This window comes from Rhamphochromis sp. 'chilingali' (genome assembly GCF_963969265.1).
Source record: "Rhamphochromis sp. 'chilingali' genome assembly, chromosome: 15".
Classification (NCBI taxonomy): Eukaryota; Metazoa; Chordata; class Actinopteri; order Cichliformes; family Cichlidae; genus Rhamphochromis; species Rhamphochromis sp. 'chilingali'.
In genome coordinates, this window is record NC_137942.1 from 396,269 (window position 1) to 530,000 (window position 133,732).

The 133,732-nt window shown below is 44.9% G+C and overlaps 7 protein-coding genes across 15 annotated transcripts; 2 read left to right on the forward strand and 5 right to left on the reverse strand.

The window, feature by feature from the left end:
* Positions 1 to 700: 700 nt before the first annotated feature.
* On the reverse strand, positions 701 to 14,571 carry abi3a (ABI family, member 3a). Of its 4 annotated transcripts, XM_080904823.1 has the most exons (12): positions 13,132 to 14,571; positions 12,321 to 12,482; positions 12,048 to 12,218; positions 8,224 to 8,400; positions 5,798 to 5,856; positions 5,644 to 5,697; positions 5,113 to 5,396; positions 2,524 to 2,667; positions 1,950 to 2,084; positions 1,364 to 1,465; positions 1,140 to 1,265; positions 701 to 1,053 (listed from the first exon to the last, which is right to left on the reverse strand). In XM_080904823.1, exons 2-12 carry the CDS (start codon positions 12,450 to 12,452, stop codon positions 890 to 892), a joined length of 1,548 nt encoding a protein of 515 aa, XP_080760949.1. In that variant the 5' UTR covers positions 12,453 to 12,482; positions 13,132 to 14,571; the 3' UTR covers positions 701 to 889. The 4 variants fall into 4 exon arrangements, with proteins under 4 accessions (XP_080760949.1, XP_080760950.1, XP_080760952.1 ...); XM_080904824.1 differs by lacking the exon at positions 1,950 to 2,084 and having other exon boundaries at positions 13,132 to 14,568; XM_080904826.1 differs by lacking the exons at positions 12,321 to 12,482; positions 13,132 to 14,571 and adding an exon at positions 8,567 to 8,623 and having other exon boundaries at positions 12,048 to 12,181.
* A 2,020-nt stretch (positions 14,572 to 16,591) lies between these two features.
* dnaaf19 (dynein axonemal assembly factor 19) lies at positions 16,592 to 17,650 on the reverse strand. Of its 2 annotated transcripts, none has more exons than XM_080905599.1 (3): positions 17,540 to 17,650; positions 17,032 to 17,232; positions 16,592 to 16,857 (listed from the first exon to the last, which is right to left on the reverse strand). In XM_080905599.1, the coding sequence occupies exons 2-3, from the start codon at positions 17,175 to 17,177 to the stop codon at positions 16,755 to 16,757; spliced, it is 249 nt and encodes an 82-aa protein (XP_080761725.1). In that variant the 5' UTR covers positions 17,178 to 17,232; positions 17,540 to 17,650; the 3' UTR covers positions 16,592 to 16,754. The 2 variants fall into 2 exon arrangements, with proteins under 2 accessions (XP_080761725.1, XP_080761724.1); XM_080905598.1 differs by having other exon boundaries at positions 17,032 to 17,243; positions 17,540 to 17,647.
* Positions 17,651 to 18,413: 763 nt separating this feature from the next.
* On the reverse strand, positions 18,414 to 63,679 carry LOC308410957 (rho GTPase-activating protein 27-like). 3 transcript variants are annotated; one of them, XM_080904622.1, is made up of 22 exons: positions 63,574 to 63,679; positions 47,097 to 47,222; positions 45,779 to 46,728; positions 37,414 to 37,626; positions 33,864 to 34,013; positions 33,633 to 33,788; positions 33,308 to 33,373; positions 33,143 to 33,202; positions 32,972 to 33,067; positions 32,812 to 32,892; positions 32,630 to 32,695; positions 30,982 to 31,049; positions 30,807 to 30,888; positions 28,976 to 29,077; positions 28,779 to 28,901; positions 28,628 to 28,700; positions 28,253 to 28,369; positions 27,754 to 27,852; positions 23,894 to 23,971; positions 23,564 to 23,698; positions 21,794 to 21,899; positions 18,414 to 21,496 (listed from the first exon to the last, which is right to left on the reverse strand). In XM_080904622.1, the coding sequence occupies exons 2-22, from the start codon at positions 47,125 to 47,127 to the stop codon at positions 21,319 to 21,321; spliced, it is 3,030 nt and encodes a 1,009-aa protein (XP_080760748.1). In that variant the 5' UTR covers positions 47,128 to 47,222; positions 63,574 to 63,679; the 3' UTR covers positions 18,414 to 21,318. The 3 variants fall into 3 exon arrangements, with proteins under 3 accessions (XP_080760748.1, XP_080760749.1, XP_080760747.1); XM_080904623.1 differs by lacking the exon at positions 32,630 to 32,695; XM_080904621.1 differs by having other exon boundaries at positions 33,143 to 33,373.
* LOC308410959 (uncharacterized protein) lies at positions 39,812 to 43,585 on the forward strand. Its single transcript, XM_080904625.1, has 3 exons — positions 39,812 to 41,914; positions 42,173 to 42,455; positions 42,636 to 43,585. Exons 1-3 carry the CDS (start codon positions 41,709 to 41,711, stop codon positions 43,152 to 43,154), a joined length of 1,008 nt encoding a protein of 335 aa, XP_080760751.1. The 5' UTR covers positions 39,812 to 41,708; the 3' UTR covers positions 43,155 to 43,585.
* A 12,241-nt stretch (positions 63,680 to 75,920) lies between the features above and the next one.
* LOC308412207 (cephalotoxin-like protein) lies at positions 75,921 to 80,904 on the reverse strand. Its single transcript, XM_080906380.1, has 2 exons — positions 80,836 to 80,904; positions 75,921 to 77,837 (listed from the first exon to the last, which is right to left on the reverse strand). The coding sequence occupies exon 2, from the start codon at positions 77,833 to 77,835 to the stop codon at positions 76,201 to 76,203; it is 1,635 nt and encodes a 544-aa protein (XP_080762506.1). The 5' UTR covers positions 77,836 to 77,837; positions 80,836 to 80,904; the 3' UTR covers positions 75,921 to 76,200.
* Positions 80,905 to 81,664: 760 nt separating this feature from the next.
* samd14 (sterile alpha motif domain containing 14) lies at positions 81,665 to 111,898 on the forward strand. 3 transcript variants are annotated; one of them, XM_080906181.1, is made up of 12 exons: positions 81,665 to 81,905; positions 94,255 to 94,512; positions 97,263 to 97,315; positions 100,067 to 100,230; positions 100,460 to 100,576; positions 100,650 to 100,836; positions 100,950 to 101,049; positions 101,341 to 101,409; positions 101,493 to 101,649; positions 110,487 to 110,609; positions 110,693 to 110,839; positions 111,002 to 111,898. In XM_080906181.1, the coding sequence occupies exons 3-12, from the start codon at positions 97,279 to 97,281 to the stop codon at positions 111,155 to 111,157; spliced, it is 1,257 nt and encodes a 418-aa protein (XP_080762307.1). In that variant the 5' UTR covers positions 81,665 to 81,905; positions 94,255 to 94,512; positions 97,263 to 97,278; the 3' UTR covers positions 111,158 to 111,898. The 3 variants fall into 3 exon arrangements, with proteins under 3 accessions (XP_080762307.1, XP_080762308.1, XP_080762309.1); XM_080906182.1 differs by having other exon boundaries at positions 94,276 to 94,512; XM_080906183.1 differs by lacking the exons at positions 81,665 to 81,905; positions 94,255 to 94,512 and adding an exon at positions 95,176 to 95,230.
* A 12,346-nt stretch (positions 111,899 to 124,244) lies between these two features.
* Positions 124,245 to 127,386, reverse strand: LOC308411329 (uncharacterized protein). The gene is made up of 5 exons (XM_080905217.1): positions 127,211 to 127,386; positions 126,116 to 126,288; positions 125,606 to 125,716; positions 125,184 to 125,315; positions 124,245 to 125,003 (listed from the first exon to the last, which is right to left on the reverse strand). The coding sequence occupies exons 1-5, from the start codon at positions 127,224 to 127,226 to the stop codon at positions 124,809 to 124,811; spliced, it is 627 nt and encodes a 208-aa protein (XP_080761343.1). The 5' UTR covers positions 127,227 to 127,386; the 3' UTR covers positions 124,245 to 124,808.
* Between the last annotated feature and the right edge of the window lie 6,346 nt (positions 127,387 to 133,732).

A 133,732-nucleotide genomic window follows, 5' to 3' on the forward strand; every position in this document is an offset into this window, starting at 1 on the left:
TAACTTGAAGTAACTGAGTTACTTTTGATAGAAGTAACTAGTAATGTAACTAAGTTACTAATTTAAAGTAACTTCCCCAACACTGGTCAGAACAATGAGGCGACTGCTGTCTCCAGGTAGAAACAGGAGTGATAAGCCTGCTGCTGTCAGACCTGCAGGTATCAGGCTGTGATGTTCTCCTTTATAGTGGACAGAAATTACATTTTTGGAGTGGCACAAATAATTTGTTTGGCATCTTATTGAAGAACAGCTGATTATTCTGTAAATAGTTTGAAATGGTTATTTTAAAAAATCAAGGTAAAAGGTAAATGGATGCAAATAACTTTGTTTGTTTGTTGTTTGCAAAACTTGTGCAAAAGTTGTATGTATGCAAGTGTATCTATAACTTGTACATATGTTTCTTGTGTAAGTGTAAATTTATCTGTGGTATTGTGTAAATACTCACACTATTGTGTACTTCAAACACGTGGAGAGATGCCAAACTGCCTTTCATCGTTTTTGTAACAATGACAATAAAGAGTTATTCTATTCTATTCTATTCTATCTGAAAGACGAGACAAATCAGACAAAACAAGTCTGAACGCTGAAGCCCCTGAGAAACAAACAGGAAGACAGAGAGACCGAACAGTAGCAGCGCCCTCTGAAGGACAGAGGACACACTGCAGGGAGGGACACGGCTGCTGCTTTGAGAAGAAAAAACTTTATTTCATTAATCACAGGATTTGTACGAGCGCTCAAAGCGTTAATCACTCAGGTGTGGGGACACCAACCAGAAGCTAAGAACAGAGAAGTCTACCTGATCCGAGGTGTGCAACAAGTTACCCTACATTAACAATCATTCAGTGGATGCTACAGTGGGGCTGTTAAACATGAGGGGGCGGGGCTTCATTTAGCCACATGATTCGACGTAGTTTTCAGGGAAGTAGCCCTGTCTGCCGTTCAGGACGCCCTGATACCAGCCGTCCTCATGGCGCTGAGTCAGGTAGATGATGTCGCCCTCAGTGAAGGACAGCTCATCGGGCTTCACAGCCTCATAGCTGTACAGCGCCCTCACTGGACACAAAAAGGAATTGCAGTTAGACAAGCCACAGACTGTAGGAATGATGTCATCACAGCAAACTGTGATGTCACCTCAGTACCTTTCTCAATGTAATCTGGAGGGGCGTTGGTGTCGTAATCCACCGGAGGTGGGAGGGGCGGTATGTCATCAAACCTCGCCATATCATCCAATGAGAGCGGAGGAGGTGGGGCTGGGATCTCCAGATCTACGAGGGTGAGGAGGCAGGTGCGTATTAATGTTCTAATTCTACAAAAGCACTACCTCTAAGAGTACGGCATGCTGGCAGCAGAGTTCTCGTCTTACCCAGGTGTTCGAGACGAGCAGGTAAGCAGAGCCGAGATGAAGAGGAGGAAAGACGAGGCGGAGCACAGGGGGGAGGATAGGGGGGAGGTGGGGGAATCATGACTGACAGACAGAAAAAAGTATGATGAAGGCGTGATCGTCTGAGACCACAGGCAGTACCAAAGATGGACGCCGTTACAATGACATCAGCCATCAGTTAGTCAAGTCCTGCTCTGAAGCCTCAAAGGGCGGGTCTGAGTGTGAAACTGCAGCCTCATTGGTTAATGATATGTAAACTGTAATTTGTTAGCCAGTTCAGTGCCCGAACAGTCGATGACAGAAGTAAAGAAACGGTGTCGCCCCCTGATGGCCATTAAAAACAATGCAGCTATAAGGCGCTTTAGCTACGTCCATCTTTCACACTGTCGCTGATCAGGACCACGACAGATTCCTAATAAAGTTTGGATTGAAATGAATAGTGGGCAAATAAAGGCCTGGAACTCCTGGAACATTATTAAGGAACATTTATGGCCCTGAAAGATATTCAAGAACCCTTTCAAGGACCTCATGACTTCTCAGACCTGTAGCTCCCCGACTTTGTGCTTACGTGATTGGACAGTAGGCAGGAACAGAGAGCGGGTATAGCGGCAGCGAGAGGCGGGGCCTGAGCGGACCCTCAGAGAGAGAGAGCGAGTGGCTGGGGGTGAGTGACGGCGGTGACTCCTCCTGGATGGGAGGGTCACTGCAAAAGAACCACAGAAAAAGAAAAGACTGGAGAAAAACAAAGCAAAGGAAGGCTGACAAAAAGCACCACAGAAGAAGAAAGGGCTACTTAAACTGCACATTTTTGGAATGGAAGCTTTCTGGCGTCTTTTAAAATACCAGATTTGTGAATGATTCGGACTGTCCATGTATCACACAGGAAGTGTGTTCACTGATTTATTCTTCACCTGAACCTTCTCAGAGAATCTTGAGACTTATCGGTGAGTCGAGGAAAGCTGATTTTAGAAAATCAAACTGCACATGCACCAGTGGTTCATTCATCTTCACAGTAAAAGTTGTTGCATATGCATAATATCAGACTTTCAAAGGCTCCAAACTGGGTTAAACTGCACAATTGTTAAATGTTTCAGTCTCTTTATACAGGAAACGCACACACAGTTCAATATTAAAAATGCTACCGTCTATCTCCTGGTCAGGTGGGGGTGGAGGGGGTGGGGCCAGCAGGTCTGCGGTGTCACCGGGCAACGGAGGGAAGCCGTCGTCTTCAGAAAGAGGAAGAGGAGGAGGCAGAGAGGCACAAGGAAAACTGTTTTCTTCCACCACTGAGGACAGGGAGGAAACGAGATGTCATCATGATGTCACACAGTTTGATCAGGGTTACAGTGCGATGTGAATAAGAATGGTTTAACTCAGGGGTCGGCAATCCTGGGCACGTGCCACAGTTGGCACACGAAGGGTTAACTGATGGCATGACCATAGCTGGACTGGCAATCGGGCATTTGCTCGGTGGGCCGATGATTTTTTTTTTTTTGTAACGGTATAAACAATGAAAGGTGGTGGATTGGCCAGATGCTGGTCTGTGTGTAAAAATGACTCAGTTGTTTGGTGGTGGCTATGGCGGTGCTTCCACAGATTCAGTAACATTAGCAAGTGGTGGAGGCCAGCAGGTGGATGAGAGAAAGGGGAGGCAAGAGGGGAGGCAGGAGGAGAGACCTGAGGCGGCCGCCGGTCCGAGTGTCAGGTGAACTGAACATCAGGTAAGAAGTTATGACCTGCAGTCTATCTGGGTCAGATATAAACCAAGTTTAGCTGGAGTTTATTTTCGTTGTGCTGACTTTTTACAGCCAGGTGGGGCATTAACAGGGAGAGGGGGGCACAAAGAAATACTTTCTTATTCTCATTTAAAATGTCTTGGTGTTATTAAATAATTATCTGAAGCTTAAAACCAAGGTTTCTATCTGATGTAAAATGTATAGAAATCATACATATACCAACAAGACTGTACATCACTGTCACAACAGCGTTTGTTTTCATTCAAAGGCTTTATGGTTTTAATACCTGGGGGGCGGTCTCTAGTCAAAATGCCAATTTTTTGTCCCAGTCCAGCCCTGGGCACGACACGCAGTGAATTAATCTAAGAAGGTGCATCAAAAAATAAATGGCCGCGCCAGCGATGAACATCGCAAATCAGCTCGCATAGACACATTAGTTGTGCCGCTTCTTAATGACGGTATCTTAGCAACCCCAAGTACCAGATTCGTAACTGGTTAACTGGTTAAAAATAACTTAGCCTACTGGTGAGAGGGACGTTATTAGCTTTCCACATTCTGACACTTCAAAAGCTTCAGGAGCTGTCGGCTCAGCACAGCATCAGCACCACGGAGATACACGGATACATCCGTAGACACAATGCATTTTTGGGACTTTCAGGTGTTTGGACCAATGTTTTCTTTTCTGATCAAACCAGAAATCTTTAATGAGCAGCTGGATTTGTCTCGCATTAACTGGCTGAGTTAATGCCAGTTAATGCAACATCGAAGCAGCTGGAATCCACAGCTGTGCGTGTTCATGGAGCTGCATGTTCACCTGCTGGACATCACCTACTCAGTTTTAGGCTTCAAACTTTCCTTTTTGCTAAAGCATATAGTTAGGGCTGGACCAGGTGACCCTGAATCCTCCCTTAGTTATGCTGCAATAGACGTAGGCTGCCGGGGATTCCCATGATGCATTGAGTTTTTCCTTTCCAGTCACCTTTCTCACTCACTATGTGTTAACAGACCTCTCTGCATTGAATCATATCTGTTATTAATCTCTGTCTCTCTTCCACAGCATGTCTTTATCCTGTCTTCCTTCTCTCACCCCAACCGGTCGCAGCAGATGGCCCCGCCCCTCCCTGAGCCTGGTTCTGCCGGAGGTTTCTTCCTGTTAAAAGGGAGTTTTTCCTTCCCACTGTCGCCAAAGTGCTGCTCATAGGGGTCATATGACTGTTGGGTTTTTCTCTGTATCTATGAAGCGCCTTGAGGCGACTTTTGTTGTGATTTGGCGCTATATAAATAAAATTGAATTGAAGTGAATTGAACTACCTGACAAGTTTAACTGTCTTCAGAACATTGCAGAGGCCTTATTGACAGTATTTGGCTCTACATGTCTGTGTAGCAGATTTTCTCTCACATGTGTCCTCAGGTAGCCGTCTGAATGCTGGACACTGGGAGACCTGTGTCTCTGAGTGGGAGACCAGAGATCACATTAACATGTGTGTCTCTGTATTAACAAACATGCCATATTGGCCCAGTTTATTTTTCTTATCATTGTTGTGAGGAGACCATAAATAGCATTTGTATTTTCTGTTGTACAGTTCATTTGCTGTTATGGATAAAAAGTCTTTTTTTGTTTCCAAATAGCTGATAACTATTCACTGACAGCTGCCAACATCTGCAAACAAACATAATTCTATAAAGTGGTTCTATATAGTGTGTGACTGTTCAAAGAGCGTTATTAAATTTATTGTTATGGAATCATATGGCACACTGACTTCTCAGGAAATTTTAAATGGCACTCGCCATCAGAAAGGTTGGCGACCCCTGGTTTAACTAAACCAACCACACTGATACAGGGTAAAGTAGTCCAGGCTTAACTAATCCAGACATAGCTATGAATGAACCTGCTTATCAGAGATTAACTAAACCAGGATTAACTAATTGTGCATTTCTAACTGATTTGTAGTTGCTATGGCATCATCAAAAAACATTTTTCTGTTTTGTCTTCACCTGTCTCAAGGCTGAGGGGTGGAGCTGGTGGTGGAGCACTAGCACCTGAAAAGGGTGGAGGAGGGGGAGGAGGAGGGGGGGGTGGGGCTAATATATCTCCCGATGAACCAGGAAGAGGAGGTGGGGGAGGCAAGGCCAAGGCGCCATCTGGAACTGGCATCTCAATGAGAGCAGGAGGAGGAGGTGGGGCATCGTCCAGCAGCGTGGTGATGATGTCAGCCTCAGGCGGTGCCTGCCAGGTGGTGGGAATGGTGGGTGGAGCTACAGGTTTCCCAAAGCTGGAGCTGAAAAACAAACTTTTCAACATTAAAGCTGATAAATGAAGTTCAAATTGGAGTTGCTGTTTGATACTGTGTTTGTCCCATCAGTGGGTTTGACTTCCTTTATCCTCGGGCAGCAGAAGTCAGGTTTCAGCCCTGAGCTCGAACTGAAGGCTCTGTGATGCGGCAGTCAGAGCTCAGGGCTAAACTGAGGTCTTGACCCTAAAACCAGACCTAAAGCTGCGGAGGATTGAAGGTGTCTGGTTATTACCCGCCAGCAGGGGGCACCACAGGGCACTGGACTGCCTCTGGAGCTTTGTTGGGCCTGAAACACACAGACACACGAAAGCTCAGCTTCCTGTTGAGCATGCTGATGTGAAAGCAGAAGGAGCTCTGAATAGAAACACAGTAGAACTAAAGTAAACCTGATGGAGGCGCCGTGTTTGCGGATCGTTCCGGTTTTGTCCGACTGTTTCCCAGAGACCTGCAGGGAGGGGGGGACACACAGAAACCAATGTGAGCATCAATGGAGCCTCTCAGGCTGCTGCAGCACTAATTAGTCTCTCTGAACATTTTCCCACGCTCAACAAAGATGCCAGGCTCCCAGAGTGTGTGTGTGTGTGTGTGTGTGTGTGTGCGTGTGTGTGTGTGTGTGTGCGTGCACATGTGAGTGGGGACCGGGGTGGAGGGGCATCACCGCACTGTGAGGACAGTTTGGAATGGGGGGGGGGGGGAGTTGTTTTGTCTGGGTGAATGAAACATTTGTGGATTCATGGTCAGGGGCCTGAGAAGGTGCTGTGTGCATGTGGGTCCTCACAAAGACAGAACAGCAAATGTGTGTGTGTGAGTGTGTGTGGTTAATGTGTTAAAGTTATTTTAGAAGCACTTCTTCTTCTTCTTCTTCTTCTGCTGTTGCTGCTGTTTTGTGACCTGAGCAGAGCTTCGTGTTGCACAGAGAAGGCGACAGCAGACAGGAAGTGTGCGGCGCTTGCTGCAGCTGATGTGAGAAACTCTCACCCTCTTTCTGTCTTTTTTTACTCTCAAGATAAAAATGTGTTTGACAAAAAGCTGAGAGTCGGGCTGTTGCAGTGCTTTGTGTTAATACGGTCATCCTTCATGTGATGTTTATGTGTGTGCAGCACAGCAACATTAAAAATCTCCACAAATGTGACAGTTGGTGTCGTAAGCCCCGCCTCTGTTCAAAGATGGTCGCTCACAGTGGACATAGATGCTTCTTTCACTCTTTCAAACCATCTGTCCTCTCTGTCCAACAGGTGAACGTTGGCATCCTCGAAAGAGTGACCTTTGACCTTTAGATGCAGATGGACTGCTGAGTCTTGTCCTGTGGAGGTGGCTCTTCTGTGTTGTGCCATGCGCTTGTGAAGTGGCTGTTTGGTCTCTCCAATGTAGAGGTCTGAGCATTCCTCGCTGCACTGTACAGCATACACCACATTGTTAAGTTTGTGTTTTGGCGTTTTGTCTTTCGGGTGAGCCAGTTTGTGTCTGAGCGTGTTGCTGGGTCTGAAATACACTGGGATGTCATGCTTGGAGAAAACTCTCCTGAGTTTCTCTGATACACCGGCTACATAGGGGATGACAATGTTGTTGCGTCTGTCCTTCTTATCCTCCCTCGCTGGTGTCTGGTCTTCTTTTCTGGGCCTCTTTGCTGACTTTATAAAGTTATAAAGCTGAACAGCTTACACGTGGTGTTTGCTGTACAGTGCAGCGAGGAATGCCCAGACCTCTACATCGGAGAGACCAAACAGCCACTTCACAAGCACATGGCACAACATAGAAGAGCCACCTCCACAGGACAAGACTCAGCAGTCCATCTGCATCTAAAGGTCAAAGGTCACTCTTTCAGGGATGTCAATGTTCACATTTTGGACAGAGAGGACAGATGGTTTGAAAGAGTGAAAGAAGCCATCTATGTCCACTGTGAGCGACCATCTTTTAACAGAGGCGGGGTTTACACCAACTCTCTGCCATCTATAATCCAGTTTTGAGATCCCTCCCCAGATGCCTTAACGCCCACTCACATCCTGGGCCATCTGACCTCAGGAAATCACATGATAGGGTGGGGCCAGGTTTCACAATGAACACACCCGAAACTCTGGCTGATTGGGACCCACACCCAGTTTCACACCTTGGCTCAGGTGATTAGAGGATCATCAGGGGTCCTTTTGTCCCTCTGTGGGGGGAAACTCCCACTAGGTTTATATCTGGCACTCTCCACCATTTGACCTTAGAACTGAAGAAGCTTCTCGGATGAGAGGTGAAACGTCTTCAAGCAACTTAAAGAAGTCCAGACGCTTTTCTTTGCAAGCTCCTTAGACTACGATGACCTGGATGACTGAGAACCTTCACAGACATCTCGACTGTTATGGATTTGTGCTACGAGTCTCATCTTTTCCCGAACAGAAACAGAGGATGTTACAGATGAAACTAAACCTGCACGAGAACGTTGCAGCCTACAGAGGTGACCCAACATCTGAAGGAGGAAGTCTCACTGCACAGTCATTTCTGCTTCTGTGGTTCAGACACTTCCTGCTAGCATCGCGAAAGCAGCACATAGAGCAGAGCGTCACTTCTGCTTTCCCGTGTCTGATTTCACACCAGCTGCTGCAGAGCCTCCCTCTCATGTCTTCAGAGCTTCAAAGGCCACAAAGGCCTGAAATACTGAAACACTGTACCGAGAGCTCCGCCTCCCACACCGGCCACACCTGTCACTGTGCACAAGCTCACATCACCTGACCAAAGAGCAGCTCTGCTGGATTTTAGCATGTGGATAAAACAGAGCAAAGCCTGGAAGTCATCTGCTGATGTCACAGGTTGTGTTTGTGTGTGTTACCTTCATGCCGTGGCCCAGACTGTCCAGCTGCTGGTAGTTGATTGGCTTGCGGCTGTATGATGGGCGTGGCTGCATGCTGGTGGGAGGGAGGATCTTGTGGCTGCGTGGGACTCGTCTCACCACCGTGAACACGCCAATCTCCCTCCTGAAAACCTTCTCCTTGTGCATGTCCACGGTCTGACGACAAAGGTCAGAGGTTAATGGACCCGCGTCTGGACCAGGTCAGTGTGCGCAAGTCCAACATGGTGGCTCCATTTAAATTTATTGCGCTGCAGAAACCATGAGCTTCAGTGAATGTGACGGCATCATAGACAAACACAGGGAGAAACAGGTGACCTCTGACCTTTGAAGAGGTTGTAATCATACGTCATACTGCTCATACGTCTCTGATGCACTGAGTCTGTAATGTGAAACACAGCTTTGTGTTGATGCTAGCTTAAATGTGTGACAGCACTGAGCAGCTCCTTCAGTGGGAGACTGCGGCACCCACGGTGTGGGACGGAGAGATTTCGCAGGTCTTTCCTCCCCACTGCTGTCAGACTCCATAATAAAGACTTTAACTGATCAAGCACACACATCCATACATATGCAATAATACTAAGTGCAATAATCCTTTCTGTCATCGTTGTATTTTACTCAGTTGTATATAGTATTTGTATTTGTATTCTATTTTTATCTTATTGTATATTTATTTTATTTTATTCTACTGTATATAGTATTTTATTTTATTCTATTCTGTACAGTTGTGTACTGTATTTATTCTTATTGTATTCTAATTTTTGCCTCATAACTTTTGCACTGTCCACTTCCTGCTGTGACAAAACAAATTTCCCACGTGTGGGACTAATAAAGGTTATCTTATCTTATCTTATCTTATCTTAAATCAGGTGTAGTGCTGCTGGAGGACAGCGACCAATCACCTTCAGTCTGTTAGAACCTCCCACTCTGTTACACTTACTGCATTACACTGTTTATATGCACTCAACATTTCCTACTTCTTTTTCAAATTCAAAGCTTCTAACATTTCATGGGTGACACCCGCCCGTCCACCCATCGTTTCTAAATGTGAATAATTCAGCCTACTGTGGTATATAATTAATGCTATCCGGTCGTTCAGTCTGACGTCACTAGCCGTGTCTGGGCCTAAACTCTGCTGCAGGTCCATATATCAAACGATCACTATGGCATTACTGAGAGTTGAAAAACTGTCTAAAGTCTTTCATCTTTAATAAAATGATCAGCGTTCTGCTCTACCAGGTGTAACAATTGAGTTTAACATCCAGGCATCCATGAAAACGGAATTTATGACATTTAACGGAGTTAGAAGTTAGCAGGGAGTTAGCTCGCTAGCTTCTATCTAAATACAATATAGCATGTCCTGACTGCGGGGTTTTGGAAACAAATTAAAACATTCAGCTTTCTTATCACTTCCAGCATAAATGAAGACAGAAAACTAAACAGCAGGGACGTTTGTAGGGTTACTGAAGTTGGGCTAGCTGGTATATAATGATGTGCTACGTGACAGCTAGCGACACAGCTATGTTAGCATAATATAAACAAGCTAACTTTTTTTCCACTCGATAAAAGTTAACGTGAGTGTTCTCGGTGGTCAGGAACAAATGTAATCGCATGGCAGGATGCTGTAAAAGGACCAAACTTCAGCCAGGAGAACAACTGAGATAATCCATCCACAATACGAGGTTAGTCATTCATATACTGCTGCATGGGCTGGGCTGTAGTTACATCCTAAGGTTTTAAAAACTGAGCTTAAATAAATGATTAGTGGTAATAAAAGCCGAGGGAGGTCAACAGTGATCACTGACTGTTTTAGGAGCTTTTTGAGATTGAATAGAAGAAAATACAAAACATTAAACATGTTAACAACACAAAAGCCATATTAAACGCAGACTACTTTAGACCCGGAAGTAGGATTCGTCACGTCATCACTTAACAACCGGATACTATTAGCCTCTACCCATCCCAGGGTGAGAGGCAGGATGGGTAGAGGTCTCCGGTGCTCTGCTACCGTGGGATCTGACTCTTCGAAAAACCGGCATTTACAACATGGACTTCACGTTTATTCTGAAGGACCTGAAACGTGAAACAGTTCACTGAGCTCAGAATCAGGTGAGGCTCACTTTCCCATATACTTCTATGAAAGCACACTTCAGAGTAGTGGTCCCCTGCTGGACATTAGAGAAAATGCAGGTGTAAGACACTCACATAGAGTACAACATACAGTGAAATGCGTCATGTCCGAGCTGCGGAAAGGCTGCATACGTAGCCACGCAATTTCAGGGATTGGTGTTTGGCATGGGGAGCCTAGACAGGGCCCTTACTGGATACTAGAAGGGAATCGAACTTGCAACTTCTTCTCCAAAGGTGTGTGGTCTCGCCCCGATACACTATCCAGCTGCTTCAGCATCGGCTTGTTTTTACAGACACAGAAGAGCCGTCCATAACTTATACCGACTGTGACTCTGACCCCGAGCTCAGTAATTTGTTCAGAGGGTAAATGATCAGGTTTAGCTTTTTCTTTTAAAACTCTTCCAGGTTTTCATAAACGATAGTTTGTGATATGATAGTTTCAATATTGTCATTTGCCTGACCACTTTGGCTACGTTCACACTGCAGGCGAAAGCGCATCAAATCCGATTTTTTTGACCCTCTGCGACCCAAATCCGATCGTGCTATGACAGTGTGAACGGCACAAATCCAATATTTTCAAATCCGATCTGGGTCACTTTTGTATGTGGTGCTGAATCCGATACATATTCGATGTTTTAGAAAGCGACTGCTGTTTGATGGTCATGTCGCATTAAATCCGTCTTTTACGTCACTGACACAAGACAGACGCCAATTATCAGCGCCGGAGAAGACATCGCGAACGCTTCCTGGCCATCCAGTGTAGATGTCAGTGAAACTGTTGGGAACAACATTGGAGAAACGTGAACATTTTATTTGTACTGTATAATCTGCAGATTCTGACAGAAATCTGCAACTAGACGCACCGCTCCTCTAAAACAGCAATAAGGATCATTATTAGGTTATTTACATTGTTATGTAAATAACAAAATAACTTAAAGCAAAAATTGGGAAACGTAAAGTCTGAAACAAGTCTTTATATTAAGGCCATCAGTCAAACAATACTGTTGGTCTGGGTCTAAACAGAGCGCGTTGTGTGTGACGTCTTCTTTTGCGCATGCGGGCCGCTTTGAGCGTTCACACTAGAGCGCCTTTGCTGTCACATTTTATTTGTAGTGTGAACAAGCAGACAAAAACATCAGATTTGATCAAAAAATCGTAATTGAGCATCAAGACCTGCAGAGTGAACGTAGCCTTTGTTCCAAAATAGAAAACCAAACTCTCTGTTTGAAAAAAAAAAAAAACAGCCCCTCCTCCCTGCAGCGCCCCCTGCGGAGTAGACTTTGTGTTTTCTGCCTAAGGTGAAAACCACAGCACTGCGAGGGTCAAAGGTCAGGAGCTTCAGACTCTAATCAGGACCTTTACATCATGCTTACACTCTTATCCTGAAAGGAAAACAGGATCTCTCATTTCAGGGGTCTTGAACTCCAGGCCTCGAGGGCCGGTGTCCTGCAGGTTTTAGATCTCACCCTGGGTCAACACACCTGAATCAAATGATTGGTTCATTACCAGGCCTCTGCAGAGCTTTATACATGTGAGGTCATTTAGCCATTTAAATCAGCTGTGATGGATCAAGGACACATCTAAAACCTGCAGGACACCGGCCCTCAAGGCCTGGAGTCCAAGACCCCTGTCTTATTTTAACCATCAATCAGCACCATGGACTGGGTGGGGCCTACCTGACCAATCAGGTTGATAGACGACTCCATGTGGCGAAGCTGATTGGTCTGGGCATCGAGTAGACTCAGGACGCCACTGGCCAGAGTGCTTATCTGGTAAGCGACGCTGGCCAGTGATTGGGTGGTGAACTTTTTTGTTTCTTCCAATGCCTTCACACTGCCCTCACCAGCCTGATAGAGACACATCATGGTTAGCCTAACTTGGCAAAAGGGCTGGAGGCAAAGGGAAACTGTTAGCTTAGCTTAGAACAAAGACTAGCTCCTGATTAGTACCTGTATGTAGTTGTTGTAGCAGTAGTCGGCCACATTGAGCAGATTGTCGTAGTTTTCCCTCAGAGCTTTTCTGGCATTAGGAGCTTCTTCCAGGATCTTCATCACATCCTCGTTTAAGTTCTGATCCTTCATGATTCCAAGCTCAGCTTCTACAAACTAATCCTTAAGAGCAGCACAAACATGCAGAAGAAACCAGAGAGCAATAAGAACCAACCAGAACCAGGGATCAAACAAAGTGACTAAACTGGGCCATTTCAGTGAGAGATAGTCAGAAAATTGCTGTTAGAGTCCAATAGAAAAGTGCTGTTAATCAGAGTAGAGTGCAATAGAAACATGCTGTAAGCAAGAGTAAATGGACTGATTCTTATATAGCGCTTTTCTGCTCTCCTGGAGTACTGAAAGCGTTGTATACAACATGCCTCATTCACCCATTCATATAAGCACTTCTAACCTCAAGTGCAATCTCACCAACATTTACAGTCACGCACCGTGGGCCAACTTGGGGTTACTATCTAGCCCAAGGATATTTAGCATGCAGACTGGGAAAGCCAAGGATTGAACCACCAACGTTCGATCAGTAGCTGCTCTGCTCGACCATCTGAGCCAAACAGCGTGCTGTTAATCAGAGTGCAGTGGAAAAACGTCTTTCCTTTGACGTGCTGTGACTGTAGGTGTGAGGGACAGTCACTCTAAAACATAAATCAGTTTGAGTCTGATGAAGGCACGCTGATCAATATATTAGAATATTGATCTGAATAACACACAGAAAGCAGCAGATTTATATCTCACAACCATAGAGGAAGAACCGTACCTGAAGAAAAGTGCAGAAAGTCACCAGCAGCCGTCTGATGAGCCGGAGCTGTGATGAAGCCTCCTCCCATGTGATTCTGTGAAACTTCACCGTGCAGCTCCAACTTTCATGTTTGCTGCAGCGCTGAGCACACAGAGATCCTGTGTGACAGCGCGAGGGCTCACTCCTCTGCTGTACCGGGCCACCAACAACAGCCGTCACCCAGACCGGCCCCACTTCAGTTTCCACATATGGGTGAGAGGCAGCACTCCTGCGCCCATCTGCACCTCTGTGTGCAGACCTGCTCAGTATAAACCACTTCCCGTTTCACATCAGCGTGAGGACATAAGTTACAATTTAGGAAAAACTAAGCTGGGCAAGATGTTTCAAAAGCTATGAAACAAAGTGAAAGTATTAATAACAGTAACAGACTGTAGCAGGGTTATCAGAGTGCATTAGAAAAAACGATCCACAGTAAAAAAGATCAGACACCAACTATGGAGAAACAAAACATCATCGTGATCACTGACTGAGGTTTATCAGAGACACTCAGGGGAGTCTTCTCCAAGCACGACATGCCAGTGTACTTCAGACCCAGCAACACACAAAGACATAAACTGGTTCATCACAAAGACAAACTCAACAACGTAGCTGTGCAGAGCAGCGAGGAGTGCTCAGACTACACTGGAGACACCAAACAGCCACAACATAGAAGAGCCACCTCCACGGGACAAGACTCAGCAGTCCATCTGCATCTAAAGGTCAAAGGTCACTCTTTGAGGATGCCAATGTTCACCTGTTGGACAGAGAGGACAGATGGTCTGAAAGAGGAGTGAAGGAAGCATCTATGTCTACCAGAGATGGGCAGTAATGCAAGTAACGCGTTACTGTAATCTGATTACTTTTTTCAAGTAACGAGTAAAGTAAGGGATTACTATTGCAAAAACAGTCATTAGATTACCGTTACTTTCCCGTAGGAACGCTGCGTTACTAAAACCGTGATATTTTTTGCGAGAATGTCTCACGACAGTGACGTAAGCGAGTGCGACGTTCGTGACAACAGCTGTGTGCAGATCAACAATGGATCACATATCGAGTGCAGGAGAGAGTATGAGCGTGCAGCGTTTAAAGCGTGGAAGTACTGACCTTACTTTGAGTTTGATTCCATAAAAAGTGACAAAAACATTAGTGTCCGCTGTGCGTGGGAAGAAAACTTCTTTTTACAGCGAAAAAAACCCCTAAACTTCCAACAAGCACCGAGTAGCTACGACGTAATGGGAAACTCACAGAGAAACTCGCGGATTCTTCCACTGACCGCGGCACACCTGCACCAGGGTAACCCTCCGCCTACCCCACTCCTGCTTTACAGGTGAAAATAGAGCAACAGGACCGCTGAGTCTTTGACTTTATTTATTTTCTGCTGTGTTTTACTTGCATCTATTTGAAAGACTGAGTGTAAACACAAAAAATATTTTATTTTATGAGCTGGAATGTGCAGAAAATAGGTTTAAATGTTAAACTAATTTCTTCCAGTCAGAGAATGTTGCAGATAATTACATTTTTGTTTGATGCATAAAGTTAAAAGATTAAAACTAATAAAACAAGTTTTAAAAAGAGACTTTTCCATTTGATTACATTTTGTATGATGGATTATGCAGAAAAATTAGAACTGGGCTGAAAGATCTATCGCTTTATCACCTATTCAGGGTGTAAATCGTGTTTTTAAAAGTAACTAAGTGACTAAGTAATTAATTACTTTTGAAAATAAGTAATCAGTAAAGTAACGGGATTACTTTTTGGGGAAGTAATCAGTAATTAGTTACTGATTACTTTTTTCAAGTAACTTGACCAACACTGATGTCTACTACACAGCAAAATCTCCAGTGTTAAATTAACACTGGAATATTTCTAACATTTTGAGTTATTTTCCAGTGTTAGAAAATCAGCACTGCTCAGTGTTAGCCATTGTTAATCTTCAAAACTGACTAGGTTGCTTTTAAACATATAACACTGTCAAAAGTGTTAATTTAACACTCAACAGTGTTGTATTTAACACTCAGAGGTGTGGACCCATATAGACACTCTCCAGTGTTAATTTAACACTGGAGATTTTGCTGTGTAGGGATGCACCGATACCAATGCCGGTATCTGGTATTGGCCTCGATACCACATTTTCTGAAGTACTCGTACTCGTTTCCAAAAAAGTGGTATCGGTCATCCCTAATGTCTACTGTGAGCGACCATCTTTGGACACCAAATGTCTGCCATCTATAATCCAGTTTGAGACCCTTCACAGACACCTTAACACCCACTCACATCTTCTACTGACCTCTACTGAGGTCAGTGAGTCATGACCCACTGTTGATCATTTGCTTTTGGTACTGAAGAAGCTTGTCGGATACATAATTTCCTTTGGAATTATCAAAGTGTCCTGATTGTGAAGAAATGTCTGCACAAGCTTAAAGATGTCCAGTCGCGTTTCTTCCAAGCTCCTTAGATCAGCGGTCTCCAACCTTTTTTGCGCCACGGACCGGTTTATGCCCGACAATATTTTCATGGACCGGCCTTTAAGGTGTCGTGGATAAATACCACAAAATAAAACTGGTACCCGCACAAAAAAAAAAAGAACATTTATTCATAACACACGTGAAAAGACCCAGGACAAACGAGTATAACGATAAAAACGATAACAAAATAACGCTGAAAACCGATAAAACCCCTGAAAACTATACATTTCACATCTGAGCTTCAACTCTCGCGGCCCGGTACCAAACGACTCACGGACCGGTACCGGTCCGAGGCCTGGGGGTTGGGGACCGCTGCCTTAGATCACCGTGACCTGGATGACTGAGAGCCTTCACAGACAGAACATGAGCTGATATCACAGAGTCTGTTGTATTTATAGTGACTTACTTTTCATTTTTCACTTCCTGTAATAAAAACTCATCTCAGTGTCTTTCACAGTTGGTCACATGTGAGCGGTTTCGCTCTGTCACGCTTGTTAGTGCTCAGCCTTCATCCAGAGATGAAGCTGAGCGGTGGGTCTGGAGCGCCCCCTGCTGCTCAGTGTGAGAATCTGAAATCAGAGGAGTGAGGACAGAAGAAACCCAGAACTGCACACCTGTCCACACCTGATCTGCTACTGTTACGCTCTCAGGGTGGGGCTACCTGCACGACTACCTGATGACCTCTGACCTCAGTGTTGGGTCAGTAAATGATAAATGGCCTGTATTTCTATAGTGCTTTACTAGTCCTAAGGACCCCAAAGTGCTTTACACAACCAGTCATCCACCCATTCATCCACACATCCACACACTGGTGATGGCAGCTACATTGTAGCCACAGCCACCCTGGGGCGCACTGACAGAGGCGAGGCTGCCGGACACAGGCGCCACCGGGCTGTTGGGTCAGTACAGTGAAAGACGTCCACAGCTCACAGGTGAGTGGACAGGTGTAGGAGTCAGTGATGCTGGGAGAATGGTTCACGTTCTTCAGGTTTATTAGAAATGATGAATTGTTACATCTGATCTCTTTTCCTGTTTACAGCTTTCATCATGTGTCACATGTTCTGACATCACAGCAGGACTATAAAAGACTCTGTGGGCTACAGCGTGTCAGTCCACGCTGGTCCAGGTGAGTGGACATCACTTGTTGCTCGGGGCGACGGGGTTCCAGGGCTGTTTCCGCAGTGCGCCGTCTTTATCTTTCTTCTCCAGAGGCTTCATGTGGCAGGCCAGGACCAGGTCTCTGAGGGGCATATAAACCACACCCAGCTGTGAGAAAAACCTTTAAAGCATCACTGACCAGGGCCCTGCTGGACTCAGCAGGCCTCGCCAACCAAAGCTCAAAATCTCCTGGAACTCATCCAAAGACCCTGGAAATGCTTTGAAAGAGGTCCAGGCCTCTCCAGGAGCCGCCTACCTGAACTGGTCGTAGGACGCTCTCTGGCAGACGGCTCTCAGCTTGGCGTCGTTCTCACGCTGATGTCGCCGCTCAGACTCGACTGCCACCTGCAGCTCTCTCTCCAATGCAGAGAAGTCGATGATGTCACACTGTGACATTGCCATCTCCTGATGATGTCTCACAGCTTCTTGACTTCCTGTAAGTCACGGACTGAACTTCCTGTTTAAGTACTGAGATCATCAGAAATGCAGAAAAATAAAAGTGAGCCTAAGATCACTTCTGATGGAATTCTAATAAGAAAGCAGATAGGTCACATAAAGCCCTCCTCCCTCTGCTGCAGCTCACACCACGGTGCAAACAGCGGTGACATCACAACGTGGCATCACATCAGCTACACCGATCTAATAGTGTACACGGTTATTGGTCACGTGACCTCACAGCTGCTAACTAAAGCAGCTTTGATCCAGCGGAAGTTGAAAACACGACCGGGTCCTGAACGCAGCTCGAGTCTGTCGTCAGTGCTCACCTGTAACAGCCTGAATCCTCTCTGTGTTCACCTAAACTCAGGCGCTCTCACTCCCTCCGTGAACTCTCTCGTCTCTGATCGAAAACAAACCGTTTCCATGACGACGCGCCGCTCGTGTCTTCTTCTCCTCTTCTCTGAGCGATGTCAGCTCGCTGCTGCCGCCTGTGGCCGCTGGCGGAACTGCAGGGCTGGGATCCGCCTGTACAAAACAGAACAGAATAGCGCGCCACACCATCTGTGCTGGAATAAAATATAAATATTAAACAGGAGAAATATTTAAAAAAATAAATAAGAGAAAGACATGATGATTGTGATCCGGACGAATCTGGACAGGATCAGGATCACCGTGATCACACAGTGACTTATAAACCAAACAGGAAGCCATAACGAAGCCTCCACTGTTTCCACACTTTCTACTTCAGTAATATTAGCTGATAAGGTAATATTTCTATACAACATCTCATAGGTTTATGTATTTTATATGTCATATATAGTGTATATGTAGCACACAATCGTAAAGAAATGAAACATGCAGTCAACTGAGCCTTGTGGCACAATTCATTGTAAGAAGTTACGAACTAAGAATGTTAAAGGCGATCACATTAGACAAGATGAAGGTGTTCGCGTTGCAGGTCGAGCTCAGTGCCGTGAACAGGAAGAGAAATGCTGGTGTTTGCTTATTCTGCAGCTTCTCTCGTCTCTGGTTTTTGTGGTGGTGCAGTTTTTATTTCAGGCAGTATGTTATGAGGAAGGAGCTGATGAAGTATTCCATTAATCACAGTTAACATCACACCTGAAATATTTCATTAAGAATCTTTTATTGTGTGTGAAGTTTGGCGCCCCCTGCAGCCCAGATAAATCCACTGCACCTGGATCAGAACGATAGCATAGAATAACTTTATTTTCCATATCGATGGAAATTTGTTTCCAGTTCATCAACGGATCAATCGAGTCACTTCATATCAACCCATATTTACACATGTATGTACATATGTACATATACAAAACTTCAGCGCAACAATACACATCCCAGCATCTCGTTATTCAGCACACTGACTGATGTTGGCACAAAGAACCTTTTTACTAACTAGAGTCGTCCTAACGCTGTCCTGAGCAGAGGTGGACAGTAACAGCTCTGATGCTCTGCAGGTGGACAAGTCTGTGCTGGAGAAGGTGGGGAGGCACGACCTAGTTGAGAGTCTGGAATGCATGAGCAACAACACAGGTGAACCCACAGCACAGGAGCAGCTCAGCTCTTCCTGGCCTGATTTAATCTGATAATTTAAATCTGAAAGTTTCTTTGTTTTCAGAGAGTTTTCCACTGCAGGAAGCAGGAAGTCTTTTATATCCTGGGTGGGATGTTATCGGGTCAGCACTTTAAGCTGATGCCTTCTTAACGAAGACTGAGATCTGAATGAGATGACTCCTTCCTTAAATTGTTCCTATGAAGTAAAACAGGTCAAAGATTTGATATCCACCTTTGTTGTTGATGCACTAACATGAACAAACATTTGTACTCAAGAGTTTTTTAGTGAATATTTTCCTGAAAAGTAAAATCTGCTGCAGACTGATCAGGATTCACAGCTCAGGTGTTTTGTGTCGTTTTTGTAAGCGCTCAGAGAAGAAGAAGAACCTGTTCACATATTTCTGAAGCACAAGAATGAAGCAGCTGCTGATCATGATGTGAAAGCTTCTGACGAGTCTTATTTTACACCCTCAGGTCCAATGCAGCTCGACAATCCACATCACCGTCTCAGCTGAAACCGCAGAAGATGAGCATCGTCCGACGAGCAGCTGGTACCATGGTAACAGTTTACCATGATCACATCTCCCAAATAACACAAAGAGGCGATACAGCATGTATGACACACAGTTTCACAACAAAGGATCTGAAAACCTGAGATTTCTAACTGCTCTTGTCTTTTATTCGTGTTTATTCAGCGGCTGTTAGCCAATGAAATCACATTATGCAAATAAACTGGGACAGCGGCTACTGACTACGGACAACACAATGCGAACAAAGTTACTAACAGGCAGCTAGCTGGGCTAATGCAACTTGCTGATGGAAGCTTTGCTAGCTTGCACTGTGATTGGTCATTTTTGTTATGATGCCAGGAACGCCAGTAACCAAGCGTGGAGCAGCACATCTGTGAGTCCTCCCACCAAAGCTTCAGCTCTTTGTTGACCTTTGATGATTCACACTTTGGCTTGTCGAGGCTTTAGCAGCCATCTTTGCAGGTTATATTTCTGTCTGGGGTTGTGGTTTTAGTCCTTTGGTGAATTTGTGTTAAATAAAGAGTTTGATGTGTTTGATTTCTGGGTGTGTTGAAGAGAAGCAGACCCAGCAGGACACCGTCATACACGACAGTTTATTTCAAACTAAAGTCAGGAAAATGCCCTCTTGTACAGAAAGGAATATGAAAGGAATATCTTCCCTAACAAAGTAACTTAGTTCTGCATCTGTAGTGCATAGAAACTCACTGCTATAAAAACATACATAACTATTTACAACAGTAAGAACTGTCCTGTAAAATCCACCCCTGGCCGTCATGTAGTTTTAAATCCTTTGTTCTGTGTTCAGTGGAGCCTCCCTTCACTCAGATCTACAGTTTAACAGTCGATAAAGCTTCTGCCTCTCGTTCGGAGTCGAGCGTTTCACATGCGTTTTCTATAATGTTCCATCTGCTGATGAAGCTCCATATTTATGATCATCACATCATAAAGTCTAGAGTTTGATCCAGTGTTTAATACGTTGCATGTTTTATTTAACTTAAACATACTCATGGTATCAACACTGATGTAGAAAATTATTTTGCCGTGTGAATCTGTTTCCCAGCATCAGTGAATGCAGCGCAGTGGTGGCTGCTCTGGTAGATATACCTGAACAGGTGGATGGAGATTCTCAGGATCACATGTGCAGCTGCTCTCCACAGTCTGCCAGGGAGACTCTGTACACCCTCTTTGGGTTGGTGTGACTTTCTGTGAACCAGAAAGTCACACCAAGTCATACCTTGAAGGTAAATTTCCAGTCATCTGCAGAGGAGGGTCTGAAAATTTAAAAATACTTCGAAGGATCGTGTCTGTACAGTGAAGAAGCACAGGATCCTGAGACGGTGCCATTCAATCAGGATACTGTTTGTTCTGCTGTGTTTTAGCTCATTTAAGGCGTGATGCTGAGATGCCGACATGATATACTCAGCATTTACATTTTATATATATGAAATTTATAAAAAGGGTTTTTGGGTCTAGGCAACACAGCCAGCAGGTCCCGGGTCAAAGTTTAACATCCACAGAGTGAAAAAACAAAACAAAAAGGCAACAGAAGATGAGTTCAGAGTTCCACGAGTTTCTCAAAGGGTCCTGAACCAGTCTGGTTTACTGTGAGGCATTCAGAGGTTTAACAGGACATTCACCACTTTGGTATTTTGTCTTGAAGGAGAAACAAACATGCTGGTTTCAAACCTGTCCTGGAGGTTTACCCAGGATCAGTTCCTGTGTTTCGGTCCAGAGAGCTACAAGTCTGGCAAAAGATGTCGTTGTCACATGTTTGATGGTTTTAAGGTGCCAATAAAACGTCAGGTTGGGTCTGCTCCTTTTAAAGAGGAGTGAAGAGGTTTCAGAGCCAACCCTCGGTATCAGGTGGTCCTCTCAGATTCCCACATTTGGCTCCTGGGTCAGAGAGGAGGGGGTGTGTAGGTCCAATGTCCTCGAGGGTGTTGGAAGACTCGCGTCCTCTGAGGGTTCTCGCAGGACGCAGAGTAAATTCCAGGAGTTTCCTTTTAGCTCTCTGAGAAAACAGTCGGGAACTCGTTGAGCAAGAGCTCCACAATCTGGCTCTGGAACACCATATGAATCGTCATATTTGCCGACTCAGTCTCGGGGCGAAGCAGTGTGGGTCCGAACACGATGGCGATACTCTGAACCGACATCCTGTTAGAGTCCTTGTGTTCGATCACCCTGGAGAGGCACAGACAGATACACGTTGTTTCCAAAGCAGACCTAATCACCTTCATGCTCTGCCGCTTCGTTTTTACTTGCAGACTAATTTTATTTTAGCTGACTGATTATTTGGGAGTTACAGATCTATTTCGCCATTGCCATGATCCAGTGCATTCTACACCCTTACCCAGTGTGTAACTGGGACTGTTAGGGGTTATCTGGCAGAGAGCAGGCTGGCCGAGTTAGCAGTGTTTTGGGCACTGCTCACTCCGCTGTCTGTCTGCACTGGTTCATAAAGCCTCAGAGCAAACTCACTTTCGCAGGTGTCTGAACAGCAGCTCCATGGTGTTGTGGTTCGGTAGAGGAAGAGTCTGCACCAGATCCTTCATGTAGGACACCCTCAGGCTGTAGTCTGGGACTTCTGCAAACACACACACAGCTAAGGTTCTGTACTACAACAGTTTAGAGGCATGACGGCACTTTTCGGTGTATCGCTCATCACAAACGTGTGCTGGGATTATTGCGATCTCGTTACTTTGTGTTTCTCTGTGGTCACCGTGACACCAGGAGACCTGACTGGAAGAGTCGACTGCTCGGTCAACCTCTGCACATTTACAACTTATCAGATGTAGTCGTGCAGAAGAATTATGGAAGGAGCAATTCATCGGAAGGACTGTAGATTTTGACCAGTAAATTGAGTAATCTGATATTCTTGCAAAAGAGTTTATCAATGCAATGACCCCAGAGAGATTGGATTGTGAGTTTTGGAGAAAAAGTAACACATCATAAGATAAGATAAGATAACCTTTATTAGTCCCACACGAGCTGATGTTCCGGGAGTGTCATTATAGTCTAAATATAGAGTCCACTCTTTTTAAAAATATTTAATAAAGTCTTCATCTTTAAGCAGTGATGTATTAAATCTCCAGATGTGTTCAGCTGTTCGAGTTTGCAAATATTTAATGCAGGCTAATGTTATTAGTGCTGGAAAGCCAAGAGTTTGCACAAAAACGTAAGTGAACATGAGAAAATTGTTAATGATAATCTAAGAATGCTGTCTGCTTCATTCAAAGGAATATGAGCTTCAGCACAACGAGCTGTAAGAGTAAGAAAAGTTTACTAACTGGAGTCAGAACATTGTCTCCAGTTCTCTTCAGTTTGTGTCCTGATGTCATGTTAAATGACTGTGTGGGTGATGTTCTTAATCATTACTTAGAGTTTGTGCTGTTATGGAGCCCAGTGTGATATTTTGTTTAACCCTAAAAAGAGTTATTGCGATTGCTTTAACTACAGAGGATCTTTTTATTTAGCAGACCTGGAGTGGTGAGATCCTTGGGTCATATCTAGAAAAGTGATCTTGGCGATGATGATGATGATGATGATGATGATGATGATGTGATGCGCAGTGCTGTAAGTTGTGTCGGTTCTTAACTTTGACTTGTGTTCAGATGATGTTAAAGTGGCCCTTTTTCCAGCCTGCTGTACGTCCGGCTACGCTTGTGGTGTCGTTAGAGTAAAATCATAATGTAAAAACTGCAGAATTGTCAGGATGCATGTAGAGATGGAGATCTGCAAGTAATGTCCCAGGTTTTCCTGCTTCACTGAGGAACTGTGTGTGTGCAAATGTATGCGCCGTTCCAATGAGTCTAGAAAGAGTGAAAACAGTTGGATTTACATTGTTGCTCAATCGCAGCTGCCTGATGTTTGATGTTCGATGATCGATGTGAGTCTGTGTGAGTGAAAGACAGAGCGAGCGACAGATTTTGTGTTATAAGCTTCATGTTATGGACGCACAGTGTGAGCACTCAGGTCGCATCAGAGCATCGGGCCGTATAGTGTGAGACCTGCATCGTGACCTACGAACTTCTCACCCCTGCGAGTCAATCGTGCAGTTTGAGCAGGAGCTGAATAACGCGACTGAAAAAAAAAGTGTATGCCCAGCTTTACCCTCCTTCAGGTAAGAGCTGGGTTAAAGACATAAGATAAAAACACGAGTAGACCAGGGCTACTGCAGGTCTGGTACAGTGTGTGACATTTCCTTTGCTGTGTATTAACATGTATGTGTCAAACAGCGTGTGTACTGACGGATGGCGGCGATGAACTTTTCGAAGACGCTGAAGGGAAACAGCGGCTCTGGAAGCTCCCGCAGGAAAAGCTTGAGAGCGCCGGTGATCACGTGAATCTCCTCCCACTGTCCGTCCTCCAGGTCCAAGTGCTCCTCTGCAGAAACAGAGGACAGCTTCAGTCTTCTGAAACCAAACTTTAGATCAAACAGACTTTGGGTTCAGATCCATCTGTTAGACGCGAACAGCTTCGTGTTGCCGCCGCAGGTCTGAACGATCCATCAGACCGTTTGAATCCAGGGAGAAATCACGTGACCGTTACCGAACATGAACTGAGTCAGCGACGCATTACCGTGGTCGGCTTTGTGTCGTAGTTTCTGGATCACGGCTAGGTTTCCGCTCACTCTGTAGATCCCGTCCACGTCCAGACCTGAACACAGCGAGTGAAGCCAGTTAGTAGACAAACACCTCTGTCCAGTTCATCAGTCGCTGGGTTACACCTTTAAGAATTGTTTCATTTCCACCTTAGACAAAAACAACATCTGAATTCTGTTGCACAACACTTCACCATAAATCCCTGTTTCAGTGCTGTATGGCTGCAACATCATGTTAGATTCAGTACGACTACAAATCCAAGCTAATGAGCGAAATTGACCCACCTTCAACCATTAAATCACAACACGATGTGAGCCTTAACACACACACACACACACACACACACACACACACACACACACACACACACACACACACACACACACACACACAGTGGGGCAAAAAAGTATTTAGTCAGCCACCGATTGTGCAAGTTCCCCCACCTAAAATGATGACAGAGGTCAGTAATTTGCACCAGAGGTACACTTCAACTGTGAGAGACAGAATGTGAAAAAAAATCCATGAATCCACATGGTAGGATTTGTAAAGAATTTATTCGTAAATCAGGGTGGAAAATAAGTATTTGGTCAATAACAAAAATACAACTCAATACTTTGTAACATAACCTTTGTTGGCAATAACAGAGGTCAAACGTTTACTATAGGTCTTTACCAGGTTTGCACACACAGTAGCTGGTATTTTGGCCCATTCCTCCATGCAGATCTTCTCGAGAGCAGTGATGTTTTGGGGCTGTCGCCGAGCAACACGGACTTTCAACTCCCGCCACAGATTTTCTATGGGGTTGAGGTCTGGAGACTGGCTAGGCCACTCCAGGACTTTCAAATGCTTCTTACGGAGCCACTCCTTTGTTGCCCGGGCGGTGTGTTTTGGATCATTGTCATGTTGGAAGACCCAGCCTCGTTTCATCTTCAAAGTTCTCACTGATGGAAGGAGGTTTTGGCTCAAAATCTCACGATACATGGCCCCATTCATTCTGTCCTTAACACGGATCAGTCGTCCTGTCCCCTTGGCAGAAAAACAGCCCCATAGCATGATGTTTCCACCCCCATGCTTCACAGTAGGTATGGTGTTCTTGGGATGCGACTCAGTATTCTTCTTCCTCCAAACACGACGAGTTGAGTTTATACCAAAAAGTTCTACTTTGGTTTCATCTGACCACATGACATTCTCCCAATCCTCTGCTGTATCATCCATGTGCTCTCTGGCAAACTTCAGACGGGCCTGGACATGCACTGGCTTCAGCAGCGGAACACGTCTGGCACTGCGGGATTTGATTCCCTGCCGTTGTAGTGTGTTACTGATGGTGACCTTTGTTACTTTGGTCCCAGCTCTCTGCAGGTCATTCACCAGGTCCCCCCGTGTGGTTCTGGGATCTTTGCTCACCGTTCTCATGATCATTTTGACCCCACGGGATGAGATCTTGCGTGGAGCCCCAGATCGAGGGAGATTATCAGTGGTCTTGTATGTCTTCCATTTTCTGATGATTGCTCCCACAGTTGATTTTTTCACACCAAGCTGCTTGCCTATTGTAGATTCACTCTTCCCAGTCTGGTGCAGGGGCCCGTTCTTCGTACCTCGCTTACTACATCCAAGATCAAATCATCACGCTAACTTTGAGCTCGCTAATCCGGTTCTCCGAACACACCTGCTGTTGACGATTAGTACAGCTGGATGAAGTAATGTGAGATCACTGGGTGGCTTAACAGGGGCTACGCATCGATAGTAGAAACATTGATCGGCAACCCTCTGATTGGTCGGCGAAAATGTCGAAGGAGCGCGCTCGGTATTTTTCGGCAGCAGAGGAAGAACCCTTGAGTGAGGGATTTCAGGAGTTTCAGAGTTTAATTAAAACGCAAGGGAACACTGCAAAGGCTGCAAAAGCAAGGAGAGAGGGCTGGCAGGAAGTTGCTGACAAATTAAACTCGTAAGTGATTTAATAATAACAATAATAATGGAGTGGATTTATATAGCGCTTTACAATGCCACAATGCCTCCACCAGTGTGTGAATGTGAGAGTGAATGAATAGTGGCATTGTAAAGCGCTTTGGGTGCCTTGAAAAGCGCTATATAAATCCACTCCATTATTATTATTATTATTCAGTCACTCTCGCATTCAGACACTGGTGGAGGCAGCTACGGTTGTAGCCACAGCTGCCCTGGGGCAGACTGACAGAAGCGAGGCTGCCATATCGCGCCATCGGCCCCTCTGGCCAACACCAGTAGGCGGTAGGGTAAATCTATTATATTATATTACATTATATTATATTATATTATATTACATTATATCCTCTTTCACATTAGAGCCACAACAGGACCCACTAGAACATGGGAACAAGTAAAAGTGGAATATAAGAATATGCTACAGAATGGTAATATTTATCACTTATATTGCTTTTAGTCTCTTGGAAAGAGACCCTGAAATAATCTGTTTGTTTATAACAGCAACCAAGAAAAGGGCAGAGCAAACAAAGACAGGTGGTGGTCCTGCACCCCCTCGTCAACAAGTTGGTTAAGTGAATAATACCCTCACGGGAAAATCGATATCTCTCTATGAGCACACTGTCGCGCTGAGCTAAAGGATCCTGTCTGTCCCGCAATATACGCTGAATTCTGAAAACTCTCCTTATCAATCTTGCACCTTCCGCAATGGGCTGCTCGCGTAAACGGACAGGACATGGCTGCGACAGGCTTCCCAAATCCACCTTCGCTTTTATAGCCGTGGTCTCTCATCTTGATTACACGAAGTAATTTACTATTACTACTCTGAAATATGAATTGAATCTGAAATAATCAAATACATGGAATAGAATGATTAATAGTACATTTCCCTTTTTTTAGGAAATGACCTGTATGTATCTGTGTGAAATCAATAAAAGGATCAAGTGCTGCATTATCTTTACATTGATGTTATTTATTTATGGTGAAACAGTGGTGGAATATTGTTGTTGCTTTCGTATGAATGAAGCGGACATACCTGCGTGGCCGCGATCTAATCCTGTTTACATAAAGTAAGCCTGCTCCCGAGCAGGTTTACGCTTACGGCTCTGTTGCTATGACAGCAAGTCCCGGATGAGCTTCGGGGAACCGAACGATCCAAGATCAGGCGAAAACGTCAACAATCTCATCCAGCTAACTTACTTAGCGAGGTACGAAGAACGGGCCCCAGGTCTACAATACTTTTCCTGGTGTCCTTCGAAAGCTCTTTGGTCTTGGCCATGGCGGAGTTTGGAGTCTGACTGTTTGAGGCTGTGGACAGGTGTCTTTTATACAGATGATGAGTTCAAACAGGTGCCATTCATACAGGTAACGAGTGGGGGACAGAAAAGCTTCTTACAGAAGACGTTACAGGTCTGTGAGAGCCAGAGATTTTCCTTGTTTGAGGTGACCAAATACTTATTTTCCACCCTGATTTACGAATAAATTCTTTACAAATCCTACCATGTGGATTCATGGATTTTTTTTTCACATTCTGTCTCTCACAGTTGAAGTGTACCTCTGGTGCAAATTACTGACCTCTGTCATCATTTTAAGTGGGGGAACTTGCACAATCGGTGGCTGACTAAATACTTTTTTGCCCCACTGTAAACACACGTTTTGATGTGCCTTGATGCATGCTCAATCATCCAGGTAAGTCAATCCCAAATAGGGATGGGTACCGGTATCCGGTGCCATGATGGCACCTAATCCCAAAAGGTTGATTGTTCATCTGAATGTTTCTCACACTGAAAACGTTACGTCCAGATGAACAGTTAACCTTTTGGGATGTTTTGTTGTGCGTTTCCTGTAGCGCGTGGGTAACATGTGTGCCTCCGTCACCTCTGCGCTCCACTGTCCTGATGCACTTCTCCACAAACTTGGGGATGGTGCTGTGTTCTCGGTGGCACAGAGTGTCCAGGTGGCAGCCAAAGACGTTGTCTGGAAGACATTTCCAGTCTGATCAACGAGCTGCATGTTTCTGTGTCATCAGGCTTAGCATCATTTTACAGTTTTCATATCGTCTACATCGTGATTCACTCTTGATAAACTCATATTCGGATGCATTACTGTTTTACTATGTTTTTCTGTTCATCTCTGGATCTTGTATTTACCCGTGCGCTGTGCACATGTTGATGTAAATGGGTTAACTCAGCTGCTAATTTCACTCATTAAACTAACACCAAATGAATATACAGGTGAGTCTGTTGTTGTAGCGAGTTAGCTTTGGATCACTGAGCGGGTTCATGCAGGTAAACATCTGCATCTGATAGAAAAGTCAATGATATTCACAGTTTGTAGCATTTAAAGGTCGGTGCATGTGATCGGGAGGCCTTTTTACCTCTGATGTATCCTCGCTCTTTGACGCTCTGCAGAGTCGGCCTTCGCTGCAGGAAGCGTCGCAGTTTGGACCGAACTCGCGTCTGCTCCGTGTCAGCTCCTGATGGGATCCTGCTCGCTGAAGATGCAGCAGAAGAAGAAAGTGTTCAGTGTTACTATGACAACCACTGTGCAATACCTGCCAATAAAACGTTCTTATTAATAAACTTATTCCATCACTCTGTGGGTCATTTTGAAAAGACATCAGAAACACCAGCTGGTAACATGTTTCCGCTCAGGGCCATCCTGTGCTCCTTTCCTGAGCTTTTAATGCTTCAGACCTTCATCAGGCCGAGTCTGCACAGATGTTGGAGATGGTTAAAGTTCAAAGACTCACATATCGATCTCCTGTCTTTGTCCTCTTTGTCTGAAGAACCATCGTCTTCACTGTCTGATAGGTGCTCCTGGTCCTGAAAGCAGACTTCACTGTAAGCCAGTTCGCTCTGAAACAAAGAGCCTGAACGAGGCACGAGGCTTCGAAGGATTACCGGTCTGTGTGCTCCGTCTGGCACCAGCTGTCCGATGGTGTCCTGGATCACTTTGAGCCAGTCGCTGATGATGCTCTCCTTGTCGTACTGCATCAGATACTCGCAGCCCTGACGTGTCTTCAGCTGCACACAAACACCACAGTGGTCTTCATCAAGCAGGTAAGAAGGGAAGCTGATGTAACTGGGGTAAAAAGTACCTCTAGAACGTTCTTCTTGGATGACTTGTCTTTGCAGGCCCAGCTCACCGAAGCTCCTCTGAGTTCAACGGTGTATTCTGGAACAATCTGTGACGCTTTGCTCTGAGGGAAAACAAGTCATCATCATCCTCCTCCTCATGGCCGTCATAATTATAAGTTATAATAAGTTATATAGTCATGTGGTTCGTGTATTTTGACTTTTGTTGCCATGATGCCAGGTCTCTCTTGGAAATGAGATTTTTAATCTCAATGAGATTTTTTTCACCTGGATAAGGACTAATAATAAAAGTAATCATCATCCTCATCCTTCTCATCATCATCATCCTCATTCTCCTCCTCCTCATTGCCGTCATAATCATCATCTTCATCATAACCTCCCTCCTAATGTTCGTTCCTCCGAGTCCACCCAGTCTTTTAAATTGCGTCTTAAAACTTTAGTCTGGCTTTTGATTCAAACTACTTTGTTACTTCGTGGCTAGTTTTTGTTTCAAACAGTTGTATATTGTTTCCTTTTAACTCTTTCTTTTCATTCTGTCTTGTGCTTTTGCTCTGACCGACTCTGAAGCACTTTGGTCAACTTTGTTGTATTTTTATTTGCAATAGAAATAAAGTTGATTTTTTATTTTTTATTACCTTCCTCCTCCTCCTCATCATCACCATAGTTTAATAGCACAATAGGATCAATGATTCATGGATGGAAATCTAAAGTTTCTATATCGTAGCCATTTATTAATGCTGGCGGTATTGTTTGTGTTTAATAACTCATTGAATTCCTTCTCACAAGTTAGTTTTTCTCTGTTTGCCTTGTTCATTTATTAGATCAATCTAAGTCTTCCACATATGAAATCCAAACATTTCTCAGGTATTTAGTCCTGAGAAATGTTATTACTACAGAGAGTAGAAAACACAAGTAATGGTTCGAGGCAGAAGGTGCATTAGGGTGTTTGTCCTTTGTCACGTGGTGTGAGCAGAATCATCTGCAGCTCAACGTGGCAAAGACCAAGGAACTGATCGTGGACTTCAGGAAGACCAGGAAACACTTGACCCCTGTTTCAATCCAGGGGGTCAGTGTTGACATTGTGGAGGACTATAAATACCTTGGAGTACACATTGACAATAAACTGGACTGGGCTAAAAACACCACAGCACTTTACAGGAAGGGCCAGAGTCGTCTCTATTTTTTGAGGCGACTGAGGTCCTTCAACATCTGCCAGAAAATGCTCAGGATTTTCTATGAGTCTGTTGTGGCCAGTGCGATCCTCTATGCTGTTGCATGCTGGGGGAGCAGGCTGAGGGTCGCAGATGCCAACAGACTTAATAAACTGATCCGTAAGGCCAGCAATGTTGTGGGGATGGAGCTGGACTCCCTCAAGGTGGTGTCGGAGAGGCGGATGCTGTCCAAGATAAAGACAATGTTGGATAACACCTCCCACCCACTCCATGACATGTTGGTCAGTCACAGGAGCTCGTTCAGTGAGAGACTGAGATTACCGAAAAGCACCACTGAACGACACAGGAAATCATTCCTGCCTGTGGCTCCCTGTACAACGCATCCACTTAACACACTGTTTACTGCTACAGCTACACATGTTTCTTTTCCAGCTATTTATTTATAAGTGACTTATGTATGTATGTATGTATGTATGTATGTATGTATATATATGTATATATTGTACTATTCTTAGTTAGCGTATTGTCTGTCTTGTCTTAATGTTGGTTTAAAATGGAGCACTGTAACAAAAAATAATTTCCCCCAGGGATCAATAAAGTATTCTGATTCTGATTCTGATTCTGATTGAGCTCCTGTTGGACTCTGTAAACTGATTCTTACTGCATTCCCGGCTGGTCGGGGGTCTTTATGGAATGTGAGGATCCCTCCATGCAGGACAGTCCACGACTGGCTCCAGTTCTTCCTGTCCAAAAATCAGCAGACACAGTTACCTCCGACAAAACCCACAGAACAGATACGAGCACACACCTTACCTTTACAATTGTTGTGCTCTCACCTGATCTTTTTTCCATTTTCAGCCACTTTAGTCTTGTTGAGAATCCCTGCTTTCTCCAGCAGGTGTCCCTGTAGGAATGCAGACACACAGCTGAGTCCTCAGGTTACCTGCTTTGAAATGTGACTCCTCTGCAAACACGGGAGTGGTGAGGGTCTAATGAAAGGCCTTTTATCAGCCTGTCTCATTTCATCCATCAGTCTGATCAGTGCTGGAAACATTTTTAAATACCTGAAAATCTTTCCAGGAACCAAACTCAAGGATTTATGTGATTATTCAAGGACACCTAAAACATTCTCGGCGGACAGAGGACCTCCTCACGGACACAAACAAGGCCTCGAGAGACCTCTTTGCATCCCTAATTAAAACATGACTGAACTTTTCATCTGACAAAGGAGGAGTTTGCTTTCAGGAAACACAGGAGGGACTTTACTACCACGTGAACCAAAGCTTCTCCACAGCAGCCATTTTCACAATCCACTGTGTTACTCATGCATTAATCAAGGTTGAGCCTTGAAACTCCCACTGCCCTCGTGCTGCTGATGCTCTCCTCTCTGCGAGGCGGTCAGCTGATGCAGCACACCTGTACCTTCAACTTGATAAAAGCTGGCCCAGGTGTGGTGACTTTTATTCATTCAGCAGAACTTACTGTGAGTTTGTTTTTAATAAATTCTACTTCATGTAATGTTGTCATGCACACACTTCTTGTTGTTTAGCTTGAGGCAGTAACACATGGAGTGGTGTCTGGGAGGGTAAACTCCTTTGGTAAGCTTACCGCTTGAGTCATAGTTAATGGCCAGCTTGCTTTGAAGTCTGCAACTATTAAACTTAGCGTTTGTTGATTTTAGCATTGGGTCCAAGATTTCTGGGAGTGTTTGGTTTTGGTCCTTGGCTCGTCATCAGAGACGATCTGCACATCTGCACATGGGGTGTTCACGGACACTGGGATGCACACAGCAGCATCTTCTTTTCATCTGCTCTCAGTTTTTATGTCTTAAACCATTTTCCTCATGAACTCTGGACAATGTGCACATGTTTCCTTTGCAGGTGGTTTCCTGTTTTATTTGTTGGTGCTCCTTTGAACATTGCACAGAGTGAGTGAAGCAGCAGGTCAAAGACCAGCTACGTTCGTGTATAGAATCAGGCCAGGAATGTCTGCTGAGGCTACAGGAGAAGTAGGAGGACCACCAAAGTGTGGTGTGAACCTGTGGACAAAGTCTGATTCCGTGTGCACACCAGCCTCCAGTGTGGACACAGTCAGAGATGCTGTAGTTACCAGAACTAACAGCAGGGCCATAGAAAGAGACCAATCAGACCCTCAGACCCGTTAATGTGTGATGGATCGGTGTTATTGAGCGATTTAAGGGTTAGTGGAGAAACACTGAGCAACTTTCTGGGCAAATTCAGCCTTACAGTAAAAATCTAAACACCGATAAACACACTTGAACTTCATGGTGTCAGGAAAAATCTTTCTAAATGTTTAACACGTAATACTGAGGAAGCACAGCAGGTGGCGCTGTCAGTCTGAACTGCCCAAAAAGTTCCCGTCAGGCAGTGGTTAGTAAGATGTTAATGTGATGAGTTAGTGGAACCACATCTACTGGAAACCTTCACTAATCTTCCCAACAGCCAATCAGGTGCCAAGACCTACATGCTGTGAGCTGGACCCTGTGCTCTGATTGGACAGATTCCTCTTCAGTCTGCACCTATTAGAGAGCTTGATGGGGGAGAACAGGATGACATCAGATCGACAAATGAACGAATGGATGAGCGGGAACGAGCGAGTCAATGCGAATGAATGGAGCCGTGATAGTGACACAGGTAAGTGTCTACCTGTGGACTGTCGGGGGAGGCGTGTCTGCTTATCATGTCAGTGTGATCGGAGAAGTTCCTCCGGTGGCCATGGGAACACGTCTGAAACCCAGAAACCAGTTAAAGTCTGTGTGACGCAGGCCTAAAAAGGTTGTTGCTGTACCGTAAAGTTTTCACTCACGTCTTCTCCCATGCTGACTCTCAGCTTCCTGGCCTGCAGCGATGCTCCGTCCTCACAAACTCCATTTCCCATCAGACTTTGGGGCACTGAGGGAATCTGTAACAGTCAGCAAACCAATGGATTAATGCAAATAAAAAGCAGACACACAGATGGCGCTGACCAACTGATTACCTGAGGATCCTTCAGGTCCAGGTGAGCTCTGGGTATCAGGCCCAAGCTCTGCTGAGGATGCTGTGGAGAGAAAAAGGCACAAATGTGGGAGAATATTCGGAACAATCCAAGGACTGTCATTGATGGGTGGCAATGAACCGTGTGCTCAGTCTGTGTGTGTGGTACCGTTCTAAAGTTGGCGTTGTTGTCTTTATGGTCGCCTACAGGATAGTCTTCCTCTGGCAGGGGAGGCTTTCAGTAATCAGAGTAAGAGGAGTCATTGGAGGAAGTTCACCATTTTAATCAAACAACCCTGAATCCTCATTAACACAAAGACCACCTGTTCACTAAGCATCACCTGATACAGCTGATAAAATATCAGATGGATTTCAGTTTTTCAGCTGTTGAAGTGACATTTTGACATATTTCACAATTTAAAAAATGACTAAGTTTGTTGTTCTAGTTTCTGTTCTGACTTTGAACCTGGTCATCGTTTTAAACTGGGTCGTACCGGGCCGCCCTCGTGCTTCCTGTGGGTTGCAGATCCAGGTGGGGGTGACGGGGAGGATGGCTCAGGTAAATTCCAGGATGTGGTTCGTGTGCTGCGGTTGAAGTAGTAAGGTCTCCCTGAGACTTCATCAAACACCTTCTCCCAGCCACCAGAGCCCTGACGGGAAGCACGACGACATCACTTTGAGGACCTGATAATGGACTGGGGGGTTATGAAGGCAGTGATTCAAACCTGAGAGGAGGCGGGGGAGATGGAGGTCAGCTGACCCCCTTCTTTTCCCTTGGACCGGTCCAGGTCTCTAACCGGCACGGGTGGAGGATTGCGAGAGTTGTTCATGTGGTTGGTTCCAGGCTGCCTCCCGCTGTCCTGCTCAGTGTGGCCCTGCACAGAGGTCAGCACAGCAGGACTGTCTGCTTTGGTTCTGTCATCAGATTTGTTGTTGTCACTGCATTTATACTTCCTGCTTTCCTCCTTCACACTCTTACATGTTCTGTGTCGTACTCTGATCTTCATTGTAATCACATTTTTGTATTTTTAATGAAATTGTACATTTTTCCTGCTTTACTTTATTCCTCTGCTAAACTTACAAATCCTTCATTTCAAGTCAAGTCAAGTCAAGTTGGCTTTATAGTCACTTCAACCATATACAGTCAGTACACAGTGAGGCGAAACAACATTCCTCCAGGACCAAGGTGCTACATGCAACATAAATTTACAACATAAATTAACAGAAAACACTAAACTAGCTAACTAAGAGGCCTAGTTAGCTGCTAGCAGAGACAAGACAGACTGACCTAACATAAATTACAGCATAAATTAACAAAAACTAACTATCTAAGGAAGCCTTTTTTTTTTTTTTTTGTTAACAGACAGCAGACAACAAAGTGCACGTGCAAATGTGCAAACATGAGCAGCAAAGTGACAGTGTGACAAAAAAACACAACGTAACATAATAAAAAGGTTTTGTGATGATGAGTTGAGGCAGTGGAGGAACAGTAAACATTCCTTAGTGTAGCAGCAAAAATTAGGAAGTAAAGAAGTTAGTGCAGAAAGTCCAGTAATAATATTGTGCGAAAGAGCATTTACAGGTTGGTGTGTACGATGGTTTGGTGGTGTAGGTCAGTGTGTTTGCGCTTGTGTTGATTAGTCAGTCCAGTCTCAATGTTTTGAGGTAGTTGAGTTAAGCTGAGTGATAATGTTTGTGTGTGTGTGTTTATCAGTCCATTTGTTTATAGATTTAATTTTATATACAGTTCTTTGGGTGTAATTCCTACCCTTTGGTTTATTTATTCCACTGTTTAATATTACTTATACAAACTTTAAGTAGTTCGTGCTCTGTACAATGATGATCAGGCCTGTCTTCTGCTGTTTGCACACTAGAAGTTAAAACTTGTCTGTGGCTGTGGACCAAATTCACTAATCCAGCGGTCCCCAACCGTGTTTTGCCCCACGGACAGTTTAATGTCAGACAATATTTTCATGGACCGGCCTTTAAGGTGTTGCGGATAAATACAACAAAATAAAAGGATACGACCAAGACAAAAACTGGTATTTTGTAAATATAATAATAAACGTGAATTCACTGTGTGATTGTGTAACTTTATTAGCAGCGTCCTCCTGAAATGCACCAACAACAGAGTAACATCCTCTCTGCCCCTTAATGCTCTGGTCACTATGGTAACGTGTAAATATTTTTTTTCTGGGAAGACCCAGGCAAACCGAGTTAACGATAAAATATGGTAAATGGCCTGTTTTTGTATAGCGCTTTACTAGTCCCTAAGGACCCCAAAGCGCTTTACACATCCAGTCATCCACACATTCACACACACATCCACACACACATTCATACATTCACACACTGAAAACCATAAATTTCACACCCGAGTCTACGCTCTCATGGTCCGGTAGCGGGCCGTGGCCCGGGGGTCGGGACCGCTGCACTAATTCACAGAAAAATACTGACGACATAAAATATATAAAACGTCTTAGACTCATATGTGACACCTGAAACAATCTCATCAGGCTACAGTGATAGTTGGCTACAGACATGAGAGAAAGGGGCACAGGGCTCATGGATGCCTGCTCAACCAGTAAGACAAACTGGTGTCCAGTAACTGGTCACCGGATCCCTGTGGAACAGACGCCACATGCTCATATTACAGCTGATAAAACTTTAAGTACCTCTGAGCTGCACACAGCGGTGAGTTTGGAGTGGAACACAATGGAAGGTCAGAGTGACGATGGCAGAGAAATCCAACGAGCCATTCGTACAAATGTTCTCCAGATACGCTTTGTTTGTAACGCTGCCATCACTAAACTTTGTTGACCACTTACATTGGTGTGTAATCTGTCGCTACAGCATGATGAAGCGCACTACCTCAGCTGTGCATCATCAGCCTTCAGCCCTTCTTCTGTCTGGACCGTCGTCTCCTGTCACGTCACTCCCAGCAATCATCGTTTTAGGAAACGAGCGTACACATCATCTACGTCTCGCTCAAAATGGATTTTTCTGATTTCGTCCGATTCTGAAATCTTAGATTTCTGCTCTTCCTTAGTGTGTTTAATGCTAGCTTAGCTGAGCTTTTATGTGTTATCCAGTGCTGCTCTTTTAATGCCGCCGTGGTGTCTGACCTGTCGTTTACCTTCGAGTTCATTTAGATTTCAGTCACTTCCTGTGCTGTCACACTGCTTTGAATCCAGTGTTTTAGTAACTCCAGGGCTGCTGCCCGATGGCAGCTTTAACTCAGTAAATGCAATTACTTTCTTTTCTTTTTGTAATCCTGATGCACTGTTAAGAAAAGAACCAGATGTTGTTCCTGCAGCCTCAGCTGCCCGTCCTGCGCCCCCGCCTTCTCTACCACACCTGCAGTGTCGCTTATGGACGTGGCGTCCTGCAGCTGCTGGACTATCAGCGTCACCTGAAAGGACGTCTCATGCAGGACACGAGCAAAGTGTTGGAAGGAGAGAGTAAGGCTGAGGATGGGCAACTCTCAGTCTGTGCCTGGATTGAAATAACTTTTTTATCCACAAGTCCAAACGCCTACTGCAGATGTGTCCTCGTGTTCAGTAAGACTTTAAGTGTAGCGTTCAGTTTGTGTTGTTTGTCCGGCTCCTGAAAAGCTCGGAGAACTTTCACTTTTATCACAAGATGTTGGAAACTGCACAGAAGGTAAACATTATTTCGTGATGCCAGGCTCATGATACAGCTGAGGCATGTTGTCTGTACAGAAACAGTCGCGTGTGCAGAGCGAGGCGTCTGAAACAGAAGTGAGCAGCTGCTCGTGGATGTGGGGCAGAAATGTCACAGAAATGTGCACGTAGACCGTGGAGCAGATAGTCCATCCATGAACACTGGCACAAACTTCTGTCAGAGCACGCTACCGATCACAACCACATTCACTTCCTCTTACAAAGCTCTTCACAATAAAACAGGAAACCTGTGAAAATGAACCATATATCATGCAAACACTCTTTTCAATATTTTAAACCCATTTTACTCCTTTTAGAAGGAATTCCTGCATTTTTCTAAATATCGATTTGAACCTGTAAGCGTATGGGTTCACCATGTGAACCGCACTCATCATCTCTGTTCTTGCACTTCTTTTCCTCAGCTGCACGTCAGCTTCTTTCATCTGTCCTGATAGTTTAGCTCTCGTCTACATTCACATTCCTTTCATGCAGAGTCTTTTGGCGCTGCTGCTTCATCTCCGTTTGGTGTTTAAGTGACCCGAACACAAAGATGAACTCAAAACACACCTGGAAAGGTCAAAGGTCGCCTTACCTGCAATCGGTCCTGTGCGCTGACTGGGCAGTTGGGGCTGGTCATGCCCAAGGAGGTAGAAGATGATGGGCTGTGGTCTGATGTTGAGAGGGAGTGGTCTGTGGGAGGTGGAGAGGAGAGGGAGGAGCCAGAAGGGCCCTGAGGCGGAGCCAATTTCTTCAGAGATGGGACGTTGGCGTAGATGGGCGACAGAGGGTCGGGCAAGCTTTGGTCCTACAGAGAGAGAGAGGATTTCTTCAACCACACCGTCAGACACAAAACAACACACTCTGAGTCGAAGCTGTGACATGTTCACAGTGTGGATTCGTCACAGTGTTTAGACCTCCTGCATGTGACATAACCCGACGACCGGCCGTGTCCTTCCTTCTTCATCTGGACGACAGAGCGCTCTGTGCTGCACGCCTCAGAGCCTCAAGTCATAAAACTATGGAACACAGACAACTATGAGCCCATTTAAAGCCCACCCCCAACCATCACCCACACACGGCAGCATGGCGGTGATGTTATCATCCTGATGGAGATCCAGCTTCATCCGCCTAACTTTCTCCTCAGAGTGAAAAGAATCATTGCAGAAAGCCGAAAATCTGTTTTTAATAAAGTTTACGGGGTTCCCACACCTCTTTTTTTTTTTTTTTTTTTTTTTTTGCCTGTCCCGTTTGGCTCTTTTGCATCAGAATTGTTGTCTAAAGGCAAAGAAAGATGCCCAACGGATTTACTTTACCAAACGGACCATCCCAGCCTTGTCGTAATGGTCCATTTGATTCACCTTTTATTGTTTATTTTATTTTCACTTACTGAATACGGGACAGACTTGACTGGGGGAAAGAAGGGGAGAAAGAAAGAGGGAAAGAGAAACAGCTGAGAAGAGGGACGGGGGAGAAGGGCAAAAACCAAAAACCAACAGAACGGGCAGAGAAAAAAAAATGCATATATCAATCACCTGGATCACCTGCTGAGAAAGAAAAAAGAAAACAAGCAGAAGAGAACAAGAGTAATAGAATAAACAACATCACAATGATATATGGGAATATGACAGTAAATACTAAATGTTAAACATTATTGTGCAGCACATAAGATCAACAGAACACAGTGTGCTTTGAGGTAGGAGCCAAAAAGGGTGTAGTTTGTGGGTGTGATCACCCGTGTGTACACCTGTGAGCATGGACGCGCTTGTTTTTTTTTAAAAAAGGTTCCTTCATGTAATGATCTGCTAGAGGGTGTGGGGGGGCCACAGCCCCGTCCTCCAGGGCATGAAGCAGGTATGGAGGAGATCAAAACTCCAGACATCCAGAGGCCCCCAGAACACAAGAGACCAAGGAAGACCAACAGAGGGGCAGCTGCGCCACTGTCCCGGGTTCCCACAACTCTGCAAGACAGAGGAGCGCAGAGAAGACCACGGGTCCAAAGAGCGAGCGTTAGCAAAGAGCGAGCGTTAGCAAAGAGCGAGCGTTAGCAGGGCTGCAGAGCGAGTCCTTACAGAGACGCTCAGAGCACGGCGACCCACCGAGGACAAAGTCCCCGCTAAACAAGCAGGAACCTGCTGGAGCGTCGGCCTCATTTACGGCAATCATCTGCTGCTGTACAGGAAGAGCTCCCCCCAGGGTTTATAAACAAACACACACACAGTGACTTGCAGTCATTTCCTGCAGACTTTCACTAAGCCTCACGTCTGATTGAGGAAGAAGATCTGGATGTTTTCAGTCTTCAGGGAGTCGAGTCCTCGTGGTGATGAAGACGTTTCACATCTCCACAACACCACAGATACACCGAGTTCTGATAAAACTCATCATCATCCTGAAGATGTTGGAGGTGATTCACCTTTGCCAAGATTTCCTCCTCTGAGCAGGGAGCAGACAGCTTCCTGTCACACTGAGGAGGCGAGTGTGGCCACAGGGAAACAAAGAAAGTGTTACATTTCACTTCAGGTCACTTCCATTAAAGCCGCCGGGTACGACTCCGGTGAGGCTCCACTGCTCAGCAGGCATTCTCGTTATCATTAACTAAACTTTACTCATCATTAATGCTTGCAGACCGACTGGTCAGTGTGCTGGGCTTCGATGTTAAACACTGACTCATTATTACTGATGCATAGACTCACAGTTACAACCTGGCACTGGCACTGGCACAGCACGGCACAGGTGGAGCAGGAATACTCCACAGGAGGATTACTCCATGGGAGTAACCTGCACATTTAGTCATCACCACCGGTGACTGGGGCAGCCCTGCAGCCCTGCAGTGTTTATCGACTGCAGCGTCACGTTAACCTGAAAAAATCTGCTCTCCTGCTTTACTGCGACAAGCTCCGTATGCTCTGAACCTGCAGCTGCACGCAGGGAAACAATGACAACATCTCTATCCAGCATCAAAGTTTAATGCAGCATGTCTGGACTTACCCATAATGCATCTGTGGTTGTTTCAGTATCACCAAAGTGTGTCCTGCATCAAACCTCACCAGGAACAACTCAGAAAGTCTTCTAGACTCCGTTTGTGTTTAGACTGCACAGGCTGTAGCCCCACCCCCTCTGATTCAGTAGCCCCGCCCCCTGTGAAGGGCAGTGTGATCAGGAGTCAACGCTGCTGAGCCAGATCACTGTTCACCGACGTCATGAAACATTTTATGACTCCATAGATCAACTTTGACGACCACCTAATTTTCTTTCTGAGTCCTGGAATCACCTGGAATTCATCAAACTTCCTCAAGTTTCCTGGAATCTTCTAATGGACATTTCCCTCAAGTCCCTGGACTCTTATCACACTTCATAAATAAGTCTTGGAGTTTTTCTAAAGCTTCAATAAATCCAACGGCCAAATCTTCTAAAAGGATTCAGCAAACACTCCAAAAACACAGCTCAAACGTCCAAACCAGCAACGTTAAACGTTCTCCGGGACTCGAACAGCTGGAGCCTGTGCTTGGACTCCCCGTTTGTCCTGGGAGCGCTGTAACACTGCAGGTCCACAGGCAGCTGCAAATGGGCATTTGCTGCCTGCAGGAAGCAGCCTGCAGCTGTCTCAAACTGCAGGAAACATGCAACTCAGAGTGTTGCAGTCCAGCAGCAGCTGTAAGCAGACACACACACACACATATGCACACACACAGAGTAAAAGCAGCCAATCAGGAGAGGATGACTTTATGACTGCCCGTTAACCAAGATGCAGAGCTTTTATTTCTGCGACTGACAGGAAGCTGGCTGACTGATGACCACAGGAGCCGGTAAAGTCCTAACGGTGCAGTGTCACAGAAAAACATCCGGCTGCAGCTCATTTAGTGCAAACACAGCAGCGCGCTCAGCCGGCCACCTCACCTGGGACACACCTGGCTTCAGGACAGCCTATGAGGAGGAAACAGCTTCAAACACGAGATGACTCAATCTGTTCCACCCTCTGGGTAAACAAACCACCTGCTGAACAACATGAAAGCAAGACATCAACTGCTAAAGGTCAAAGGTCACCCAGAAAAGAGCAGAGCTGCATTCTCGATGCTCCACCAGTCAGATAAGGAAGTCCCAGAGAGCTGATCATGTGGACGCTGAGTTTCACTGAGAGTCGTCAGACCGAAGACGCTGAAAACCTTTGAGTTCTGAAAGGAGCTGAAGGTCAGAAACACTCTGGCTGAACCCGTTCCATCTCCACGCACCAACAGCTGATTTACGGCCTGCTGCCACCCACCTTTACTGAGGCTACGTCCTCCTGCCCACACTGAGACGGCATTTTGGGTCAAGGAAAACGCAGCGTGGTGAAAACGCTCCTGAAAGCAGAAACATTTGAAAACGCCGTTTTCGCAGTGTGGACAGCGAACCCGGAGACTTTTCGAAAACGATGACACATTTCAGTCATATGATGCAGTCATGTGACCAATTAAACCAAGATAGCGGAGGGCAGTACAGCAGTTGTTTTGTTTGCAGTTTTGACAGCCCTGTTAAAGATTACAGTTGTTGCCCGTTGCTTGAACACTATAAAGCCATGCTTAGACTAAAGTAACACAACTTGAAGCTTTTGTTACCATACCTCAAACACATGTACTCATACCTTAAACAAAAGCACTGCTTTGCACCCTGGTTGCAATTATGCAACACACATGGTCCTGCATACTACACTCTATTTCATACATAAGACACTTCGTTCAGAAAATGAAATTTCAGGGTGCCATTTGGAAAACACATGTATCCAAAATACAAAACACATCGGGTAATTGCAACCACTCAATACACACCTGAAGGCACTTACTTGCAAAACTGAACACCAATTAGCCAACCACAAAAATCCCTCAGTTTAGCCAATTCAAGAACTTTGCAAGCATGCATGGAGGGAGAGCAAGAGGAAGAGGAGGAGGAGGTCGAAGAGGCCATGAACGGACCCATATTTCTGATGATATAAGAGCAACTTTGGTGGACCATGTCATCAACCATGGCCTGACTATGAGGGAAGCTGGGCAGAGAGTCCACCCACATCTAAGCCGCTTCACAGTGGCATCTGTAATACGAACATTCAGACTAGAAAGCAGGTCTGTCTTCACCTCTCTGCCTTCTACTCTACTCAGATGGTTTCATAGCACTGTTCTACAGTATATCATCATATCAAGTGTGCAGGGTACTGCAGGGTGCTAATGCTGCTTTTGCAGCCAAAGTGGTGGTTTCTGTGAAACATAGCATGATTACTTATATTGAAGTACAGTGTTGTACAGTGGATGATACAGTATATACAGTAAAGTACTGTAAGAAAATAAGCAAAGCGATGACAGTATGTGGTTGTATTTCTCTAGAATGACTCGAAGACCTTCTGGGGGAGGACGCCAACGCCTGTTCACACAACGGCAGGAACTCGCCGTTGTGGACCTAGTGAGGGCAGACAATGCCATCCGTCTCCACCAGCTACGAAAGCAAATACTTGCAGACAGGCGAGTGTTCAGCAACATAAACCATGTGAGCATCACCACCATCAGACGCATCTTGGGAAAACTCAGCATCACCATGAAGCAGCTCTACAGAGTCCCATTTGAGAGAACCAGTGACGGGGTCAAAGGACTTCGAGCTGAATATGTACGGGTACGTGTAACTGTCCTTTACATGACAATACAGTATTGGTGAAATCCAGCAGCAGCTGAATATGTACCATATCAGTACCACATGGATCCATCCTGAGAGCTACACATGTACCTGTGTGATGGGTGAGGGTCCTGTATGTGTAGCACTGTAGTGCAGTAATATGTTCTCTTTGTTTTACAGAGAATCTCGGCCATGGATGGAGCTGCACAGCCTCATGAATTCATTTTCATTGATGAAGCTGGATTCGACCTGTGCGAAACAAGACGACGGGGTCGTAATGTAACTGGCCAAAGGGCAGTTGTGCACGTCCCAGGGCAGCGCGGGGGAAATATCACATTATGTGCCGCCATAAGCCTTCGAGGGCTTCTGCATCATCATGCAAAACTAGGTCCATACAATAGCCAACACATACTCACATTTCTAGATGCTCTCCATGATATAGTTGTACAGAACAGAGCAGATCAGCCCAGGTTTGTGGTGATATGGGATCATGTCAGTTTCCATCGGGCTGCTCTGGTCCAGGCCTGGTTCTCCAACCACAGCCAACTTGAAGTGGTATGCTTGCCCCCTTACTCACCATTTTTAAACCCTATAGAGGATTTTTTTAGGCTTGGAGATGGCGAGTATATGACCGCCAACCACATGCCCGCAAGCCTCTTCTGCAGGCAATGGAACAGGCCTGCGGCGACATTCAGGTGACAGCAATCCATGGATGGTTTCAACATGCAAGAGGATATTTTCCCCGGTGCCCAGCGGGAGAAGACACTGCTTGCGATGTCGATGAGGTCCTGTGGCCAGACCCCAACAGACGGCGGGATCCATGAGCCCACGTATGCACAATTGTCATGATGTTTTGTGTTTACAGTATAGTTTTTTGGTTTTTTTGCATGATCTGAATTCATGGTACTGCAGTGGACAATATTGAGTAGGCCTATTTGCTTTTTTGGTTGTTTGTGTCTCCTGAAAATGTGCCTTCTGAATAAACAATGAAAATCAAAGACTGCAGTGTTTTATATGAAGTAGACTAGTGTGTCCCCTGATCTGTAAGTGTTTGCATGTGATGCAGGTATGTGTCATTTTGTCAACAGAGTTACATTTTGACAGAGGAATGTTAGGTTTTGAGAGCAGAGTTTCCATTTGGCAGAGATGTGAATGGTATATTTCCCAGTGTTGTGTCATGTTTACTTGTGTTTAGAGTTTTGGCACAATGAGCGAAGTTTTGCAAAATGTGTTCAAGCAAAGGGCAAAAACTGTAATAGTTGAGCCGCCAGCTCATCTTTAAACCCAAGCAGCAGAAAAAAGTTCAAACTCTGAAAACTCAAAACGTTTGCTTTAAAGGCGACGCCCACACTTGATCTTCATCGTTACCTGCTGACATCAGAAAGCAATGCGAGGAGTCGGATGGTCACAGAGGTAAGAAGCAGCTGCTGCTCATCAAACACAGAAACTGACGGCGCTAACGTGACGTTGAACATGATTTGAACTCCCCTGAGGGTAATGACTAGGAGTGGGTATTGATTATCGATTTATCGATTAAAATCGATTCTAGCTTGGATTACGTGATACGATTCATTAAAATCCTGAATCGATTTTTACATATAATTTTATTTTGCCCGAAACGCCAGAATCTCAGGTTAAACCTCACAAAATTTCAACAACCAGCAAACATTTAAAACAGTAACTGAGAGCAGGAACAGGCTTCTGCACAGAGACGTGAACACAAAGCTCGACCCGCCGACGCATCAGGATCATGTGACTTTCTCACCGACGATCTACTGCAGAATATTCTTATAAAATCTCAGGCCAGGAAAATCTTTTTCTGTTTTAACCTCACGTACTTTGACACAAAGGCCTCTGCTGTGATGCTCACACCGTTGATAAAGTCTCACAAGTGTCAGCTTTCTTTTAATAGATATAAAAAATGGAAATGCACTGATGCATGATCTGAATTATAATATTTCTGACTGAGGCAAAATTTCCCCGATTCAAATTGAATCGATTCTAGAAATCAGTGACGATACTCAGCCCTGGTTAAAACCTCAGAATCACTTCTTTTATTCCAGTATTTCCACCTTAAACCCGTCTCTGCATCTAATTTATTTATCTAATTTTTCTAATTTAAACCCTGAGTGTCCACAGCTCGTGTGCTCAGATCACAGCAGCTGGTCTACCTGCTCCATGACTGAAGAGCAGACACACCCACTTCACCACACACTCACTGTTGTAATTACACGTCAGCGAGGAGCTCACAGCCGGAGCGAGTGTCACGATAAGGAATGTTATTTTACTGTCACTGTGTTATCATTCATATGCACTGTCATTACAGAGCAAGCAGACTTTTACTAAGTAAAGCAGCTGAGCGATGCTGCAGCGTTCAGCGCTGTTGCCTCACAGCACCAAAGTCCGGGGTTCAACTCCAGTATCTGGGCGGTTTCCTCCAAACACGTGCAGTCAGTGTCTATGTGTTAGACTGGAGACCTGTCCAGGTGTACCTCTCACCCTGTGACAGCTGGGAGAGGCTCCACCCCCCTATCACTGAACTGGATAACCAAAAGAAAACGCATGGACGGATGATTAAAGCAGCTGAACGGCATGCTGGGTAGGAGGTGCTCTGTCTGCTGTAATGCAGCGTGATTTAACCTTGACTGAAGACTGTTTTCACCTGCAGGTGTCGCTGCAGCGTCATCCTCTCGCAGTTTCCTGTCCGACCCTGAACACATCCTGCCAGCTGTGACATCACTACAGACCCTGAACCGTGGAAAAGCTCCCCTCAGTAACCCTGCCCGCACAAATGTCTGCTCTCTGTAGGTTTTAAGCAACTTGAGTTCAATGAAATTATTTTATACAAATAATACAAAGTTAAACTACACAAATATTTAAAAAACAGTAAATTATTAAATTTAAAACCAAAAGAAAGAAACATTAAGATCACAACTAACAAAAGCAGTAAACAAAAAATAGTTTTAAACTAAATCTTTAAACTAAGTTTTCTTAAGCTTCAGTGGGTCTGGAGGTCAAAGGTCAGCAGTTTGTTTCTGGTATGCTGAGAATTAAAAGAGGAACTGGCCTTTTCTTTTCCTCCAAAACTTGTTTCCTGTGTGGAAACTGCAGGAAATGACACGCTGCACAGGACTTTTATTTTGGAGGACTCTGTAACATATTGTTCTTTAACCGTTCCTGAACACTTATTTTTGCCTTTGTGCCATTTTACCAATCATTTCAATAAAAGTAAAGTCCAGGTGTTGTAAAAAGATATTTAATTACATTAAAGTCAACAATCAGAGACTTTATCAGAGGGTCATTTTCATAGTCTGGGGACTTACCTGTGTGGGAGGTGGGGCTGGTGCAGCCTCAGGTGTTGCAGGCTCGACCTGTGCTGCAGGGCTCGCTCTCGCTCCGACCAGAGCCTCCAGGTCCAGGTTCAGGTCCTGGATGGACTCGTAGATGTGGTGTGAATCCTCGCCCTTCCCTGAGTCCCGCCCCTCCTCATCGCTCTCCTCCACGCTCTCCTCCACGTTTGCTTCTTCCTCTGCCAGCTCCTCCTCATCTGGCTCTATTGGAGACTCGTGGCCATCCGGACGTCCTGCTGGGGATGAGGACATGTTGTGGAGGCTGCTGTGGGGCGGGATCACTGGTGTCTCCACCCGGATGGGCTGGGCTTGGGGCCGGGGCACTGAGAGGGGGTCTGCCGGACTGAAGCTGGGAACGCGAGGTTTCCCGGCATCCCTGGCGTCCTCCACGTAGCCTGACAGGTGGGGCGGCTTCTTGCCATCGGCAGAGTTTGCAGTTCTGTTGTTTGCTGTTGACCCGGGCTCTGCAGGACCAGCAGGGGCCCCAGGTAGCCGAGGTGCCACATCTTGGAAGTCCAGCGGGACGCCAAATGTAGACATCCGATTTTCATTTTTGTGGTGCCTTTTGACCGCATCGGGTGTGAGTCTGATGGTCATGTCATCACTTGGTTTGGTTCTGGACTCTTCTAGAGGCTTTGGGATGAGGACAGGCACCACCACAGGGATTGGAGCCACGACAGGCAGCACCAGTTCGGGACTGGGAGGATCAGCAAAGTCCAGAGGAGAGGGTAACTCCAACGGCAGCTCTTTGACGTACTTGGCCGGAATGTAAAAGGGCTTGGAGCTGCGATCCTCCTGGACCTGCCACCAGTGGTTGTTGGTCTTCGCCAGGAGGATGTAGCGCTCATTGGGTTTGATTGTGACCAGCGCCCCATCCCGACCCTCGTACTCGTACCCAAATTCCACCAGAACCAGACCCAGACCTGAAAGAAAGGATCAGACAGAGGAACAGAAAAGTTTCAAGAAGCTGAATGTGATGACACAACGGGCCACAGATTTTAACCCAACCTTCTCAAAGCTGCTGTGTTCAGTTTTTGAGGTCAAAATGAGGTCCGGTTCACTTCCTGAAGCTATATGTAGTTTTAAAGAAGGCAGACGAGCTGGTCACGAGCAGGGAGATGGCAGTAATGTGAAGCACATGTGCTCATGAGCTGTGACTGTAAACATGCAGACGCGCCAGAGCAGCGCCATCGAACGCTCCTCTACAGCTTCATCAGGTCTTAATGTGGTGATTTCATCCAATCAGAGTCTAAATAAGCTGGAGTTCACCTGCAACAGTAGGGTGACTCACCTTTGCTCTGCAAGGAGGATGTTGCTGCCATTTTGACAACCCTGGGCTTTTCAGGCCCCGCCCCCTCGGGAAGATCTAATCTGAAGGTAACTGGTCAAAGATCACTCCTGATCCTACACCCCCGTCCTAAAGGAAAAAATAAACAAACACACAAAATAAAAACAATGCCTAGCAAACAGACAAAAATACAAACACACCTACACGAGTATTTTTGAACACGCAGCTGTTTCGTCTACGTAAACGGCGTTTCGAATCACCGAAAACAGAGTTTTTTTAAAACTCCTTTTTTGCGTTTACATGTGGACGAGGAATACAGAGTTCGTCACGCAACGTCAAAGGTATGTGCCTTTTTTCACGTCACGCTGTGGCCACGTTATTGTTTACATGAGATGAATTGCAGAATGACAGAGAGAGACAAAATACTGTTAATCTGACTGTCTGCAGGTTTACACGCAGTTACTGTCCCTCCATTTACAAAGGCAGAGGCGTCACGGTGTCATTATTTTACCTGCAGTTGTTTTTTTCCTGTGTAATAATATTCAACATTGCTGTCATACATTTTTCAAAAAATGCCTCTCTGTGCAAAATGGGTTTAAAAACATAAACAGCTGTGGGATCCTGTTTGTCTCTGATTCTGCAGGGAGACATACCTCAGCACCTGTGCAGGTGAAACCAAAGGGAAGATTTGCTTCACCATATTTTCTAGTCTCTAGTCAGTGATGCTTCAGCTCCTGCTTTGCGTTTGTGTGGGAGCCCGTGCTAGCAGTGCGTAAGTGCCCTTCCCCCTAACCCTTTTCCTTTTTTTCCTTTTCATACTGCAGCGCCCCCCCTGCAAAGGCTCTGCGCCTAGGGGGCGGGCCCCACACTTTGGGAAGCTCTGCATTAACACGTTTAACAGGAATTAATTATGATCACCAGAGCTTCCCAAAGTGTGGGGCCCGCCGCCTAGGGGGACGCAGAGCCATTGCGGGGGGGGGGGGGGGGGGGGGTATGAAAAGGAAAAAATAAATAAGTAAACGCTTGGACACTGCTAGCACGGGGCTCCCACACAAACGCAAAGCAGGAGCTGAAGCATCGCTGAATATGTTTCCAAACCAACTTCATTTTAAGCCTAGAGAAGACTAGAAAATATGGTGAAGCAAATCTGCCCTTTGGTTTCACCTGCACAAGTGCCGAGGTAGGTCTCCCTGCAGGATTGGTTTTCCCTGCGTTGGGAGCAGCGCTGGGCTGTTCAAATCACGGACAAACAGGATCCCACATTCTTGATTTTTAGTTCACAAACACTTGTTGTAATGACTATCTACTCCTGACATTTTGGAGATGTTTGCTCTTTATACAGTAAAGTTTCATTCATTTCATTTCATTTATTTGTTCATTTTCAGGCACAACAAATACCTATATTGAACATAAAATACACAAAACAAAAAACAAAAATTGCCTGAAAAAGGAGTGGGACGAAGAAAACTTATTAAATCCCACCCCTATACTCACTCATCAACAAAAAAAAACAATAAACTTCCCGCAGCTACGCCCATCATTGCATACAGACCCATCAACAGCCCCGGGCAGATACAAGCATCTAAGCGGCAGCTCGCAACCAACAATTAGAGCCTTCATAACTGAATACAGAATATATAAATTATAAATTGCATTACCACAGGTAACAGGCAGTAATAACTACAAGTAACAGACACACATACATATACATACATATATATCTACACACACAAGTACATATATGTACATACATACGCACACTTTTTTATTTTTTTTATTTTGGAATCCATACCAGCAATGGTAAGAGGACAGACATTACAGAGCACACTAAAAGCATCATTGAGTATACTGTGACCAGACCAACTGTTTGTAGAGGAATTTAAATCTATGAATATTTTTGCATTGTTTCAATTGTAAACTCAGACTGTTCCAGATTCTCACACCACATACAGACACACAAAAGCCTTTATGGGTTGTTCGAGTTCTGGGTAATTTGAATTCTCCAAAGCCTCTCACATTATAAACCTTTTCTCGAATTTCAAATCTAGTTTGTAAATTTGCCGGTAAACGTTTAGTAAAAGCTTTATACAAAATTATGGATGTATTGTAATTAACCAGATCCTGGAATTTAAGTAACTTTGCCTGAAGAAAGAATTTGTGAGTATGATCTAGATAACCAGCCTTGTGAATAATACGCAGTGCTTGTTTCTGTACTGTGACTAATGGATTAGTTGTATTTTTATATGTGTTTCCCCACACTTCCACACAATATGTAAGATATGGAAGAACCAGGGTACAGTACAGAGTACGAAGTGCATCTTTATCAAGGAATTGTTTCACTTTGTTCAAAACTGCGAGGCTTCTGGAAATTTTGGTTTTTATGTGTCTGACGTGGGGTTTCCATGAAATTTTATTATCAATTATAACTCCCAAAAATTTGTTTTCACTCACATTATCAATTGGTACACCTTCAATGATAATTGGTAATTCTATATTATATTTTAAATTACCAAAAAACATTGCTTTAGTTTTATTTATATTTAATGATAATTTATTTATGTCCATCCATTTTTTTATTAATTGTAGCTCCCTGTTTACGGTCATTACAAGATCAGTATAATCATCGCTACTGAAAAATATGTTGGTGTCATCTGCGAACAGTATGAGTTTAAGTACTTGAGAAACATCAAAAATATCATTTATGTATACATTGAAAAGTTTTGGTCCCAACACTGACCCTTGGGGAACACCACATGTAATACCAAGTTTCTCTGAATGGTAATGCCCTATGCTAACATATTGTTCCCGACCTGTTAGGTAACTTTTTAACCAGTTACCAGCTTTCCCTCGAATACCATATCTTTCCAATTTATCCAGTAAAATTGAGTGATTGATTGTGTCGAAGGCCTTTTTGAGGTCAACAAAAATACCAACTGCATATTTATTTTTATCCAGTGTATCAGTAATTTTTTCTACTGCCTCAATTATCGCCATTGAAGTGGTTCTTTGCGTTCTGAAACCATACTGACCAACATTTATTATTTGATGTTTTTCAAGGAATTTTTCTAATCTTGAATTAAAAAGTTTTTCTAGAATTTTTGAGAATTGAGGCAGTAGAGAAATAGGCCTATAATTGGTAAAACTGTGTTTGTCATTACTTTTATATAGTGGTATTACTTTCGCAATTTTCATTTTTTTTGGAAAACAACCGGACTGAAATGATAAATTACAGATATATGTTAAGGGACTAGCAATATTCAGAATAACCTGTTTAACTACAGACATATTTATGTCATGATAATCCATTGAAGACTTACTTTTACATTTTAATGTGATATTTATTACTTCTTGCTCATTTGTAGCTGAGAGGAACAGTGAAAAGGGATTTGATTTTATATTACTGATACTTTCATTTTTATGACACGGGATGTCCGCTGCTAGTTCAGGGCCAACATTTATGAAGAATTTATTGAACCCATCGACAATATTACTCATGTTGTGATTTTCACCATTTGCATCAGTAAAATATTCAGGATATGATGTTCCAGAAGATGCTTGTTTAATTAAGTTGTTTAACACATCCCAAGTTCCTTTTATATTGTTTTTATTTTCATATAATCTTCTTCTATAATAAAGTTGTTTGCTCGTTCTTATAATATCAGTCAATTTATTTCTATATGCTTTATATCTTTGTTCCACTTCTTTTGTTTTTACTTTGATAAACTGTTTATACAGATTGTTTTTCTTTTTGCAAGCATTAATAATTCCTTTTGTGAGCCAAGGACTTTTTATCTTTTTTTTCTTTGTCATGTGTTCGTTTACAGGACAATGTTTATTGTACCACATAGTAAAAATATCTAGAAAATTATCATAAGCCTTGTCCACATCTGACTCTTCATACACCGAACTCCAATCTTGTTGTGCTAAATTGAAATTGAAGGCATGAATTGCTTCTTCATTTATTGTTCGCTTTTCTATCATGATCTTGGTATCTATTTTTTTTAAATCACAGTCACACAAAGTAAAAACTGGTAAGTGGTCAGTTTTTTTTCAAAAAGGTCTCAAAGACTTTAGAGTCAGACCTGTTACAGATCGTCAACTTTTCTTTATTATCAGGTGTGTTTCCAGAATCACTAAAAACTGCTGTAATCAAACCTATACTGAAAAAGGACAATCTTGACAAGACACAAATGAACAACTACAGGCCGATCTCAAATCTCCCATTTTTAAGTAAGATCATTGAAAAAGCAGTTTCTCAACAGCTCAATTACTTCTTAAAACAGAATAATTGCTACGATGCCTTCCAGTCAGGTTTTAGACAGAACCACAGCACTGAAACCGCTCTGACCAAAGTGTTCAATGACATATGTCTGAACACAGACAGTGGAAAAATGTCAGTCTTAGTTTTACTGGATCTCAGTGCAGCATTTGATACAGTTGACCACAACATATTACTCAAACGACTGGAGAACTGGACAGGTCTTTCAGGAACTGTACTAAACTGGTTCAAAACATACGTAGAAAACAGGAAATACTTTGTATCAATAGGTAACTTCACATCTGAGCAGACAAGTATCACATGTGGAGTTCCCCAAGGTTCCATCTTGGGACCCCTTCTGTTTAACATCTACATGCTCCCACTGGCACAGATTATAAACAACAACAAAATAAACTATCACAGCTATGCAGATGACACACAAATATATATCACAATGTCACCAGGAGACCGAGGCCCTGTACAGGCTCTTGGTAAATGCATTGAGGAAATCAATGACTGGTTGTGCCACAATTTTCTCCAGCTAAACAAAAACAAAACTGAGGTAATAGTCTTTGGCGCCAAAGAAAAACGATTACAGGTCACCAGAGAACTTCAATCTATACATCTAAAAACCACAAACCAGGCGAGAAATTTGGGTGTAGTGATGGATGCAGACCTAAACTTAGAAAAACACATTAAGACAATAACAAAGTCAGCTTACTATCACCTCAAGAATATATCAAGGATAAAAGATCTGATGTCTCAACAGGACCTGGAAAAACTAGTCCATGCATTCATCTTTAGTAGGCTTGATTACTGTAACAGCATCTTTACAGGTCTACCTAAAAAATCAGTCAGACAACTACAGCTCATTCAGAACTCTGCTGCTCGAGTCCTCACTAAGACCAAAAAAGTGGACCACATCAGTCCAGCTCTGAGGTCCTTACACTGGCTGCCTGTCCGTCAGAGGATAGACTTTAAAGTTCTGATGCTGGTCTATAAAGCTCTGAATGGTTTAGGACCAAAATACATCAATGACCTCCTGACCCAGTATGAACCATCCAGATCCCTCAGGTCATCTGGATCCGGTCTTTTATCAGTTCCCAGAGTCAGAACCAGACACGGAGAAGCTGCATTCAGCTTTTATGCTCCTTATATCTGGAACAAACTCCCAGAAAGCCTCAGATCAGCTGAAACACTCAGTTTATTTAAATCCAGGTTGAAGACTCACCTGTTCTCAGCTGCATTTGAATAAAGCACCAAATCCACACTTTTAAGCTTAAATTTCAAAACTTACATTTAACTACTGATTTTATCTCTGATTTTATCTGTTTTGATTTTATATACTGTTTTGTTTGTTTGTTAACTAGTTTGTTTGTTTGTTTGCTTGTTTTAATCAATTTTAAATCATGCTTTTTATTTGTTTTTGTTTCTAATGTCTCTGTAAAGCACTTTGAATCACCTTGTTGTTGAATTGTGCTATACAAATAAACTTGCCTTGCCTTGCTTTGCCTTATATCACAGACAGCGGGATACAAATAACATCAGGCTGATCCTGCCACGATTTGTTCAAATCACAGACAAACAGGATCCCACAGCTGTTTATGTTTTTAAACCCATTTTGCACAGAGAGGCATTTTTTGAAAAATGTATTGACAGCAATGTTGAATATTATTACACAGGAAAAACCAACCACACGTAAAATAATGACACCATGACGCCTCTGCCTTTGTAAATGGAGGGACAGTAACTGCGTGTAAAGCCTGCAGACAGTCAGATTAACAGTATTTTGTCTCTCTGTCATTCTGCAATTCATCTCATGTAAACAATAACGTGGCCACAGCGTGACGTGAAAAAAGGCTCATACCTTTGACGTTGCGTGATGAACTCTGTATTACTCGTCCACACGTAAACACAAAAAAGGAGTTTAAAAAAATTTCGGTGATTGGAAACACCGTTTACGTGGAAGAAAGGTCCAAACGCATAGAAACAGCTGCGTTTTCAAAAATACATGTGTAGGTGCGGACGTAGCATAAAAGAGTTACTAGTTTATTTTATTACTGCCTGTAATTTATTGCAGTTTACTTGTATTTGCTTAATTGTTTACTAAATGTTTGAGGTGTGAAATAAACTGCAATGGAGCAAAATATGGGTGTGTGTGGTTGGAGGATGTTTTGTGCGTGCGTGGGGGGGACGGACCATTTTTCTTGTAAAACAAAGCAAAAAAAGTTTGGGAACCACTGTGTTAATGGATGAGAGCGGTGCAGAAACCAGGAGGCGTGCTGATTCAGTTGGTGTTCCTACTCAAAGCCTCTGTCTGATGATACCATCAGGTAGATGCTGGCGAGCTCGTGGAAACACCTGTATAACCCGTCTGTGGGCGTTTCTGTCTGATGAGCTGTGAGAGCTGAGCCAACTGTAGCACATCTACAAACCACAGTTTTGGGCGCCACCGCATTATATCAACATAGAACCGTAAGCTAACCCAGCAGACCTGCCTTTTCACTGCAGGCACAGCGAGAACATGGCCGCTGCTCACAGTCTTTGTCTTCTTAAGCACCCGAGGCTCACTTACACATTTCACGCTTTTCATCCAACATTCACACTGAAAAATGCATCAGAGAGCAACTTGGGTTCGTACCTTGCCCAAGGCTATCTGTCTTTCCTCCATGTCTGTAAGATTCTAGTTTCCCTGACTCACGTTTCTAACAGCTGTAGAACGAACGTCTCTGAATGAATGAAAGTCTCTAACACTGAGGAAAGGACAGACTGTCTTCATGGACTGAAAGCAGAGGAATGACAGTTATCAGCTCCTCTGCTTTCATGTCAGAACAGGTCAAAGTGAGGTCTGAACTCCTCCCACAGCCCCGAAGCAAAAACACTTCAGTCCACTTAACAAACATCACATTTATCTCCCAGCGCAGTGAAGGAGTTAACGCTGCTGTGTTTCATTAACCAAAGACAAACAGTTGGAACAAATCAATGGCTAAAATAGGTTAGCTCTGTTTCACACAGAGAGTCCGAGGAAGCAGACTGCAGGCTGAAGCCCGTCTGCTTTCAGTTTTTCAGTCCTTTGTGTGAAACCCTCACTGAACATTCAAGGTTTATTTTTCCTCATATCCGTGTAAACTACATAAAACTAACACACGAGGACAAAAACAGTGATGAAATGTATCGACACTTCAGTTAAAACGAGACGAAAACATTCTGGACAGATGAGATCCAATCAGAACTAATTAGGTTAACTAACATTAACTGATTAGGTTTATTTACTTTTCCGGCTCTTTGAAACGTCGGCAATAAGGTTTTTAAATGGACTCACAATGAGGTGGAGTTGTTGCTGCGAGTAACACAAAAGTACAAAGTTGCAAAAGCGAGTGAGAATTAAAGAATTTGAAGAAAAGCTCTCTGAAGCGTGTACAGACTGATATTAATCTTTAACAGGGCTGTCAAACAAAACAACTGCTGTATAATGTCCTCCGCTATCTTAGTTTAATTGGTCACATGACTGCATCACATGACTAAAATGTGAGACTCAGATTTAGCCATTCTTATATTTGCTTGTTCTTATGCTTTTGTATTTTTCCACACCTCCGTTGCTTGTGAAGCTCGCACACAAGAATTTCACTCGCGTGTTCTGTACCCGTGTACCTGCACATATGATGTGAAAATAAAAGTGATCTGATGTGTCATTGTTTTCAAAAAGTCTGCGGTTGCGCTGTCCGCACTGCGACACAAAAGAACAAACAGTTTTCAAATGTATGTGTTTTCGAGTGTGTTTTTCTTGAATGAAAAGGCCGTCTCAGTGTGGACGGGAGGGCAAAACAGAGAGAAAATTATGCGTTTTCAAACGAGAACGTATTAGTGCGGATGTAGCCTAAGTGTGCTGCAGTCTCCTGATGTTTAGTCGACAAGAAACCTGCTGTCAGAATTAACACTGCTTGAAAACTCGAGTCTATGCGGGCTGAACCCTCTGCTGAAGCCTCTGGTGGACAGTAGAGGGACTGCAGGGTTTGGTCAGTGCTCATTTTTCAACCTTGGGGTGGGGGGTGGTAGGTGCGACTAGAATGTACTGCACCAATAGGAGGAACAAAACTCAGGTGTGAAGCACATGCAAAGGCATTTGAGGTGATTGTGACTGAAATGATGAACCTGGACCTGCATCCTCAGCATCAAACATCGCCACACGCAGACAGAGCTGTGAATATTTGGACATACAGGACGTAGTTTTGTCCGTCCTGAAATCTGAGTCTGAGCTGAGGAGCACGCGCTGCATCACTACCCTGGTTTGAAGTTTGGCAGTTCACGTGCTCCCTGCCTGTTCCTTGAAGGGTCTCTGCACTCGAGCAGCACCTGAGTCTGTGTTTTGATTTAATTGGACAGAGAGAAGCAGGTGAACTGCAATGCAGCAGAGGTTATGTTGACTTGGACGCCTGTCCGAGATGTAACATGCCTCGTTCAGCCACTCAGAGGGAGTGCGAGGGATCTCCTGAGCTACAGCCACCCTGTCTGCAGTACGGGGCTATTTCCCTCCCAGCAGCCTCTGAGCCAGGCATTCGCTTAGAACAATAGCAGGAGGCTGATCTCAGGGCAGCTCTGTTTACACAGGGAAGCGCCTGCACTTCCTGTCTGCTGCAAGCCCCGCCCACACAGCGGCATTGACCTCACCCCTCAATGACATCACATAGCGGTGTGTTTCCTGTCTTTGTGAAGGAACAACAGTGTGTGTGTGCTCACAGAGCAGCGGGACAGCCAAACATTTTCTCTGGCCCAGAGCTTTCAGCAAACATCCAATCAGCTGCTCTTTCATCAATGGACCTGGAAGCGACTGGCCTCAAACCTGTGAACTCTGGGCTCCTGTTACCCTCCTGCTACCCCACTCGTTACCCTGCTGCTACCCCACTCGTTACCCTGCTGCTACCCCACTCTTTAGCCTGCTGCTACCCCACTAGGGTTGCCAACTCCCTGAAAAATAAATAAGGGACACCTCGTGGCCAGGGCCGGGCAACCCAGTTGTCTTCACCCTTCCCAGTGTGGTAGCTCTTTTTTTTGTGTGTGAAATTATTTTTTTAACCATTTGACTTGAATTTGATTTAAGCAGATGCATATTCTTTGTGATATGACCATATGGGAAACAAATGATCATTTAGCCATTTATTTTTAGCTCAAAATGACAACATTAACACAGTAAAACAGGTCTCCTTCTTAAACAGAAGCCTGTCATGCTTAACTTTTGAGAATATAAGTAAATCTTTCTTTAAAAGAGCTCTGTCCTGCTTAACTTAAAATTATATAAATTAATAGAAAGCAATACAACAAAAACATTCTTGTAACAGTGCACATATAGTGCATTTAGTACAATTGGCTTCAGCTGAGGTATTATTTCAGCTTTTCTAATGCTAATCAGCTGCTCCTGTTTGTAAACCCGCTTGTTCCCATGATTACGCATCTTAACTCATCATCATTATTCATCTATGTATTACTTTTATGTATTATTCATCTATTTGTTGTAATCATCTATCCTTGCAGTTGTTTATTACACAAAATAAATTATATTATCACACTTCTGGCCACATAGCGCTGATATTCACTGCACATGCCCATATTAACCTTAACCAGAGGGTTTAAACAACAAACCAGTGTTTACATACCATATCTGCTTCTGCCATGCCTGGTGGACAAGAAATTGGTTAAGGGTTCCCCGAGCTTTCACGCCCCTCATGTTCTTCATGTGCCCACCACTAGAAGCATGCCTATGGAAAAAGTGCGCCGGCACACAGTGCAGTGCGCTTTATAGGTGTTATCGTGCATGTTCCCAGCCCAGTGGTTTCCTTTTCCCATTCCTCCCTGTATTTATTCTTATTGTATTCTAATTTTTGCGTCATAACTTTTGCACTGTCCACTTCCTGCTGTGACAAAACAAATTTCCCACGTGTGGGACTAATAAAGGTTATCTTATCTTATCTTATCTTATCTTTCGCAGCCTTTTTTTCTTTCTCTGGGCGAACAAACATTGCTGCTCTAATGCTGGGCTCACACGGTGCGATTTTTGGCCCATTTTGAGACGATTTATGAGTCGTGCGACCGATTTGGTGATCGGCCCGATTTTGGCCTTCATCGTGCGTCGTGTAGTATACGTGGGGTAACGAGAAGCGATTAACACCTCGACCAGCTCCCGATCATCAATCGCTCGTGAGGGTGTCACCACAGGCGCTCACACTGCTCACGCGCAAACAGGTAAACGTCGGTGAAAAAGACGGTGCAGCTCGGCTGTGCCGCGTGTGATCTGGACACAAGCGATGGAGGCACAACTTGTAGAACTTTGGAAAGCTCATCCGAGCCTTTTCGATGTGGCCTCACAAAATGATCACGACCACAACAACCGTGAAAATAGTTGGATTTACATTGCTGCTCAATCACAGCTGCCTGATGAGTGTTTTTCATTAGCAATTTAGCAAAGTTGATGGTGGTGGTGTGTCTGTGTGAGTGAAAGACAGAGGGAGAGCGAGCGACAGATTTTCTGTTATAACCTTCATTTTATGGAGGCACAGTGTGAGCACTCAGGTTGCATCAGAGCATCGGGCGGTATAGTGTGAGACCTGCATCGTGACCTACCAACTTCTAACCCCTGCGAGTCAATCGTGCAGTTTGAGCAGGAGCTGAATAACGCGACTGAAAAAATCGCACAGTGTTTTCCCAGCTTTAGGTGTACTGTCGTCCGAGACTTGCACCGCAGTGTCGGCATTTGTTTCCCTGTTGGCCATGCTTCTTGTTGTGGTCATCTGTTGTCTTCCGGTATTTTCTCCGTAAGCGACCTTTCCTCGACCAATGAGATGAGCGGTAATCTGAATTGTCATACTCGAATTGTCATAAGTGTGCTGTCAGCTCATTGGTCACAAAGCAGGAGAGGGGCTGGGAATTATGTTTTCAAACAAAGCGTTAATTCCATTAAAAGTTATAGACTACTTTTGATTCTCACTGGATTACGGGACAAAGTGCGTCCCTTATTAGCTCAATACGGGACGTGTACTTTTGTTTCTAAATACGGGACGATTCCGTATTTTAAGGGACGGTTGGCAACCCTATACCCCACTCGTTACCCTGCTGCTACCCCACTCTTTACCCTGCTTCTACCCCACTCTTTACCCTGCTGCTACCCCACTCTTTAGCCTACTGCTACCCCACTCTTTACCCTCCTGCTACCCAACTCTTTACCCTGCTGCTACCCCACTCTTTACCCTCCTGCTACCCCACTCTTTACCCTGCTGCTACCCCACTCTTTAGCCTGCTGCTATCCCACTCTTTATCCTGCTGCTACCCCACTCTTTACCCTCCTGCTACCCAACTCTTTACCCTGCTGCTACCCCACTCTTTACCCTCCTGCTACCCCACTCTTTACCCTCCTGCTACCCCACTCTTTACCCTCCTGCTACCCCACTCTTTACCCTGCTGCTACCCCACTCTTTAGCCTGCTGCTACCCCACTCTTTAGCCTGCTGCTACCCCACTCTTTACCCTCCTGCTACCCACTCTTTACCCTCCTGCTACCCCACTCTTTACCCTCCTGCTACCCCACTCTTTACCCTGCTGCTACCCAACTCTTTACCCTGCTGCTACCCCACTCTTTACCCTGCTGCTACCCCACTCTTTACCCTGCTGCTACCCCACTCTTTACCCTCCTGCTACCCCACTCTTTACCCTGCTGCTACCCCACTCTTTACCCTGCTGCTACCCCACTCTTTACCCTCCTGCTACCCCACTCTTTAGCCTGCTGCTACCCCACTCTTTACCCTGCTGCTACCCCACTCTTTAGCCTGCTGCTATCCCACTCTTTACCCTCCTGCTACCCCACTCTTTACCCTGCTGCTACCCCACTCTTTACCCTCCTGCTACCCCACTCTTTACCCTCCTGCTACCCCACTCTTTACCCTGCTGCTACCCCACTCTTTACCCTGCTGCTACCCCACTCTTTACCCTCCTGCTACCCCACTCTTTACCCTCCTACTACCCCACTCTTTACCCTGCTGCTACCCCACTCTTTAGCCTGCTGCTACCCCACTCTTTGTACAGCAGTGGAGTATGTGACTGATGTTGTGCTGTTTTCAGTGGACCGTGTTGATTTCTAGAAGAAAATCATGATTACTGATTATTATTCCTCGTGAATCGTTAGTCCGTCCTTCTGGTTTTCAGTGATCTGAGGTTTTTTGATGTACAAAAACCATGAAGGAATTCACTCATTCATAAACAGGACCTTAAGAATCTTACTGTAATTTTGTTCATTTATTTATGACTTCAGTCATTTTTAATAATTATTATTGTTGTTTTTTCTCCTGCTGTTTGTTTGTTGCCGTTGCAAAGACAAATAAAGTTTTATTTTTGAAATCCATTGTTTTCTATTTAAACACCTGGGACAGGTGAGTTTCAGAGACGCTGGTATGTTGGAATGCTGCTGCCCCTCCCCCTCCTCATGCACTGTGATTGTGTCTCTGCGGCACCAGCAGGCTGGTATGTGACACACACACACACACACACACACACACACACACACACACACACACACACTGCTCTGTGTGACCACAGGAGCGAAGCATGTGAAAAAATAAACTGGAGGGTTTGTGGCGGGACACACCCTGTCCACCAATCAGAAAAGATAAAACATTTAAAGGAGAATCTGTGAGGGCCTCGTCAGCCATCCGTCAAGTGACATCATACACCCAGCAGCCAATCCCAGCTCGCTTAATCTAAAAACCGTTCAACCTTTACCCCATGTGAGAGCGGGTGTGGTCACAGCACACAGAAATAAACGAGTCCAGGTCATAAATCTGTCTGCTGGCTCCGCCCACACGAGGCTGGAACCAAACCGACGCTGACAGGAATGCACAGAGTCACACACATAAGCATCACACACTCTCAGCACAAACACACGGCTCTGACTGGCTGGCACCTGCCGCGCTCTCCTCGCACGCTGTTTCAAACCTTTCAAACTTCCTCTGTAACCTGATGCTCAGTGAGCCCGGTGAAAACAAATAGTCCCCACACACTAAAACACTGTGAGTGAGGGTTCAGGTTGAGCCCGGTTTATGCAGTTTGTGGAGAATACAGCACACAGCCCTGTGTCCAAACACAAACTAAACACATTTATCACTTATTATAACATTATTATAAACACATACTAGAGATGGCACGATACCACTTTTTTATGTCCGATACCGATATCATAAATTTGGATATCTGCCGATACCGATATGAATCCGATATAGTGTTTTTTAATCAACAAAACTGTTTTTTAAATATCTTGCTGCATTTTGTATAAGTTCATACTCAAGTTTAAAACAACAACTACACTAAAGCTATTCTGTTATACCTGTATGCAAAAAAAAAAAATTTCATAGTTCAGCAATACTGATCAATCTAATAAACTTAAACCTGCACCATCCTCCCTATTCTGGTATTTTAAAGAGTACTTAGCAGAAATATTAAGCAACCTAACTAATAGGGTTCCAACTCCCAGCAACAACAAAAATAAATAAATAAAAAATAGGGAACCACCCCTCACGCTCCACCTCATGATGCTTAATCGATGTAATCAACCTTAATTTGATGCAGTGTGAAAAAAAATGCACAGAAATCAATTATTTTTCAAGAAATATTAAATAGATTCAACCTCTTTCTTCAACAGAATTGCAGACTGCACAGATGGTACCTTCCCAAAGGAAAAAGTACTATAGCTTACTAGGGTATATATATTAGACTTAATAGTTACTATATACAGTAATGGACTTCTATTCATTTTACATCAAATTAAAACTTTGGGTGTCAGATAATTATTTATTAAAAGCTAGACATTTTAAATGAGAATAAGAAAGAAAAGTATGTCTTTGTGCCCCCTTTTCCCTGTTAATGCCCTATCGGCCCCCCTGGCTAAACTTTGCTAGATCCGCCCCTGCACAGTTACCAGCGTCAGCTACGTAGAAAAAGATCCTCGAGTAGAAAGTAATATTAAATAAATTCTAACAACAGCTGATCAAGCTTAAACGTGCTGCTGTTGTTCAGCCGCTGGTTTCCTCTTTCTGGTGCAAAGTGGGCCAAAAGCAAACAAGAGACACGGACTCGCGACAGAAAAGCCGATCAGCTGATCGTTAAGCAGTTTCATGATTGAAGTAGCAGCCGGAGAGCGAGAGGCAGTCGCTTGTTAAGATTAACGCAGGAATGCTTTACAAACATTCAGAGATGGACTTACACACTTGCTATACTTCTCTCGGGATAACTTTGTCGGAGATGAAATGCCGGGTTGCTAGCGAAGCTCCACATGCTATCCAGACCACCGACAGGTCCCGCATGCCACAGCCGCTCTATCACGTGATGCATACTGCTCCGACGTGCTAACGTTCTGAGGTGAGTTACGGCGTGTTGCAAGTTTTGTGAGATGCTTTCGTGATATTTAATGGATCGGATTACATTTTTTATTTTTCTCCGATATCCGATCCAGTAATTTAGGTCAGTATCGGACCGATACCGATACGTAATATCGGATCGGTCCATCTCTAACACATACTACAGTGGTAGGTTTATCTTATTATTGAGCTCTTATCTGTTCATGCAGATGTTCAGCTTCTGTTGTTTTCTGAAACATCTTAATGTAATAAACTGTATAAAAGCGAAATGCGTTCGCACCTTGTTAGCATACAGAATTATAACGTGCAGAGTTTTTACCTGATGAGGAACTCCAGCCTGCGGCGTGGAGTCATGTGACCCGCCTCTAAAAACTTCAGTGGAAGCAAATTCTTTTTTCTCTTATTCAAGTTCTTCTCGACGTCGCACAAAACACACGATGAACATGTGTGATTTAAATATTTTAGCATTATTAAACATACAGAACACTGTTACATGTGGTTCTGTATGTTTCGTGTAAGATGTGTCCCTGTGTAATAACACAAAACGTGTCTAATAAGATTCAGATATAAAACATGTGCTGTGTTTCTGTCTGTGTGTGAGGAATGCAAGAGCACGTATCCAAACCCGGGTGAACCTTCTGCATGTTTACAGCCTGTCGAGGACTTTGACCACAACTTTGTAAAATGTGTTTAGCAGGTTGTTTTCAGAATAAAAGGCCTGGCTCCATTTCAGTGATGAAGGCCCTTCTTTCCTGTACCGAGCTCTTCCTTTGACTCTTTCTGTCTTTAGCTCTTCACTTGTGATTTGTGGCGTTAAAACAGTCAAAAGGGAATATTTCCGAGGCCTGTGAATGTTTACCTCCAGGTTTGAGGTGTGCGTCGAACGACAACTTTTGGACCGTCCCATTTCTAAGTGTAACCACCACCAACAACAGAGTTTGCAGTTACAGTAAAACCTGTTCTTATGCCCGGCGGGTTTTCAGACACACTCTCACTACAGTTCTGTCATTTCTACAGATTTTTAATGAAGAGCGAAAAAAAACCCTCAGTCTGAAATCAGGACACTGTGTCACACCCGGTCACACATACCAGCAACTGACACACACACACATACACACACACACACACCCACACACACACACAGTCACACACACACACACACACACCCACACACCCACACAGTCACACACACACACACACACACACACACCCACACACCCACACACACACACACACACACACACGCACACACACACACACACACACACACACCCACACACCCACACACACACACACACACACATACACACACACACACACCCACACACACACACAGTCACACACACACACCCACACACCCACACACCCACACAGTCACACACACACACACACACACACACACCCACACACACACACACACACACACACACCCACACACACACACAGTCACACACACACACACACACACCCACACACACACACAGTCACACACACACACATACACACACACACCCACACACACACACACACACCCACACACACACACACACACACGCACACACACACACACACACACACGCACTGAATCTAAAAACAGACTCATATTCCCCATAATGCAGGTGTGGGACCAGGACCCCGTGACATAGGGTTTACAAGTCCACTGGAAACGCTTTTATCTAGACAGACACAACAATACACAAAAATGTAACAAAGCAAATGTCTTCAACTACAACTGGGTACACACACACTCACTCACACGCACACACACACACTCACACGCACACACACACACACACACACAGATAAATTGAGGGTTTGTTGTGTTTTACCTGCAGTAAAAGTCAGATCCAACCATCCTACTTCACTTTTTTCTCTTCTGATCTTGGAGGGGCGAGCCCCGATCACTCAAACAGGTTTCTCTCTCTCTCTCTCTTTAGCTCCGCCCTCTCTGACCTGCCAGTCCTGGCTTGTCTTCTTTCCCCTCCTTTCCTGAGATTACATCCTGTCTGCCAAAGAAGCCACAGTCAGACCCTCAGTCCTCTCTGGGCAGACCAACAGCGCCCTCTGGTGGCCCTCGCCGGTGGTTCATTATTACCCGTGCAGTGGGTACATATGTAATTATGTGATTTAAAAAAAATGGGCACAAACAAACTGCACGCTCTTAAACTTAATCGAAAGTTCAAAATGTAAAATAACATGGACTTTCAGTGCTTTTACTCCATTTAAAACATGACGTCATGTTTAATTTCCAGTGTTACCAAATTAACCTGGAGTAAAGAAATATTTCTGCCTGCTTACAGAGGCTGCTGCAGCCTCCAGGTGTTACTGAGCTCACTGAGCTTAAACGCCGGACTGTGAGCTCAGGTAGGTGACGACCGTCTGCAGGCTTCTCTGAAGCTTGATCAGGAGATCACGTTAACACCCAGAAGCAGGACATGGGTGAACCGTCAGGGTTTTGTTTTTAGTGGCGTGCCAAACAGACTGTTGTGTGCCCTGCCCCTGATGTTAGCCAGGTAGCTGGTGACCTGGTGGAGGTTCTGAGATTAATTAGTAAACGATTCATTTGGGAATGATTTGGTTTGATGGGCACACCTACGCCCGCTGGTAAATCACTGTGTACAACTCATGCTTCAGATGGAGGCTGTGCTGGACCTGTAAGTGTAACCGGTGTGTTCCTGCATTGTCTCCGACAGAAGGGTAGAAGGAAACACCTCCAAGTAAACAACTTTCCAGCTCCTCTCCCACAGGGGAACTGTAGAAAAGGGGCTGCATTTATTTTTACATTAAACATGAAGTACAAACTTACATGGAAAAAAAACACCTGACATACCTGACAATGAAAGAAAGACCTCCAAGTAACATATAAACAGTGTGGACGAGCGTGAACCAGACTCACTACACTTTCATGCTAGCATTAACAATGCCTCTACACACGAGACACACACGTATTACACACAGCATTTAGTAAAGACAGTCGTAATGACGACAATAACGAACTAAAACACACAATGACAAACATCAAGGTGGATAAAGATATAATTTGGAATAATTCCCTCACAGGAAATTATAGGAAAGGAGAGAGGCCAAAGGGGTAGCCCAAATTTACAGGGTTGCACCAAAGAAGAAGAAAAGGATGCAGAGGCGCTCTAACTGATAATAAAGATGACTACAAACTTGGAGGTCCTAAAGGTCGGGTATACCAGGGACAAATGTGGGTTTTAGAACATATTTTGTGTAATTATAACCATAATATTTAGCAACTGGGTCATTAATTACATATTATGTAATTAATGACCCAGTTGCATAAGGGTGGAGCTGATGGTGGAGCTGTAATACAGAGTTTGGGTCTCAGAGGCAGAGATCATGTAAAACAAGTTTATTGATTATTTATCAATAAACAAACATGGATTTGTATTTCGTGCTGATGAACATGATGCTTCTGGAGCTTCAGGCGAAGACCCGTCATCTCAGATCTGAAACAGAGAAACAGTCGAATAATCACAGAGTCACATGATCACTCTGTCATGCTGGTTCTGGCGTGTTTCACAAGTTCACACACCACTCCTCACCATCGTCATGAAAAAGTAAAAGTTTTACCAAATAAAGGTAATTTTTTAAATGTTCTCTTAAAAAAATAACGAAATCATTCTTCTTGCTTCAGCTCGTGCTCTGCTGCTGTCTCAGTGCGAATAAAGTGAGGACATTTCTACAGCTTCATTTGGAAAGAGCAGGTTCATCACCTCCCATGTTGATATCGGCCAGACGCTCAGTCAGATGCTCAGCGAGATCGTTCCTGGCGATGGCCCCAAAAATCTCAGTGGTAATGACCACGGCCTGATGGGGGCGATGCTGCATCATCAGATCCACAGTTTCATGTCGGTCTGCCCTCTCCTGCTGGTATGCAGGCATATCCCGCATCCTGAGTCCCAGTTGCCACTTGAAACTCTTAAACTGCTCCTCAGTCAGTCTATTCAGCTCTTCCAGGAGCAGTATCTTGACCTGTGCCCTGTTAAAAATCACACAACTTTAGATTCCTGCAGAAGAAAACTGGAAAAGCATTAAAATAATTCTGCTTTCCTCTAAGACAGACACTTCCTCACAGCCAATCACAGAGCAGCGATCAGGAACGCTCGGCAAGAAGTGAAACAGGAATGGCCTGCAGCGCTCTACAAAGGTGGATGGTCGTCTTATAGAGATAAGGGTGATTTCAGAAAGCATGAATGTAAACTGAGTTGCACGCACACAACAACATAACCACGAACACCCTCCCCCACCCAATTTTCCAACGACTTCTTCCTCGTAAAAACGCCAAAGAGTTTCAGGAAGAAGACGAACGTGAACGGATTGTGCGAATAGTTTAAGGGTTCATACAGGAAGTTTCACTGGCACGTTTATCCTAATCACATCCATAAGAAGGAAGGAGGTCGACAGTCAAGCAGAAGTCTCATTAAAAGTTCTTTAAACACTCACTGATTTTCTTCCATCGTGCTGTGTCCGCTCGCTCTGAAGAAGACTTCCTCCTTCCTCCTAGCTCTGTGACGTCAACACGCAAGGACTCCTGGGAATTTGCCCTGTATGCCTAGAGCCGTAGAGCTGTACAGTATATTAATAAATACGGGAAGCCAGACAGAAAAGAGGAACTTTGCCATATAAGCAATGTTTGTATTGAAACTGTGACGTGTAAAGTACCAAAATAAAACCTATATGAGTTTATAATTCTAATGTTAGAGATCCTGCAACTGGCGTTTGGGCTGTGCAGAGGTCTGTCTTCTGGAAGATGATTGAATAAAAAGAAATATAAATGTTTTAACACTATGAGTCGGTTTTCTCTGTTCTATCATGGGGACAAAAGAATCGGGGTTAATAAAATGAAACCAGAACACAACAACTGCAGAGGTTTACCTGAACACAGGTGTACTCTCAGTCTGTGTCACGGTTCTGGATCTTTGACCCAGGGTTTTGTGTTTATGGACTTTTCCCATCTCATTTCCTGGTTTTGTTTTCTTGTGCTTATGTTGTTTGGTGGTTATTTGAGGTTGTTGAGTTTCCTTTCTGTGTTGTTTCCATGTTTATTCACCTCTTACGTTCTTAGTCTAGGCGTGTAGTGAATCTCCAGTTTTTTCTTGGCGTAGTATTATTCTTGTGCATTAGTGTTAAAGATACAGGAGCATGATCGCTGACAGCTATAGGATGAATCTCAGTGTCTGAAATGTTACTCAGCAGTGAGCTGCTGACCAGAAAATAATCCAGACGAGAGTAGGAGTGATGGACATGTGAGAAAAAAGTATATTCCTTACTGGTGGGGTGAAGGGAGCGCCATGCATCGCAAAGACCAAAGTCGCTCATATACTGTTTGATTATATTTGTGGACTGCCAGTTACGCTGAGTTCCCGCTGTATTGAGCCTATCCATGTCTTCATTTAGTCCAAGGTTGAGGTCGTCTCCAAGAACAAGTGTGCCATCTAAGTGTTCAGAGAGTGCACTGAAAAACCCGTGAAAGAATGAGGGATCATCAACATTTGGACCATATACACTTACTGTCAGGGCTCTGTGTGCAGGCGGATGGAGAGGAGGATCCAAATGCGAGACTCTGAGACTCTGGAATTGAATTGAGACTGAATTGAAACTGAGAACCTTAGCTTTATTGCTGGTGACAAACGAAACCGTGAACAGACCAATGACACCGAGAACTGAACACACAGGCATAATTCTGAGGGTACGACGCGACACTGACACAGAGAAACACAGGGCTTAAATACACAGACGGCAGTAATCAAGGGATGAGAGACAGGAGGGGAACACACCTGGGAGAAATCACAGCTGACGAGACAGGGGAAACGTAACTGAGCACACTCACATATGACACAAACCTTCACAATAAAACAGGAAACTCAGACACATGGAACCAGGCAAGACATTGAACTAAACAGACAGATTCACAAACAGACGGGGTGACGCCATAGACAGACAGATACAGACGCAGACTCAGAGGCAGACCGAATATAACACGTAGAACTCAAACAATAATAATAATTATGATAATAAATTGGAAAATGATAATAATAAACTTAAAGCGCTGGGTCACCGACCCAGGACCATGACACTTACAATACATAGCTTTTTATCAAGTATAGATAGTTTAATGATTTAGAATCTGCCCTCTGGATCTATAACTGTATCGAGTACTGTGAAATTAATATTTTTATGTATTAAAATTGCTACTCCCCTTTGTCTAGAATTATAACAAGCTGAGAACACATTAGGAAACTCAGGTGTTTTAAGTTCATTCGAACCTCTAAGAGGTCTGTGGGTCTCTTGTAAAAGGACAACATCTGCCTGTAGTTTTTTGAGTTGGTTAAATATTTTTAACCTCTTTTCTCTGGAGCCAGCTCCATTTATATTCCATGTAACAAATCAAAATGTAACATAGTCAAACATAGTTTGACTATGTGTATGCATAGTTACTAATATGAGTAGGCTTGGCTTAAGTGTGTGTATCATATACGACTGTGTGCGCTGTCTGACTGATGCAAATGCGCTGCCGTTGAACGCATGACTGTGCGTGATCGTGCTGTGCCTATGTGTAGAAATAAAGGATGCTGTTTGTGGATGAGTGTGGAAGCAGGTGATCGAAGCAGTGAAAGAAATAAAGAAAGAAACCAAGGACAAGGGTGAGCAGCATAAAAACAAGAGGGGGGAAAAGAGAGAAGAAAAAAAAACCCGGAAACATTCCAATTAAATCACTGACGGAGAGTGACGGTGTTAATTCTGCTATCATATCACACTTAAGATGCGATTTGATACTGGTAAGTTAAAACAGATGTTAATGTTAAGTTAATGCAAGTTAGTGTGAGTGGCAACCTCACGGCCCCCAAGCGATGCACTCTGTCGAAGGCGATGTTCTTTACGGTGGATTTTAATGAAGCTTTTCACATGATATAAAATCATAAAAGAAATATTAACTAGAGGGAAAGGCAAGATTGAATAAGTGGGTTTTTAGTCGTGATTTGAACAGTGCAATGGAATCAGATGCGCGGAGGTCGAGAGGAAGGGTGTTCCACAGTACCGGGGCAGCCAGGGCAAACGCACGGTCACCTCGGGACTTCAGCCGAGATCTGGGTTGGGTCAGAAGTAGTTGAGTGGCAGATCTGAGTGTTCTAGCAGGAGTATGTGATTTGAGAAGTTCACTAAGATAACTTGGCACTAATTTATTAATAGTTTTGAATGTAAGGAGTAATATTTTAAAGTGAATACGGTACTTTATGGGCAGCCAATGCAGGCTAGCTAGAACAGGAGTAATAGGGCAAAATTTCCTGGTACCAGTCAAAAGGCAGGCTGCTGCATTTTGGATTGTTTGCAGTCTAAGAAGAAGAGAAGAGGGAAGACCATAGTACAAGGAGTTACAATAATCCAACCTGGAGGTCACAAAAGCGTGAATAAGCTTCTCCAGGTCCTCATGCGGAACATAATGCCTAGCCTTAGAGATAAGGCGCAGTTGGTGGCTCACCCCAGGGCTGTGTGCTCAGTCCACTGCTCTACTCTCTCTACACACACGACTGCACTCCTCGCCACCACAGCAACATCTTTGTGAAATTTGCAGATGACACCACAGTGGTGGGGCTCATTTCCAAGGGAGACGAGTCTACGTACAGAGACGAGGTGGAGCAGCTGACGTCATGGTGTAAGGCCAATAACCTCCTCCTCAACACTTCAAAAACCAAAGAACTCATAATAGACTTCAGAAGGAAAAAGGCAGAGATCCAACCACTATTCATAAATGGGGACTGTGTAGAAAGGGTGGCAAGCTTCCGCTTCCTGGGAGTCAATATAGAGGAGAACCTTTCCTGGAGTGTGAACACCTCCGAGCTGCTGAAAAAGGCCCAACAGAGACTGTACTTCCTGAGAATTCTCAGGAGGAATAACATCACACAGAGACTGCTGGTGTCCTTCTACAGAGCCACCATTGAGAGTGTTCTAACTTACTGCATATGCATCTGGTACACTAGCTGCACAGGGGCTCAGAGGAAAGCACTCCAAGGGATCATTAACACCGCCCAAAAGATCACTGGCTGCCCTCTCCCCACACTGGAAGTTCTACACAACGCCCACTGTTTTAAAAAGGCCCAAAACATCATAAAAGACACCTCACATCCTGGCCACTCCCTGTTCGAACTGTTGCCCTCAGGCAGACGGTACAGGGCAATCAGAGCAAGGACTAATAGACTCAAACACAGCTGTTATCCAACTGCAATAACACATCTGAATACTACAAAAAAATGTCCATCACGCCACTCTTGTGTTAATCTATGCACGGTCTGAAGCATGTGTGTGGGAATGTATGTGAATGTTTTACTGTTACATCTTATTAGTATTTTAAGTATTCTATCTATTTTATTTATTGAATTTTATTGTTTTATTTTTATTTTGATATTGCTAGGGATGATGCAATGATCGGGGACCATTCTTAATTTCGTTGTTCTCATGACAATGACAATAAAGTTTCTGATTCTGATTCTGATTCTGGTGGAAGCTAGATCTCACTACAGCAGACACTTGCTTATCGAGTTTGAGCGAGCTATCCAGCAGTGCGCCCAAGTTACTGACATAGTCACAGGAAGAGCTAGCAAAGGAACCCAGGGAAGCACAGAGTTGGGCACGAGGGATTTTACTGTTGAACACCACAGTCTCAGTCTTCTTATCGTTTAAAACGAGGGAATTACTCAGGAACTCTGAAATCTTGGGTGACTTGGATGTCTATTTAGCACATCAGTCTGATCCTGCGAAATCTGATGCCTGTGAGCTCATTAACAATTACCCAAATCTTTTCGGTGATATACCCACTCAAACGCACGTGCTAAGTCATGATATTGATGTGGGTGATCACAAACCAATAAAGCAATATGCCTACAGAGTAAATCCCACTAAGTGTGCCATAATGCAGCAAGAAGTCCAGTATGTTCTTGACCATGGTTTTGCCCGTTCCAGTAATAGTTCTTGGAACTCACCATCACTGCTCGTTCCAAAACCCGATCAAACCTCCCGTTTCTGTAACAACTACCGAAAGGTAAACGCTGCTACAAAACCAGACTCTTTCCCACTCCCACGCATGGATGACTTGGTCGGCCGTGTGGGCTTGGCAAACTTTGTGACCAAACTTGACCTCCTAAAAGGATACTGGCAAGTCCCATTAACCAATCAGTGCCTTTGTGACACCCGACCACTTTTTGCAATACACGTCATGCCGTTCGGGTTAAGAAATGCTCCCGCCACATTCCAACGACTGATGAACACTGTGTTACATGGAGTCATAAACTGCGAAGTGTATCTGGATGACATAGTGGCCTATTCATCCACCTGGACTGAACACCTCAAAACCCTCAGTGAAATATTTGACGGCTTGCATGATGCTTCACTGACACTAAACTTGGCTAAATGTGAGTTCGGAAAGGCTGTTGTAAGCTACCTAGGGAAACAAGTAGGACAGGGTCAAGTCCTCCCTGTTGCCGTGAAAGTGCAGGCAATATTAAACTTCCCAGCTCCGCAGACACGTCGGGAGCTGCGTCGTTTTCTAGGCATGGCAGGTTATTATCGTGTGTTCTGCAAAAACTTCTCCGAGGTAGTAGCCCCATTAACCAGTCTTGCCAGTCCAAAATCACCATTTGTGTGGTCAGAGACATGTCAGTTTGCTTTCGAAGCTGCCAAAGCTCTGCTTTGCAGTCCTCCTGTGCTGGCCGCCCCTGATTTCACACGTCCGTTCAAGCTTGAGGTGGATGTCAGTGCTTTGGGGGCTGGTGCAGTGCTTTTGCAGGAGGATGAACATGGCATTGACCATCCAGTCTGTTTCTTTTCCAAAAAATTCCTAAAACACCAATTACATTACAGCACGATTGAAAAGGAAGCCTTAGCCTTATTGCTAGCCTTGCAACACTTTGAAGTGTACCTTGGGTCCAGTCCCCTTCCAATCGTCGTGTTTTCTGACCACAACCCTCTCCAGTTCCTAACTCGGATGCAGAACAGCAACCAGCGCCTTATGCGCTGGTCCTTACTCCTCCAGGACTTCAACATTGAAATCCGGTACAAAAAGGGCTTAGAGAATGTCATGGCTGATGCCCTCTCTAGGTCATGAATCAAACATTTCATTTGGGGTTAAATGTTTGATTTTTGGGTGGGAGGAAATGTAATGATCCAATGTTATCAGTGTTTGTTTTGTGTGTGACTCCTCCCACCAGACAATGGCTGTGGGTGTTTTCCCCTTTTCTTTCTTAGAAGATGGACACTTGGGCGTGCCTGTTGAGTAGTTGGCTGGAGTCTCTTCCTGTCCTCGGATTGGATAATTGGTTTATCACCTCCAGTATTTAACCACCAGATGACAGCCACCTGGCCCCCCTCTCTCCTAGCCTCCACCATCCAACAAAGAGCCTGTGGTTTTGATTCATTGTTTCGTAGAGTGTCTTTGCCCATTGTTTTGCAAGTATGACCTTGTGTGTGTGTGTCTGGTGTTAGTACCTTAATCTTGTAAATAGCTGTCAGTGTTTCCTCTGCTCTTCGTCAGACTGTTAATCTACCCTTGTGGTTCTCCGTGTTCCGTGTTCCCTGTTCCTTGCGTTTGTCAGCTTAGGTTTCCTGTTTTAGTTCTCTGTTCTGTTTTGGTTTTTAGTTCTGTGTTTTCTGCCAATCAGCATTAATAAATCAATAGCTCAGCTTCAGTTAACTCCTTCCTGCCTATAATCATCTGCATTTGGGTCCTCGCTTCGCATGATCTCGGTCTCATGGATCTTATTTGAAATTTGGTGGTTCGATCCCCGGCTCCTTGTAATGAGAGACAGAGGGAAGACTGCCAAGTCATAGGACACAGAAGACCAAGGTTAAAGTTCAAAATGCAAATATTCAATCCAACTGGACATCAGCCAGAGAAGCAAATAATTCCGGTAAGGGGTAAAATCCAACTTCCCAAAAGTGACAGACGAGGAGATAAAACAGACTGAAGTACAGCGTGACCACTGATAGACAAATAAATGATTGAATCAGAACCAACACACTGCTCGGCCTACAGATCAATGACATCAACATCAACATCAACGTCCATGAACTACAGGACTCCTGGCCTGACCAGGTAGCTCTTCTGTGTTGTGCCGTCCTCTTAGCCAGAGGTTGTTTGGTTTCCCCGATGTATAAATCCTGCCAATCCTCCTGCACTTAACAGCGTACACTATGTTACTCTGTTTGTGTCGGGGGACCCGATCCTTGGGGTGGACCTATTTTTGGCACAGCGGGTTTTGGGGTTTAAAAGCCACAGAGACGCAGTGTTCAGAGAAAACTAGTCTCAACTGCTCCTGACATGTACGGGATCACTACAGGTTTTCCCTTAGTCAGAGGTTGTCCTTCTGTCCTGGATCAGCTGGAGCTTTCTTTTGGTGCCTTCCCAGCTTTGACAAAAGTCCAGCTGGGAAGGCTAACCTGCCACTTTTCATATCCTCCCTGGTGAATTTGATGTGTCGGTCCACTGAGTTAATGTGATCCGTGAAATGTGAAACGTCCTGAGATTTGATTTTCACCCAGGTGTCATCCATATATCTGAACCAATGACACACATCAACACAATAAGCACAATGTGCCACACCCTCCGTGAGGTGTCATCTCCACATCACTACTTGCAAAACATAACAAAACATGAGGCAGGAACAACTATCCAAGATCAAATGCTCAAACACAAAATCCATCTTAACAACAAATTAACATTGAGACCTATGAAACATGATCACAAACATTTAAGGCTCAAAACCATGTTGTCTCTCATGCTTCTCGTTTATATGTCAAGGACAGTTTTTCTGGGGACTTATTCACTTTTATTGTTGTGACAGAACGTCTGAGTTCTGTGTTGCCGTTCTGGAGATAAACTCTCTGATCTCCTGATGGAGCATCCCTAGGATATCCAGCTTTGTGTTTATGGACTCTAAATCAGCGGTCTCCAACCTTTTTTGCACCACGGACCGGTTTATGCCCGACAATATTTTCACGGACCGGCCTTTAAGGTGTCGCGGATAAATACAACAAAATAAAACTAGTACCGGTACTGAAAAAAAAGAAGATTTATTCATAACACAGTGAAAAGACCCAGGAAAACCGAGTAAACGACAAAAACGATAACAAAATAACGCTGAAAACCGATAAAAACCCTGAAAACCAGACATTTCACACCTGAGCCTCGACTCTCGCGGCCCGGTACCAAACGACTCACGGACCGGTACGAGTCCGAGGCCCGGGGGTTGGGGACCGCTGCTCTAAAACACTTACCCCAGGTCAGTTGTGAGTAGGTCTTCCTCTTTTTGTCGGTCCGCTTGGTCGGGTTGTCCGGATGTTTGTTGGATTCCTCCATGACACACTGCTCAAAATATAGGTTCCTCCACCCTGGATGCCGATGCCACTCGTGGTCGTATGGTTGTTAAATGTAAAGTGGAAGTTTGATCTCGTTTACTGAGAGCTGCACAAAGTCTGCCCTGTTCTGTGTGTGCTGATCTTGATCAGCTCTGCAGAGGTTTCAGCTGTTCGGACACGACTGACCCAGCTGGCAATTAAGATGCAAACTGCACCGATTATTCTCACAGGAAAGTATGCTTATTGAGTTTTTTCATAGATTAATTTTATACTTTTATTTGAAAGCAAACTGAATCTTGTCTTTGTGCAAAAGTGCAAAGTTTCCCTGACCTGAGTGGACAGACTCAGTAAAGTAATGTTAAAGTACACCTGCATTAGTTAAAGAATGAACAGCCATGTTCATGTCAGTACAGACGCTGGCGCTGCAGCTCTCACTGCAGTGAGATATTATCGGGTTTATGTGGTGACTGCTGCTGATCTTAACAAAATCTTTTAAAAAAATATTCAGCTTTGGAGCAGAGTTTGTTTTTAACCCTGTCATGCATGAATTATGACAACCTCAATCAGGATCAGGCCTGAAAAGATAAATAAAAATACCTAAGAAAAAAATCCTGATTGAGGTTGTCATAATTCATGCATGACAGGGTTAAATGACAATGATTACAATGAAACACATCAAAAATCTGCAGTAACATTTAACAACCACCAGGTGGCAGGGTATGGAGCGACACATCAGTGTCCAATGTACTGGTTTATGTGCAAGTATACCATCAACACCAATACAAGTGCACACAAATACCAGCAAACAGCCTTTGAATAGCTGTAGTGACCACTGTGTGTGAAAGGGTTAATGTGGAGGTTACAAAGCAGTCTCAATCAGTGTTAATGAGTAACATCTGTCACACAGACACACTCTGTGCAGCTCACACCCAGTGAGAGAAATTAACTGAAATGCAATGAACACTTAACTTTTTTTTTTACAGTTTTCCTGCGAGTGACTGAAGCAGAACTGCAGGACTGCAGGACTGCGCTGTCCTCTCACGTTTGCAGCTCTAACGACTCATTTGTCCCGGTGTTGTCCCCAGCTGCCCTCAGATTCACAGCTCAGCACCCCCGACATGAAACAGTCATGCATGTCTGCACTTAATGCCGATCACACTTTAAGTATATCTGTAGCCAAATCTAAACCCACGGAGGAAAAAGTCCAAAGGCTGAGCCACCGTGTTACCTGTACGTGTGTCGTTGCATGTTTCCTCCTCGGCATCCTCCTTACAGCTGATCGTAGACCTGCACAGCTTCTGTTTCACACTGACTGTTATCAGCTGCATGAAGAGGACATGATGTCTTTTATTTGACAGCATTAGTTTGAGATAAATTATTTGAATTTGAGGAGCAGGACTGCACCTCCTAACGTGTCCTCTGTCTATAGATGACATCGCCAGCCCTACAAGCTGTTCGTTTTCCTGCCTCACCCTCCCTCCCCCTTTTTCAGTTATTTCACTTGTCATTAGGACACGGAGGTCAGCCCGACCCCCCAGAGGCCTTCTTAAACTCCAGCTCAATTCATGTTCAAACCATCTGACTTTATCTACTAAAATGCTGTCAAACCGAAGATGAGAAAGTCAAAGTGAAAGATTTTCGCCGTTTTTTTGCAGCTTCCAGAATGACTTCACAACGTTACTCTGACCCGTGAAGCTTCAGCGGACGCAAACATGAAGGAGAAACGCACCAGTTCACAGTGGATCCCATCCCCAACCACAGCCATGGTTTCAGATATTTTAAGAATCAGACACAGTCCAGGTGTCTTTATTTGTGGTCACATAGTTAATTATTTTCATGGCAAGCACAAAGAAAACACAACGAATACATCGTTAAAGCATGACTGCCTTACACAGAAAGGACCTCAGCTGGTCCTGACTGTTTGTTGTCATGTTTGCAGTGGACTGCTGTGTCAGCGCATTTCATTCTTGAACAAAATCAGTTTTGCTTTATTCTACTGATGCTTTTTTCATGAGCTACAGAGTTTCCTGTGAACTTCACAGTAATGTGGTTTTTAATGAGTGCGCACCGATCCTCCAGATTTAGTTCAGCGGTGACGGCGGAGCTCTCTGCACAGTAAACCCTACATCTATGGGCGGCACAGTGGTGTTCATCTTGTGTTCACACCTGTCTCCCAGGTAACTGTCGGGGCAGTCGCACAGGTGTTGGTTGGAGTCCAGCAGCCTCTTGCACCGTCCCCCGTTCAGACACGTATCAGGATTGCAGACGGCAAGTGACCGGGAGTAATGGATGCAGATTTGGCTGTAGTGAGGTAAGTCATAGCGAACACTGTATTGAGGTGGAAGCCAATCATACCTCCAACATCTGAAGGACTTCATGGCTGCTGGGACTTCCACTAAGTCGTCCCACTTAAACTTGATGCTGTGCATCACCTTTAAAAACTGACCTACAGAAACTCCATCGACCTTGCGGTTGCAGTTTAAAATATTCTGTGCCATTTGATCGCAGTGTGTTTCTGGCAAAAGGTTATGGTAAAAGTAATATGGCTCCAGGTTACACGAGTCCAGCTCCTTTACCACTGCTGCTGCTTTAGTGTCCTGCTCTTCTTTCAGAGTGTAGCCCACAGCCACAGTCACACTGTCCACAGGGATCTTTGTCATATTGTGAAATGCATATGTCGTGTCTGTATCAGTGTCATATACCACCACCACCCAGCTGTACCAGTTGTACTTCTGGTCCAGAACCGTCTTCACCTGAACAGCGATGGCTTGCTTGTTATTAGCAGTGTGAGCTTTGGCGGTCTCTATCACATCGTTCTTCATGAACTGCTCATAGTTGGTCAGACAGAACTGTACAGCTGAAATCTGAGCTTCAGAGACTTTCTTGAACATCTGCGTGTGTTCAGCTTCTTTGGCTGCTGTGTTTAAACCCAGGAGTTTCCAGTAGAACTGGTTGACTAGCATCCCCTTCCACAGCAGGCTGCTTAAATACAAGTTGTATTTTCCGATCTGACTCGTGTCACATTTAAACTTTCTCTTCAGGAGTTCGTTGATGTTTCCGCTCAGAGACGTGCTGGTGACTGTCAGGTAATGGTAAAGGTTGGTCATACCGGTCTCAGCTCCCGTGTTCTCATAGTAGTTGGTGAATATTTGTGCCAGTCGCCATTTGTCCTCACCTCGCATCAGCTCGCCACTCTCTCGAAACTCGTTGAACTTCCTCCAGGCGTTGAGGATGCGGAGTTCATCTTGAGAGTAGACGCTGATGTAGCTGAACCACTCTACGTCTGTTGCCAGGTCAGAGATCTGGATGGAGAGTGAATCCATCTTCCTGTTTACTTCAGCGAAGCCTTCCTTCACTGCCTTCAGCACTGGGTCGTCCTGTGGGATGAAGACTAGGACCATGCTGATGACAGAGGAGACCACACCTCCGATGCCAGGTGCCAGGCTAGCAAAGTTTGAAAGGCTTTTGATTACACCTACCACTTTATCTGGGTTAATATTTTCCATCACGTCTTTAAACAGAGACAGAGAATCTTTGACAGCATTCAGAACTTGATCAGCTTGGTCTCTGCTGTCTTCAGGCAGGTCTCTGCGAGCCCTGTAAGGTGGTGAGAGGTCAGCTGTGACGGGGTCACGGGGCCGAGCAGAGGAGGTCGTCCAGTAGAGAAACAGCAGTGAAGCCAAGAGCATCGAGGAGGGCCACCAACGGGATGCCATGGCTGTAACACACAACATGAAAGTCATTTCTAAATGAACGTGCAGCTCTCAGGTTCACATCCATAAAGAATAACTGTGTGTAAATCCTGCAGCACCAAACACTTACAGGACAAACGAGACGAGAGCTGCGTGTCTTTGTTCGCTCTGAAAAAAGTCTCGTAGCTTCATCAGGAAGTTTAACTGCTTTTATGCTTTGATTTTGTATTTATTTGCCTTTCTATTAACTCCCAAATTCATTTACTTTGATCCATTTAGTTTCCTATTTGTTCCTGTGATTAATGCACGTGTTCGATTCTGTTGATCCAGGTATGAAGTCATTCAGTCGTTTGTGAATCCCGGTCAGCGTTGTTGTCCATTTGTTCATGACGACTGTGTTTAGTCTGTTCCTTCCCATCCCATACATGGCCACCTGGGTTGGCTAGCAGACTGTTTACTTAGCCTGATAGGGCGAAGGGCACTGTCTCAGCTGAACTCTGGACACGCACACACATACACTGATAAGCACGCACTCATCCCCCCTCACTTTCCAAACGCCTTCGATGCTTGTTTCCTGCGGGGGAACACGGTGGGTCTGTGTGCCGCGCTGGAATGGTAGCGCTGTGCAGGGCGGCTGCTGTGTTCGCTTCGGATTACTCCTCACCCCCCACCCAATCCTGTGGCTTGTCATGTCTTTCACAAAGTTGTGCTGTGGACATTTATGTGCTTTTTCTGCAGAGGAGTGTTTTTGTTTCCTGTTCTCATGCTGTCCTACCATGGAAGCACAGCATGAGTAGAGGTCTCTTTTTTTCCTCTTGTACTTTCCCATTGTAGTGTACATTTCAATGTTTTTCTGTAACGCTACCGATCTCCGACTGTATCCCCATGTGATGTCTGTGATGTGTGTGTAAGGTCGGGGGGGGGGTCCCATTTCACTGCAGGGCAACCTGCACGTGGCGAATAAAGCTTTGATTGTTTGATTATTTGAAACCGCATCAGACTGCCAAACACACACACACAAGTGCACACACACACACACACACACACACAAGTGCACACACACACAAGTGCACACACACGCACGCGCACACACACACACACACACACACAAGTGCACACACACATACAGGGCTCTAGAGTGCGACCAAATTTTTCAGTGGTGCGACTAAAAAAAAATATTTGGTTGCACCTGTGCGACCAACTGTTCGGGTAGCAAAAAAAACAAACAAAATCTGCAACCTTCCCTGTGGTCAACAACAGACACACATTTTGTCCCTATCGTGGACTAAACCAATCAGAGATAGTCTCTGATTGGCCGTGGTCCAGTTGAAAGTGCAGGTGGAAGTGGGAGGTGAGTAGCTTGAATAAAGAATATCAATTCATTAAATCCTGACTTTTAAATATAACTGTGTTTTGCCAGAAACGCCAGATTCTCAGATTAAAGCTCACAAAACCATTTCAACAACAACCAAACAGCAGATGAGAGCAGGTACACGGACTCCACACAAAGACGTAAACACAGACCGACGCATCAGAATCAGCTTTGTCTTTCTCGGCTTTCTCACCCGACGGTCCGTAGACGGACACGCTGTCGGAGCTCAGCGAATCCGATGTGTCCGGTCCGCGCTGTGATTACGTGTTTTTGCGCTGATTCTGAGCTGCAGGTTTTGTCTCTCCAACCAAAATTCACCGAGCTGAATTTTGCTGTTTTGCTTCCACAACTATTAAAATCACACTTCATGCACAGCTAGCTCTCTCTCCCTCTCTCTCTGTACTTCAAGAACAGTTCCCGTCTCCAATCTCTGTTTTCTGTATTATTCATTCGCTTATTACCCACCAGTCTACCGTTGTTTACAGCGCTGTGGCTGCTGTCTTTTTCTTTTTCACTTAAATGACCTCGGACAAGAAAGCCTGTTTTTTCTGTTGTTCAATACTGAAGAAATTTAAACTTTATATGCAGAACATTGTAGAATATTTTTAAGGTTATCTGCTATAAAAAGCCAGACCAGGAAAATCTCCTTCATGTTTTTCTGTGTTTTATTCTCAGTTACTTTCACACAAAGGCATCTGCTGTGATGTTCACAATTCTGAGGAAGTCAGTACTGATAAATGATCAGAATTATAATATTTCTGACTGTCTGAGTCTAAGTTGAATCGAATCGGGACTTTGAAAACCGGAATCGAATGGATTATAGAAATCAGTGATGATACCCAGCCCTAGTGAGCAGCCTAGGCACGACAGAAGTGGATGTAGCTGTAATAGGAAAAGAACTATAGCTAACTTTTCTGTTAAGTTAAGGCCTGATCCTTCTGAAATTCATAGCCAGTGCTCTGACACGGTGTCATCAATCTTTGAATGCTGAAAAAGCACAGTGTATCCAGAAAAACACATTATATTATATAAATTATTATAAAATTTGTGTGCGCCTAACTTTAAAAAGTTAGGCGTACCGGTACGCCCATGGCAAAAAGTTAGTCTAGAGCCCTGACATACACGCACGCACACACACACACAAGTGCACACACACACGAACGCACACACACACACACACACGCACGCACACACAAGTGCACACACACATACACGCACACACACACACGAACGCACACACACACACACGAACACACACACACACACACACACTTAATCATCCAGGTAAGGAAATCCTCAAAAGTTGATTCTGTTCTTCTGGACGGAGAAACATTTCATCATGTGACTTCTTCAGTCTCAGCTGACTGCAGGTTTCCAACCTTATAAACATCTGCACAATGACTTAAACTAGCACCACTGGTGATTGATCATTGATCAACAGTCTTTGATCATTGGTGATGACAAGTTACACACACACACACACACACACGCACACACACACACACACACACACAAGTGCACACACACACAGTTGTTAGCCTCGTTAAGCTTCATCAGTTCTTGTCTTTAACGCTTTAAATCCAGATGTAAAAACCCTTTAAATGATGTGTTGTCATAGGTTAGCGTACGTGCAATAGAGTGAGAAAGCAGACCTGCAGAGAGGTCCGGCTGATCCTGTTCGCTCCGCAGGTCTTAGTGGTTCAGTCGTGAGGTTGCTGCAGTCTTGGAGAAAGAAAGTTCTGAGCTTGACTGTGCAGAATCAGCTGTTTTTATGGGCTGCTAACAGGCCACACCTTCCTTTCAGTCACATGACTTTTTGTGTGGGGCAGCTGGAGACTGTTATGGATAAATCATAGTGATGCAGGAAATCGAACTTAAAGTCTTGACTGCTTCATGTTCACTGGTTCTAAACACCAACCACAGCAGCGGAGTCCAGTTACTTTGAAATGCTTATAATTTGAGTACTTTGTATGAGAGCCACTGCGTGTCAACCACAGTTATTTTTACAATGATGTTTAGGGTTTAGGAGAGACTGTCCAAATACACGAACTGGATGTTAAATAAAAGATTGAGGCCTAAAGAAGGAAGGTCTGTGTGAAACTGCAGGCGATCACACTGAAGTGACCCTTCAGACCTGAACCTGGAACTCTCCCCCAAGGGCGTAGATTTGGCATGGACAGAAGGGATGTGTCCCCACCAATGTCCAGCGATTATTGAATTGTTCCCACCAATAATTTGATCTCTCCGAGTAAAGAAAATCAAACCCTATAGAAAGAAAAAAACGATCAGTCAACGTCTCATTCACCCAGCGGTGCACAAAGAGTTAAATTACGTCCTCTACTGGAGTCCTACGCAGGCACGTGCAGAGGGGGGGGCTAGAGGGGCTTGAGCACCCGCCCCTTTCCTGATGGGTGCCCAAAGTGCCCTTTTGCTGAGGCAACTTTTTAAAAAAAATTATTTTTTTTTATATGTGTGTGCGTGCGGAGTCCTGTCTGTGCCCCTCAACAATAATATTTAACTATTAATCACAGTTTTGCTAAATAAAAGGATCTGGCTTGCATCAGTCACATGATCACATTTAACCAATGGTCGCCCTTGACGGCAGAACGCGCTGGTTACGAGCCGGGAACGAGCTCACAAAGAGCACGCGCATTTTTAGCGGTCCGGAGCTGTAGGAGAAACACAAGTTAACTCAGAGACACAGACTGATGCGACAAAACCAGTAAGTAGGTGTACAGCGTACACTGTAGTGTGTAGCACACAGGAGTATTAGCTTATTACGTACACGTTGGACTGACGAACTGAAACAAACGAGCGTGCTGTGTGTGCAACAGCGTGACACACATTACCTGTCCTTTTATTAACTGCACAGGTAGTGCTGGTCATAGCTGCTGGCTACCTGTGTAAGGCTGTCATGGGTCTGTAGCTCTGTCACCGTTTTAGGGAACATATTTCGTTTTAAAGTAAGTTTCCTGCCTTTCTGGAGGGAATATATTTCACTAAAAAATGATCTAATATGCATGTCCACATAATAATTATTATAATTATAATATATTAAAAAACACACGCTGTATTTTAAAGAACATACATTAAGAAGCAGATTATATTAGATTTATATTTTAAATAAGACAAAAGTTGGATTTTACAGCAGTAAAATGATTGTATCTCTACAGTTTAAAGATGTAATAAGCTTTGCCCTGCACAGAGTGGATAGTGAAACAAATGGAATCATCATAAATACATTATTTCATATTTATTACTTCCCCCTCCTCATTGCTTTATTATTGTAGCTCTGAATAATAATGTAAGGATTCTGGATCAGCACAGTGATGCCCATAGTATATTCAGTATTCTGAAGAAGGTCTAAAGTGTCACTGTGTGTGCATGTGTGTGTTTTATGTATATGGATTATTTTAAATTATTACTCATGATATAACATTGTGCAGACATGGCTGGTAAGGACATGAGGAGGAAACAGCAGGAGCTGTGTGAGGCTACTAAAGGCAGGGCTATAACATTTTTCTGTCATCATTTAGATTAAGTGCAAGAGTTGTTAGGTGTGGATAATTAGATTATAGTTTATTGCCATAGCAAGTTGTGCCTTGTTCTCAGACACCAAGTGGAGAGTGATATATGAAATGATGGGATGGAAGGAAGAAGAGAAGCAAAGAGTGATTCACAGGCAGAGCCTAAATTATTTCTCACAGTTTTTTGTGTCCTTATGGTTCCAAGCGCTGTCACCAATCTTTGCATTTTGTTATTATCTCATGACACTTGTTTAATCAGCTACCATCTCTCCTGTGGACTTTTTACTGTCTACAGTCTCAGATCAACACAGCCCTGCCCTTCCCATATTAGATTCTTGATGAATGTGTGTTGTTGTTATTCAGCCTGGTTCAATGTGCCCCTTTTTAACTTTGAGCACCCGCCCCTTTAAACCTCTCTGCACGGCCCTGGTCCTACGTCATGTGACAAAAATGGCCAATGTGATTGGCTCAGCCTCTCAGGGAGCTCTGTTTAGTTTTAGCAGCAGCAAGCCTGGGCTGTGAGGACCTGCAAGAAGGAGAGGAGGATGGCAGCAAAAAGGAAGAACCTGGATATAAGAAAGTATTTTTCAAAGACACCTGTAAGTCGCTTAAAGTCAAGTTCACTCATAAAATGTGTCCGTCATAATAACGTTACAGGCTATGCTAGGCTTTGGCCCACATCAGTCTGAAACTGTATGTAACCATGAATAACGTGTTTTGGAAACTAACTGCACAACAGGCAGCACTATTAGTTCTCTCAGTCTCAGAGCAGCGTTTCTCATTTTGATTGAAACTGTCAGAGAAAACGGCAGCCTCGAGCAGCCCGGATATTAGTTTACAGAGGCTGTTAGAATTATATGTCTAACCTTAAATGTTGGTGACACAAGAATTTCATCCTAATGGCACTGACATATTCATAGTAGAGATGGGACGATGCCACTTCTTTATGTCCGATACCGATATTATAAATTTGGATGTCGGCCGATACCGATATGAATCCGATATAGTGTATTTTTTAATGAATAAAACTGCTTTTTTAATATCTTGCTACTTATTATATAAGTTCATACTCAGGTTTAAAACAAACAAACAAACAAACACTAAAGCTATTCTGTTATACCTGCATGTATGCAAAAAATACACTGCACCCAAAATAATCAAATCAAAATCAAAATCAAATCAAATCAAATCACTTTTATTGTCACATCACATGTGCAGGTACATTGGTACAGCACATGTGAGTGAAATTCTTGTGTGCGAGCTTCACAAGCAACAGAGTTGTGCAAAATACAATAATGTAAACAAGCAAAATACAAGAATGGCTACATCTGAAACTAATAAATATATGTACAATATATAATAGTATATGCATTTCTGGATGTGTATACTAAATATTTTTCTACACTGAACAAAAATATAAACGCAACACTTTTGTTTTTGCTCCCATTCCCCATGGGATGGACGTAGAGACCTAAAATTCATTCCAGATACACAATATAACCATCCCTCCCAAACAGTGGTCACAAATCAGTCCAAATGTGTGGTAGTGGGCACATCTGCTATATTGAGATAATCCATCCCACCTCACAGGTGTGCCACATCAGGATGCTGATCTGACATCATGAGTAGTGCACAGGTGTACCTCAGACTGCCCACAACAAAAGGCCACCCTGGAATGTGCAGTTTTGTCTCACAGCAAAATGCCACAGATGCCACAAGCAATGAGGGAGCGTGCAATTGGCATGCTGACAGCAGGAATGTCAACCAGATCTGTCGCCCGTGCATTGAATGTTCATTTCTCAACCATAAGCCGTCTCCACAGGCGTTTCAGAGAATATGGCAGCACATCCAACCGGCCTCACAACCGCAGACCTCGTGTAACCACACCAGCCCAGGACCTCCACATCCAGCAGGTTCACCTCCAAGATCGTCTGAGACCAGCCACCCAGACAGCTGCTGGAACAATTGGTTTGCACAACCAAACAATTTCTGCACAAACTGTCAGAAACCGTCTCAGGGACGCTCAACTGCATGCCCGTCGTCCTCATCGGGGTCTTGACCTGACTCCAGCTCGTCGCCGTAACAGACTTGTGTGGGCAAATGCTCACATTCGATGGCGTCTGGCACGTTGGAGAGGTGTGCGCTTCACGGATGAATCATGGTTCACATTGTTCAGGGCAGATGGCAGCTGAGAATGTCCCAGTTCTTGCATGGCCAGCATACTCACCGGACATGTCACCCATTGAGCATGTTCGGGATGTGCTTGACCGGCGTATACGACAGCGTGTACCAGTTCCCACGAATATCCAACAACCTCGCACAGCCATTGAAGTGGAGTGGACCAACATTCCACAGGCCACAATTGACAATCTGATAGACTCCATGCGACGATGTGTTGCACTGCATGAGGCAAATGGTGGTCACACCAGATACTGACCGGTTCTGGGTCCCCAGACCCCCAATAGCGCAAAAAACTGCACATTCCAGGGTGGCCTTTTGTTGTGGGCAGTCTGAGGTACACCTGTGCACTACTCATGATGTCAGATCAGCATCCTGATGTGGCACACCTGTGAGGTGGGATGGATTATCTCAATATAGCAGATGTGCCCACTACCACACATTTGGACTGATTTGTGACCACTGTTTGGGAGGGATGGTTATATTGTGTATCTGGAATGAATTTTAGGTCTCTACGTCCATCCCATGGGGAATGGGAGCAGTAACAAAGGTGTTGCGTTTATATTTTTGTTCAGTGTACGTGTGTGTGTGTGTGTGTGTGTGTGTGTGTGTGTGTGTGTGTGTGTGTGTGTGTGTGTGTGTGTGTGTGTGTGTACACATATTTTACAAATTAAATAGAGTAAACAATGAATAGAATATATAAAATAAATAAAATAAAATATACAGAGTGAGACATGTGCAAAACAGTGGCATTACTGTACAGTATGGAGTGCATAATGTTGAAGTTCCAGTAGTGAAGCTGAGGTGTCTATGACGTGTTCAGCAGTCTGATGGCCTGGTGGAAGAAGCTGTCTCTCAGTCTGCTGGTACGGGACCGGATGCTGCAGAACCTCCTTCCTGATGGAAGCAGTCTGAACAGTTTATGCTGGGGTGACTGGAGTCCTTGATGATCCTCCCCGCTTTCCTCAGGCACCGCTTCCTGTAGATGTCTTGGAGGGAGGGAAGCTCACCTCCAATTATCCGTTCAGAGCACCGCACTACTCGCTGGAGAGCTTTGCAGTTGTAGGCGGTGCTGTTGCCATACCAGGTGGTGATGCATCCAGTGAGGATGCTCTCAATGGCACAGTGATAGAAGGTCCTGAGGATGCGGGGGCTCATGCCGAATCTTTTCAGTCTCCTGAGAAAGAAGAGGCGCTGCTGCGCCTTCTTCACTGTTTTGTTTGTGTGTACTGACCACGTAAGATCCTCAGCCAGATGTACACCAAGGAACCGGAAGCTGCTCACTCTCTCCACAGCAGCGCCGTTGATGGTGATGGGGGTGTGTACTTCTCTGCACCTCCGGAAGTCCACTATCAACTCCTTTGTCTTTGCGACGTTGAGGGTGAGATGGTTGTCTTGACACCAGTGGGTCAGGGCGCTGACCTCCTCCCTGTAAGCCGTCTCATCACCGTTGGTGATAAGACCCACCACTGTAGTGTCGTCCGCAAACTTCACAATGATGTTGGAGCTGTTAGTGGCTGTGCAGTCGTAGGTGTAGAGTGAGTACAGGAGAGGGCTCAGTACACACCCCTGTGGAGCACCAGTGTTCAGTGTGATGGGGGATGAGGTGATGCTGCCCAGTCTGACCACCTGGCGTCTGTCAGACAGGAAGCTAAGGATCCAGCTGCAGAGGGAGCTGCTCAGTCCTAGATCCTGCAGTTTCCTGTCCAGCTTCGAGGGAACGATGGTATTGAATGCTGAGCTGTAATCTACAAACAGCATTCTCACATACGTGTCTCTCTTCTCCAGGTGTGACAGGGCAGTGTGTAGTGTCAGGGCTATGGCATCATCAGTGGACCTGTTGTGGCGGTATGCAAACTGTAGAGGGTCCAGTGAGTCGGGTAGTGCAGAGCAGATGAAGTCCCTGACCAGCTTCTCGAAGCATTTGCTTACGATGGGGGTCAGGGCTACAGGTCGCCAGTCGTTCAATGAGGAGATGGTGGAGGATTTGGGTACAGGGACGATGGTGGCCATTTTGAAGCAGGCTGGGACTACAGACAGAGAGAGGGAAAGGTTGAAGATGTGCGTGAACACTCCAGCCAGCTGAGCCGCGCATGACTTGAGGACGCGGCCAGGAATCCCGTCCGGACCAGTAGCTTTGCGTGCGTTCACCTTCCTGAAGCACTTCCGCACATCCTCCTCAGACACAGTGTGCGCACTGACATCATCCGCGGTGCGCACACTGTCCGGTCTCATGGTGTTCGCTGTGTCGAATCTAGCGTAGAATACGTTTAGATCCTCACACAGAGAGGCCGTGGTCTGCGGTGTGCTGGTTTTCCCTCTAAAGTCTGTGATCGTGTTTAGTCCCTGCCACATACTCCGAGGGTTGTCAAACTGTTGCTCCACCCTGTCCCTGTACTCACGTTTGGCTGCTTTGATCGTCTTCCGGAGTTGGTAATGTGCGTGTTTGTAGTCCGATGTGTTCGCGGAGGCAAAAGCGGTGCTCCGTGCCGCGCGAACATCTCCGTTAATCCAGGGTTTTTGATTTGGGAAGGATTTAACTGTTCTGGATGGGACGACATCTTCCACGCATTTCCTGATAAATCCACAGACTGAGTCTGTGTATTCATCAATGTCCCTAGCAGCCACGTGAAACATTTCCCAGTCCGCGTGATCAAAACAGTCCCGCAGCGCAGACTCCGATTGGTCCGTCCAACAGTGCACCGCCCTCCGGGTTGGAGCTTCCTGTTTCAGCTTCTGCCTGTAGGCGGGCAGGAGCAGGATGGAGCGGTGATCTGATTGGCCGAATGGGGCGCGGGGGAGGGCTTTGTACGCATCCCGGATATTTTATAGTTCAGCAAAACTGATCAATCTAATAAACTTAAACCTGCTCCACCCTCCCTATTCTGGTATTTTAAAGAGTACTTAGTAGAAATATTAAGCAACCTAACTAATAGGCCTCTAAAACTCCCAGCAAAAAAAAAAAAAAAAAAAAAAATAGGGAACCACCCCCCACCTCATGATGCTCAATCAACATAATCTACTTTAATTCAATGCAAGTGTAAAACAAATGCACAGAAATAAATTATTTTACAAGAATAATTAAATAGATTCAACATCTTTCTTCAGCAGAACTGCAGACTACACAGATGGTACCTTCCCAAAGGAAAAAGTAGTATAGCTTACTAGGGTATATTAGACTTAACAGTTACTATATACAGTAATGGACTTCTATACATTTTACATCAGATTAAAACTTTGGTTGTAAGATTCAGATAATTATTTATTAAAAGCTCGACATTTTAAATGAGAACAAGAAAGAAAAGTGTGTCTTTGTGCCCCCTTTTCCCTGTTCATGCCCTATCGGCCCCCCTGGCTAAACTTTGCTAGACCCGCCCCTGCACAGTTACAGCCGTCAGCTACATAGAAAAAGATCCTGGTGTAAAAAGTAATAATAAATAAATTCTAACAACAGCTTATCAAGCTTAAACGTGCTGCTGTTGTTCACCCGCTGGTTTCCTCTTTCTGGTGCAAAGTGGGCCAAAAACAAACAAGAGAGACGGACTCGCGACAGAAAAGCCGATCAGCTGATCATTGATCAGTTTCATGATTGAAGTAGCAGCCGGAGAGAGAAAGAGGCAGTTGCTCCATATATCGGTTGTTAAGCTTAACGCTGGAATGCTTTACAAACATTCAGAGATGAACTTACACACTTGCTTCACTTCTCTCTGGGATCACTTCCTCAGAGATGAAATGCCGGATTGGTAGCGAAGCTACAAATACACACAGCCGCTCTATCACGTGACCATACTGCTGCCACATGCTACGGTTATGAGCCGAGTTACGCCGTGTCGCAAGTTTTGTGAGGTGCTTTTTTGATATTTAATGGATCGATTACATTTTTTATTTCTCTCCGATATCTGATCCAGTAATTTACGTCAGTATCGGACCGATACTGACATGTAATATCGGATCCATCATAGGGTTAATTTTTGAGACAAAATATCATGAGGCAGTCCTGATTTTGCAAATATTCCACCTTGTAGTGCAGTCTGCACAAATTGTTTTAAAAATGCACTCACCCTATAAACATTACTGACGAGTCAAGATCTGCACAAAGTGACAGAAACACTGAAGCAGCTCCACATTTTATTCTTATTGTCATGTATGTCCTATTTGTCAGGTGACAGAAGAACCAACACAGAGCTCAGAGAGTAATGGTGACACAAGATCACAGGTGAAATTGGATGATGACTTGTATTTGAAGCTGTATTTGAAGCTGTATTTGCTTCAAATACAGCTTCTTTCAAGATTAGGCTTCAAACTTTCCTTTTTGCTAAAGCATATAGTTAGGGCTGGACCAGGTGACCCTGAATCCTCCCTTAGTTATGCTGCAATAGACGTAGGCTGCCGGGGATTCCCATGATGCACTGGGTGTTTCTTCTTCACTCACTATGTGTTAACAGACCTCTCTGCACTGAATCATATCTGTTATTAACCTCTGTCTCTCTTCCACAGCATGTCTTTATCCTGTCTTACTTCTCTCACCCCAACCAATCACAGCAGATGGCCCCGCCCCTCCCTGAGCCTGGTTCTGCTGGAGGTTTCTTCCTGTTCAAAGGGAGTTTTTCCTTCCCACTGTCGCCAAAATGCTGCTCATAGGGGGTCATATGATTGTTGGGTTTTCTCTGTATCTATGAAGCGCCTTGAGGCGACTTTTGTTGTGATTTGGCGCTATATAAATAAAATTGAATTGAATTGAATTGAATTCAAATTACTTTATTTGAAGCACATGTGTGACTGCATGTATGTGGGATGTCTCACTGTCATTTATCAGGTGACAGAGGCTGTATCCCAATTCAGGGTCTGCAGCCGTAAAGGCTGCATTTTAAGGCTGATTACATCACAGCGATGCGACTAAGGCTAAAAGTAAGTACTGAATATTATGTCACTCTGTGCAAATGTTTAATAACGAAGAACATTAAAACATTACTGTTGGCCACATGTCGGCAAAGTTATTTGCCATTAGCGATGTTTGTACTTTCAGCGTTTACTTGGTTTTAAAGCCTTTAAAATATAATAATACAATAGCTGACCTTAATCTTACAGAGAATCTGATGATTTTGTGGATAATTAAAGTCAGTCATATATCCACAAACACAACAAGCTGAAAGTCAGTGATGCTGCTCGGTTTGCAGTCCTGAATATCGCGGCACAAGCAGGATTCACTGCACTGTTAATGTGAGCTGTGTTATATTGCTGCCTCTGTTCGGTGGTGTCGAGCCAAACGGACTTTAACGTGTGTTTGAACGAGCTGACGGTTCACTCGTTAAGCTGAAAGAAAGATGCTTTAATCACAGCAGTCAAGTTGCTAAACTAATTACAGGTTTAAAACAATCAAAAGCACTCGATGTATATGGTATTAACAAAAACTTCCTAAAGGAACATATGGATTTGCTTGTACGTCCAACAGCTCATGTTTTGAATATGTTTTTCAAACACTCCATTGTTCCAACAGATTGTAAAATTGCTGCAGTTACACCAATTTTCAAAGCAGGTGTGAAGACTGACATGGCTAATTATCGCCCCATAAGCATACTCCCGGTCGTATCTAAAATAGCTGAGAAGTGGGTGGTTAAACTCCTCACTGCTCACCTAGAAAACACCCAACCCTCATTATATCCATTGCAGTTTGGCTTTCGGGCACATCACTCCACAGATACTGCCCTGTGTATGTTAGTGGAGAACTTGAAGAGCCTGCTGGACAAGAGTCCCTGTATTGGAGCTGTATTTTTAGATCTGAAGAAGGCTTTCGACTCTGTAAACCATCAGATATTGTTGTCCAGATGGACTCAGTTTAATATCTCCAGTCAGGCTCTTCAGTGGTTTGCCTCATATCTCTCACACAGGAAACAGTATGTGGTGTTGGGTGGGGTTAAATCTCCATATTTAGACTGTGATACAGGGGTTCCTCAAGGATCTGTTCATGGGCCCTTATTGTTCTCTCTTTTTATCAATAACTTACCTGAAGTCTGTCCAAATATATTTGCTCAAATGTATGCGGATGATGCAGTCATATATACGCAAGTGTCCAGCAGGTGGTATAAGATCTTACAGCTGCTTTAGCATTAATGCATAGCTGGCTGGAGGACTCATGCCCCAAAGGCCTGACAGCAGCAGGGGGATCGTCTGCCTCTTTAGCAGCAACCATGACATTCACGGCTGCACTCATTGTTTTAACACACAGAGCAAATAAACGAGCATGCTACACACCGACTACACAAGTGTCTGATAGAGCAGTCAGTGCAGAAGCATGACAGTGACCAAGGAAAGGAACAAGGACCCAGAGAGCTCTCTGATGGCTGTGGACTGAAACACTGTGGTTGCACTCGTACTGTGACATGTGAGTGTGGTACATTTACAAGCCGGTTCAGTTTCTATACGCATCAGTCATCAGATTTAAAGTTGTGCTGAGTTTGCAAAGCAAATATGCGACACAGACAATGCAGAGCTTCTTCCTGTTATGTTAGTAATGGTGGTAGCAGCACTTCGTATATATACAGACACTGAGGGGCATTAAACACTCCACATGAGCCAGTGTTAGTGTTTTTGTACATCAAAAGTGTCACGGCTGCAGCGACAGACGTGTGGAATTTCAATAAGGACACTTCTGTGATGTCAGTGAGCTTTACTGACGGAGGCTGACGAACAAACAATAGACGGTGATGGCACGAACAAAACTAAGCAAACTTAAACTGGGAAAAAGAGCCGACCTTAAAACTAGAAACATGAGGGAACAGAGAACTGAGGAAACATGACAAGTAGGGAGAACCGTACGGAGAACACACAGACGGACCAGCAACGAGAAAGCACACTCTATAAATACACAGCAGGAAACGAGGGAACAACACACACAGCTGAACCAAATGAGTATGACGAGACACCAACTACATGCACTGACATAAGACATGGCCCTTCAGAATAAAACAGGAAACATGATGTGGGTGTGGAGGAGAGGCACACTAGGGAGAGCACAGACATGACACGCTGAAGAAACATATCACAATAAAACATGAAGGAAACCACGACACAAGAAGTCACACCACAATATAAAACTGAGACACACAGGGAGACACGAAGGCAGAGACACAGAGGGTGGAGACACAGAGGGTGGAGACACAGAGGCAGAGACGCAGAGGGCGGAGACACAAAGGCAGAGACGCAGAGGGCGGGCAAAAATACTAAATAATCAAGGACCTAAACAGGGAATATAACTAAAGACTTAACCCAAAATACAGAAATATCAGAAGGAAACACAAAGTGCTGGAGGACCCAGAACCATGACAAAAATAATTAAAATAAATACAACAAAATAATGAAGAGTAATGAAACGGGGTTAGTTGTTGATTTTCTGTGAAATGTGAAGCAGTAAAAAGTCTAATAGGTTCCAAGACACACCTGAAGCTGAGGTGTGCCCGTGTCTGTTGGGAGGCAGGTGGGCTATCAGGTTGTCCTGCTGATGGATCTGATGACGAGCTGTTGGTTGATGAGTCTGAGATGAAGTCTCTGATCTCTATAAGGTAAACTGATGATGATGAGTGAGGGACGAGGAAGGACCGGTCACCTCGCTGGGGTGACCGGGGTGAAAAAAGAAAAGTTCCAATACATACATTTATGAAAATACAGTGATGATGTGTGAGAGTCTGAGACTGAAGGACAAACCAGTGCAGGAGTTCTTCTGCTTCACCTGTGAGGTGAAATGTAGCCACGCAGCATCATCACCACACAGGCTGGAGTGGGATGAAAAACCGGCCCGCGCATTCTGACTAGAGACCCGCCCACCAGGTATTATAGGAAAAGCCATAAAGCCTTTGAATGAAAACTATTTCTATTGTGACAGATGATACTATTATAATCTTATTATTATGTGACTACGATGACATGATGGCATACTGACAATGTTCAAATTCTTGAGAAATTCAGCACTTTTTAAAAAAAATCTCTTTACTTGGGTTTTTTGATACAAAACAACACAATAAGCAGTCTGAGACATGTAAAAGGAAAACTAACACAGTATGGTAAATAACTGGTCTATCACCCATTCACCCATTTGACCTGAGAAACCCAACCTGCCATTGGAGTGGGGCTGCTGCTCTCGCTATAGTTTCCCTCAGATCATCAGGTAAGTAATCCACTAGAGGGCGCTATATATCCAGAAAGATGTTGTCATTACCATTCAGGTTTGCACTCAGTCTTTCCATTGGTAAAGATTTCTTTGTACCACTGAGTTATTGTTGGTGGTTTTTTATTGATCCAATTGAAAAAAATACATTTTCTTGCCAAGAAAAATAATTTACATAGTAGTTTATATTTGTTTTTATCTGGAAATTTGTTCAGAGTTGGCAGCCCCAATAAATACTGAGCTGGATCTTTTTGTATTCTGCTTTTAAATATATCCTTTAATTCTTCTGTTACACAGAGCCAGAATGCAAGGAGGTCCCCGCAGATTTACATTTAGTACATTGTGCTGACCTACTCGGATCAGTTTTATTCAGAAAAGGTCTAAACTGTCTGTGTAAAATTTTATATTGTGTTTCTTTAAATCTTTTAGTAAGAAATAAAGAATGCTGAGATTGTATGCGCTCACTGCAGGCATGATCATCACAGTGACACTGGAGGCCTCCCTCCCAACAAGTTTCCTAATATCATGTTTGTTATGGCCTTGTAGTGTATTGTAAAACTGTCTTATGGTACTTTTATCTGCGTTTAAGTGTAAAAAGAAATTTGCCATGGGTCCTAGTTGCTTTGTACTGTGCAAAGTATCAAAACTTGAAGTAATTAAGTGACGGGTCTGTAAAAATGCATAAAAATCCATTTGTTGTATTCCTTATTTCTTTTGGACCTGCTCAAAAGACATACAAACATTCCTATTAAACCAATCAACAACCACACGTATTCCTGCACCAAGCCATCTCTGAAATACTGCACTTTTCATTGTGCGGATGCTTCTGATTGGAGCCTGAACTCTTTTGTAGTGTCATACAGTTAGGACTTTATCACCTGAGCTCATATCTGCTCTAAGGTGTGTTTTTGTATTTTTATCATTTTAATCAGAAAATGTATTTTTCATATCTGCCCCAACAATGATGCCGTTAGTCTCTGATCGGTTTTCTGTAGATTAATAAAAGATTTTTCATCATGGTCTTGATTTTAAGGTTTTATTTGTCATTTTCCTGAGTTTCTTTCTTCCTTGATGATTTCATGAATCTGATTTCTGTTTTGATTTTTAGCTGAAGACATGACGTCATGTTCTTCTGCCTCTCCGCTCTGCCTGCTTTTGCGCATCCCTCTCTCTCTTTTCTCCTCCTCCTCCTCGGTGTGTCTCAGCTGTCCTTGCTCCTCTCTCAGATGGAGGCTGCAGTGTTGTGCTGAGTAGCGGTGAGCCAGCATCTCTGCCTGCAGCCGTCAGCAGACCTACGTTTCCTGAAACAGGACACTACAGCACCCACAATCCTCTGCCTGAGCCCAGACTGTTGTTGGGCAGGAGCGAAGCCCCGTGGAATCCTGGGAGTCGCAGTCCAGAGAGAGAGACAGAGAGCTAGGGTGACGTGCCATGACAACAGTCAGAGGGAGAGAGACGCAGAGGTGAGTTCATGTTTGTTCCTCTTGTTTACCTCTCCTCTTCCTCTCCCCTCCTCTCCTCCTGTCTTCATCACTGCTGTCCGTTTCTCAGCCTCCATCTCTGCATGTCTTCTCTCCTGTCACACCTCCACCCTCCACCTCCTCCTGACTCGGGCTGACGGTGCATTTTCCTGCCGGAGCTCCAGCCTGCAGACACCAAACAGAGCTTTGACATCAGTGTGTGTGTGTGTGTGTGTGTGTGTGTGTGTGTGTGTGTGTGTGTGTGTGTCTGTTCTTGTGTGTGTGTGTGTGTGTGTGTGTGTGTGTGTGTGTCTGTTCTTGTGTGTGTGTGTGTGTGTGTGTGTGTGTGTGTGTGTCTGTTCTTGTGTGTGTGTGTGTGTGTGTGTGTGTGTGTGTGTGTCTGTTCTTGTGTGTGTGTGTGTGTGTGTGTGTGTGTGTGTGTGTGTGTGTGTGTGCCTGTTCTTGTGTGTGTTCTTGTGTGTGTGTGTGTGTGTGTGTGCGTGTGTGTGTGTGTGTGTGTGTGTGTGTGTGTGTGTGCGTGTGTGTGTGTGTGTGTGTGTGTGTGTGTGTGTGTGTGTGTGTGTGTGTGTGGACGTTGGTCAGTAGGGCCCCACTTTGGTTTCAGTGGTCTTAGGATCTCTGCTTCCTGCAGATGATGTGGTTCTTCTGGCATCATCGAGTGATGTCCTCCAGCTCTCAGTGAGGCAGTTTACAGCAAAAGGTGAGAAGCAGGTGGGGTGTGTGTTCAGGTGACATGGTTCATGGTTCACACCTACTGGCAGAACAAGCTGATAACCGGCCTCAGTACCAAATGCCCCACACCTGGATCCTGAAATGCCTAGAACTACTGTATACAAGAGAGCCTTCATCAGGAACCCAACAGCACAATTTACCATCAGGTGTGGGATCTACCAAGGAGATGCTCTGTCCCCACTGCTGTTCTGCATAGGCCTGAACCCCCTCAGTGAGATCACTGACAAGACTGGCTACGGATACCGACTACAGAGTGGAGCAGCTGTCAGTCACCTCCTGTACATGGATGCCATCAAGCTGTATGTGAACAGGACATGGATGAACTGATCCACACCACTGACATCGGAAAGTCAACTGTGTAGTCGGATGGTAACAAACAGAGGGAATGTAGTCAGAACTGATGGGATCGAACTACCAGAAGGCAACATTGCAGACACAGAGCACAGCTACAAGTACCTGGGGATCCCACAGGCAAATGGAAACCATGAAGACCCTGCTAGGAAAGTTGCAACCACCAAGTACCTGCAGAGGGTCAGGCAGGTCCTGAGGAGTCAGCTGAATGGTAAGAACAAGATCTGGGGTATCAACACCTACGCCCTGCCCGTGATCAGGTACCCTGCTGGGATAATAAGCTGGCCAAAGGAGGAGATAGAAGCCACTGACATCAATCCGAGGAAGCTCCTGACCATGCATGGAGGGTTTCACCCCAAGTCCAGCACCCTGAGGCTGTACGCTAAGCGGAAGGAAGATCAGAAAGATGACCCCAACCAACTGCGTGCTCAGTGAATACCTCAGGCAGCAGAAACCCAAGAAAGAGGAGAAACCATCATGGGACGACAGGCCCCTGCATGGTATGTACCACCGGCAGATAGAGGAGGTGGCTGACATGGGAGATGCCCCCAGGGTGATGGAGAATGACCGAGCTAAGATCCTGTGGGACTTCCAGATACAGACGGACAAAATGGTGGTGGCTAACCAACCGGACGTAGTGGTGGTAGACAAACAGATGAAGCCGGCCGTAGTGATCGATGTAGCGGTTCCCAATGACAGCAACAGGAAGAAGGAACACGAGAAGCAGGAGAAATACCAAGGGCTCAGAGAAGAGCTGGAGGAGATGTGGAGGGTGAAGATGACAGCGGTCCCAGTGGTAGTTGGAGCACTTGCTTCGTGTCCAGAACTTCATCAAACTTTGAAACATTCAGAGTAAAGAAAGATATTTAATATAACAGCAATGTTTCTGTGTCTCCCCCTGGGTTGGTCTGACCTCACCTGTCTCACTTCTTTTAATGCACAGCACTAGTTTAGCACACACTGACACACTCAGCTCATAACTGTATTTATGTAGAGCACATTAGTTTTCATGTTGAAGCCCATAAATGTGTCGGTCAGACCATAAAGCTGACCTCCTGCACCCATCACAGGTGTTCTTCAGCAGACAGACTGCTCCTTTAACTTATTTAACTTTTCACTAGCTGGGCCCACGTCCTCATTTTAGGATTGACAGCGTTTTAGTAGGTAAATGCTTGGACATGAACTGAGCTGCAGTTTGGGGAAGGCCTCGAAGGGGACTGGCGACAGCTCCCGAGCTGGCAGATCCCCATGTACTAAATAGAAATGAAGAAGTTAAAGAATTGAGAACAAGGAGGGAGGGAGGGGCACGTAAACGAGAATGAACAGTTGCAGAACTGAGGGAACCTATAGGACACAGGTGTCGAACTCCAGGCCTCCAGGGCCGGTGTCCTGCAGGTTTTAGATGATTTAAATGGCTAAATTACCTCCTCAACATGTCTTGAAGTTCTCCAGAGGCCTGGTAATGAACTGATCACTTGATTCAGGTGTGTTGACCCAGGGTGATATGTAAAACCTACAGGACCCTCGAGGCCTGGAGTTTGACACCCCTGCTATAGGGCAACCGGAAGGAGCGTGTTTGGAGGCGTGGCCCTGCTCCTGAAATTCAGATACATAATCTCCAAAATGATTTGGTCTCTTCTTGTGCACAGATACTGCTGAGGAGCCATGTCTGCTGAACTCGACGATACCGACAGCGTGTTCGGTGAGTCTCTCACACACACACACACACACATACACGTGTGCACACACGCACACACACACACACACACACACACGTGTGCACACACACACACACATGTGTGCACACACGCACACACACATACACATACACGTGTGCACACATGCACACACACACACACACACACATGCGCACACACACACATGTGTACACACACATACACGTGTGCACACACACACATACACGTGTGCACACACACACACACACACACACATACACGTGTGCACACACACACACACATACACATACACGTGTGCACACATGCACACACACACACACACACACATGCGCACACACACACATGTGTACACACACATACACGTGTGCACACACACACATACACGTGTGCACACACACGCACACACACACACACATACACGTGTGCACACACACACACACACACACACGTGTGCACACACACACACACACACACACACACACACACACACACACACACGTGTGCACACACACACACACACACACACACACACACACACACACACGTGTGCACACATACACCCATAGCAAGCTTTTCCTCCTCCTGGAGGTTAAACTCCTCCACAGATGTTTCATAAGGCAGACAAATAAAAGTCACAGTAAATGAATCTGTTGGACTGTCAGCAAACATGCTGATGGACCCTGGTTGGAAGAACCCTGGTTGGATGGACCCTGTTTGGATGGACCCTGTTTGGATGGACCCCGCTTGGATGGACCCCGCTTGGATGGACCCTGTTTGGATGGAACCCGGTTGGATGGACCCTGTTTGGATGGACCCTGTTTGGATGGACCCTGCTTGGATGGGCCCTGGTTCTGAATTCTGTTTCCTGTTTGATCAAAATCCGAGTTAAAGAATCAAACATGAAAGCGGCTGAAGGTTTCTTATTCTTTGTTCCCCCTTTTTCTAATATCATCTGACTCCCTCCTCACCCCCTCACCTTCCTCTAATATCATTTACTCTCTCCCCTGATCCCTCCCCCACCTCCATTCCTCCATCCTCTGCTCCATTAAATCTTTATTTTCTCCCTCTCTGTCACCTGGATTGAATGTTTCTGCACCAAATCCTCCATTTCCTCTCCTCCCCCTCCCCTCATCATCACTTTAACTCCTTCTCTCTCCCCCCTGGGAAATAAACTGCCGTCAGTTCAGTGTGGGGGAGGAGAGGCAGGAAGCCTGTATGATCATGTTAAGACGGACTGAAGACGTGCGATAACTGTCACCAGCATCACTGACAGAAAGCAGAGAAACCATGCTGATTATAAAACTGAAATTGTGCTGGCTTTAACCTTTTTAATCCAAATGTAAGGTAAACGTACCTTTTTTAAAAATCTACCAGATTTCACAAACAGCAGATCGAACACTGCAAACACAAAGATCACAGATCGCCACTCAGACTTTTACGTTGTGTCAGGTCACATGACCTCTGTCCTTCTTTTTTCTTCTGTTAGTCTTTGATATCAAACTTTTTATGTCCTCTTTTTTCCTTCAGCCACAGCGACTGTTTCGGGGAAAACAACAGTAACTGCCTCGGTGCTGGTGCTGTGCAATACTGCAAATTTTGGTATTGATCTGATGCCAAGTAATTTAAGAGCAGTATTGCCGATAGCAATACTGATACCGATACTTTTTGCCAATTCAGGGAGCTTATGTAGGGGAGTGTCATGATTTATGAACCCCAGCACAACAGCGTTGTGTTTTAACCATCCACACTAATTAGTTAACAAAGTTTTCTTATGTATTGATACCGTTTGTTTGGAGACCTGGGATGTAAATGTGCCTGGGACTTTGCATCTGTTGTTTGAATGTGTTATAGGCTTAATTGACATGGTGATATTTTTCCATTTAAAAAACAAAGTTAACAAAATGTATTTAACACAGTTCAGTGGGATACAGTGAGGTTAGGTTAACTGGTGATTCTAAATTGCCCATAAGTGTGAATGATTGGCTGTCTCTCTGTGTTAGCCCTCCGAGAGTCTGGCAACCTGTCCAGGCTGTGCCCCGCCTCTCCCCCTACGACAGCTGGGATAGGCTCCAGCATGATGGTCAGTGTGTTGAATATTTGATGGACTCCTGATGGGGTGAGTGGGAGGAGGAAGAGGAGCTGATTATGTTGAACAAGCTTCAGCATCATCACAAAAACTGCAGCTTGAAATCTTCACTCACCATCAGTCCATCACCCACCCATGTACATCCATCCATCATCCATCCACCCATCATCTATTCATCATCCACCATTCATTACTGCATTTTCATGGTGAACACCTTCCACTGCTGTGAGTAAAGCTCTAGAAATCCACTTTGAAACCAGTGTAAACAGTCAATCACTGGGCGACCTCTCTCTACAGGTCGTCTTTTAGCCATAACACCTTTTTTTAAGAAGGAAACCTGACTATTTATCCTGCACGGATCATTGGGGCGATCGTGGCTCAAGAGTTGGGAGTTTGTCTTGTAATCGGAAGGTTGATGGTTCGAGCCCCGGCTTGGACAGTCTCGGTCGTTGTGTCCTTGGGCAAGACACTTCACCCGTTGCCTACTGGTGGTGGTCAGAGGGCCCGTTGGCGCCAGTGTCCGGCAGCCTCGCCTCTGTCAGTGCGCCCCAGGGTGGCTGTGGCTACAATGTAGCTGCCGTCACCAGTGTGTGGAACCATTCTGGATCAATAACAAGGTCAAAGTTCATTCAGTGCCTGCCTCACATTTACACTCGTGTGGGTGTTTCAGACTTGAACGAGGCGATCCCAGAGACAGAGCTGCTGGATAACAGCATCCAGAAAGGCCGCGCCCAGCTGTCTGTCAAAACACGGAGACAACGCCCGTCCAGGTCCCGTTACCGAGACAGCATTAGCTCAACGGAGGGCGACGACTGCCTCGACAGAAAGGTGGAGGTCAGTGAGATGCATCTAAATATTTTAGAGAATTAAATGACAAAGATGTTGAAACAATAACATTTTAGATGCACATCACAGCCAGTGATGTCATCAGCACTAAGAGGAACTTAAAATTATTAATTTAGTTTTTAATTTTAAAGTATTTTGTTAAATTCCTGAGATCATTTCATTGTTAGATTATTCCGTTTCTGGTGTGTGATGAAATCTAGTGTGTCTATCATTCCAGGACAGTCCGTTGCACTCTGCCCGCTCGCCTCTCCACCTGGCGATGCGAGGGTCCTCCCCCTCCCCTGATTCGCTGCTGTCAGCTAGAAGCCCTGGATTCTCCTTCGACACGTCGCTGGTGAGTTCACCGAGCTCACATCAGGTTTTAAAAAGTAAAAGAAAACAAGTTTCATTGTCCTTTCGTTTTTCAGGTCCGTCGCTCGCCAGAGGACGGAGGCTTGTCATTGGCTGGTCCACCTCGGGGGCGGTACCATCAGCTGACCAACGCATCTTCTCAAGAGGCCCTGGTTACTCCCAGCAGCTCACCATCTAAATCCTGTCCCTCCTCCGACTGCTCACCTGTCTACATGAGGAGGAACAGAAGGCCCGACAGTGAAGGTGCACACCTGCAAACACCTGAAAACACACACATATAACAAACACTCGCTTCCTATGAGATCTGATTGACATATAATGTTGCACAGATGCTAACGAGTGTGTGTGTGTGTCAGTGTTGGTCTCTGATACAAGTCGTGACACGAGTCCAGCTGATCCCGGCAGTCCGACTGTCATCTTCGACAAGAAAACCAAAAGACGCTTCCTGGACCTGGGGTGAGATGAACACACATGTTGGTCTTAGTGTATTTGTGAGGACCCAATCAGTTTACAGTAACCTGAAGGTAAAAACATCAAAAACAAGAAGATGATCCATTTACTGAACCATCCAGTCACAGCGGCCTTTCCCAGTCCCGATCAGCTCTGACTTCACTTTTCCAGGTGTTTTAAACTATATTTAATATTCGTGACTGATGAGGTCATTTATGTTGAATCCTTCATCCAAGGTCCCCGCAGTCAGCACAAATGTTTCTGCACCTTTGACTGTTGTCCCCGTGTCTTTCACAGGGTGACTCTGAGGCGTTCATACATCAGAGTGAGGAAAGATAAATCCAACAGGCTCTCTGTGGGCAGCAGGTGGCTCCACCACACACATCATTTAAGAGGACGAACATGTGTTTTTATGCGTTTCCTGTCCTGACGCTGTCCTCTGTCCTCAGAGAGCCGTCTGAGAGTCCGTCCCGTTCCTCCGGATCCTTCATCTCCTTCTCCTGGTTCACCGAAGGACGGGGGTCGATCTCCTCCTCCGGTACTCCGCCCTGCTCCCCCAAAATTCCACCGCTGAGCTCCCCGAGACCGCGCAAGTCTCACTCCCAGGTATGAGACAAACGCAGCGTTATGTACGGTGGCTCGAAAGTGCAAAACAAACCAACAAACAGAAACAGAGAAGGGGCTGGTAACATCAGGGAATAGTGTTAACAAAGGAAATTCATATGCAGTGGCGGTCCTAGCCTGTTTGGCGCCCTGGGCGAACACTCCCTCTGGTGCCCCCCCCCCCCCCCCCCCCCACACACACACACACACACACACATATGAAGAGAGAGAGAAATGCATAGTGTGCAAACGGCTACTAAACAGACATCATAATTCGTCATACAATGAGAACAGGACAAATCAACAATTGACCCTGACTAATTAATATTATATTATTGTATATATTGTTTGGAGTTTAGTCTGTTACTATTTTTACTAGGGGTGGGTTTTTATAATCGATTCATCGATTAAAATCGATTCTGGCTTGGATAACGTAAAATCGATTCATTAAAATCCTGAATCGATTTTTTAATATAAATTTATTTTGTCCGAAATGCCAGAATCTCTGGTGACATCTCACAAAATTTCAAGAACCACCAAACAGTAAATGAGAGCAGGTACAGGGATTCTTCACATAGACTTAAACACAGGGCGTGACCCGCGGATCAGAATCAGTTAGATGTCGCCTTTCTCACAGTCGGGGCTGAAAGTGAAAGCCGACAGCTCGCTGATCCGGGTCCGCGCTTTGTGTTCACGCCCTTTATGCGCTGATTCTAAGGCTGTTAGTTTGATCTCTCTCCAAACAATATTGACCGAACCAGCAGCAAAAGAAGATCCAAACGCTTCACATAAACATCGTCATGAATTCACTCTTTTACTGTTTTGCTTCCATTGCGATGCGCAGCTCTCTCTCTCTCTCTCTCTCTCTCTCTCTCTCTCTCGAACAGTTTTGCTTTCTTCATTATTCGCTTGCTTGTTATGCACAAGTCTACCGCTGTTTACAGTGCTGTCGGCCGCTGTTTTTTTCCCTTTTACATTCTTCCGAAAAGAAAACCTCATTTCTGCTGTTCAATACTGAACAAATTTAAACTTTTTAAAATTATTCAAAATGCAAAATGCTTAGCCGTGTCTCTAATAAAACCGCTGTAACGTCAGAGGTAATGTTCATTAATTAATGGTTTTCTTTCGTTTTTGATGTACTGCAGAATATTTTTTATAAAATCCAGGCCAGGAAAAATCACCTACATGTTTTTCTGTGTTTTATCTTCAGCTACTTTGACACAAAGGCCTCTGCTGTGATGCTCACAGCTTGGATAAAGTCTTGCGAGTGTCAGCTTCCTTTTTATAGATACAAAAATATGTAAATGTACTGATCTGAATTATATTTCTGACTGTCAAAATTTCCCAGATTTAAATTGAATCGAATCGAATCGAATTAAATCGAATCGTGGATCGAATCGATTCGGGACCTTGTGAATCGGAATTGAATCGATTCTAGAAATCAGTGACGATACCCAGGCCTAATTTTTACCATTTCTTCTTGGAGCAACTGGAACCCACATAATTTCCTTATTGATTAAGAAAGTATTCTGATTCTTAATGTTTCAGGATGAGCTGCCATTATCCAATCACCCATCTGCTTACCTGCATCTTTTTCTCGTTTCTCCTTGTAGGAGCCATAATTAAATGTATTGAATTTTAATGATCACTGGGTTTTCATTTGTTTGGTTGCTATGGTGATGTGTAACAGGAGTCACGTGGGTGCTAGCGGTGACACTAAGAGGGCGTTGTCAGTCTGTCTCTCACTGGTTTGATTTTGACAGAGAGGAGGGCGGGTAGCCGTAGTTTTTGTTGACCGCAGCACAATGAGTTTCCCCTTGTTGCGTTAGAGCCTGTGATGTAGAGTTTGAATCGCGAGCCGATCACATGCTCTGTAAACTTTTCAAGCATTTTAATAAACAAGCAAGCAATTCCACCTCTGGCATTATTGCGTAAAGTTGACAGCGCGTCAGGCAAATAGGCGGGCTCCATCCCCGGCCTCCAGCGACTGTGGAAGTCGCTACACTCCTCCTCTTTTCTCTGTTTTTAAACTTTAAAAACAGGTTGTGTGTGAGACTTTAAATCAACAAAACATAAAATATAGATTTTAAATTGTTATTGATCCCTTTATTATAAATCTGTATCAGGATGTCTGGTGTTTTCGTGTTGTTGGTTTGTTTGTTGTTTTTATTTTGTTTTATTTTGCGAGTTGGTTATTAGATGCTGCTGCAGCCAGCCAGAGAATCCCCCGCCGCCCCGCCCTCTCCTCTCTGCGCCGCAAGCAGCAGGCGCACCTCGCAAACGGAGGGCGCCCTTACTCCCAGCAAATGGGCGATAGAAAACCGATCGGTGCCTGTACCATTCCCAGTATGCGCTGGCATGACACCGGGGCAGCATGAGTACGAGCAGGTTTTTTTTTGCCGATGCCCATGATGCTGCCCCCCACCACGATGCCGCCCCGGGCAACCGCCCGTGTCGCCCGTATCTAAAACCGCTACTGATCATATTTCTGGGTATGAACTCTACATTCAAGTTCAAGTTCAAGGTTCTTTATTTGTCACATGCATAGTTATACAAGTATAACACACAGTGAAATGTAGCCTGACACGCGCCTCGACATGTGCAAAATTTGGGGGGGAGGGGGGTGTAGAGGAAGAACATTATATATATATATATGTAGTATATACATTGGGTGAATGTGCAGTAGTTGCAGCAAGCAGGTGAATTCTGTACATTAATATGAATAGACATCTGACTATTTTACAGGATAGACAATATAAACATATTTAAAATTAAAGGAATTGAAATGTACATTGTGCCTTGGTTTAGTGTCTGGAAGAGTCCTGTCTCAGTCAATTATAGATGATGTGAGAGGGCGGGTGTGTGTGTTTAGGGCCCGGATGGCTTGGGGATAGAAGCTCCTCTTGAGTCTCTCTGTCCTTGCCCAGAAGATGCGGAACCTTCTACCAGATTGCAGAAGTTGGAACAGTTTGTTGCCAGGATGGGACGGGTCCTTCAGTATCTGCGCTGCTCTAGTCCGGCATCTCCTGGTGTAGGTGTCCTGAAGCGGGGGGAGAGCAATCCTGCAGCAGCGTTCTGCTGTACGGATCACTCTCTGGAGAGCTTTTTGGTCCTTCACACAGCTGTTCCCGAACCACGATGTCATGTTCTGTGTGAGGATGCTCTCCACAGCGCCTGTATAGAAAATCCTGAGGATCTTTGGAGAGACCCTGAACTTCCTCAGTTGTCGTAGGTGATACAGGCGCTGCCTAGCCTTTTTGGTCTGGACCTGAATGTGGGCAGCCCATGTCAGGTCTGAGGAGATGTGGACACCAAGATACTTGAAGGACTGCACCCTCTCCACTGGAGCTCCATTGATGATAATGGGCTTGTAGTCTCTGTGCTGACCCCTTCTGAAGTCCACCACCAGCTCCTTGGTCTTGCTGACGTTCAGCTGGAGGTGGTTGTCCTGGCACCACGATGCCAGATTCTTCACTTCATCCATGTAGGCCGCCTCATCGTTGTTGGAGATGGCACCCAACACCACTGTGTCGTCAGCAAACTTCACAATGGTGTTGAAGCCGTGGGTGGCCACACAGTCTGAAGTGTAGAGGGAGTAGAGCAGTGGCGAGAGGACACATCCCTGAGGTGCTCCTGTGTTGATGGTGATGCTGTTGGAGAAGCACCTGCCCACCCTCACCACCTGAGTTCTGCCAGTGAGGAAGTCCAACACCCATGCACACAGACGGCTGTTAAGTCCCAGATCCCTCAGCTTTGTGAACAGTCTGCAGGGCACTATTGTGTTAAACGCTGAACTGTAATCAACAAACAGCATTCGCACATAGTTACCCTGTTTCTTGTCCACGTGGCTGAGAGTGGTGTGTAGGACGTGGGCGATGGCATCCTCTGTGGATCTGTTGGATCTGTAGGCGAACTGCAGCGGATCTGTGGTGTCTGGGATGGAGGAGGAGATGATGTTCTTCAGCAGCCTCTCAAACATATTGTCACATTAAATAAAGATTTTGAACCCTTGAAGTTGGAAAGAATTGGGTCCAGTCATCCATGACAGAAAACTCTTCATGCTGCAACCATCAAAGTCTTTATAGACTTCCTGTTTCAGGGACTGGGATTCAGTTTACTCAAAACCAGGAGATGTTGTTCCAACCGTTTCCATAAAACGAAGGATTTCTTTGTTATCCATGAAAAGGCTCCTCAGAGCCACCGCTGTAAGTGACCTTTCTCTTTTTCAGATTTGTTTTCACTCATCATCAATGAACAATGCAAGCATGCATGCACAGAAGCCGGCTGAAATTCTGCTTTTTTCACTCGCTGGGTCCACGTCCTCATCTTAGGTTTGCCAGCGTTTTTAAAGGTGAATGGCTTAGACATGAAGTGAGCTGCAGTTTGGGAAGTCCTCAGAGGGGACTGGGGGCGGCTCCCGGGCCTGGCTGATCCCTGTATAGTAATGAGAAGTGACGAAGTAAAAAAGGGTGGGACAAGAAAATGAGAACGAACAGCTTGTAGCCTGTTTGGTCCCGCTCCGGAAATTCAGATACTTTATGTCCAATTAAGCTGCTTACAGGTTTATGTTAGAGCTTTTCTTTGATGTTAGAGGGTTTTGATTATAAACTCTGCAGATGAAGATGATGAGGAGGAGGCAAAGGATTTCAAACCTGCAGATAAACCAGTGGTTTCCTCAGCAGCTTTGGGCCTGATGTCAGAAGGACACAGGAGGATTTTCCAGCCTGTGAACTGTGAGAGGAGCAGCAACTGTCTGCAGGACAGTCACAATCTCACTGGGAATTCAACAGCGCTTGTCCTTTAATAAACACACTTTCACCAACCTTACAGCTGCTGTCTCATCATACATGAAGCAAGCAGTGTTCATACAACCCGTAAGGTCCATGTGTGAGCATGTTTCTCCCACGCTCTACAGAGGGCAGCGGTGCACACGGTGCACATCTCTAAACATGAATTTAGGCTCTCCTAAAGAGACGCCACACAATCAGGACTGTTTCAGAAAAAGAGTGAGGAGCAAGAACCTCCTGAAGCTGACCGAGGTCCTGTTTAGTTTGTCCAGAGTGAGAGCTGCCTCAGCTGCACACCTCGATCACACCTGACGGGTGGAAAACAGCATCGTGGCTCAGCCTGCTGCAGTCAGTCTGCAGTGCTGTTGGGTTGTAAAGTTGTTCATGCAGTCGGGTTAGGATTATCTGAGCCGAGGACAAGCTATCAACAATCAAAGAAATCTATCAGCGTCTGTTAGAGCAGCTGCGTCTTCACTCAGTTGCTGTTTGATTTGATGAGACTGAAGATAAAATAAAGCGACCTCAGCAGCGTTGTCTCTGGGCGTCGCCCTGAAACACAACGAGGGGCTCAGTTCTCTGCTGGCAGCAGGACAGGAGTCAGTCAGCTGTTTTAGTGGGTTATTCATTAAAAACACTTTCAGAGTGAAACATGTGAGCAGTCTCTGAGAGAGGACATGAACAACGTTCCCACAAAACGTCACAGCAGCACACGCGTGACATATTCCATCTGACTGTAGCTGTGTTAGCTGTGCACACAGTGTCAGGTTACAGAGTGAGTGTGTGTGTTAGTATTGATTTTACTCGTGTTGGCTGACAGACAGTCACATGATCACACAGCTGTGGTTGATGATAAATGTTCTGCAGCCTGGAGGAAGTTGTTCTTCATCCCTGTTTTCTCGTTAAGGCTCTCTCTGCTCACCATCACAGCTCAGAGGAAGGAGCTGCTAATGGCTCTGATAGGCTGTGTGTGTGTGTGTGTGTGTGTGTGTGTGTGTGTGTGTGTGTGTGTGTGTGTGTGTGTGTGTGTGTGTGTGTGTGTTTGTGTGTGTGTGTGTGTGTGTAACTTGTCATCACCAATGATCAAAGACTGTTGATCAATGATCAATCACCAGTGGTGCTAGTTTAAGTCATTGTGCAGATGTTTATAAGGTTGGAAACCTGCAGTCAGCTGAGACTGAAGAAGTCACATGATGAAATGTTTCTCCGTCCAGAAGAACAGAATCAACTTTTGAGGATTTCCTTACCTGGATGATTAAGCATCCTATCTGCATGTCTTTGGAGTGTGGGTGGAGGCCGGAGTACCCGCAGACAACCCATGCAAACACTGGGAGAACATGCACCACAGCACTGTGTAAAAAAATAAATAAAAAAATCCCTTACTCATTCTTGATCACTGCTTTGTCCGTCTGTATCTGGAAGTCCCACAGGATCTTAGCTCATTCTCCACCACCCTCCCATTCGTCTCCCATTTTGACCTCCGGACTTCCAGGCCATACTCAGCACAGATGCTTCTGTACCCCAGAGCTTCCCAAAGTGTGGGGCTCGCCCCCTAGGGGGATGCAGAGCCATTGCAGGGGGTGTGCGGTATGAAAAGGAAAAAATAAATAAATAAATGCTTGGACACTGCTAGCATAATGGACAGGTTTTTAATGGGGCTCCCACACAAACGCAAAGCAGGAGATGAAGCATCGCTGAACATGTTTCCAAACCAACTTCATTTTAAGCCAAAGAAAATATGGCGACGCAAATCTGTCCTTTGGTTTCACCTGCACCGGTGCCGAGGTAGGTCTCCCTGCAGGTTTCCCCTTCATCGGGAGCAGCGCTGGGCTGTTTAAATCACAGACAAACAGTCTCTCACAGCTGTTTATGTTTTTAAACCCATTTTGCACAGAGAGGCATTTTTTGAAAAATGTATTGACAGCAATGTTGAATATTATTACACAGGAAAAAACAACCACATGTAAAATAATGACACCGTGACGCCTCTGCCTTTGTAAATGGAGGGACAGTAACTGCGTGTATGTAAGCGTGTAAAACCTGCAGACAGTCAGATTAACAGTATTTTGTCTCTATCTGCCATTCTGCAATTCATCTCATGTAAACAATAACGTGGCCACAGCGTGACGTGGAAAAAGGCACATACCTTTGACGTTGCGTGACAAACTCTGTATTCCTTGACCACACGTAAACGCAATAAAGGAGTTTTAAAAATCTCAGTTTTCAGTGATTCGAAATGCCGTTTACGTGGACGAAACAGCTGCATGTAGGTGCGGACGTAGCGTAAAAGAGTTAGTAGTTTATTTCCTTACTGCCTGTAATTTATTGCAGTTTACTTGTATTTGTTTAATTGTTTACTAAATGTTTGAGGTGTGAAATAAACCACAATGGGGCAAAATATGGGCGCGTGTGTGGTTGGAGGATGTGTTTGTGCCGGGGGGGGTAAAACAAAGGGGGGCCTAGCAAAAAAAGGGAACCCCTGCTGTACACTATGCCGACCACTTAGTCGTTTCTGGTCCAAACTCGTCTTCATTTCCTAAACTCAAACAAACACAGCGTCATCACTGGGAGTTAAAAACTGAGAGTTAACTTCCAGGCATCCATGAAAACCAGGATTAATGAAGTTTAACGGCATTAGGTTAGCAGGAAGTTAGCTCGCTAGTTTCCATCTAAAAATGATACACCCTTGTCTGAGTGAGACATTTCTGAAACAAATTCAAGCGTACAGCTCTGCTATCACTTCCAACACAAATGGAGACAGAAAAGTAAACAGCAGTGATGTTTGTAGGGTACTGACGTTGGGCTAGCTGCTATATAATGATGTGCTACGTAATCGCTAGCGACACAGCTATGTTAGCATAGCATAAACAGATTCACACAGTGAAGCTGGAGGATGAACTTTTTTCCCCACAATAAAAGTTAACATGAGGGTTCCTGATGCACTTACACAGCAGGAAAAGGATGCTGTAAATTTCAGTTGGGGAAACACCTGAAATAATGCATCCACAGTACACAATTCCTGATATCTATCTTCATGCACCCGTTCAAATGTTTCTTAGATTCGAGTGATTCTTTTCCATCCCGATCTGAGCTGCAGTCACATAGTAAGGTTTTAAAAACTGAGCTTTAAACTGCTGCAGATGAAGAGAGCTGACAAAATCAGAGAGGCCAACAACGTGACATTGTTCAAATTAAACAGACCAAAGCATTCAGTCACATTGGTGCCGTGTAGGACCTGGATGCAGGGTTTATATGTCATTGTTTAACAGCTGTGCCCTTGTGCTCAGAGCTTGTTCTTGTGCTGCCATGATTAGTGCCTCTGTGCTGTCCTTCAGTCCAGCTTAGTCCAGCCACTGGTAGGATTTCTGGATGTCAGCCACCTCCTCTATCTGCCGGTGGTACATACCATGCAAGGGCCTGTCCTTCTATGGTCGGTTGGAGCCATCTTCCTGATGTATTCGCGGATGTTTGTTGTCTCATCCCGGACTGTGGTGCTGACACTCACCAGTCCAGCGCCTCCTTCCTTCCCCTTGCATACAGCCTCAGGGCGCTGGACTTGGGGTGAAACCCTCCATGCATGCTCAGGAGCTTCCTGTTCTTGCATCAGCTCCTTTGGCCAGCTTAGTCGTCGTCGAGTTGAACTTCCTGCTCTTAAGCCTGATCATGCTGCTGTAATCTGCAAGCCGCTTTGTAACCCACCTTCCATGCTATGTCTGAGATAGTCAGAGTGGTGTCTGTGCGTGCTCTTCCTTTACATTTTCACACATGCTGAGGTCTGTGGTCAAATATAGCTGACTGCAGATGGACACAGCGCTGTGTTTCTGAGAGCTGAGAAACAGGACAGAAGGTGAGATAATCGCTCGCAATGCGAAGAGGGTGGGTCATACTGAGGGGAGCGATGGAGGCAACAACCACTCGATGAAGAACACCAAATATCTGAGGGGGACTGTTACCAAGGCAACCAACCACGTGACCAGCTGTCTGCTGGTGCTCGTAGCTGCGGTTGTAGTTTTAGTGAAATAATGCTGAAGTACCGTCTCTGTGTTCTCCCCACAGGAGTCGGCTCTCAGTGAGGAGTTCTCTCCTCCTCACACCTCCTCCTCCACCTCTCCTCCCATTGACTCCTCTTCCTCCAGGTCCTCCCATCCCTACCACACCCTGTCCCAGTCCTCCGATGAGGTAACACACTCGCCACCTCAAACACCAAAACGTTGTCATCTACTCACCTGTGGCTCACTGTGCTCCCTCCTCCTCTTCCTCAGCCCTGCGATGAACCCCACTCATCCTGGACGACTCAGCAGGTGTGTCAGTGGCTCCGAGGACTCAACATGGAGCAGTACGTTCCGGAATTCAGTGCTAGAGACATCGACGGGCAGCAGCTGCTGCAGATGGACGGCAGCAAACTGAAGGTGAGGATGAGGAGGAAGAACAGGACTTCCTGAGAGACTCTGTCATAGCCGTAGTCTTAGATAAGGCTGACTGACACAGCTTGCAAAGGTTACACGTAAAGTCAATTACAATACTGAACTGTTTGGAGACCATAACTGGAGCTGTCCTCCCGTCCTCTGCAGGGTCTGGGCGTGCTCAGTTCGTCTGATCGCAGCGCGCTGAAGCGCCGCATCAAAGATGTTCAAAGTGCAGCAGAGAAGGAGAAAAAAGCTCTGGACAAGCTGGAGAAACAGAAGGAAAAGCAGCGCCGGAAGGACCAGGAGCAGCGCAGGAACTGAGCCCCGCCACCAGAGGGAGGCAGAGGACAGTGAGAGGAGAGCTGTGCGATGAAGAGAACAGGATTTCTGCCGCAGGGAAGGTTTGACATGACAAACAATTCCTGGAAAAGCTGCAATTCCATGATCATAAGACATCTCCAGGCCTGGAAAAGTTAAACTGAAGTTTACTGTTATGAGACCGTGAAATATGTCAGGCGATGATGGCACAGTGTTTCATTTGCCACAAAGTGGTTTTCATCTATTTTCCTCCATTTGATGTTTAAACTCATCATCTGTGATCGGCTGGCAGGAACGCTGACAGATCATTAACTCAGCAGGTTCCTACACGCAGCTGCTCTGATTCCCTCTGGTGATTCTTCTTCTGCAAGCCAAACATTATACAAGGTGTGCTTTTTCTCTGAAATGAGTGTCACAGCAGGTTTTCTGTTTTGTTTCTGGGCCGTGGAGTCTCAGCCCGAGGCGGCGTGTCGGTGCTGCTCTGTGAACAGTTTTTGTGGTTTCTCTGTTTGTTGTAATGACTTTAGCTCAAAGGTTCTGTGTTCAGGTGTGTGAGGTCTGACAGGTGTTTGGATATTTCCCACAATCCTCTCACAGCTTGTTTTCCACCTGGAATCTCTGACAGAAAAAAACATCGTCGAATCTTCGCTTTACACAGGTGGAAGCGTTTGTGTCAGAGAGGGTCAAACGTCCCGACGCTGGTCGAGTCAGATTCTTAACCTCTGGAGATATTTCTGACCTCTCACAGTCTCTGTTAAAATGTTTGTTTCAATAAATAAATCTGTGAAACTTTTACAGCGTTGCTTTGTTTTCTTTCTGACGAGATTCACAGCTGGAGCCACGATGCAGGGTTAAGATAAGATAAGATAAGATAACCTTTATTAGTCCCACACGTGGGAAATTTGTTTTGTCACAGCAGGAGTGGACAGTGCAAAAGTTATGACGCAAAAATTAGAATACAATAAGAATAAATACAGTACACAACTGTACAGAATAGAATAAAATAATATACTATATACAGTAGAATAAAATAGAATAAAAATATACAATAAGATAAAAATAGAATACGAATGCTATATACAACTGAGTAAAAATACAACGATGCCAGAAAAGATTATTGCACTTAGTGTTATTGCACATGTGTGGATGTGTGTGTTTGTTCAGTTAAAGTCTTTGTTAAAGCATCAAAACAAATAAGAATATAAGAAAAATGCATGCAAGAAAATTTATTTTCCTTCAGTCGGTGAAAAACAACCACAAACCCAGAATACAAAGTATCACAGCGTCCAGCAGGGGGCAGCACCAGAGGTGGAGGCAGACATTTGATACACCCGGGGCTTAGCCCTAAAGGGCAGTATGCATGTGGGATTTGGGGGGGGTTGAAATGACTGAAAGATTAATTGGCTCTGTTTTGAGTTTTGTTCAAAAAAGAATGACTTCATATAGGGAAAAATATATATCACATGTGCAGGACACCTTAAACTAGTTTTTTAATTAAGCAGCAAGAAAGAACAAAGTCTGGCTGTATCAAGACACGAGGACTAAACCCCAATTCAACCAGACCCAGAACTGATCCGGAAATAAAACAGGACTACAACAGTTCAAAATCAGGACTACTGAGGACTTAACCAAGACAGAACCAGAATCAGAACTAGATGATAGCAGCACTAAAAACCATCATAGACCTGCACTACACTTATTTTTTAATTCTACCAAAGTCCAATATTTAGATTGAGAAAAGTTTATATAATTATTTATCCTCGTTGTGCAAACAAGCTGCAGAACTTAATAAATATAGAGTTTGAAAAATAACAAACCTAAAAAGAAACACTAGGTACGAGATACATGAGGACCTGTGATACGCTGATACTTTTGGCAAACAACCATTTGACTAACAGGTCTCACCCTGTTCCTCTCTCTCCCTCTTTGTGCTGACAATCATCAAATCTACAGTTGAAACCAGATATTTACTCTTCAGATAAAAACACTTTTTTAATCGTAACATCAAGTCAGACCAAATTATTTTTTTTTTTTAGATAAATATAAAAACATATTTGTTAACTTTAAGAGTAAAGAGAGAAACTATCTGTATTTCTTAATTGCAAATGGCACCAAATTGTATTCAAACTGAGCCACACTTATGGAGCTCCACAGTTCTGTTCCTGGTGTTTTGGTTGACATCTCCTGATGTTCCCATGTCACAGAAACAGGCTCTGTGTTTTGCCTTATATGCATCCACAGTTGTGCCACCAGTTTACTCACATGGACTCTACTAACCTATCAGAAGCTTCTTCAGCTCAGAATGGAATCGTCTGCAGTTTCTTATTAATTAACAATAAACTTAGTGTACATGTACTCCTAAATTTGATGAAAGTGATAAAAGTAGAAGCTCTGTCTCTCTTTATTCTGACATTTAACTAATTCAAAAGATATTTCAATATTTATCTAAAACAAAACAAGTTTACTCTAAATTGATGTTTAACAGTAAAAAAAATGTTTTTGTGTTTTCCATAAAGTGTAAATATCTGGTGTAAACTGTGAATATACTGCTGTGTGTTGAAGTTCCTCTTGTTTTGCATAGAAATATACTGAACATACAAAGCATATAAAAAACACCCAGCACGCCCCTGCGGGCGGTTTATCCTTCAAGCTCAGGTCCTCTACCAGAGGCCTGGGAGCTTGAGGGTCCTGTGCAGTATCTTAGCTGTTCCCAGGACTGCGCTCTTCTGGACAGAGATCTCCGATCTTCTTGTAATCAATCCAGGCAGGGCACAGGTTGGTCAGTCTGGTCTTGCAGTCTCGGCTGACTGTTCTGTCTACCAGTAGCTGGTGTTTTGCGCCTCTGGTATTCTTGCCAATTCCTTTCTGTGTCCCGCTCATGTATTGACCCATATTACGTGAAGTGCCCTCAGAAGGTCTGCTAGATGATATACATATATATATATATATATATATATATATATATATATATATATATATATATATATATATATATATATATATATATATGTATATATATATATATACATATATACAACCACGATTACCGACACTAACAAGCTGATCTACAATACGGCAGCAGTGATCAGTGAGATGCTTGGCTACAAGTTGAACAGCGACAAGGGGCAGTACCCTCCATGGAGAAGGAGGCTAGAGGGCAAGATCAAAGTAGCACGGAGGGAGGTTAGCCAACTAACGGAGTTGCAGAAAGGTGCGACAAATAAGGTGCCTAAGAAATACAGCAAGCTGTCCATACCTGAGGCCTTGGAAACTGCCAAGCAAAGACTCACAGCCTTGGCCAGCCGCTTGAGGAGGTACATAAGAGAGATAGAAGGCAGGAGAATAAACCAGCTGTTCTCCACAGAACCAGCAAAGGTGTACTCTCAGTGGCAAGGGAACAATAAGAGAACAGCACCACCAAGGCTGGAGACGGAGCAATACTGGAAGAGCATATGGGAGAAGGATGCAACCCATAACGGCAATGCTCAGTGGCTAGAGGATCTGAGGGCAGACCACAGCGACCTCCCTGAACAGGGTCCAGTAACCATCACAGTGGCAGATATCCAAGAAAGGGTCTCCAGTATGAAGAGTTGGACAGCACCAGGGCCCGACATGGTTCACGCCTACTGGCTGAAGAAGCTGACTGCACTCCACGAGCGTCTGGCAGCACAAATGAACCAGCTGCTAGTTAACGAGAGACACCCGGAATGGCTAACCGAAGGTCGGACGGTCCTGATCCCCAAGGACCCCAAGAAGGGACCGGTCCCCTCCAACTACCGACCAATAACCTGCCTCAGTACTACATGGAAGCTCCTGTCAGGCTTCATATCGGCTAAGATGAACAGGCACATGGGTCAATACATGAGCGGGACACAGAAAGGAATTGGCAAGAATACCAGAGGCGCAAAACACCAGCTACTGGTAGACAGAACAATCAGCCGAGACTGCAAGACCAGACTGACCAACCTGTGCACTGCCTGGATTGATTACAAGAAGGTCTATGACTCAATGCCCCACAGCTGGATACTGGAATGCCTAGAATTGTACAAGATCAATGGGACCCTAAGAGCCTTCATCAGGAACTCAATGGGGATGTGGCGTACAACACTAGAGGCCAACTCCAAGCCCATAGCACAAGTCACCATCAAGTGCGGGATCTACCAAGGAGATGCTCTGTCCCCACTGCTGTTCTGCATAGGCCTGAACCCCCTCAGTGAGATCATTAACAAGACTGGCTACGGATACCGACTACAGAACGGAGCAGTTGTCAGCCACCTCCTGTACATGGATGACATCAAGCTGTATGCCAAGAGTGAACGAGACATCGATTCACTGATCCACACTACCAGGCTATACAGCAATGACATTGGAATGTCGTTCGGACTGGAGAAGTGTAGTCGGATGGTAACAAAGAGAGGGAAGGTAGTCAGAACTGAGGGGATTGAACTACCAGAAGGCAACATTGCAGACATAGAGGACAGTTACAAGTACCTGGGGATCCCGCAGGCAAATGGGAACCATGAAGAGGCCGCTAGAAAAGCTGCAACCACCAAGTACCTGCAGAGGGTCAGGCAAGTCCTGAGGAGTCAGCTGAATGGTAAGAACAAGATCCGGGCCATCAACACGTACGCCCTGCCCGTGATCAGGTACCCTGCTGGGGTAATAGGCTGGCCAAAGGAGGAGATAGAAGCCACTGACATAAAGACAAGAAAGCTCCTGACCATGCATGGAGGGTTTCACCCCAAGTCCAGCACCCTGAGGCTGTACGCTAAGCGGAAGGAAGGGGGCCGGGGACTGGTGAGTGTCAGCACCACAGGATGAGACAACGAACATCCAAGAATACATTAGGAAGATGGCCCCAACTGACCGAGTGCTCAGTGAATACCTCAGGCAGCAGAAACCCAAGAAAGAGGAGGGAGACGAGGAACCATCATGGAAGGACAGGCCCCTGCACGGTATGTACCACCGGCAGATAGAGGAGGTGGCTGATATCCAGAAATCCTACCAGTGGCTGGACAAAGCTGGACTGAAAGACAGCACAGAGGCACTAATCATGGCAGCACAAGAACAAGCTCTGAGCACAAGATCCATAGAGGCTGGGGTCTATCACACCAGGCAAGACCCCAGGCTGTGTAAAGATGCCCCAGAGACAATCCAGCACATAACAGCAGGGTGCAAGATGCTAGCAGGCAAGGCATACATGGAACGCCATAACCAAGTGGCCGGCATAGTGTACAGGAACATCTGTGCCGAGTATAACCTGGAAGTCCTGAGGTCAAAATGGGAGATGCCCCCAAGGGTGGTGGAGAATGACCGAGCTAAGATCCTGTGGGACTTCCAGATACAGACGGACAAAATGGTGGTGGCTAACCAACCGGACATAGTGGTGGTAGACAAACAGAAGCAGACGGCCGTAGTGATCGATGTAGCGGTTCCGAATGACAGCAATATCAGGAAGAAGGAACACGAGAAGCTGGAGAAATACCAAGGGCTCAGAGAAGAGCTCGAGAGGATGTGGAGGGTGAAGGTGACGGTGGTCCCAGTGGTAATCGGAGCACTAGGTGCGGTGACTCCCAAGCTAGGCGAGTGGCTCCAGCAGATCCCGGGAACAACATCGGAGATCTCTGTCCAGAAGAGCGCAGTCCTGGGAACAGCTAAGATACTGCGCAGGACCCTCAAGCTCCCAGGCCTCTGGTAGAGGACCCGAGCTTGAAGGATAAACCGCCCGCAGGGGCGTGCTGGGTGTTATATATATATATATATATATATATATATATATATATATATATATATATATATATATATATATATATATATATATATATATATATATATATATATATATGTAATATATAAAATAACATCTACCTGAGTTGTTTCTTTGAAAGACGCCCCTTATGTCCATTCTTGTATATCAGTACATTACTGATTTATTTAGCCGTGGAGGGAAACAACTGAAAATATGAAATAAACACACATGTAAGCTAAGACTCTCTAAAGAAACAGCATTGTTGTTGTTCGGCTTTTCATTTCGCCATTTGTTGATTCACTTGACGAACGAGTAACGTAATATGGGTCAAGTGATCAGTTTGACATCAATCTTTCATGATACACCGTCATATTTACATTATTTGTACAGCACGAATGATTTGCTTTGGTAACTGGTCAAACTTAAGCTCTCCTCTGTCTGCCTCACTCCGTTTCTCCAACAGCGCGCTCGCAGGCAGCAGCTGACCCGCCCCCTGGCTCAGTCGCTTAGTGCTGGATCATACCAATATAAGGGGGGGATTTACACGCAGTCGTAAATTCCCACAGTGTGCACTATGTGCTTCAAATATTGTGTGTAGTTTTTGTTTTATACAGTTGTCAGCCAGGCATCTAACTATGAAAAAATTACACTCCAAAAGACCCCGGGCTTAAGCCCAGTAAGCCCGCCCAGCTCCGCCACTGGGCAGCACAGTCGGACCACACGGCAGTCAGTGGCTTCCAGGAACGCCCAGAATAGTGATGGTAAATTCAATTCTTTTTACTGAATCGAGTTTTAATGTCACTCACCAAAGTGAATCGGTTTCTTGAGTCATTTCAGTCACTGAGTCAGTTGACCAGAGATTGCAAAAAATGTACATTTTAACTCAAACTTAATTTGTTTCAATGTTAATGTAAATCCTACTCCTAAGATGAGTGATTCTAAAAGAAAACAACAATTTTATAGAGAAAAAAAGAGCAAAAAAATTCTAAGGGGTACATTTATTTATTTATTTTTATTTAATTTTATTAGTATTTTCCTTAAATGTGTCAAATATATATTTTCTCATCTAAATGTCCACTGAGCTGTAAGCCAGGGGTTGGTAATGCACCTTAACATTGGTTGCCAACCAAGAAGAAGAAGAAGCTGTGAGCCAGGAGGGACGCGGTGAGTGGGTGAGTGGTCGTGTCCAAATTCATGGGCTGCATCCTCGTGAGGCCGCATTTGTAGACAATTACGTCATAGCGACGCGCCAAAGGCTGTCCAAATTCGTAGACTCCTGTGAATGCAGCCAACAAATGCGTCCTCCTTTTCCCCGAATTTGAAGGATGCGTCGGGTGTGTCCTTCGTGGCCCACCATATCCCAGAATTCATAGCGCGGCCCAGCAAAACTCCAGTTTCCGGCAATGGCGGCCGCTACTAAGTTTTAAAATTACTCTTATTAATCTTTCTGGGTCACAAAATAAACTTTTAACATATTTTCAGGCAGAAAGTAGCTGTGTAAACATCAAATATCTGCTCGGTTTATCAAGATGTCGCACATTTGCAAAAGTGCTCCGACGTTTTCGGAGACGTCTGTTACCCACCAGCTCGATAGCTAGCCGGCAGCTCGAGGGTCACTGAAGCCGCAGAGAACGGCACAACTCCCGGCACATCATCATTGGCACAGCGCGGACTTTCACAGCGCTACTCAGGTTAAACGTAATATATAAGTCACTTAGACAACATTAAAATGATGTTGTTTGGCTTTTTTCAGTGTTTTATTTGTTTGTGAGTAAATTGGTTTGGCTGAGATTAAAGTTATTAGATTAGATTATATTAGATAAAATAAAACTTTATTTATCTCCCGGGTGGTTTTCACACAGCTGAATAAACGTCAAACAAAAAACTGATTAAGCAGAAGTGTGAGACGGTCGAGAGTTTACTCCAGTGTCCTGATATATTTTAGATAGCAAGGAGCAGACGGCCGAGTTTATTCAATTCAATTCAATTTTATTTATATAGCGCCAAATCACAACAAAAGTCGCCTCAAGGCGCTTCATAGATACAGAGAAAAACCCAACAATCATATGACCCCCTATAAGAAAGCACTTTGGCAACAGTGGGAAGGAAAAACTCCCTTTTAACAGGAAGAAACCTCCAGCAGAACCAGGCTCAGGGAGGGGCGGGGCCATCTGCTGTGATTGGTTGGTGTGAGAGAAGGAAGACAGGATAAAGACATGCTGTGGAAGAGAGACAGAGGTTGACTCATTCACTGCCATTGACGTCTATAGCCGTCAATGGCAGTGAATGAGTCAATGGGTTTAACTCATTCACTGCCAATGGCTGGCATTGAATGAGTTAATAACAGATATGATTCAATGCAGAGGTCTGTTAACACATAGTGAGTGAGAAAGGTGACTGGAAAGGAAAAACTCAATGCATCATGGGAATGCCCGGCAGCCTACGTCTATTGCAGCATAACTAAGGGAGGATTCAGGGTCACCTGGTCCAGCACTAACTATATGCTTTAGCAAAAAGGAAAGTTTGAAGCCTAATCTTGAAAGTAGAGATAGTGTCTGTCTCCTGAATCCAAACTGGAAGCTGGTTCCACAGAAGAGGGGCCTGAATGACTCATCGACTATCGCCCTGTAGCCCTCACCTCAGTAGTGATGAAGTGCTTTGAACGCCTGGTCAGAGACTTCATCATTTCTTCACTACCAGACACACTGGACCCACTACAGTTCGCTTACCGTCCAAATCGTTCCACAGACGATGCCATCTCTCATCTCCTCCACACATCACTCACTCACTTGGACACTAGAAGGGGGAATTATGTTAAAATGCTCTTCATAGACTACAGCTCTGCATTTAACACCATAATTCCCTCCACACTCACCACCAAGCTGGAGCATCTGGGACTCAGCTCATCTATGTGTCAGTGGATCTCCAACTTCCTAACTGGCAGACCACAGGCAGTAAGGATGGGCGGACATGTCTCAGCCTCCACCACTCTCAGCACTGGAGCCCCCCAGGGGTGTGTTCTGAGCCCCCTGCTGTACTCTTTGTACACATATGACTGTGTGGCCACTACCAGCTCCACCACCATCATCAAGTTTGCTGACGACACCGTCGTGGTGGGCCTGATCTCTGATAACAACGAGACGGCCTACCTGAAGGAGATTAGGAATCTGGAGAACTGGTGCCAGAGGAACAACCTCCTTCTAAACGTCAGTAAGACAAAGGAGCTGATAGTGGACTTCAGCACTAAGCAGGAGAGGAACTACCAGACCCCCGTCATCAACGAGTGCCCAGTGGAGAGAGTGGACAGCTTCAAATACCTCGGAGTTCACATCACGCAGGACCTGTCATGGTCCTGTCACATCAACACCGTGGTGAAAAAGGCCCGACAGCGTCTCTACCACCTCAGACGCTTGAGAGACTTCCAACTGCCCTCCAAGGTGCTCAGGAACTTTTACTCGTGCACCATAGAGAGCATCCTGACGGGAAACACCTTAACCTGGTTCGGGAACAGCACCATGCAGGACAGACGAGCTCTACAGAGGGTTGTGCGGTCAGCTGAGCGCACCATCCGCTCCGAGCTCCCTGACCTGCACTCAGTCTACAGCAGGCGGTGCTGGACCAAGGCCAGGAAGATGGTGAAGGACCTCAGCCATCCCAACAACAGACTGTTCTCTCTGCTGAGGTCAGGAAAGCGATTCCGCTCCCTGAAGACCAACACAGAGAGACTGAGGAGGAGCTTCTTCCCGCAGGCGATACGGTCTCTCAATCACACCACCACACAGTACTGACCCACACATATGGTTCTTACACACACACTGGACTTTCTGGACTTTGGTTTTGCACAACACTGGTCACTATATTCTTCATTTCCGGTTAATACTTGTACAGCTGCTGTTATTGTGTATATATTTATTTATATTTAGATTTCTTCATACATTCTTATATAGTTCTATATTGTGTATTTTGTTGTACAGTTATTTTATTTTCAACTTTAATTTATATATTTTATCTTATTCCTTCCCAGTTAAATTTACCCTTCATTCTAATTTGTGTTGTACAGGTATTTCATTTTTAACCTTAATTTATATTTTATTCCTTCCTAGTTAAATTTACCCTTTTTAATTTTTCATATTTAGTTCCTATCTTATTCATAGCCTTTTCCTTTTTTGTTTTCTTTAGGTCACGAGCAGTTGTCCAAGCATTTCACTACATATCGTACTGTGTATGACTGTGTACGTGACAAATAAAAATTTGAATTTGAATTTGAATTTGAAAGATCAATTGGAGAAAAAGAGTCTAACTTAACATCAATGGTACTAAGAGTAGCTGTAGATAATATTACATCTGTGGGATGATTATTGGTCATTTTTTCTCTAATGATTAAAATTTTATTTGTGAAGAAGTTCATGAAGTCATTACTAGTTAACGTTAAAGGGATGGTTGGCTCAAAAGAGCTCTGACTGTTTGTCAGCCTGGCTACAGAGCTGAAGAGAAACCTGGGGTTGTTCTTATTTTCTTCAATCAGTGATGAATAGTAAGATGTTCTGGCTTTGTGGAGGGCTTTCTTATAAAGCAGCAAACTATTTCTCCAGGCTAAATGATGATCCTCTAAATTTGTGACACGCCATTTCCTCTCCAGATTACGAGTCATCTGCTTTAGGCTACGTGTTTGAGAATTATACCACGGAGTCAGGTACTTCTGATTAGAGACCTTAGTTTTCACAGGAGCTACAGTATCCAGAGTCGTACGTAGTGAGGAGCTGAAATTATTAACAAGATAATCGACCTCTGTTGGGGTAGCGTTCAGATAGCTGCTCTGCTCTGTGTTGGTACAGGGCATTGAAGATGATAACAGTGGGTGGATTATATTCTTAAACTTAGTTACAGCGCTTTCAGAAAGACATCTACTTTGATAAAGTCTACTCTCCACCGCTGTGTAATCAATTATTGTAAATGTAAATGTTATCAGGAAATGATCAGACAGGAGAGGGTTTTCAGGAAACACTGTTAAATGTTCCGTTTCTATGCCATATGTTAAAACAAGATCTAGAGTGTGATTAAAGTGGTGGGTGGGTTCTTTTACATTTTGAGAGAAGCCAATTGAGTCTAATAACAGATTAAATGCCATGTTGAGGCTGTCATTTTTAGCATCTACATGGATGTTAAAATCACCCACAATAATTATTTTATCTGAGCTCAGAACTAAATTAGATATAAAGTCTGAGAAATCAGACAGAAACTCTGTGTAAGGCCCAGGTGGACGATAGATGATAACAAGTAAGACTGGTTTCTGAGTTTCACAGCTGGGGTGGAGAATGTTAAGCATCAGGCTTTCAAATGAAATAAAAGTCTGTCTGGGTCTTTGGTTGATTAATAGGCTGGTGTGAAAAATTGCTGCCACACTGCCCCCCGGCCTGTGCTGCGAGGTTTCTGGTAGTTAGAATGACTCGGGGGTGTTGATTCATTTAAACTAACATAATCATCCTGCTGCAACCAGGTTTCTGTAAGGCAGAGTAAATCGATTTGTTGATCAATTATTAAGTCATGTACTAACAGAGACTTGGAGGAGAGAGACCTAATATTTAATAATCCACATTTCACTGTTTTACTCTTTGGTTCAGATGTGGATACTTTATTGTTCTTTCTTTGTGATTGTTTATGTTTAAGTTGTTTGTTGCTGGTTTTTAGTTTGTTTTTTGTCTGTTTGGGAGCTGACACAGTCTCTATGGAGAGAAGCTGCAGAGAGGCGTGTAAGACTGCAACTCTGCTTCCTGGTCCCAACTCTGGATAGTCATATTTTGGGGGGTTAAATAAATTTGTCCATATTTCTAGAAATGAGAGCTGCTCCATCCAAAGTGGGATGGATGCCGTCTCTCCTAACAAGACCAGGTTTCCTCCAGAAGGTTTGCCAATTATCTATGAAGCCCACATTGTTTCTGGGACACCACTCAAACAGCCAGCAATTTAAGGAGAACATGCGGCTAAACATGTCAGAGCTGTGACACTTTAAACGGAAACATAAAGGCTTCCTATCCCTGGAAGTCAGATAAGAGTGAATGCACATAAAGAGCCTTCAGTTTTCAGGCCCCTCTTCTGTGGAACCAGCTTCCAGTTTGGATTCAGGAGACAGACACTATCTCTACTTTCAAGATTAGGCTTCAAACTTTCCTTTTTGCTAAAGCATATAGTTAGTGCTGGACCAGGTGACCCTGAATCCTCCCTTAGTTATGCTGCAATAGACGTAGGCTGCCGGGGGATTCCCATGATGCATTGAGTGTTAATTGACCTCTCTGCACTGAATCATTAGTTATAATTAATCTCTGATTGTGGAGGTTTTTTCTGTTCAAAGGGAGTTTTTCCTTCCCACTGTCACCAAAGTTCTTGCTCATTTGTTTTGTTGTGTTTTCTTTGTATGCGTTATTGTAGGATCTGCCTTACAATATAAAGCACCTTGGGGCAACTGTTGTTGTGATTTGATGCTGTATGAATAAAATTGCATTGAACTGAAAGCGTGCATGCATGATCACATGATCACATGGATGTTCAGTCTGAGCAGCTGGAGCTTCATTTCCTGCTTTCAGGAACAAGCTGCACATGAACGAATGAGAGGAAACTCGGAGTCTTTATTCTCTCAGCTGCAGACTCGCTGCAGGGTCAAAGACCAAAGATCAAAACAATCACTTATTAATATAAAAAACTGAATTCAACATTCAAAAGAAAACTAAAGAATAAAGTTTTGTGTAACAATATTTATTATTTATTATTGATGCTCATCCGGGACTTCAGACCCTCCTCCTCTCCCCACGGAGCTCTGAGGAATGTTGATGCTATTTTCTGCAGAACTGACATCATACCTGCTGATCTCTAACGTGGCGACAGAGATCAGCAGGTAGGAATATTATTTTTAGTTCTCAAACATAAACAATAAAAACAAACAAACGTCAATGAGTAAAAACGAAAGCGTCAAGAAATGAAGCGAATCACAAAAATCAGCAGGATAAAAAATGTCCTTGAAAACATTTTGCAGATTTAACACTGACAACACAAACAGGAAGTTAAAAAAAAGCAATAAATAGTCAATAAATATAATCAATAAATAAAAAGATTATAAATAAACACAAAGAACAAGATATTGCTTTTTAAAAACAATTAAATAAAAAATAATAAATATTTATGAATAAAAACGTGACAACATTATGACTTTCTCTTGCCAGGTCATTTCCTGCTGCGGCTTCAAAATAAAAGCTGTACCATCAGGTTCAACTGAAGGAGCTTTTACTCTAAAGTAATAACAGCAGGAAGTGACCTCATTAAGACACGTTTCAAACTTGATTTGATTGTTTTCTGTACAGTGAACAGTAAAAAATGGCCCTGAGAGTTTGTGGTGAACGCTCCAGATGTTTCACTGAAGCTGATTAGAACTGAAACGGGACAGAAGTCGATCGGCTGTGGAGTTCGGGTTCAGATGATGACGCTGTTTTTTCCTTCTCCAGCGTCTGCAGGTGAGAATAACCTCGGGCGTGAAGCAGGTCTGGACCTGCAGCCAGCTCCTTCTTCTTCTTCTGCACCAGAATCATCGGGCAAACATTCATCACATTCCTGCTGTGTGTTCCCAGCTGATCCCGGGACGATAGAGCGCTTCGACGTGCTGCGACACACAAAGCAGGAAACGGAGCTCCAACAGGCCGCCTTCACAATAAAACGTGTTGGCTGATCCTGAAGCTGCTGAAGACGAGGGATAAACTTCCTGTGTGTCATCTATCAGTCTTTAGTCCCGCTGCATCACGGAGGCGGGCGCTCGTCAGGAGGTGATGATGATGAGACAAACAGTGTCAACAACTCCACGATCGATAAAGTCTCTCCCCTGAATCGTGCTAGCAGCTCTGATCCTGCAGTGGGCGGGGCTTAGCGCGTCCCACGAGCCATCTGTGTTTCGGCCATGTTTCTGAGGCTGCGGATCAGGTCGTGACAGAACTCGAGCAGCTGGCACAGCGTCAGGTGGGCTGCCACCTGGACATCGTAGTTGCCATGGAGATTCAAAGTCAAGTCCAGGCTGCTCTGATCCAAAGAGTCACTGCTCAGCTGAGCCGCGTCCTTCATCTGAAACACACAGCAAAGACCCAACAACTTGAATAAAGCCGAGAACTTCCTGTTTCAAAACAAGCACAAGTTCTGAGGAAGTGATGTCATAGGGTGGCAAGAAAGTGGACACGTTCCACTGTGAAGGGTTTCAACTGCAGACAACAGGAAGTGCACGCTCTCAGCCGGTGTGTGTGTTACCTGGTTGATGTGGGTCACCAGGTCTCTCAGTTCAGCACTCAGGGCCTCCAGTCCCCCCAGTCTGCGAGACAAATCTACCAGCAGCCCCTGGTACAGCCGCCCGCCCGCCAGCATACGGCTCACACACATGTCCTGCAGGGAAACACAAACCCATCACATTACATCACCAGAACAGACTCGACCACTACACAAACACCTGGAGCGATTCAGTAATTCTTTAATGGGCAGTAAAGGAACCAAAAAACTGTCAATAGCCTCCTGAACCTCCCCCATGACCAAAGCACATGCACTCCCATCACTATCTATGACATCACTAAACCCTCCCAATTGCATTCAAGGACCAACTGAAACCATTAATGAGCCCAAAGGAACCAAAGAACTCCCCAATACCACCCACAGCACCACCCGAGCTGGAGACTGACCGCTGTGAACTGTTCGGACAGCTCTTTGAGGACGGGGGGGTCAGGGATTCCCAGGTTTATCCTCTTCATCTCCAGCTCTCCGGTCTGACTGGAGGGGTCGAGGGTAAAACCCTGAGGAGGACAGTAAACATCTATTAGCTCAAGAAGAAGAAGAAGGAGCAGCAAGTTGAACCCAGTACCACGGCAAACCGTTTAAAAGACACACCTGCCCATTGTGTGCTGTCATGCTTCACAAACCTGAAGTGGACAAGCATGGAGAAGCTGCAGTAAGCTGCAGTTCCACCAGGGGGTGGGGGAGCCGCTAGTGACCAAGGAAGCTATGACGTATGTTCCAGATTTCTTCTATTCCAGGATTGATGGCTAACACGCCTTCCAAGTAAATGTGTTAACAATGTTGGCTAGTAATAACATATCGCCCCCTGCTGGCACTGCAGTTTACTGCAGCTTTTGCAAAGCGTGACAGCACACGGTGGTCCGGCTGCGCCGTGATATAGACGGGCGTGTGCGTACGTCAATGTTGATGATGCTGCCGTGCACGGAGCGGACGTCTTTCCGGATTTTCTCCACCAGCCTCATCACTCGCTCGACCGCCTCTTTGAACGTCTGCGACGGGTTGGACGGCGAGCTGACGGGAGCCGATTGAACCAGCGCTGCTAACAGGCAGCAGTGCAGCAGGGCAACAACTGGAAAAACAAAGAGAGTGACCCCTGAGAAGAGCCAACAGCACCACAAGATAATCTCTGATACCAAGCACAGAAAGAAAAAACTGTGGTCCAATCAGATGTGACGATGTTAATAAAGCATTAATTAATCATTAATTATTCATTAAGAGCTAATTAATCATTAAAATCTTAAAAAGCGGCTGACAGCCAGAACTATGATGTTTACTCATTTGTTTCTGCCTCTGCACCCTCACACTCTGATGATCAATCATCAATGAACTTTTGGGGAGTTATTGATTAAAGCTTATAAACAAACTTTTTCACAGTTTCCTGGATTCCTATGAAAACAGCTTCAGGGACTCTGAACACACCGATTATGTTTTATTTTAATCTGCAAGCCTGACGGTGGTTCTGCTTCAACTATTCCTGAACCTTCAGCAGCCCGGACCTCTGAGCTGGACCAGAACAACCCGGAGGAGGACAGAGTCAGCGGAGCGGCTGAAGGTACTGATGCAGGTAGGCCTATTTATACTGTCACTCACATAAACAGGCGCAGGGCCTTCACGCCCTCTGCTGGTTCCGTGTCTCAGCTGCATGACACGTGAAAACTTTGCGAGCTATCCGAATATTTAAAGCGGTCCTGTGATCCACCGTCACACCAAGATCACACCTGTGCGCACACACATACAGTGTCTGCAGGTGTGATTCTCAGGACTGCACTTCCTCCAGCTCCTTCTAACTTGTTTGGCACTAATGACCCTCCATACAGACCCCCGTCAGCCCCCGTCACCTGAGCCTCACCTGAGCCGGACTGGGGCTCAGGTGAGGCTCAAGTGAGGCTCTGCAGCTCACTTTTTTAAAGTGACCCGACTCTTCTACCAAGCTCCGTGCGTATTTCTGCAGAGTTTAGCGGCCCCTCCTGCGTCACGGCGCATGCTCTTACCTGTGAACGCGTTCATGTCTGCGGGTCCGTGGGTGTCCCTGTTTCGGTGCGTGTCTGCCGTGCAGCTGCTCGGACTCTCTCTGAACTTTCATTCCAGCCGCTTTCTCGTTTTTATGCTTCCGCGCGGGGTTTTCCGGTCATTCCGTCACATCTGACGGAACTTATTCGGTGCTGCTGCGTCACAGACACAGCGGGGCTCGCGCTCTGACCTCACAGAGCGTGAGTCAATGCGGGAAGTTTGGATGTGAGCACAGAAGTTCCCGCTAATCCGGGATGTTTCAGGATTATTCACAGGTAACACTTCCTGAACCCACCTTCTGCCCACGTGACGATGTTTACACCTGAATCATCGCGTGGGTGTTTCCTGTCGTCCGCTCCCACCTGTCACTCACTCATGTTTCAAAAAGGTTTTAGGTACTGAGGGTCCACGTGTGTTTTTGACTCCTCCCCTCACCGAGCTGCTGACTTCTTGTCCACGGTTATTACAGGTCACCAAATCTAACCAATGTGTGTGAACTAACACTGAACTAAAACCAGTGTGTGTGTGTGTGTGTGTGTGTGTGTGTGTGTGTGTGTGTGTGTGTGTGTGTGTGTGTGTGTGTGTGTGTGTGTGTGGTAGGCCTGGGTATCGTCACTGGTGTCTATAATAGATTCAGTTTTCACTCAGTCAGTCAGAAATATTCTAATTCTGATCAGTTATCAGTTCATCTCCATATTTTGTGTCTGTGTATAAAACCAAGCTGACACTGTGAGACTTGATCAGAGGTGTGAGCATCACAGCAGAGGCCTTTGTGTCAAAGTCACTGAGGCTAAAACAGAAACACATGAAGGCTTTTTATAGCAGATAAGCTTAAAATTCAGTGTGTTCAGTGTGAACAGCAGAGATGAGGCTTTGCTGTCAGAGGCCGACAGCACTGAACACAGCAGCAGAGAATAATGCAGAAAACAGATTTGATGGTAAACTGGTCTCTGAGTGCACTGAGAGAGAGAGAGAGAGCTGTGCAGGACGTAACAGCCAGAGAAATAGGACCTCTTCCGCCCGTACATTACACAGACGCCACATCGGGGAGACCGGTCAGAACAGGTGGCATAAGGAAAGACAATGACATGTACGACACAATAAGGAGTGGAGGAGAGAAAAAGAGTTTATCAAACATGAAGCGTAGTTTGATCTTCTGCTGCTGGTTCAGTCAGGTTTGGTCAGAGTGATGAAACCTGCAGACTGACTGTTATTTAAAGGCTGCAGGTTAGTGCAGGATGAACAGTGTGACTGCTGCACAGTGGCTGTCTAACATAAACAGAGTAGTATCATGTGGAGGATCAGCTGTGAAACATCTGCTGACATCTGGATGAATCCAGGTGTGTAATCCACAAAGAGCAGCAGGTCAGCTGATCACATTAGAAGTTCACGTGAGCTGTCATGTCTTCCCCACACTGAGACACTCCACACATCTCAGTGTTCCTCCACCTGCTGACCCCAGACTCATGCTCCTGTTCAGGTGTGGAGGTAAAGTCCCCCTCTGCCGTGTGCTGACAGCACATTTATTTCTGCGTCCCTGCAGGTGTGCTGCAGAACAGGTTCAAGCTGAGTACATTTGAATAACATTACTATTCTCATATACTCAGATGCTTTGATGATTATATTACTGCAGCACCAGGTTCCTTTGTACAAACATGCTAAGTAGAATTGTTCTTCAGGGAGCTGCTTTTACTTCCTTACTGCGAGTACATTTCAGAACTGGTACTTTTTCACTTTTACTTGAGTAAAAAGTTACTTCAGTACTTAAAGTTTTACTGGAGTATTATAAGCCAGGTATCTGTATGTCTGCTTCAGTACACAAAGTCTGTGCTTTGGCCATCTCTGCCTGATGACTTACTGAGACTGTAAGACACTGCTGTCAAACAGCTCTGTTTCCATGGTAATACCTGCATGCAGGTGTACATGTGTACAGGTAAGCATGACTCATGTTGTTGCGTGCTCAGTACTGGCAGTGAGCAGGTGTGTGTTTGTTGCTTTAATTTTAATTTAATGCTGCACGGGCGATCATGGCTCAAGAGTTGGGAGTTCGTCTTGTAATTGGAAGGTTGCCGGTTCGAGCCCCGGCTCGGACAGTCTCGGTCGTTGTGTCCTTGGGCAAGACACTTCACCCGTTGCCTACTGGTGGTGGTCAGAGGGCCCGGTGGCGCCAGTGTCCGGCAGCCTCGCCTCTGGCTACACTGTAGCTGCCATCACCAGTGTGTGGATGACTGGACATGTAAAGCGCTTTGGGGTCCTTAGGGTCTAGTAAAGCGCTATACAAATACAGGCCATTTACCATTTAATGTTTCTGTTCACACAGAGGAGCTGACGATGATTGGTGAGCAGCTCTCAGGTGTAACAGGTGACCTGAGGCTCACCTGCAGCCGGTTAACCTGGCTAAGCCGCACTGTTGGGCCTCAGAGTAACTCACTCCCTGTGGGTCTGAAGGAAAAGCAGAAAGGCCGGCTCTGATTTACGGTTTGTTATGTTTAACAAAACGATCCCGGGAGAATCTCTGACCAATGACGTCGCAGCAGCCCCGCCATGAGAGGAAGCTGGACGTGACGCTCGGTGTTCAGAAATATCCGTGCTGCTGTTTGTCTCAGAGCGCAGGAAGCAGAAGGACGTGCTGTTCCTGGGCAGCCGTGCGAACAGAACGAAGGCTCGGAGATCGATGCTGATCCTCAGGACCAGCTCTGTGCTGGTTACAGCTCCATAGCCACGCCGGCTCTGTCCTCGCCTCTTCTTCCTCTCATTCCTACAATCCTGCAGTAGATCGTGTGATCATGTGACCGTTCCTTTCTGTGTCTGTGCAAATGTTCATGTCAACATATCTGAACAGCGTGTTTACAAAGACTCTGCCAACCTGGAACCAGGAAACAGCCCCCCGTCTCATCACTGCTGTCTTCCACGCCCTCGATGCCAGACCAGTGCCACTGGACACCAGTGTCACTGGACACCAGTGTCACTGGCACTGGTGTCCAGTGGTTCGGGGTGGGCTGCTCAGCCCTGTGTACACAGCAGACACTGACAAACAGGACAGGACTCATTTCAGCTGCACCCTTTTAGATATTTCCTATTTGTTTATTTGGAAATAAAAATCCTGTTTGTGCGTTTTCACCTCTCCCAGCAGCCCACGTTGTTTCCAGTCTTTCTCCTCTCTGTGAGCTGAAGCTCTGAGGCGTCCACAAACTTCTGCCCTGCAGACAGTGACGAATCTCCTCTGTCCAGGATTTCTTAAAAAGCAGAAGCACGACGGCACGAGAGGAAGTGACGGTTAATCTGTTACAGCAACGCACACACAGACACACACAGACACACACATACAGAAACCTTCAGTCAGATTTCAGCTCTTTCCAACTTTTCAGAATGCGTTCGACCTTTGACCCTCATGAACCAGCTTAAAGTTCACACAGATGCTGGAGTTTAACAATTCATTTTTATTTATGCAGCACAAAATCACAACAAAAGTCGCCTCAAGGTGCTTTATATTGTAAGGTAGACCCGACAATAATACGTACAGAGAAAAACCCGACAATCACTCGGCCCCCCATCTTCCGCCCCCCTCCCATGTGGTGTACCTCAAGGATCCATCCTTGGGCCCCTTCTTTTGAGCATTTATTTACTTCTCCTTGGCCATATTATTAAAAAGCATAAAGTCTCTTTTCATTTTTGTGATTTATCTCCCCCTGAAACACAACGACCCCCTCAGGCCTATTTTAGACTGTCTCAAGGATATCAGAGCATGGCTGGCTCTCAATGTTTTAAATTTTAATGAAAAGAAGACCGAGGTCATTATATTTGGGCCGAGTGGACCTGGTGTCCCTCCATCTGACCTGGGTCCTCTTACATCCTGTGTCAAACCAATTGTCACCAACCTCGGAGTAAAAATGGACACAGCTCTTGAAATGGACAAACGGGTAAATACAGTGGTGAGAAAAAGCTTTTTTCAGCTGAGGCAGCTCTCTGAAGTCAAACCTTTTACATGCATCTGTGACCACTCGCCTGGATTATTGTAATGCACTTCATGTTGGTACTGATCAGGCTTCACTATCGCGCGTCCAGAATGCTGCTGCTCGCCTGCTGACGTGAGCACTTTAGCCCTGCTCCTGCCTCCTTACACTGGCTGTTTGTCCATTTTCTTTACAAAATTTTATTGTTTGCTTTTGAAGTTTTAAATGACCTGGCTCCTTCTTACCTGTCAGACCTTCGACACCGATACACTCCACAAAGGTCTCTCAGATCAACTGACCAGTCGCTCCTTGCTGTCCCCATGTCGAGACTGAAACACCGAGACCGAGCATTCGCTCGAATTATGGAGAAAACTGCCTCCCCGTGTTAGTCCGGCCCCAACACCTGAAATCTTTAAATCACTTTTAAAAACACACTTTTTTCAAAGAGTAGCAGAGTCAGCTGGTAGTCAGCTGTTGGTCACTCTTAATCTTTTAATTTTGTTAATCTTATTCATTGTATATCTGTATATTAAACTATTTAATATACAGGGAGTGCAGAATTATTAGGCAAATGAGTATTTTGTCCACATCATCCTCTTCATCAGAAATCAGAAATCAGAAATCAGAAATCAGAATGGGTTTATTGCCAGATGTTGAGGTTTACAACATTAGGAAATTGCTGCGGTGCTTCAGTGCAGACAATAAGAATTAAAGTGCTATGTAGAAAGAAAGAAAGATATGTGCATGAGATATACATGAGATATATACATGAGAATAAGAATTAAGAGTGCTACGTAGAAAGATATATACATGAGTGCAGGTGGTGATCAGTGCCAAACATGAAATGATGCAGTGACACAGCGTAGGGTCATGTGTTAGTGGTGGGGACAATCATGTGGTTATTGTTCATGTGTCCAACAGCAGAGGGGAAGAAACTGTTCTTGTGGCGAGAGGTTCTGGTGCGAATGGACCGGAGCCTCCTGCCTGAGGGGAGCAGGTCAAACAGACTGTGTCCAGGGTGAGAAGGGTCAGCTGAGATCCGAGCTGCACGCCCCAGTGTCCTGGAGGTGTACAGGTCCTGCAGAGATGGGAGTCTGCAGCCAATCACCTTCTCAGCAGAGCGCACAACACGCTGCAGTCTCTGTTTGTCCCTGATAGTGGCTCCAGCGTACCACACGGTGATGGAGGAGGTGAGGATGGACTCGATGATTGCAGTGTAGAACTGCATCATCGTCCGTGTTGGCAGGTTGAATTTCTTCAGCTGCCTCAGGAAGTACATCCTCTGCTGGGCTTTCTTGATGACGGAGGTGATGGTGGGCTCCCACTTCAGGTCCTGGGTGATGGTGGTACCCAGGAAGCGGAATGAGTCCACAGAGGTGATGGGGGTGTCAGTCAGGATGATGGGGGGGAGTGGGGCTGTGTGCTTCCTGAAGTCCACAATAATCTCCACTGTCTTCTGGGCATTCAGCACCAGGTTGTTGTGGCTGCACCAGGACACCAGACGTTCAACCTCCCTCCTGTAGGCAGACTCGTCCCCGTCAGAGATGAGCCCAATGACGGTGGTGTCATCTGCGAACTTGATTAGCTTGACAGACTGGTGGGTGGAGGTGCAGCAGTTGGTGTACAGGGAGAAGAGCAGAGGAGAAAGAACACAGCCCTGAGGGGAGCCGGTGCTGATGGTCCGGGAGTCCGAGACATTCTTTCCCAGCCTCACGTGCTGCTTTCATGCATGTTGTCTTACTCCAAGCTGTATAGGCTCGAAAGCCTACTACCAATTAAGCATATTAGGTGATGTGCATCTCTGTAATGAGAAGGGGTGTGGTCTAATGACATCAACACCCTATATCAGGTGTGCATAATTATTAGGCAACGTCCTTTCCTTTGGCAAAATGGGTCAAAAGAAGGACTTGACAGGCTCAGAAAAGTCAAAAATAGTGAGATATCTTGCAGAGGGATGCAGCAGTCTCAAAATTGCAAAGCTTCTGAAGCGTGATCATCGAACAATCAAGCGTTTCATTCAAAATAGTCAACAGGGTCGCAAGAAGCGTGTGGAAAAACCAAGGCGCCAAATAACTGCCCATGAACTGAGAAAAGTCAAGCGTGCAGCTGCCAAGATGCCACTTGCCACCAGTTTGGCCATATTTCAGAGCTGCAACATCACTGGAGTGCCCAAAAGCACAAGGTGTGCAATACTCAGAGACATGGCCAAGGTAAGAAAGGCTGAAAGACGACCACCACTGAACAAGACACACAAGCTGAAACGTCAAGACTGGGCCAAGAAATATCTCAAGACTGGTTTTTCTAAGGTTTTATGGACTGATGAAATGAGAGTGAGTCTTGATGGGCCAGATGGATGGGCCCGTGGCTGGATTGGTAAAGGGCAGAGAGCTCCAGTCCCACTCAGACGCCAGCAAGGTGGAGGTGGAGTACTGGTTTGGGCTGGTATCATCAAAGATGAGCTTGTGGGGCCTTTTCGGGTTGAGGATGGAGTCAAGCTCAACTCCCAGTCCTACTGCCAGTTTCTGGAAGACACCTTCTTCAAGCAGTGGT

What these genes read in the sequence shown, in the direction of transcription:
- abi3a (XM_080904823.1), bottom strand. Translation starts at nt 12,452, where the DNA reads ATGAAGGATCAGAACTTAAACGAGGATGTGATGAAGATCCTGGAAGAA. An exon ending in ACCTGACCAGGAGATAGACG is followed by an intron (nt 2,085 to 2,523) that starts GTAGCATTTTTA and finishes GTTCTTTTGCAG; the next exon opens with TGACCCTCCCATCCAGGAGG. An exon ending in TCCAGATTACATTGAGAAAG is followed by an intron (nt 1,054 to 1,139) that starts GTACTGAGGTGA and finishes TTTTGTGTCCAG; the next exon opens with TGAGGGCGCTGTACAGCTAT.
- dnaaf19 (XM_080905599.1), bottom strand. Translation starts at nt 17,177, where the DNA reads ATGGCAATGTCACAGTGTGACATCATCGACTTCTCTGCATTGGAGAGA. An exon ending in GCGTCCTACGACCAGTTCAG is followed by an intron (nt 16,858 to 17,031) that starts GTAGGCGGCTCC and finishes TATGCCCCTCAG; the next exon opens with AGACCTGGTCCTGGCCTGCC.
- LOC308410959 (XM_080904625.1), top strand. Translation starts at nt 41,709, where the DNA reads ATGCATGGAGGGAGAGCAAGAGGAAGAGGAGGAGGAGGTCGAAGAGGC. An exon ending in ACATTCAGACTAGAAAGCAG is followed by an intron (nt 41,915 to 42,172) that starts GTCTGTCTTCAC and finishes GTATTTCTCTAG; the next exon opens with AATGACTCGAAGACCTTCTG. An exon ending in TTCGAGCTGAATATGTACGG is followed by an intron (nt 42,456 to 42,635) that starts GTACGTGTAACT and finishes TTTGTTTTACAG; the next exon opens with AGAATCTCGGCCATGGATGG.
- LOC308410957 (XM_080904621.1), bottom strand. Translation starts at nt 47,127, where the DNA reads ATGGCAGCAACATCCTCCTTGCAGAGCAAAG. An exon ending in TCTCCCCCGCCTCCTCTCAG is followed by an intron (nt 33,789 to 33,863) that starts GTTTGAATCACT and finishes GCTTCCCGTCAG; the next exon opens with GGCTCTGGTGGCTGGGAGAA. An exon ending in GGAAGCACGAGGGCGGCCCG is followed by an intron (nt 33,374 to 33,632) that starts GTACGACCCAGT and finishes GATTACTGAAAG; the next exon opens with CCTCCCCTGCCAGAGGAAGA.
- LOC308412207 (XM_080906380.1), bottom strand. Translation starts at nt 77,835, where the DNA reads ATGGCATCCCGTTGGTGGCCCTCCTCGATGCTCTTGGCTTCACTGCTG.
- samd14 (XM_080906181.1), top strand. Translation starts at nt 97,279, where the DNA reads ATGTCTGCTGAACTCGACGATACCGACAGCGTGTTCG. An exon ending in CGATACCGACAGCGTGTTCG is followed by an intron (nt 97,316 to 100,066) that starts GTGAGTCTCTCA and finishes TGGGTGTTTCAG; the next exon opens with ACTTGAACGAGGCGATCCCA. An exon ending in AGGCTCTCTGTGGGCAGCAG is followed by an intron (nt 101,410 to 101,492) that starts GTGGCTCCACCA and finishes CTCTGTCCTCAG; the next exon opens with AGAGCCGTCTGAGAGTCCGT.
- LOC308411329 (XM_080905217.1), bottom strand. An exon ending in GCAGCATCATCAACATTGAC is followed by an intron (nt 125,717 to 126,115) that starts GTACGCACACGC and finishes TGTCCTCCTCAG; the next exon opens with GGTTTTACCCTCGACCCCTC. An exon ending in TGGTGACCCACATCAACCAG is followed by an intron (nt 125,004 to 125,183) that starts GTAACACACACA and finishes TGTGTGTTTCAG; the next exon opens with ATGAAGGACGCGGCTCAGCT.